Source organism: Bufo bufo, chromosome 1 (genome assembly GCF_905171765.1).
Source record: "Bufo bufo chromosome 1, aBufBuf1.1, whole genome shotgun sequence".
Lineage (NCBI taxonomy): Eukaryota > Metazoa > Chordata > Amphibia > Anura > Bufonidae > Bufo > Bufo bufo.
In genome coordinates this window covers 770939339-771081158 of record NC_053389.1, presented here as the reverse complement: position 1 = coordinate 771081158, position 141820 = coordinate 770939339, and the positions used below count along the sequence as shown (strand labels likewise).

The 141820-nt window shown below is 44.8% G+C and overlaps 47 non-coding genes across 47 annotated transcripts; all 47 read right to left on the bottom strand.

Annotated features, from left to right (window-relative positions):
* Positions 1-26710: 26710 nt before the first annotated feature.
* On the bottom strand, positions 26711-26784 carry TRNAT-AGU. Its single transcript has one exon. It is a non-coding gene; the product is annotated as a tRNA-Thr (tRNA).
* Positions 26785-34051: 7267 nt separating this feature from the next.
* Positions 34052-34144, bottom strand: TRNAI-UAU. The gene is given in 2 exon segments: positions 34052-34087; positions 34107-34144. It is a non-coding gene; the product is annotated as a tRNA-Ile (tRNA).
* A 977-nt stretch (positions 34145-35121) lies between these two features.
* TRNAR-CCU lies at positions 35122-35194 on the bottom strand. Its single transcript has one exon. It is a non-coding gene; the product is annotated as a tRNA-Arg (tRNA).
* Positions 35195-35505: 311 nt separating this feature from the next.
* Positions 35506-35598, bottom strand: TRNAI-UAU. Its single transcript is given in 2 exon segments — positions 35506-35541; positions 35561-35598. It is a non-coding gene; the product is annotated as a tRNA-Ile (tRNA).
* Positions 35599-36574: 976 nt separating this feature from the next.
* Positions 36575-36647, bottom strand: TRNAR-CCU. The gene has a single exon. It is a non-coding gene; the product is annotated as a tRNA-Arg (tRNA).
* Positions 36648-36958: 311 nt separating this feature from the next.
* TRNAI-UAU lies at positions 36959-37051 on the bottom strand. Its single transcript is given in 2 exon segments — positions 36959-36994; positions 37014-37051. It is a non-coding gene; the product is annotated as a tRNA-Ile (tRNA).
* A 2937-nt stretch (positions 37052-39988) lies between these two features.
* TRNAR-CCU lies at positions 39989-40061 on the bottom strand. Its single transcript has one exon. It is a non-coding gene; the product is annotated as a tRNA-Arg (tRNA).
* Positions 40062-40372: 311 nt separating this feature from the next.
* Positions 40373-40465, bottom strand: TRNAI-UAU. Its single transcript is given in 2 exon segments — positions 40373-40408; positions 40428-40465. It is a non-coding gene; the product is annotated as a tRNA-Ile (tRNA).
* A 1052-nt stretch (positions 40466-41517) lies between these two features.
* Positions 41518-41610, bottom strand: TRNAI-UAU. The gene is given in 2 exon segments: positions 41518-41553; positions 41573-41610. It is a non-coding gene; the product is annotated as a tRNA-Ile (tRNA).
* Positions 41611-42694: 1084 nt separating this feature from the next.
* TRNAR-CCU lies at positions 42695-42767 on the bottom strand. The gene has a single exon. It is a non-coding gene; the product is annotated as a tRNA-Arg (tRNA).
* A 6407-nt stretch (positions 42768-49174) lies between these two features.
* Positions 49175-49267, bottom strand: TRNAI-UAU. The gene is given in 2 exon segments: positions 49175-49210; positions 49230-49267. It is a non-coding gene; the product is annotated as a tRNA-Ile (tRNA).
* A 9737-nt stretch (positions 49268-59004) lies between these two features.
* Positions 59005-59077, bottom strand: TRNAR-CCU. Its single transcript has one exon. It is a non-coding gene; the product is annotated as a tRNA-Arg (tRNA).
* A 311-nt stretch (positions 59078-59388) lies between these two features.
* Positions 59389-59481, bottom strand: TRNAI-UAU. Its single transcript is given in 2 exon segments — positions 59389-59424; positions 59444-59481. It is a non-coding gene; the product is annotated as a tRNA-Ile (tRNA).
* Positions 59482-62418: 2937 nt separating this feature from the next.
* TRNAR-CCU lies at positions 62419-62491 on the bottom strand. Its single transcript has one exon. It is a non-coding gene; the product is annotated as a tRNA-Arg (tRNA).
* Positions 62492-62506: 15 nt separating this feature from the next.
* On the bottom strand, positions 62507-62579 carry TRNAR-CCU. Its single transcript has one exon. It is a non-coding gene; the product is annotated as a tRNA-Arg (tRNA).
* A 311-nt stretch (positions 62580-62890) lies between these two features.
* TRNAI-UAU lies at positions 62891-62983 on the bottom strand. The gene is given in 2 exon segments: positions 62891-62926; positions 62946-62983. It is a non-coding gene; the product is annotated as a tRNA-Ile (tRNA).
* A 1029-nt stretch (positions 62984-64012) lies between these two features.
* TRNAR-CCU lies at positions 64013-64085 on the bottom strand. The gene has a single exon. It is a non-coding gene; the product is annotated as a tRNA-Arg (tRNA).
* A 311-nt stretch (positions 64086-64396) lies between these two features.
* TRNAI-UAU lies at positions 64397-64489 on the bottom strand. The gene is given in 2 exon segments: positions 64397-64432; positions 64452-64489. It is a non-coding gene; the product is annotated as a tRNA-Ile (tRNA).
* A 1085-nt stretch (positions 64490-65574) lies between these two features.
* Positions 65575-65647, bottom strand: TRNAR-CCU. Its single transcript has one exon. It is a non-coding gene; the product is annotated as a tRNA-Arg (tRNA).
* Positions 65648-65958: 311 nt separating this feature from the next.
* Positions 65959-66051, bottom strand: TRNAI-UAU. Its single transcript is given in 2 exon segments — positions 65959-65994; positions 66014-66051. It is a non-coding gene; the product is annotated as a tRNA-Ile (tRNA).
* A 1192-nt stretch (positions 66052-67243) lies between these two features.
* Positions 67244-67316, bottom strand: TRNAR-CCU. The gene has a single exon. It is a non-coding gene; the product is annotated as a tRNA-Arg (tRNA).
* Positions 67317-67627: 311 nt separating this feature from the next.
* Positions 67628-67720, bottom strand: TRNAI-UAU. Its single transcript is given in 2 exon segments — positions 67628-67663; positions 67683-67720. It is a non-coding gene; the product is annotated as a tRNA-Ile (tRNA).
* A 1084-nt stretch (positions 67721-68804) lies between these two features.
* Positions 68805-68877, bottom strand: TRNAR-CCU. Its single transcript has one exon. It is a non-coding gene; the product is annotated as a tRNA-Arg (tRNA).
* Positions 68878-69188: 311 nt separating this feature from the next.
* TRNAI-UAU lies at positions 69189-69281 on the bottom strand. Its single transcript is given in 2 exon segments — positions 69189-69224; positions 69244-69281. It is a non-coding gene; the product is annotated as a tRNA-Ile (tRNA).
* Positions 69282-70472: 1191 nt separating this feature from the next.
* On the bottom strand, positions 70473-70545 carry TRNAR-CCU. The gene has a single exon. It is a non-coding gene; the product is annotated as a tRNA-Arg (tRNA).
* Positions 70546-70856: 311 nt separating this feature from the next.
* TRNAI-UAU lies at positions 70857-70949 on the bottom strand. The gene is given in 2 exon segments: positions 70857-70892; positions 70912-70949. It is a non-coding gene; the product is annotated as a tRNA-Ile (tRNA).
* Positions 70950-72140: 1191 nt separating this feature from the next.
* TRNAR-CCU lies at positions 72141-72213 on the bottom strand. The gene has a single exon. It is a non-coding gene; the product is annotated as a tRNA-Arg (tRNA).
* Positions 72214-72524: 311 nt separating this feature from the next.
* TRNAI-UAU lies at positions 72525-72617 on the bottom strand. Its single transcript is given in 2 exon segments — positions 72525-72560; positions 72580-72617. It is a non-coding gene; the product is annotated as a tRNA-Ile (tRNA).
* A 1196-nt stretch (positions 72618-73813) lies between these two features.
* TRNAR-CCU lies at positions 73814-73886 on the bottom strand. Its single transcript has one exon. It is a non-coding gene; the product is annotated as a tRNA-Arg (tRNA).
* A 311-nt stretch (positions 73887-74197) lies between these two features.
* Positions 74198-74290, bottom strand: TRNAI-UAU. Its single transcript is given in 2 exon segments — positions 74198-74233; positions 74253-74290. It is a non-coding gene; the product is annotated as a tRNA-Ile (tRNA).
* A 1083-nt stretch (positions 74291-75373) lies between these two features.
* On the bottom strand, positions 75374-75446 carry TRNAR-CCU. The gene has a single exon. It is a non-coding gene; the product is annotated as a tRNA-Arg (tRNA).
* Positions 75447-75757: 311 nt separating this feature from the next.
* TRNAI-UAU lies at positions 75758-75850 on the bottom strand. The gene is given in 2 exon segments: positions 75758-75793; positions 75813-75850. It is a non-coding gene; the product is annotated as a tRNA-Ile (tRNA).
* Positions 75851-77043: 1193 nt separating this feature from the next.
* TRNAR-CCU lies at positions 77044-77116 on the bottom strand. The gene has a single exon. It is a non-coding gene; the product is annotated as a tRNA-Arg (tRNA).
* A 311-nt stretch (positions 77117-77427) lies between these two features.
* Positions 77428-77520, bottom strand: TRNAI-UAU. Its single transcript is given in 2 exon segments — positions 77428-77463; positions 77483-77520. It is a non-coding gene; the product is annotated as a tRNA-Ile (tRNA).
* Positions 77521-78495: 975 nt separating this feature from the next.
* Positions 78496-78568, bottom strand: TRNAR-CCU. Its single transcript has one exon. It is a non-coding gene; the product is annotated as a tRNA-Arg (tRNA).
* A 311-nt stretch (positions 78569-78879) lies between these two features.
* Positions 78880-78972, bottom strand: TRNAI-UAU. Its single transcript is given in 2 exon segments — positions 78880-78915; positions 78935-78972. It is a non-coding gene; the product is annotated as a tRNA-Ile (tRNA).
* A 1085-nt stretch (positions 78973-80057) lies between these two features.
* TRNAR-CCU lies at positions 80058-80130 on the bottom strand. The gene has a single exon. It is a non-coding gene; the product is annotated as a tRNA-Arg (tRNA).
* Positions 80131-81895: 1765 nt separating this feature from the next.
* TRNAI-UAU lies at positions 81896-81988 on the bottom strand. Its single transcript is given in 2 exon segments — positions 81896-81931; positions 81951-81988. It is a non-coding gene; the product is annotated as a tRNA-Ile (tRNA).
* Positions 81989-83181: 1193 nt separating this feature from the next.
* TRNAR-CCU lies at positions 83182-83254 on the bottom strand. The gene has a single exon. It is a non-coding gene; the product is annotated as a tRNA-Arg (tRNA).
* A 311-nt stretch (positions 83255-83565) lies between these two features.
* TRNAI-UAU lies at positions 83566-83658 on the bottom strand. Its single transcript is given in 2 exon segments — positions 83566-83601; positions 83621-83658. It is a non-coding gene; the product is annotated as a tRNA-Ile (tRNA).
* A 1360-nt stretch (positions 83659-85018) lies between these two features.
* TRNAI-UAU lies at positions 85019-85111 on the bottom strand. The gene is given in 2 exon segments: positions 85019-85054; positions 85074-85111. It is a non-coding gene; the product is annotated as a tRNA-Ile (tRNA).
* Positions 85112-86088: 977 nt separating this feature from the next.
* On the bottom strand, positions 86089-86161 carry TRNAR-CCU. The gene has a single exon. It is a non-coding gene; the product is annotated as a tRNA-Arg (tRNA).
* A 1489-nt stretch (positions 86162-87650) lies between these two features.
* On the bottom strand, positions 87651-87723 carry TRNAR-CCU. Its single transcript has one exon. It is a non-coding gene; the product is annotated as a tRNA-Arg (tRNA).
* A 311-nt stretch (positions 87724-88034) lies between these two features.
* Positions 88035-88127, bottom strand: TRNAI-UAU. The gene is given in 2 exon segments: positions 88035-88070; positions 88090-88127. It is a non-coding gene; the product is annotated as a tRNA-Ile (tRNA).
* A 1160-nt stretch (positions 88128-89287) lies between these two features.
* TRNAR-CCU lies at positions 89288-89360 on the bottom strand. Its single transcript has one exon. It is a non-coding gene; the product is annotated as a tRNA-Arg (tRNA).
* A 311-nt stretch (positions 89361-89671) lies between these two features.
* On the bottom strand, positions 89672-89764 carry TRNAI-UAU. The gene is given in 2 exon segments: positions 89672-89707; positions 89727-89764. It is a non-coding gene; the product is annotated as a tRNA-Ile (tRNA).
* Positions 89765-91233: 1469 nt separating this feature from the next.
* On the bottom strand, positions 91234-91326 carry TRNAI-UAU. The gene is given in 2 exon segments: positions 91234-91269; positions 91289-91326. It is a non-coding gene; the product is annotated as a tRNA-Ile (tRNA).
* Positions 91327-141820: the final 50494 nt, after the last annotated feature.

Below are 141820 nucleotides of genomic sequence, written 5' to 3'. Positions count from 1 at the left end.
GTGGTTCAGCGGTTTCTAAAAACCTACCCCAATTTGCCTGAGCTACTGGTGAAGGTGCGCCGCGTGTGTGCACATTTCCGCAAGTAACCGAAAGCTTCAGCCAGTCTGTTAACACTGCAGCAGGCCTTGAAATTGCCAGCTCACCGGCTGTTGTGCGACGTGAGCGCACGCTGGAACTCCACGTTTCACATGTTGGCCAGGCTTTGTGAGCAGCGGAGGGCAGTTGTGGTATACCAGCTGCAACATGGTCGTCGCCTTTCCAGTCAGCTTCCGCTATTCACAAGCGAGGAGTGGGCATGGATGTCTGACCTCTGTGAGGTTTTACGCAACTTTGAGGAATCAACACAGATGGTGAGCGGCGATAACGCTATTATCAGCGTCACCATCCCACTTCTGTGTCTTCTCAAACGCTAGCTGCTCACAATTAAGGACGATGCTTTGCATGTGGAAGAGGTAGAAATGGGTGAAGACATTACACAGGTTGATGATAGCCAGACCACCCTCAGTTCGTCTTCTCAGCGTGAATTGGAGGCTGAAGAGGAGGAGGAGCAGGAGACGGTTGCCTCAGCTACGGAGGGTAGTACCCATGAAAGTTTAAGAGGATGAGGACATTGGGAGTGATCCTCCTGAAGACGACAGCGAAGTCTCACCTGTTGGTACTCTGGCACACATGGCTGACTTCATGTTAGGCTGCCTTTCCCATGACCCGCGCGTAATACGCATTTTAAACAACTCGGATTACTGGTTGTTCACCCTTCTCGACCCCCGCTACAAGAACTTCTTATCTATGATTCCTCTGGTGGAGAGGACGAGAAAAATGGGGCAATACCAGAAGATCCTTGTTGAAAAATTTCTCCAAAATTTTCCATCTGACAACGCTGGCGCAGAGTCCGTACTTCCTTGGCCAACCGAGGAGGGGAGACAAGGGGAACACACAGCAGTTCCAACAGAGGCAGGGCAACACTCTCCAAAGCCTGGGACAGTTTCATGACACCCCGCCAGCACCTTCACCCTGATGTGCGGCCTACTGCCACAAGGAAAGAAAATTTTTGGAAGATGGTGTAGGAGTACATAGCAGACCGTGTCAGCGTCCTCAATGATCCCTCAGTGCCTTACAACTACTGGGTGTCCAAGCTAGACACGTGGCACGAACTGGCGCTCTACGCTTTGGAGGTGCTGGCCTGCCCTGCCGCCAGCGTTTTGTCTGAGCGTGTATTTAGTGCTGCTGGTGGCATTATAACAGATAAGCATATCCGCCTGTCAACTGAAAATGCTGACAGGTTGACTCTTCTAAAAATGAACAAGGCCTGGATTGACCATGACTTCTCGACTCCACCAGAGGAGTGTTGATGAACATAAAGGCACTTTACATGTGTTGTTTTTAATGTAGTTAATAGACTGTATTCCCATGCACCCCTTCCACCACAAACAAGGGTATATGGTTGAATCTTCCTTTTCTCATCCTCCTCCTCCTCCTCTTCCATCATATCAACATGCATTGCTTATTCGTCACATATAATGCCCTCGAATATACAGTTGCAAGAAAAAGTATGTGAACCCTTTGGAATGATATGGATTTCTGCACAAATTGGTCATAAAATGTGATCTGATCTTCATCTAAGTCACAACAATAGACAATCACAGTCTGCTTAAACTAATAACACACAAACAATTAAATGTGACCATGTTTTTATTGAAGACACCATGTAAACATTCACAGTTCAGGTGGAAAAAGTATGTGAACCCCTAGACTAATGACATCTCCAAGAGCTAATTGGAGTGAGGTGTCAGCCAACTGGAGTCCAATCAATAAGATGAGATTGGAGGTGTTGGTTACAGCTGCCCTGCCCTATAAAAAACACACACCAGTTCTGGGTTTGCTTTTCACAAGAAGTATTGCCTGATGTGAATGATGCCTCGCACAAAAGAGCTCTCAGAAGACCTACGATTAAGAATTGTTGACTTGCATAAAGCTGGAAAGGGTTATAAAAGTATCTCCAAAAGCCTTGCTGTTCATCAGTCCACGGTAAGACAAATTGTCTTTAAATGGAGAAAGTTCAGCACTGCTGCTACTCTCCCTAGGAGTGGACGTCCTGTAAAGATGACTGTAAGAGCATAGCGCAGACTGCTCAATGAGGTGAAGAAGAATCCTAGAGTGTCAGCTAAAGACTTACAAAAGTCTCTGGCATATGCTAACATCCCTGTTAGCGAATCTACGATACGTAAAACACTAAACAAGAATGGATTTCATGGGAGGATACCACAGAGGAAGCCACTGCTGTCCAAAAAAAACATTGCTGCATGTTTACAGTTTGCACAAGAGCACCTGGATGTTCCACAGCAGTACTGGCAAAATATTCTGTGGACAGATGAAACCAAAGTTGAGTTGTTTGGAAGAAACACACAACACTATGTGTGGAGAAAAAGAGGCACAGCATCAAAACCTCATCCCAACTGTGAAGTATGGTGGTATCATGGTTTGGGGCTGCTTTGCTGCGTCAGGTCCTGGACGGATTGCTATCATCGAAGGAAAAATTAATTCCCAAGTTTATCAAGACATTTTGCAGGAGAACTTTTAAGGCCCTCTGTCCACCAGCTGAAGCTCAACAGAAGATGGGTGTTGCAACAGGACAACGACCCAAAAGCATAGAAGTAAATCAACAACAGAATGGCTTAAACAGAAGAAAATACGCCTTCTGGAGTGGCTCATTCAGAGTCCTGACCTTAACCCCATTGAGATGCTGTGGCATGACCTCAAGAAAGTGATTCACACCAGACATTCCAAGAATATTGCTGAACTGAAGCAGTTCTGTAAAGAGGAATGGTCAAGAATTACTCCTGACCGTTGTGCACGTCTGATCTGCAACTACAGGAAATGTTTGGTTGAAGTTATTGCTGCCAAAGGAGGTTCAACCAGTTATTAAATTCAAGGGTTCACATACTTTTTCCACTTGCACTGTGAATGTTTACATGGTGTGTTCAATAAAAACATGGTAACATTTAATTCTTTGTGTATTATTCTTATGTATTATTATTTAAACAGACTGTGGTTGTCTATTGTTGTGACTTAGATGAAGATCAGATCCCATTTTATGACCAATTTGTGCAAAAATCCATATGTAACGGATCACCTGGTACACCGACCGGGTACCTCCGTTGAATGAATGCTCCTAGTGCTTTCCGAGGACTCCAAGCACTCCACTTGACGCTGTACGCACTGCAGACCCCACGAACCGCCGAAGCTTGGTTGAGGTCTCACCGTCTCCTACCCACCCTGGACCTACGACAAGGCTCCAGGCTCCAGTGGGTGGACCTCTCCTAAAACCAGAGATCAGGAACAGCCCTTAAAAGAGCTAGTAGTTATAGCCAGGGGAGTATACACGTATAGCAATCCCCACACACATGAGACGAGGCTCTATGTTGAAGGTGAAACAGGAACTGACTGTACTTCACGTACAGCCTCTTTTATTCACAAACCAAAAACATAGTACTGCCCACAGGGGTTTGAAATACAACCAATCAGTAATTAACAACACATACAATGCAACTACAGCAACCAATCGTTCACGCCCCCAGAGGACCAGAATGAAGACTGGGACATAGGACAACATATCCCCACAATGCATCATGGTCTCCTCCCCTCTGTCTGGAGACAACCTGAGGAGCAATCCAATTATCTCTCAGAACAAAGGGAGATCGCCAATACACATGTAGATACAACAGGACAGACATCACCATTTAAACACACAATGGGACAATGGCACAATAGAAACACACCCAGCATTTTCCTCCCAAGCTGACAAGTTACAATTATTATAGATTGTTACAACTTTGTGAGTTTACATTGGCCATACATATAACTTACATTAATTCAAACAGTATAACGTGGGGACAAACCTATCCAAAATTCACTTGAATCGGTTCAGGGGTTTAAAAGTTAGTATATGGCCCATAATCCTGGGGCAAGAGGCCAGCAGCCAGTCCTCTCCAAAACCCAGTGGCGAGGTTGGTTTCGCCACACATCTCCCCCTCCCAGGGAAGACTAACCAGATACCTGACCTCACGGTCAGTACCGGAGTTAGTCTGGCAGTCCAACCACAACCCAATACTGGACCTGTTGAATCTTGGGGCCTGGCTCTGTTCTGTATGTCCCCAGCTGTTGAGTGGGCATCTGCTACTCCTCGCTTCCTTGTGGTTCTCCAGCTTGGAGCTGTAGGTACTTGGTGGGCAGAGGCCGACTGCGCTCTGCCCAGATGCCAGCTCTTCTGCTGGGGTAGCCTGTGGGAAGTCCGGCTCTGGAGAAGAGGATAGGGGAGGGCAGAGGCCGACTGCGCTCTGCCCAGATGCCAGCTCTTCCGCTGGGATGTGGTCAGGGAATCCTATCCCCAGGACCTTGTTGCAGATCGGCTGTGGAGAGGAGGAATCGCTTACCTCCTCCTCCTGGCATTCCTGCAGGGTTGGTGGGGGATCTGAACCGGCCGTCCAGTATCTCGGTAGGTCTGGTGCAGAGACCGTGGTCCCATCTGCACCATCGGAGTTAGGGGTGCTGTCCCCCTGTGGTTGGGGAGAGAGATCAGTGGATATCGCAGGCTCATCCCCTGCCCCCAGAACTCGGTTGGGAAGTACCTGGGAAGGGGAGGGCTCGCTTACCTCCTCCTCCTGGTATCCCTGCGGAGATGGCTGGAGATCTGGACCAACCGTCCAGCATACCTGTAGGACTGGTAGAGAGACCTCGGTCCCATCTCCACCTGCCATCTGTGGGTCCTCCCAGGACCAGTCTGTGAGGTCCCTCAACAGTTGCGAGTAAGAACCACCTGCGTCCACACCTGGCAACTCCGGCTGCTGTTGAGCGTCTGGGCCAGCTGCCCAGCATCCCGGTGGAGAGACCTCGGTCCCGTCTCCACCTGCCTGTTGTGGTTCCTCACAGGACCAGTCTATGAGGACCCCTACTTCGGGTTCCTCTGGCCGCCTCAGGGGGAGACTGCTAACCTCCTCGGATGCAGCCTCTGCTCGGCTGCTGTAACACTCCTTCCGCTGGGCAATTTCGCTCTCTTTCGCCAGTCGGAATTCTCGTTCCATCCTTGCATGTCGCTTGGCTGTGACCTGGCTCCAGATGGCCTGGTATATATCCATGGACACATTACCTCCATACTGGGCCACTCGCTGCCTCACCTCGGCCAGCCAGTCATCTTCAGAGCCTTCCATACTTGTCTGCTCCAAGTCGCTGGATACCTCTGCTCCCAGGGGCGCTGTACGGATACTAGCGTTGCCCTCAATTTGTAACTCCACGAACGGTGTCTCCGAGCTGCTTCTCCTCACACTAGGACGCCATCCCACCGCTGCCACCAATGTAACGGATCACCTGGTACACCGACCGGGTACCTCCGTTGAATGAATGCTCCTAGTGCTTTCCGAGGACTCCAAGCACTCCACTTGACGCTGTACGCACTGCAGACCCCACGAACCGCCGAAGCTTGGTTGAGGTCTCACCGTCTCCTACCCACCCTGGACCTACGACAAGGCTCCAGGCTCCAGTGGGTGGACCTCTCCTAAAACCAGAGATCAGGAACAGCCCTTAAAAGAGCTAGTAGTTATAGCCAGGGGAGTATACACGTATAGCAATCCCCACACACATGAGACGAGGCTCTATGTTGAAGGTGAAACAGGAACTGACTGTACTTCACGTACAGCCTCTTTTATTCACAAACCAAAAACATAGTACTGCCCACAGGGGTTTGAAATACAACCAATCAGTAATTAACAACACATACAATGCAACTACAGCAACCAATCGTTCACGCCCCCAGAGGACCAGAATGAAGACTGGGACATAGGACAACATATCCCCACAATGCATCATGGTCTCCTCCCCTCTGTCTGGAGACAACCTGAGGAGCAATCCAATTATCTCTCAGAACAAAGGGAGATCGCCAATACACATGTAGATACAACAGGACAGACATCACCATTTAAACACACAATGGGACAATGGCACAATAGAAACACACCCAGCATTTTCCTCCCAAGCTGACAAGTTACAATTATTATAGATTGTTACAACTTTGTGAGTTTACATTGGCCATACATATAACTTACATTAATTCAAACAGTATAACGTGGGGACAAACCTATCCAAAATTCACTTGAATCGGTTCAGGGGTTTAAAAGTTAGTATATGGCCCATAATCCTGGGGCAAGAGGCCAGCAGCCAGTCCTCTCCAAAACCCAGTGGCGAGGTTGGTTTCGCCACACCATATTATTCCAAAGGGTTCACATACTTTTTCTTGCAACTGTATGGCCTTCGAATATAATTTTTTAGAGGGTCTGCTCACCAGCAGGCCCTCACATCTAATTTTTTACAGAGTCCGCTCACCAGCAGGCTCTCACATATAATTTTTTTGAGGGTCCGCTCACCAGCAGGCCCTCACATATAATTTTTTAGAGGGTCCGCTCACCTGCAGGCCTGCAACTCAAATCGTTTACAGGGTCAGCTCACCTGCAGGCCCAAACCTAAAATCTTTTACAGGGTCAGCTCACCTACAGGCCCGCAACTCAAATATTTTACAGGGTCAGCTCACCTGCAGGCCCGCAACTCAATGTGAATGAGGCCCTCCTTTATGTGATATACAAGTTGTATCGGAGTGCCTCTTCCTTGTAATTTTTGGCAGCATTTGCACTTTATATACAAGTAAATATATAGGAAAGAATGTTTTCAATCAATTTTTCCTATAAAATTGATTTTTTACTTTGGTTTTGTGCGTAAAACCTTAATTAGATTGTGGGCCTGGTGATCAGTTTAAGGCCTTTTAAGCAGCATCAGCAGCAGCATGGTGATAAAAATGAGTGGCAAGGTGACATTCTGTGGAGATGGCAGCATGAGGAGGCCACATAGTGGCACAATGACTGAGTCTGGATAACAGACTAAGGTCGCAGATTGTTTAGAAAGATGCAGATGGAAATGCAGTACGCAGCCCTGCAGGGTGAGCGAATGAGAGGTCACAGGGGTAGTTAATAAACCGAGGGTTGCTCTTGGTACTCACAGTTTTTATATACCCTGGGCAGGCGTACAGCAGTGATGGAGAGGCTGGCACAAGGATCCTCTGGGGCTCTCTCTGTGTATAGGGACCAGGCCAGGTGGTAGGTGAGGTGCCCTGGGTGTTGCAGGTTTAATGTGCCGGTGGCAAGATCCCTTTACGTTCGTGACGCCAGTGCCGATAACGGTGGCACACCGATTTTCTTGTAGTAATAATTGAGGAACACAAGTTGCAGTGAACCAAAACTTCCTTTTACTGAACAGTTCAACTATTTACAGTCTTTATGCAGTTCCATATGTAAAAAGGTTGTGACAGGCAGGCTTTATATCAAATGGCAGGCAATGTTCTTGTAAGATACTCAGAGGGTTAAACACTTACAGATCAGGCTGCACTTTTCCTCAGGATCCTGTCTGTCTTACTCCAAGGCCCGTATGCCCTATTGCTAGCTTTATCCTTGGTTAGGGAAAACTTCCTCTGGTATATGTCTCCTTGCTGTAAATATATCCTTCTGCCCTTCAGCTCTCTGTTTGGCTGGAATAAGCTTGGCTCTGCACTGTACTTTTATAGGAACTAGTTTCTGAGGAGGTAGACTTTTCCCCTGAAGGCAAACTAGAAGCCTGGGCTATCTAGCTGCATGTCAGAAGCTGATTCCCAGCTACGCTCTGGCTAGGGTGCACACTTGGCTTCTGAAACACACTACTACTCTCTGGTCTGGACCTGACTATATATACTAGGGGGTTCCCTAGCTCCCTCTACTGCCTAGGAGGAGGAACTACACCCCTAACAGGCCTAGTACACAGGAGATAACATAAATAACATGACAACATACATTAAAATGCCATATAAAATACAATAACCATGTTCCACAGGAGGTGGAGAACAACGTGACCCAATTGACCTTTGTGTAGTGCCCACATTTACATAGTGGGACACTACAGAAACAAATCTGTGGAGCTGTATGACGGTCACCTGCAGATTAATGCAGATCAGGGGCGTAGCTATAAGGGAAGCAGGGGAAGCTGCAGCTTTGGAGCCCTGACCCAGAAGGGGCCCATCCAGGAGGAGGAGGACTAAAAGATTTGGTCAGGGCCCCCTCAACAGTAAATGAAATTATATACAGTGACAGTATAGACAGTGTATAAAACGAATGGAACAGCTGCCGGCCCTGGTCTTAGAGAGCGATCTTTACTAGCCACAGGAATGGGGGCGGCATGAAAGGAAGGGGTCGCTAAAAAATTACTTTGGGATGGAGTCCCAATAAAAAATTTGCTGTGGGGCCCAGTCATTTCTAGCTACGCCACTGGAAGTTGGGTTTATCAATTCCAAAACCTTAATTGAATTGTGGGCCTGGTGATCCGTTTAAGGCCTTTTAAGCAGCATCAGCATGGTGATAAAAATGAGTGGCATGGTGACATGGTGTAGAGATGGCAGCATGAGGAGGCCACATAGTGGCACAATGACAGAGTCTGGATAAAAGACTGAGGCCACAGATTGTTGAGAAAGATGCAGATGGAAACAAATCTGTAGAGCTGTATGACGGTCGCCTGCAGATTAATGCAGCCATCAAAATCAAGTTGGGTTCATCGGTTCCACCTCAGCTCACCAGCAGGCCCGCAACTCAAATCTTTTAAAGGGTCAGCTCACCTGCAGGCCATCACCTAATTATACCTAATAGGTAATTTGCACGCATGCTGCCTTGCTTGGATGTGGTAGCCATAGCCGTTTCTCAGGCTCCCTCTCCGGAAACAAACACTGATTCCCCATTACCCGTAGTTACAATGGTTTTGAGCTGACTGTTACATCGAAAGTTGATAGGGAAGATATCCAAATGGATCGTGGACATCATGGGGACGTGCGATCAGGCAGAAGTTATCTATGGTCAACAAACTGGCAGCAGGCCATTTCCTGTATAACGTGTGCGCATCCTAAATATCAGTGACATTCATTCAGTTAAATTTTTTATTAGGCGGTGGTGGCAGCAACATTAAAAGCGCTAAATCTCCTGTATAACATGTGCGCATCCTAAATATCATTGACATTCATTCAGTGTAATTTTTACTTAGGCGGTGGTGGCAGCGACATTACTTGCGCTATAGTTCCTGTATAACGTGTGTGCATCCTAAATATCAGTGACATTCATTCAGTTTAATTTTTTATTATGTGGTGGTGGCAGCAACATTACAACCACTTTTGGCCAGGGACACTACATTTCCCTGACGGCACACTGGGTGAACGTTGTGGAGGCCGGAAGCGAGTCGTACCCTGGGATGGCACAGGTGCTACCAACGCCAAGGATTGCGTGCCCTACTTCCATCAGGATTTCCGCCGCCACCTACGTTAGTGGCTGCAACCCCCCCTTCTCCTCCTCCGCCTCCGCTTCCACTTCCACCTCTGAATTATCATCTTGCAGCACCCGTCAGCCATCAGTCAGTAGCTGGAAGCAGTGTAGCACTGCAGTGGGGAAGCGGCAACAGGCGGTGCTGAAACTTATTTGCTTAGGTGACAAATAGCACACCGCCGCAGAGCTGTGGCAGGGGATAAGGGACCAGACTGAGCTGTGGCTCTCGCCCACAAATTTTTTTAAATAGTCAGTTCGACAGCAAGCCCTCATCCACAAATTTTTTAAAATGGTCAGCTCACCAGCAGGCCCTTGCATATCATTTTATACAAGTAAATATTCAGGAAAGAATGTTTTCTATAAATTTTTCCTCTAACATCGAATTTTTTTCCTTGGTTCTGTGCATATTATTGTCATTATGTAAAAGTGGCATACTATTCGGATAACATAGTTCCCAGCAGCGACAAGCGAGTCCAAGATGCATCCAGACATCCTCCCCATGCTGTTACAGAACCATTTCGCTGGTGTTACCAACAATTTCTGACATTTTCTTATGAACCAGGCACCCTCCCCTCTTCAGAGCAGGGGGTACCTTTTTGATCAATATGCAAATGACCTGATATGAGTCCTGTGTCCGGAGATGAGTCAAGCGGAAAGGAGCCCAGCACCACACCGCGTCCTCCGAATCTCCTCCTTGCTGGCTGACGTCACAGAGCTGGAACGCCGAAATCTCGCGATGCGCGAGCTAGCGCATGCGCAGTGTCGGCATCATGTTCATTCCCTGTGCTGGCATCAGCACAGGGAACGAACTACGCATGCGCTAGCTCGCGCATCGCAAGATTTCGGCGCTCCAGCTCTGTGACGTCAGCCATCAAGGAGGAGATTCGCAGGACGCGGGGCGAAGCTGGGCTCCTTTCCGCTTAAATCATCTCCGGACACAGGACTCATATCAGGTCATTTGCATATTGATCAAAAAGGTTTTTTAACACAATAAAAGCGCGGAGAGCTATGGGGACTGGGTATTGCAGATGTGCTAGCAGCCATCTAAGAGCCCAGCTCTATGCACAAAATCCTGGTGACAGGTTCCCTTTAAGGTCTGAGAACTCAGTCAGAGTTATCTGAGCGCTCAAATCTCCTTGGGCTTCCATACTTATACAAGGTACTTCTTTCCTTTTTTTCACTTTAAAATTGTACAAAACCAAAATAATACATTGATATTGCTTAAAATGTGTGTTTTATCTTTAACTTTATGGCTTTTGGGGATCATTTCATCTTCAACTTGCTTAACTGCTCATAGTAACATTTTGACTTGGGGTGCCAAAACTTTTTCATGCCACTGTATGTACATCAGTATCAGAATCAGATCGGTGGGGGTCCAATACTCAGCACCCAAACCAATCAACTGTTTTTAGGTCCCACCAACACTGGGGACTAAACAGGGGACGGAACGGGAAGGTGAAAGCTCTGTCCACTTTGTAATGCAAATCAACTCCCATAGACTTCTATAGGTATCATGTAAGTTGATCATTCAGTGAGCTGTTGTCTCTCCGGACAGACTTAGCAGAGAATGTAAGTTTATAATGGGGTGGGATGGCGGAAGAAGTTTTTCTTTGATAAGATATGTTACAAAGTTTCTTATATTGACCTGTAGTACTCATTTTTGCAAAGTTGTGCACTGTTCTGTTGAAATAAAGTGACGTTTTAAGCGTGAGCATGAATTTTGTAAGTTTTCAGGGCTTAAACGTCCCAATCCCAAATTTACCACCAAGAATTTTGGCAAGTATGCCATGGGCTTTCGCTAGCCACATATAAGAAGTCCAAGGACCGATGATTCTTTAAGGTATGAGGGGGGCGCACTTGAGCAAATAGATCTTATTCATTTTAGCTTATTTCTAGAGGCTGAAAATCCTCCATGAACATATCTTACTGACACAGGTGCACACTTCATTACAAGAGAGCTCATAAAATTAACGAGCCATTTACCCATGTAAATAAAAATGTTGCATTCACTGACAGCAAGCCAAGATCTGGAGATTGGCGAGGAATCAAAAATGGTGATTGAAAGAAAGCGGCCATGTTTTTGTTATTATGGATAACCAAATTTTAGGCTGCTCTCAAAAAATTCAAGCAACACTATCATTGGTTGCTGTGGGTCAATTTTCATCCTAGACAGTTTAGATAAATTAGACCCATCGTATATTATGGCAATATGTCTTCATGATCAGACTACATAAGGTTTGTTTGTAGTCTGTTACCATGGAGACACATAGGTGTGCATAGAAGCTGTAGATGCAAAATGGTATGTATAGAGGGAAGTGCATATATTGGGTATATATACAGTATATATATATATATATATAAATATTTATATATCAGCCCGGTTATTATGCTCTCCCCCACCTTCTCTTTAGGGATTAAAACACTTTTGCACCTCTTTTGGCAGTGCCCGTTTGCGCAGGCCTTGGAAAATGAACTCATAGACATTATTCCCAGGAGCAGCCTGAAGCACACCGCCATGCTTTACGGACTATTCCATGGGACCCATTCGGTTGAGGCTATCCAAGAGGCCTGGCACCTTATTAACTTTTTTAAGGATGATGTGTGGCTTGCCAGGAAATACCTAGTGAGGAACTGGGAGAGGATGTCCATCCAGGACTGCCGCAGGCTGGTTCTCAGCCTGCTCAGAGACTACTCCATCATGGACGGTCTGGACGTTGAAGAAGAAGAGGATTAAAACCCCTCCAGAAACAGAGACTATGAACATTGTCTGAGTATCATTAACCCCTGTAGTGCTCACATAATCATTAACCCTTTCCTTATATCCCATTAACCCCTGCAATACCCAGTCCCTGTATTTACCCCTGCAGTTCCCTTACATTCAACCCCTACATTGTCTCCATAGCCATATATCCCTGTATCCCACAGTTACCCCTGTATTGCCATTGTATTTAACACTTTCTACCCTGTAGGGACAGCTTATAGTTAGGTTTGGGAGGGTGCTGTGGTTACGTGTATGTGGGAGTGTATGTTTAGCTAGATTTTGGGGTGGAATTGTAGTTGGGATTGTATAGCGTTAGTGTATGTAGATTTATTATAGTGCTGTTAGTGTATTACTGTGTGCTTCTATATGTATATATATTTATATAACCATTGATATAAATAAATATATATATATATATATACAGTACAGACCAAAAGTTTGGACACACCTTCTCATTCAAAGAGTTTTCTTTATTTTCATGACTATGGAAATTGTAGATTCACACTGAAGGCATCAAAACTATGAATTAACACATGTGGAATTATATACATAACAAACAAGTGTGAAACAACTGAAAATATGTCATATTCTAGGTTCTTCAAAGTAGCCACCTTTTGCTTTGATTACTGCTTTGCACACTCTTGGCATTCTCTTGATGAGCTTCAGGAGGTAGTCCCCTGAAATGGTTTTCAATTCACAGGTGTGCCCTGTCAGGTTTAATAAGTGGGATTTCTTGCCTTATAAATGGGGCTGGGACCATCAGTTGCGTTGAGGAGAAGTCAGGTGGATACACAGCTGATAGTCCTACTGAATAGACTGTTAGAATTGGTATTATGGCAAGAAAAAAGCAGCTAAGTAAAGAAAAACGAGTGCCCATCATTACTTTAAGAAATGAAGGTCAGTCAGTGAGCCGAAAAATTGGGAAAACGTTGAAAGTAAGGGCTATTTGACCATGAAGGAGAGTGATGGGGTGCTGCGCCAGATGACCTGGCCTCCACAGTCACCGACCTGAACCCAATCGAGATGGTTTGGGGTGAGCTGGACCGCAGAGTGAAGGCAAAAGGGCCAACAAGTGCTAAGCATCTCTGGGAACTCCTTCAAGACTGTTGGAAGACCATTTCAGGGGACTACCTCTTGAAGCTCATCAAGAGAATGCCAAGAGTGTGCAAAGCAGTAATCAAAGCAAAAGGTGGCTACTTTGAAGAACCTAGAATATGACATATTTTCAGTAGTTTCACACTTGTTTGTTATGTATATAATTCCACATATGTTAATTCATAGTTTTGATGCCTTCATAGTCATGAAAATAAAGAATGAGAAGGTGTGTCCAAACTTTTGATCTGTACTGTATATATATATATAGATATAGCATAAATAATATTAATATTAACTCCAAATATTAATAATTAATATTCCCTTTTACAGTACGAGGTTTTTAATCATTTCTTTTTTCATTGTAGATTCAGGAGCAGCAACGAAAATGGTTGTGAAGGTGAAAATGCTCTTTAAATATAGCAGTATGGATAAAACGAAAAAATATACTGCTCGCCAAATGCAGACATTAAGTACCACGTTTAGGTGCTATTTATACATTCCCATTTATTAGCGTGCTGTCTGAAAACTGCCGATTAGAGAGGAAACACCAGTGTTAGTTCAAGGAAGTACAAGCGTATGTTTCTCACCTATCATGTATTACAGCGAATATAATCTAGATTGCTTTGCCATATGTTCCCTCCCTGGTCTGTTTGGGGAAGACCAGAGGCAAGCTGTGTGCTCCCACAAACCAGCAGTAAAATGATCATTGGGAGGACTCCTGAGCTCACACACATAATGGAGAGGACTCAAAGAGGAGTCCTATCAGTGCATTGTCCCGCTGGTTTGTCAGAGAACAGCGTCAGAATGAAAGTGAATTACATAACCAGACCCTGCGTCACTTACACTATACACCGAGTACTCTAGTTTCGCGGCGTGTTTCGGAACTGATATATTCGCTTTAAAGGGGCATTTCAGCGTAAAAATTAAGTGCTGTAAAAGATAAAAAAAAGAAAAACACTATTTCTCGCCTCGTCGATCCATTTCTGCCAATTCCTGGAGGAGAAAGTAGAGCAGTCAGAATAACAGTGGTGGGGTACAGTCTGGCATAATTCATGGCAAATTTCACACTTTTTAGAAAGAGTGGTTGGTGGACCAAAAACTGAAATTTGCGACAGCTAGGAATATTCCTTTAAGAGGTGTGCTCTTTAAAGGGCTATTTCCATCACAGACAATGGGGGCATATCACCATTGTCTGGTAGGTGCACCTACACCGTGAACAGAGCGGGAAAGGGGGCAGAGGGCTCAGTGCGCAGGTACAGCCGCCCTCCATCATTCATTTCTTTGGGTCTGCCGAAAATAGCCAACCACTGACTAGGCCGTTTCCGTCGGCCCCATAGAAATAAATGGGAACGGTAACCTCGCAAGCGCGGTGCACTTGTATGGGGAGAGCAGTTGGCGGTGGCTGGACTCCGGGAAACCCAGGATCCTCCAGCCACCACACTCCCCGCTCCGTTCTCGGCATAGGTGCGGGTCCCAGAGGTGGGACCCGCACCTACCAGACAATTGGGGCATATCCTAGCGATATGCCCCCATTGTCTGTAATGGGAATAACCCTTTAAATTTGGTTTAACTTACACTAGATTATTTCTTTGTTAAGACTGTGTGGCAATGTGAACATTGAGGTGTTGTTTCCCCAGGTTCCAGTCCGGGACTTAGGGCATGCTCATGTCCAGGGATCCTATTTAATCCTGCTACTGGATCCTGGGTGTTTCACTCTGGAGAGTGTGCAGACAGAGTGTCAGTCAGTGTGGTCTCAGCTAGGCAAGGCTGAGGGGCCACGAGGCTATGCAATAGCCTGGACTTTGGGGGACTCAGCGACACCCTGGAACAAGCATTGAAAGGTCAGAGTCAGGAGGACTGCTAGACCACAACCCCCTCCAAAGGTACTGCATTTGTTACAGCCTGAGGGCTGGTGGACTGTATGTCTGGGTTAAGCCGCACCTGGTTCCATGTGGGAACGTTATCGTATAGCCGAGTTAGGGATACGATGTTTATTATGTTTAGGCAGAGGCCAGACGGGCAGGCTTTTGTTTTATGTCATGTTGTGTATGAAGAGTGTAAAATAAATTGCACTGTTTGGACCTGAAACCCAGTGGTTATGAAGATCATTGTGAGAATGACCCCCGAATAAGAGGCGATCCCTTACAACCGCCATAAGAAACGTCAATCTTTCTGCAAACCTCATTCAGATGACTGGGACACGTGCAGAGAATTCTGCAAACAATCTGCCGCTTGTGAATTCTTCCTTATAAGGGAAAATTACAAAAGGACTGTCCAGATTACTTTTTTATCTTGCTGCGTGCCGTCTTAGTCATCCTGCTTGCTCAATAAGGGTGTGGACTGGAGCGGTATGATGCATCCGTGCTTAGGTCTCACCTCTGTACACAGATCACATGAATAGTAGAAGTTGGAAGCACGTCCAGCAGGTTTTTTCTTTCAAAGAGCAAGCAGTGGAGATAGTGGGGGTTTTTGTGCGATTTCTTTCCAAAGGCATATTTTCTGTTCTGCAATGAGTAAAGGACAATGCCAATCATTGTGAAAACACAGTGTGCAAATAACAACCAAACAACAGTGCCCCCATTGCCATGACAGTGCCATAAACCGAGACTGCACCGCCTTTACAAATACATGATGGGGGAGCATTATTATGACTGACATGATTTGTCCTGTGCTGGAGTGAGACAATCACAATTATAGAGGCGTATGTCCCCTAGTTATTATGGTGCATGTCGGGCTGCCTGTGCTCCAGAGCTCAAATCTACTGCAGCTGGAGTAGAGCTCTGGTGTAATGTGTACCAATTTTTTGGCGCACATTGACAAATGAATAGGGAGGCGGAGGTTTTGTCTGTGGCCCACCTCCTCCAGCCCACTTTTTTGGAAATGTAACAAGGGTGTGAAAATTACCTAATATACCCTACAGTGCCCAGATAAAGTCTTCTTAGTGTCATATAGTGCCTGGATGAATTGCATATACCTGGTGGTTCACTGCTAAAAGGGTCAACACCATACGGTCACTGCTAAAATGTGGTTATGTGACTTTACTGTGTATTTTGTGTACCACAGGCTCTGTGTATGGGAGAAAAAGTAAGAGAAAAGGAATGAATCAAGTGTCTGGTGGTCACTCACCGTCTCAGGCTGCAGCGCTGTCTGCAGGGGCGGAATGGCCATAGAGAATTAAGTAATGTCATAGCCAGACCCTTATTTCTGATATTTGCGGACTCTATACTGACAGGGAATGTCCCACAGGATTGGCGCATAGCAAATGTGGTGCCAATATTCAAAAAGGGTCCAAAAACAGACCCCGGAAACTATAGGCCGGTAAGTTTAATATCTGTTGTGGGTAAACTGTTTGAAGGTTTTCTGAGAGATGCTATATTAGAGCATCTCAACGGAAATAAGCAAATAACGCCATATCAGCATGGCTTCATGAGTGATCGGTCATGCCAAACTAATTTAATCAGTTTCTATGAGGAGGTAAGTTCTAGACTTGACAGCGGCGAATCAATGGACGTCGTATATCTGGACTTCTCCAAAGCATTTGACACTGTACCACATAAAAGGTTAGTATATAAAATGAGAATGCTCGGACTGGGAGAAAACGTCTGTAAGTGGGTAAGTAACTGGCTCAATGATAGAAAGGGTGGTTATTAACGGTACACATTCAGATTGGGTCACTGTCACTAGTGGGGTACCTCAGGGGTCAGTATTGGGCCCTATTCTCTTCAATATATTTATTAATGATCTTGTAGAAGGCTTGCATAGTAAAATATCAATTTTCGCAGATGACACTAAACTGTGTAAAGTAATTAACACTGAAGAGGACAGTATACTGCTACAGAGGGATCTGGATAGATTGGAGGCTTGGGCAGAGAAGTGGCAGATGAGGTTTAACACTGACAAATGTAAAGTTATGCACATGGGAAGGAATAATGCAAGTCACCCGTACATACTAAATGGTAAAACACTCGGTAACACTGACATGGAAAAGGATCTAGGAATTTTAATAAACAGCAAACTAAGCTGCAAAAACCAGTGTCAGGCAGCTGCTGCCAAGGCCAATAAGATAATGGGTTGCATCAGAAGGGGCATAGATGCCCGTGATAAGAACATAGTCCTACCACTTTACAAATCACTAGTCAGACCACACATGGAGTACTGTGTACAGTTCTGGGCTCCTGTGAACAAGGCAGACATAGCAGAGCTGGAGAGGGTCCAGAGGAGGGAAACTAAAGTAATAACTGGAATGGGTGGACTACAGTACCCTGAAAGATTATCAAAATTAGGGTTATTCACTTTAGAAAAAAGACGACTGAGGGGAGATCTATTTACTATGTATAAATATATCAGGAGTCAGTGCAGAGATCGATCCCATCATCTATTTATCCCCAGGACTGTGACGAGGGAACATCCTCTGCGTCTGGAGGAAAGAAGGTTTGTACACAAACATAGAAGAGGATTCTTTATGGTAAGAGCAGTGAAACTATGGAACTCTCTGCCTGAGGAGGAGCCCCCGTCACCACAAAGGCTTCCGTTTTGCTCCATCCTAATAGTCTGTCAACAGGACTGAATGCCTCTTAAAGGCTTCCGTTATATTCTGTTGGAACCTATAAGGAACCTATAACGGAATGATAGGGGCATGGCCTGAATGGGCTTTGCCCCTCATGGTGCCATTGAATCATGGATTTCGGTTCTGTGGTGTTTTCTCCCCCCCCCCCCCCTTTTTCTCTTGTTATTTCTCCTCAGATGTCAAGTGAGCTGGTGTTATGCTGGACAGCTTCAGGATTGGACAATTGGATGGCTGGTCAGCATTGCTATTGGATAAATCGGTTGCTGTCCAGTTGCTGGGCCTGTTTCTATTTTTATCTAGTTTCCTGATTGGTTTTCGGTGGTTTGTGGCGGGAATGTCACCTATTTATTGAGGCACCTTACCTGTGAATTTCAGTCGCCATGTCAAGATCAAGAAGAAGCTCCCGGCTTGAAGAGAGAAATTGCGGAGGTTCCAGCAGCAGCGGAGTCCAGCGACGGCGGTGAAGAAGAAGCTGTGATTGGTAGCCGGCAGCGAAGAGCAGAAACGGCGAATGGAGTGTGAAGCGGCGCCTGGAGCTGTACAGCGGCAGCGGGGCTGAAGAGCGGCGAGCGGCGGTGATAGCAAGTAGCGGCTCCTGGAAGAAAAGAAGAGCGGCGGGGTTTGGGCAAATCCAGCGTCTGAAGATGGACTCCGGCAGTGTAGAGGCTCTCCTCGCGCCAGATCCGCAAAAGAGCTTTTACCTGTGGCAGTGACGTGTGGCTGCGCAGGTTGCTGGCCGGGGAGGTGCCGATACTGCAGAGTTCCGGCGTGCTGCTGGAAGACAAGAACGGGACTGCGCATGTGCCGGAAGAGGCGGAGCTTCATGGACGTCACAGCACGGCGACCGGAAGTGCGTCATTCTCCAGTCCGGTCCAGGAAGTGGATGTTCTAGCCGGATTGCAACCTTTAGGAGCCCCAACCAGGACATCTAATAGAAGAAAGAGGCCCAGAAGGATCTATTCGCCACAGAGGAGCGCCAGTGAAGGCAGGCACCAGAAGTCTTCTCCCAGGCCGGCGGTTTCGCAGCCTGGTTTTGAGGAGATAGTTGTGTCGCCGCCTGAAGACCCGGTTCAGCAGCCCAGGGGTGAGGGCTCAGGCAGGCATTCTTTGCTGTCTGATAATTCTAACAATTCTTTTTTACAGGATTTAGCTAATAATTTTTCTGAGTTAGCACAGGGTAATAGAGCTAGGGCAGATCCGGCAGTAGTGTCGCCATCACTGTGCTCTGCCTGTAGGCAGGGGTAGACACCTTAGGGTATCAATAGGGATACTTTTCCTCCTGACCTCACCGGAATTCACCAATGAAACATCTAACTGTAAGTGCTATACCTCCTACCCTCTTATCATATGACCTACTGCACTAAAGTTCATGGTGGGTCCTGATTCTACCTTTATTTCTGGCAATTGATCATATATCAAGTGATTATATATCAAGAAATTTTGGAAAAATTATATTTCTCTTAATACTATCTATTAAAAGTTAAATTTTAAATGAATAGCTTACAATTTCTGTGACATATTGATGATAGCTTTTCAGAATATTATATGACCCTCTGTGATTGTGTTAATATGGAGGTAGTAAAAGATAAAATGAATAAAGAGGTTTTAGCGGGTAGAGTGGCAGGTCCGTTCACTTCCCCGCCTTTTGAAGATTTTCGCGTTTCTCTGCTTAGTACCGAAAAAAAGCTAGTAATGAATTTAGGATTATCCACAATTTATCTTTTCCAGAAAAATGTTCATTGAATGATGAAATTAATAGTCAGTTATGATCGGTTTCTTACAGTTCGTTTGATGAAGGCTGTGAAATTATTGAATTCGTTTGGCAAGAATTGTTTATTGGCGAAAGCGGATATTAAAACGGCTTTTCGCTTATTACCAGTATGCCCAGAGGGTTTTAATTCATTCGGATTTCAGTTTGAGGAGAGATTTTACTATGATATGTGCATTGCCTATGGGTTTTTCATTATCATGTTCATATTTTGAGTCATTTCCTTTGTTTATTCATTGGGTTTGTATGTACGACGTTGGGGTAGGTGGTTTATTACATTACCTTGATGATTTTTTGTTTATTGGTCCGGCCGGTTCTGAAGTTTGTTCCAGTTTGTTAGGTCGTTTTTATGAGGTTTGTAATTGTTTTGGGGTTCCGTTAGCTGAAGAAAAAACGATTTTACCTTGTTGCTCTATTGAATTTTTAGGTATAACTATTGATACAGTAGCTATGGAATTTAGGCTTTCAGTGGAAAAAAAAATGATAGGTTGCTGTCATTAATAAGAAAAATGTTGGTAGTAAAGAAGACTACTTTACATGAATTGCAAAGTTTGTTGGGGCTTTTTGCTTTTGCGTCTAGAGTAATACCTGTTGGTAGGATTTTTTTCTAGGAGATTATATATGGCTATGAGTGGTCTTAAATCTCCGGGAGCGCACGTGCGATTGAGTAAGGAATTGAAGGATGATCTTAGGGTTTGGGAGGAGTTTTTGATTCACTTTAATGGAGCTAGCATTAGATTTCGTTGAGGCGGAGGCATTAGGTTTGTTTACAGATGCATCAGGGTCATGGGTTTATGGGGCTTTTCTGCCTGGGCAGTGGTCAGCGGAGCCTTGGCCTGAGTCTTGGCGAGCTGTGGGGCTAACAAAAAACGTAGTTTTATTAGAATTATTCCCAGTAGTAGTAGTAGTATCATTGGTTATTTAAGGTAATGTGTTAGCTAATAATAGGGTTTTGTTGCACACAGATAACAATGGTGTGATGTTTGCGGTGAATTGCTTATCTTCTAATAATAAGTTAGTAGTGAAGTTATTACATGTTGCGGTCAGATGTTGTCTTTCTAGAAATATATGGCTGAAGGCTAAGTATATAGCAAGTAAAGAAAATACTATAGCTGACTCTTTCTCGTGCGCAGTGGGAGGAATTTCAAGTTCTGGTTCCAGACGCGCAGAAGAAAGGCATCCCTTGTCCAGCCTACTTATGGGAGATAATCTGGCACTGATGAGTGAACCTATTCGGAATTCATTGGCACCTAATACATGGAATGAGTATGCTTTAGCTTGGAATAAATGGGTTGTATTTTGTAATAAGCATGGTTTAATGGTGTTTGATGGAAATGTAGGGTCAGTTTTAGATTTTAGTTGTGGGTTGGTTAGGATAGGTTTAGGATTTTCAGCTATTCAAAAGACGTTAGCAGGCGTTTCTTTCTTTTTTAAGTTAGCAGGTCTCCCTCCTATTAATAACTCTTTTGTTGTAAAGCAGTTTTTGAAAGGTTTTAAGAGAGTTAGTTTTGTTGTTGATTCTCGTAGGCCAGTTACGATTGAACCACCAGCACACACCAAGCCTGGAGGAACACTCAGCTACAGGCTTCAAGCAGAGACTAAATAGCCCAAGCAGCCACACCCACAAACCATAAACCCAGTGTTCACAAAACACTAGGAAGGGAGTTAACCCTTCCAACACCAGACAGAGGAAAGAAGCCACTTAAAGGGGAAGTGCACACACAAGCAAACTAAGCCACACGTTACCACCGGCAACAGCATGCGTGGCAACCATGTCACGGCAATCACCCAGAAGGCCGAGACACTGCCACCGCATGCTCTCACAGCAACACATTGCCGTGGGCAACCGCAAGTGTGGCAACATTGTCACAGCGTACACCATAGGCCGTGACAATCCCACCCTTACTAGAGCCAGGGAAAATGTGAAGTCTATTGATGGTAAACTGGTGGAACCCGACAGCAGACTTTGCTTCCAGCATATGGCTGTGAAGCACGACTTATTGTACCAGGTGGTAAAAAGGGGAGAAGATCTGGTGGAACAACTATTGGTTCCTAAAGTGTACCGACGAACGGTAGTAGATATTGGTTATGGTTATTTTATGGGGGGGGGGCATTTGGGAGCTGAAAAGACTACAGACAGAGTCCTTCAAAGGTTCTTTTGCCCTGGGGAACATAAAGATGTTAAAGATTATTGTGACACCTGTCCAGAGTGCCAAATTTCGGCTCCTAGGCCACACTATCGTAGTCCCCTAGTACCTCTACCAATCATTGAGATACCATTTGAGAGAATAGCCATGGACCAGGTGGGGCCTATTGTAAGATCTGCTCAAGGCTACCAACATATTCTCGTAATCATGGACTACGCTACTCATTACCCGGAAGCTATACCCTTACGTAATACGTCATCTAAGGCCATAGCTAAAGAGTTGGTGCAGGTGTTCAGTCGCGTGGGACTACCAAAAGAGATCCAAACAGATCAGGATACCCCCTTTATGTCACGCATCATGAAGGAGGTATGTAAACTGTTCCAAGTTAAACAGCTGCGTACCTCTGTCAAAAAATCAGACTGATGGACTGGTAGAGAGATTTAATAAAACTCTAAAAGCCATGCTTAAGAAAGTGGTACACAAAGATGGGAAAAACTGGGATTTCCTTCTCCCCTATCTCATGTTTGCCATTAGTGAAGTCCCTCAGTCATCTACGGGCTACTCCCCGTTTGAGTTGCTATATGGTCGCCACGCTAGGGGTCTGCTAGACATAGCAAAAGAAACCTGGGAAGAAGAAGCTACCCCCTATAGAAGTGTCATTGAACATATGGCACAAATTTAAGATCGTATATCTGCGGTGATGCCTATTGTACGAGAACATATGGCCCAGGCCCAGGCGACACAACAAAGGGTGTATAACCTCAGTGCCCGAGTACATACCTTTGTGCCAGGTGACAGGGTGCTGGTGCTGATCCCTACAGTAGAGAGTAAATTCCTGGCAAGGCCCCTTTGAGGTGATAGAGAGAGTAAATGAGGTAAACTATAAAATCCATCAACCAGGTAAGAGGAAGCCTGAGCAAGTATACCATCTCAATCTTATAAGACCGTGGAAAGATCGACTATCACTTGCTGCCGACAACCCCTTCCCACCAGAGCAGCGGTGCTCTGGGAAGTCCCTGTTTCCATGGAGCCCCTGCAACCTTCCAGAGGGTGATGGCTAAGATATTAAGGCCCCACAGATGGTACGCAGCAGCATATCTGGATGACATCATCATCCAAAGTCCAGACTGGGAATCCCATCTACCTAGGGTGCAGGAGGTTATCAATTCACTGTGTGAGGCAGGCTTCACAGCCAATCCTAAAAAAATGTGCCATTGGTCTTGAAGATGCTAAGTATCTGGGTTACATCATAGGCCAAGGCCTAGTAAAGCCCCAGTTAAACAAAATTGAAGCCATACAAAGATGGCCTCATCCGGTAAACAAGAAACAAGTCCGTGCCTTCTTGGGGATTACAGGCTATTACCGGCGATTTATATCTAATTTTGCGTCCCTTGCAGCCCCATTTACAGACCTGACAAAAGGAAAAGTCTCTGTCATGGTCAAGTGGTCACAAGAGGCTGAAAAATAATTTCAAACTCTAAAAACCCTCCTGTGCGCTCAGCCGGTGCTGATAACCCCAGACTTTAAGAAAGGGTTTGTCCTACAGACAATGCGTCTGAGGTGGGACTGGGGGCAGTACTGTCACTGCAGTGTCCTGAAACACACTGCCTAATGTTGTGATTGTATTTTTATGTAAACTGTCCTTGTGAACAGGTTCTCATTAAGTTGCATAGGGAGTGAGAGGTTCTAAGAAGCCTCCAAGGGCTAACTCTGCCCTACACTAAGTGTGTGTTCTGAGGGCAGGAAGAAGAAGGTGTGTGTGATGCCCGAGGACAACCTGCACCTCAGCAGCCATTCTTGTGAGTTATTCGAACTCCATACTTAGTTCTATGTACCAGCCCTAGAAGGGAAAAGATCACAGTATCCCCAGACAACCCAGAGAGGTAATGAAGATATTGACAAAGGAAGGTAACTGGCGTGTATCTGCCTCCAGCCTCCTTTGCATTAGGTGGAGAGATCTCAAGCTATCAGCTACCCACCATACTTAAAGGTAAAAGGATCATTTGTCTGAATATAGTATTCCTATAAAAGGAAACTGAAGTATAGTGTAACGGACCGTTTCAGCAGACAAGGGGTTAAAATCCGTTTAGGCGATATGCCCCTTTCTGAGAGACAGGCACAGCTACTGCAGAACACCAAACTCCCGACTGGATACAAAATAGCACTCCAAACTGGAACCTCACGAATAGCTGCTAGCAGACGAACAGGAATCAGCTTACACTCCTGGCAATCAGTCTCTAACAGCATACAGCGGATCCCCCCAATAACGAGACAAGGCTCCGTGTTGAGGGTCAAGCAGTGGTCTGACTGTACTTCAAGTACAGCCTCTTTTATTCATAAACCACAAACATAGTACTGCCCACAGGGTTTTGAAATACAACCAATCAGTAATTTACAATACATACAATGTAAGTACAGCAACCAATCGTTCACGCCCCCAGAGGACCAGAAGGGAGACTGCGACACAGGACAGATACAACATATCCCCACAATGCATCATGGTTTCCTCCTCTCTGTCCCGGAGACAACCGAGGAGCAATCCAATTATCTCTCAGGACAAAGGGAAATCGCCAATACACATGTGCAGACAACCGGACAGACATCACCATTTAAACACACAATGGGACAATGGCACAATGGGACAATAGAAACACACCCAGCATATTCCTCCCAAGCTGACAAGTTACACTTATTATAAATTGTTACAACTTTGTGAGTTTACATTGTCCATACATATAACTTACATCAATTTAAACAGTATAACTTGGGGACAAACCTATCCAAAATTCACTTGAATAGGTTCAGGGGTTTAAAAGTTAGTATGGGCCATAATCCTGAGGCAAGAGGCTTTTAAACAGGCCTCTCCAAAACCCAGTGGCGAGGTTGGTTTCGCCACACATCTCCCCCTCCCAGGGAAGACTAACCAGATACCTGACCTCACGGTCAGTACCTGAGTTAGGCTGGGTTCACACGAGCGTGTCCGGATTGGGTCCGGATGCGTCCCGGTGTGTTGCGGCAAACCCGCGCGAGTAGGAATGCAATTGCAGTCAGTTTTGACTGCGATTGCGTTCCGATGTTCAGTTTTTATCGCGCGGGTGCAATGTGTTCTGCACGCGCGTGATAAAAAACCGACTGTGGTACCCAGACCCGAACTTCTTCACAGAAGTTCAGGTTTGGGTTAGTTGTAGTGTAGATTGTATTATTTTCCCTTATAACATGGTTATAAGGGAAAATAATAGCATTCTGAATACAGAATGCTTAGTAAAATAGCGCTGGAGGGGTTAAAAAAAATAAACAAATTAACTCACCTTCTCCTCTTGTTCGCGAAGTTCCCGGTATGATGAGTTGTGGGCTAAAGGACCTTTGGTGATGTCAGATCACATGCTCCAATCACATGGTACATCACCACGGTGAGACTGGGCTCCCAATTCCCGGCACATCACTCGGCCGCTGGGGAATGGAGACTGGGCTCCCAATTCCCAAAAAATCATGCTGCTGCCGGGGGGCAGGAACAACTACCTCTGCCCCCTGTAACTCAGCCTGCCGCTGGGGAGGGAGGATGCTGCTCTCCTCTCCCTGCATTTCACACTGCCTTCCCGGCATATCACCCTGCTGCTGGGGGGCAGGAACAACTACCTCTGCCCCCTGTAACTCAGCCTGCCGCTGGGGAGGGAGGACGCTGCTCTCCTCTCCCTGCACTTCACACTGCCTTCCCGGCATATCACTCTGCTGCTGGGGGGCAGGAACAACTACCTCTGCCCCCTGTAACTCAGCCTGCCGCTGGGGAATGGAGACTGGGCTCCCAATTCCCTGCAATTCACACTGCCGCTGGGGAATGGAGACTGGGCTCCCAATTCCCTGCTGGACACTCTGCCGCTGGGGAGAGGAGACTGAGCTCTCTCTGTCCCGCAACTGTAACTTCCGATGGAGGTCCACCCAACGTGGCAGCTGACCGTCACCTTCTGCCCGGTATAGTAGGGTCTTGAACACTAGACTCCTCACGAACTTCACGGATTTCTCAGCTGGATTGGGTCCGAAGAAGTTCAGCCGCAACCACATCATACGGTCAAATTCCTCAACAGAGTATCTGTACTCCACTGCTGGTTCCATCCTGGTGCTTTTAGGGTCGCTGTACTGAGACATGCGTTGCCCTTAAGTTGTAAAATCCAAAGAAATGGTGTCTCCTGTAGCTGTCCTTCTGGCTGTATGAACGATCCCGCTGCTTGCCACCAATGTAACGGACCTTTTCAGCAGACAAGGGGTTAAAATCCGTTTAGGCGATATGCCCCTTTCTGAGAGACAGGCACAGCTACTGCAGAACACCAAACTCCCGACTGGATACAAAATAGCACTCCAAGCTGGGACCTCACGAATAGCTGCTAGCAGACGAACAGGAATCAGCTTACACTCCTGGCAATCAGTCTCTAACAGCATACAGCGGATCCCCCCAATAACGAGACAAGGCTCCGTGTTGAGGGTCAGGAATCTGGCACTGCTGGATCATCCTGACTACGGACTATAAAAACCAGTCACATTTTGAAAAGATGTTTTCTAGCTAAATAGTGCATCTTATAGTCCACAAACAACGTTAAGTAGGAAATGTAGGATGAGATCATGAGAGACATGAAACCCAGACCCCAACTCAAAATAAATTAAAAATCCAAAATTCATTTAGATTCTAGAAAAGACCCATAACTTAATTCAGGCCCTAGACTTATATTTTAATTCAGACCCCTATATTAATTCAACCAGGATGGAACCAGAATTTCTTTGTTTTAGGTAATGATTATTTTTGTTGTTACCTATGGTTCCTAAACTATCAGAGTTGAATCAAAAACTCCAACATTAACAGACATGTCAAGTGTGATGACAGGTCCTCTTTAAATCTGTGTGTGAACTGTCTGTTGAGAGCAACTGTTCAGAAAAGAAAATCTGAGGTTGAAATCTAGTGGCTTGATCATATTTTTTCATGTGACATAAAGACCAGAATGCACTGCCTTTTGCACTGCTGAGATTTGAACTCAGGATCTCCTGTTTACTAGACAGGCGCTTTAACCAGCTAAGCCACAGCACCACACCACTGACAGCCTGGAAGCCTGGAAGCCTGGAAGCCTGGAAGCCTTGAAGCCTTGAAGCCTTGAAGCCTTGAAGCCTGGAAGCCATCAAAATTTGAAACTATTCAACTGCACTTTTGGCCTGATGTTTAACACATTTGCCAGTGAAATAAGTAACACTCGACTGATTTCAGTGCGTTCTGCATGGAAAAGCAGAGGGTAAGCCTCATTGAAAGACGGAGGGGCTAAACATTTGCGCGCATCAGCAGGAATTAAAACTACACCATGCCCTTGTCAAAAATCCAAGGGTCAATTTGGATTTATGTCACATAAACAACTGTATTGCTCTCCTCTGGGTGGCGATAAAGTTGAATACTTTGGTGAATAATGGGATCCAATGACTCCCGTGCCCTGCCATTCACTTTCATAGGCCATAGGCCACTGCAGTTTAGTATTTGAGGGTATTGTGAAGCATAGCAGACACATTATTGGGGTAGAATAAGGATAATACTGTTGGGGCACCAAGATGGGGAGGATGATGGAAAAATGATGTACTGAAGATGTCTGTGTTGCAAACTTTGCAGAGACGAGGCGTGGCTAAAAGAAGTCATCATGGCGGTCTGGGCCAAATGGAGAATATGGGGAACCAGAATGTGTATAATCACAGCAGACATCACTGGATATAATAGGTATTTCATCTCAAATTTTGGCATTGGATCCTTTCAAGGCAAAGTGGGACCGTGGAGAAAAATCAACGCAGCCTCCCTACCCACCCCCTCCAGGTACCCATACCCAGGGGTGCGACCCGTGCCCTTACCAGTGGAAACCTGTTGCTGGTCAGATATAAGGACAAGAGGGATGTCCTTGTACTGTCCACAATTCATTGTAACGGCATCACCACTGTCCCTGTGCGAGGTACCGCGGCAACGGTCCTCAAGCACAATTGTATCGTCGACTACAATCGGTATATGGGAGGAGTTGATTTCTCTGATCAAGTCCTCAAGCCATATAATGCCATGCGCAAAACCCGGGCATGGTACAAAAAAGTTGCGGTCTACTTGGTACAGGTTGCCTTGTACAACTCTTTTGTGCTGTCCCAGAGCGCTGGCAACACAGGGAAAATTCCTTCAGTTCTATGAGGCAGTCCTCAAGGACCTGATCTTTTCTGACCGGGAAAGAGCAGGCCGGAGTACCTCTGGAACTGGAGGCGCCCGGATCGTCCCTGGCCAACACTTTCCAGGTGTGGTCCCCCATACTGGGAAGAAGGGACGGACCGAAAAAAGGTGCAGAGTGTGTCACAGGAGGGGGATACGGAAGGACACCACTACTCAGTGTGACACGTGCCCCGATCATCCGGGCCTCTGCATTATTGGTTGCTTCAGGGAGTACCACACTTCCATGGAGTACTAAATTTATATCACAATTTAGCCATTGACAATCGGATAAAAAACTATGGTTCTCAGACTTGAGACACTGAAACAAAAAAAAATAATTTTCTAAAATATTATTTAGTAAAACTAAACTAAATAAAAAAAGTAGACATATTAGGTATCGCCGCGTCCGTAAGACTCTGCTCTATAAAAATTCCCCTCCCTAACCCCTCAGATGAACACGGTCAAAAAATTTAATAAAAACTGTGCAAAAAAAGGTATATCTACCTAAGATAATCGGCTAAAAACTTTTTTTTAAAATGACTCAGACTATGGAGATACTAAAATGTATTTTATTTTGTTTATAAAAAGATAATATAGTGTAAAACATAAATAAATAAATAAAAAGTAGACATATTAGGTATCACCGCGTCCGTAAGAATCTGCTCTATAAAAATACCCCATGACCTAACCCCTCAGATGAACACGGTCAAAAAAATTAAATAAAAACGGTGCCAAAGCAGCAATTTTTGGGCAAATTTTCAATTTTAATCCGTTTTTTTTCCAGTAACAAAGCAAGGGTTAATAGCCAAACAAAACTTAATATTTATCACCCTGAATCTGCAGTTTACAGAAACACCCATATGTGGTCGTATGACCAAACGGCAGGGCGCAGAAGGAAAGGAACGCCGTATGGTTTCTGGAAGGCAGATTTTGATGGCCTTTTTTTTGGCACCATGTCCCATTTAAAGCACCCCTGATGCACCCCTAGAGTAGAAACTCCATAAAAGCAACCCCATAAAAGAAACTACACCCCTCAAGGTATTCAAAACTGATTTTACAAACTTTATTAACCCTTTAGGTGTTCCTCAAAAGTTTATGGCAAATGGAGATGAAATTTCTGAATTTCTATTTTTGGTAATCTTGCCTCACAAAAATGTAATATAGAGCAACCAAAAATCCTATGTACCCTAAAAATAGTCCCAAAAAACTTCCACCTTATCCCGTAGTTTCCAAAATGGGGTCACTTTTATGGAGTTTCTACTCTAGGGGTGCATCAGGGGGGCTTCAAATAGGACATAGTGTAAATAAACCAGTCCAGCAAAATCTGCCTTCCAAAAACCACACGGCGCACCTTTCCCTCTACGCCCTACCGTGTGCCCGTACAGTAGTGTACGGCCACATATGGGGTGTTTCTGCAAACTAAAGAATCGGGGCAATAAATATAGCATTTTGTTTGGCTGTTAACCCTTGCTTTGTTACTGAAAAAAATTGATTAAAATGGCAAATTTGCCCAAAAATTTAAATTCTCAAATTTATCTCCATTTGCCAATAACTCTTGTGCGACATCTAAAGGGTTAACAAAGTTTGTAAAATCAGTTTTAAATACCTTGAGGGGTGTATTTTCTTAGATGGGGTCACTTTTATGGAGTTTCTACTCTAGGGGTGCATCAGTGGGGCTTCAAATGGGACATGGTGTAATTAAACCAGTCCAGCAAAATCTGCCATCCAAAAACCACACGGCGCACCTTTCCCTCTACGTGCTACCGTGTGCCTGTACAGTAATTATGGCCACATATGGGGTGTTTCTGCAAACTAAAGAATTGGGGAAATAAATATAGCCTTTTGTTTGGCTGTTATCCCTTGCTTTGTTACTGGAAAAAATGGATTAAAATGGAAAATTTGCCAATTTTTTTTATCTCCATTTGCTATTAACTCTTGTGGAACACCTAAAGGGTTAACGATGTTCGTAAAATCAGTTTTGAATACCTTGAAGGGTGTAGTTTCTAGAATGGGTGGTTTCTATTATGTAAGCCTCACAAAGTGATTTCAGACCTGAACTGGTCCCTAAAAATTGGGTTTTTGAAAATTTCAGAAAAATTTTAAGATTTGCTTCTAAACTTCTAAGCACTGTAATGTCCCCAAAAACTAAAATGTAATTCCCAAAATGATCCAAACATGAAGTAGACATATGGGGAATGTAAAATAATAACTATTTTTGGAGGTATTACCATGTATTAAAGAAGTAGAGAAATTGAAACTTGGAAATTTGCAAATTTTTTCCAAATTTTGGTAAATTTGGTATTTTTTTTATAAATAAAAAGCGTTTTAAAGTTATCACCACTTAAAGTGACACTGGTCAGATTTGCAAAAAATGGCCTGGTCCTTAAAGTGAAATATGGCTGTGTCCTTAAGGAGTTTAGGCCATATTTTCCTTATGGGACAGATTGTCACATTTATGAATATTATCACATGAAAAAACCTCTTCATTCAAGGCAACCAAGTCCCTCTCAACAAGTTCCTGGAAGCGATCCAATGCAAAGGAACGTAACTGCACCGGATAAAAATCACGATTAGAGGTGATGAAATGATATGCAAAATTGTTACTGTCTCTTTCATTCTGAAGAGGACGACACTGTTGTATGTGAGAGAGATTAGAAAGTTCCTCAAAGGTAAAAGCCAAAGTGCTAGAAGTGCTGAGTTACTTATTTTCAGGCAGTGTGGATGTGCCAGTTTCCTCAAGCTTAGCGGATTCTGCTTGGTCAAAATGTTTTTTCAAAGTAAGGTTACGGGCCAGTTTGTTGACATCTAGGATGGTATGGTATAAATTAAAATGATAGGTGGGAGAGAAAGAGAGACCTCTAGACAGAATATCAATCTGTGATTGACTCAGGGATCGAGAGGAAATATTCACAACTTGTGATTTACTAATGGTTTCTTTGTGCGTGATGGATAGCGGTTGCTTCCTGGCGTGCTTGCGCCCGGCCCTGCGTTTTTTAGCCTCTTTTTATTGAAAGCATCTTGTTCACAAAAAATCGCTTTGTGTGGTCTGTTGCATATCGCCTGCTAGTGCGTTCAGCGATTCGGGAGCAGAGTTTAAGTTTAAGGGAACAATCAGATAAGATGTTATGCCACTGGGTTACGAAAACATCTAAATATAAAGTGGTAGGTTTTTTGTGTAATCTGAGTCCGCGAGGAATCATACTCTTTTCAATGTAGCGTTGGAGTGAGGTTAAATCCCATCAGGTGCGCATTTATTTAACTAGCAGTTTTTCCAGGGAGACCAGTTGGATTTTGAGCTCCAAAGTGTCCTGAGAATCCTTATCTTTGTTGTAAAAATCGCACCTATTTTTTTGAGACGTTCATTACAATCATCAATGACACGAAGAGATGCGTGATTCATGTTCAGCTATGTAATCCAACCGTTGGAAAAAATATATTTGCAATAGTGTGGGAATATTCAGCTGAGAACAAAAATCAAGGAGCAGCAAGCCAAAATTTCCAAGTGATGAATACACAAAATAAAAAGTCCAGAGGCTGCGCTCACCTGATATGTCTTGTAATGGAAGACTGTGCTTGGAAAAGGCACCAGGTAGAGAGCTAGTAAAAAATAAAGAAGGAGGTCCAGCTTCCAAAAAAAGATGATGATGTTCTTTATTCCAATACACACAAAGTAGTTAAAAATCCAACATAGCAGACAGGTCTACGCGTGAAAGACTGCATCTTTCATCCAAAGAGAAGACACTTAAAGCTTGCATTGTGTAAAAAGTTTCCCTACCGATTCCTACCGTAAACTATAGGCTACAGTGTAAGGCTAATTTCACAAGAGCTATTTTCACAAGAGCTATTTTCTTTTTTAATTTCACAAGAGCTTTCCATCCGGATGTGATCCATTTTGTGAATGGACAACATTCGGACTGAATCCTGACCGATTCCTTTCAATGGATATATGCACATTTGCGTTCAGGAAAGACAGCAGCATGTCCTATATTGTCTATTTTTCACACAGCCCTGTTCCCAAATAAATGAATGGGACTGAGTGAGAAATGGAAGACATCCAGATGCAATGTGTTTTTCAGGGATGGTTGCTAGGAGATGTTGAATGTTAATTCTTCCGTTTTTCTTCTCGAATGTTGAAAATGGATGTAAAATCAATAGAAAAACTGAAACTCTGAACTGAACACAATCACAGACAAAAATGATTCAACACTCATGAAAAACCATCATTTTGTTACATAACAGACCCTGAAATATTCTGTATCGCTCATGTGAAAGAAGCCTAAATGTTCTGGTAGAACACACACTATAGTGTCAATATCTTGGTAGACCACACACTAGAGAAGCACCTTTTTCTAACTGTTTCCTGTGACATCACTGATTATTTACATCCTAATTGACTAATTGACCAAAATTTTTCAGGATCAGTTCAGTTATGAAGTTACTTTCTGGGGCTTACATATTAGAAACCACCCATAAATCACCACATTTTAGAAACTACACCCCTCAAGGTATTCAAAACTGATTTTACAAACTTTGTTAACCCTTTAAGTGTTCCACAAGAGTGAATGGCAAATGGAGATGAAATTTCCAAATTTCACTTTTTTGGCAGATTTTTCATTTTAATCCATTTGTTCCAGTAGCATAGCAAGGGTTAAAAGCCAAACAAAACTCAAAATCTATTACCCTGAATTTGGGGTTTACAGATACACCCCATGTGTGCTCAAAAACTGATGTATGTGCACACAGCAGGCTTCATAGTGGAAGGGGCATCATATGGCTTTTGGAGATTTAGCTGGAATGGCAATTGGGAGCTATATCGCATGTGAAGACACTCTGAGGTGGCCCTACAGTGGAAACCCCCAAAAAGTCACCCCAATCTGGAAACTACACCCCTCAGGGAATATTTCAAGGTGTGTAGTGAGCACTTTGACCCATCGGGAGTTTCACAGAATTAGGAAACGCTTGGCTATGAAAATGAAATATTAAAATTTTTTCCATAAAAAGTTGCTTTACACCCACATTTTTCACTTCCACAAGGGGTAATTGGACAAAATGCACCCAATATTTTATTCCCCATTTCCCCCCGAATACGCCAACACCCAATATGTGCTCATAAAATGATGTATGGGTGCATGGCAGGGTCCAAAAGGGAAGTAGCACCATAGGGCTTTTGGAGGACAGATTTTGCAGGATTGACTTTTGGGAGCTATGTCGCATATAAAAACACCCTGAGGTACCCCTACAGTGGAAATCCCCCAAAACTTACCCCATTCTGGAAACTAAACCCTTCAAGGAATATTTCAAGATGTGTAGTGAGAACTTTGTCCTCAAAGGTAAAACATGGAATTGGCTGTGAAAATGAAAAATTAAATTTTTTTCAAGAAAAATGGACTTTAGCCCCAAATGTTTCCCTTTAAAAAGGGGGAACTGGAGAAAATGTACCCCCTAATTTATTGCCCATTTTCTCCTGATTACAGCAATACCCCATATGTGCTTGTATACTGCTATATGGGCGTACCACAGGGGTCAGAAGGAAAGGAGCACCAAATGGCTTCTGGAAGGCAGATTTCACTGGAATAATTCACAGGTGCCATCTTGCAATTGAACACACCCTGAGGTAAATTATTCCTTCACGCTCATGATAGAATCCAATCTCATTTTGGTGTTAAATATACATCTTCTAAAGGAGGTCACGATGCACACTTCTGAATAAGCCCTTATATAGAATTGGACCTTTTGGAACTTCAGGAAATCAACTTCTCGCTCCAAGAAATGATGACACATCTTCCCCGTATGTACTTAATCTATTGCTTGGAGTAGAACAGGGTATTTGTTTTGGTTAAAGATTGGAGCTGCATTTGATAGTACTACATTTGATAGTACTATTGAATAAAGGACAGTTTTTTCCATAAATTGTTGCGATCATAAAAAGAAAGTGAGGCACAATTAAGCTGTTTTACAATGAATTCACATCATTATCAACATTCCTCTGTGTTTAAATGCAGCTTGAAATAAGGAGAAAGTATTTTAAAAAAAATCAAAATGTGGTTGTAAGTGTTATTTTTTGTTTTCTTTTGTTTCATTAATCAATAGTACATGTAAAAAGTTCTAAAACACAAATAAGTCAAGTAAACAATGCTCCAGGTGAGGCTTGAACTCACAACCTCGGCATTGCTCAACAGTTACTGCTTTATAAGTACCGCGCGCTGACCGATTGCGCCACTGGAGCACTTGGGGCTTTTCAAGGAGACCAATATATCAGGCAATTATCGGGCACAAACGAAACGTTCCCAATAATTGTCTGATCGTCAGCGGAGATGAGGGCCGCATTTACATGCAGCATTCACCTCTTCTGTATAGTGACGAGTGATCGATACAGCGACGGCTTGTCTCCATAAAAAATCATGGTTCCTGGGCAGCAGAAGGCTGCTGTGGAAAAACGTTGATTTTGGGTTCCGGGAGAAAAACACCCTCACCCGATGAACGAGTGTTTGCTCGTTCATTGGGTGATCGGCGCCAGCTAATTATGAGGAACAAACGCTTATACAAACGCTCATCTCCGACAATGGGTCTGACTATGGGTCCATGTAAAAGGACCTTAAGTAAGGCGTGTCTAAGTTGCATCAATTATCAAAATCTGTAACCAAGTCAGCGGTCAGTGAAGATTATCTGATTTATAGCATCCTACTAGCCACCTACTTTCCTCTTATTGATGTGCTATATGGACAAAAGCATTTGGACACACCTCAATCACTGAATTCAGGTGTTTCATTGAGTCCCATAGCCGCAGCTGCAGGTGTATAAAATCTAGCACCTAGCCATGCAGTCTACCTTTACAAACATTTGTGAAAGAATGGGTCCTTTTTAAAGAGCTAGAATGGAAATTGCAAGCAACGAGGCCCTCTCGCTCAATATCAGTGTCTGACCTCACAAATGCTATTCTGGATCTATGGGCACAACTTCACACAGGCACACACCAAACTCTTGCAGAAAGCCTTCCCAGAAGAGTGGAAACTCTGTATTTGGAAAAGGGATTGTTCCTTAGGATGAAGCCTTTTTGGGACACACAAACTGTATTTCTATGGTCAGATTTCACACAATCTATTTAAATAGCAATCGGAAGAAACATCCAGTAAAGAATGCGTTTGAGCACTATTCCAGAGCTAAAACATGCCTCGAGTCTGTTCAAGCAGCACGGTAAGCAAACACCCCAGATGGGACTTGAACCCACAATCCCTGGCTTAGGAGGCCAGTGCCTTATCCATTAGGCCACTGGGGCTAATAGATTAGCTTGCGACTATGTTACTCAGTTTTCTGGTTCCATTTGCATTCCAGATGGAAAACAATCTTAACCATGTGCTTGATTTCCTTACACAAGAGAAAGGAGTTTATAGGAGTCTTGGTTTTGATCCCTTAGTCCATGACATATTTTAATACTGATGATGGAAATCTCATTGGGTTGCCAGAACCCTTGAACAATAAAGAATTCTGCTGCATTTCCCCTTCAAACATGTTAATATATCATGACGGGACCGGAGAGACATTGCTTTCCTTCTGCCGTTCTAAAACACAAATAAGTCACATAAACAATGCTCCAGGTGAGGCTTGAACTCACAACCTCGGCATTGCTCAACAGTTACTGCTTTATAAGTACCGCGCGCTGACCGATTGCGCCACTGGAGCACTTGAGGCTTTTCAAGGAGACCAATATATCAGGCAATTATCGGGCACAAACGAAACGTTCCCAATAATTGTCTGATCGTCAGCGGAGATGAGGGCCGCATTTACATGCAGCATTCACCTCTTCTGTATAGTGACGAGTGATCGATACAGCGACGGCTTGTCTCCATAAAAAATCATGGTTCCTGGGCAGCAGAAGGCTGCTGTGGAAAAACGTTGATTTTGGGTTCCGGGAGAAAGACACCCTCACCCGATGAACGAGTGTTTGCTCGTTCATTGGGTGATCGGCGCCAGCTAATTATGAGGAACAAACGCTTATACAAATGCTCATCCCCGACAATGGGTCTGACTATGGGTCCATGTAAAAGGACCTTAAGTGAGGCATGTCTAAGTTGCATCAATTATCAAAATCTGTAACCAAGTCAGCGGTCAGTGAAGATTATCTGATTTATAGCATCCTACTAGCCACCTACTTTCCTCTTATTGATGCGCTATATGGACAAAAGCATTTGGACACACCTCAATCACTGAATTCAGGTGTTTCATTGAGTCCCATAGCCGCAGCTACAGGTGTATAAAATCTAGCACCTAGCCATGCAGTCTACCTTTACAAACATTTGTGAAAGAATGGGTACTTTTAAAGAGCTAGAATGGAAATTGCAAGCAACGAGGCCCTCTCGCTCAATATCAGTGTCTGACCTCACAAATGCTATTCTGGATGTATGGGCACAACTTCACACAGGCACACACCAAACTCTTGCAGAAAGCCTTCCCAGAAGAGTGGAAACTCTGTATTTGGAAAAGGGATTGTTCCTTAGGATGAAGCCTTTTTGGGACACACAAACTGTATTTCTATGGTCAGATTTCACACAATCTATTTAAATAGCAATCGGAAGAAACATGCAGTAAAGAATGCGTTTGAGCACTATTCCAGAGCTAAAACATGCCTCGAGTCTGTTCAAGCAGCACAGTAAGCAAACACCCCAGATGGGACTTGAACCCACAATTCCTGGCTTAGGAGGCCAGTGCCTTATCCATTAGGCCACTGGGGCTAATAGATTAGCTTGCCACTATGTTACTCAGTTTTCTGGTGCCATTTGCATTCCAGATGGAAAACAATCTTAACCATGTGCTTGCTTTCCTTACACAAGAGCAAGGAGTTTATAGGAGTCTTGGTTTTGATCCCTTAGTCCATGACATATTTTAATACTGATGATGGAAATCTCATTGGGTTGCCAGAACCCTTGAACAATAAAGAATTCTGCTGCATTTCCCCTTCAAACATGTTAATATATCATGACGGGACCGGAGAGACATTGCTTTCCTTCTGCCGTTCTAAAACACAAATAAGTCAAGTAAACAATGCTCCAGGTGAGGCTTGAACTCACAACCTCGGCATTGCTCAACAGTTACTGCTTTATAAGTACCACGCGCTGACCGATTGCGCCACTGGAGCACTTGGGGCTTTTCAAGGAGACCAATATATCAGGCAATTATCGGGCACAAACGAAACGTTCCCAATAATTGTCTGATCGTCAGCGTTGATGAGGGCCGCATTTACATGCAGCATTCACCTCTTCTGTATAGTGACGAGTGATTGATACAGCGACGGCTTGTCTCCATAAAAAAATCATGGTTCCTGGGCAGCAGAAGGCTGCTGTGGAAAAACGTTGATTTTGGGTTCCGGGAGAAAGACACCCTCACCCGATGAACGAGTGTTTGCTCATTCATTTGGTGATCGGCGCCAGCTAATTATAAAGGAACAAACGCTTATACAAACGCTCATCCCCGACATTGGGTCTGACTATGGGTCCATGTAAAAGGACCTTAAGTGAGGCGTGTCTAAGTTGCACCAATTATCAAAATCTGTAACCAAGTCAGCGGTCAGTGAAGATTATCTGATTTATAGCATCCTACTAGCCACCTACTTTCCTCTTATTGATGCGCTATATGGACAAAAGCATTTGGACACACCTCAATCACTGAATTCAGGTGTTTCATTGAGTCCCATAGCCGCAGCTGCAGGTGTATAAAATCTAGCACCTAGCCATGCAGTCTACCTTTACAAACATTTGTAAAAGAATGAGTCCTTTTAAAGATCTAGAATGGAAATTGCAAGCAACGAGGCCCTTTCGCTCAATATCAGTGTCTGACCTCACAAATGCTATTCTGACCTCACAAAAGCTAGCATTTTGTAATTATAAAAAAACCCAGAGCAATGAAGATAAGGAAATCTACAAGATTAGGCAGAGAGAGGCCAAGCAAGTTATAAGAACTTCTAAAGCGCAGGCAGAAGAAAAACTAGCTCAGTCTATGAAAAAAGGGGATAAGACATTCTTCAGATATATAAATGAAAAAAGGAAATTAAAACAAGGAATAACTAAATTAAAAACAAAGGACGGAAGGTATGTAGAAGAGAATAAAGGGCTAGCCGACTGCCTTAATGAATACTTCTGTTCAGTTTTTAAAAATGAAAAAGGAGAAGGACCTCCACTAGAAAGAATGACTAATAAATCGTTTGATGCATGTATCTTTACAGAGGAAGATGTTCTAAGTTTGCTGTCTAAGGTGAAGACAAATAAGTCACAGGGGCCTGATTAGATACACCCAAAATTATTAAAAGAGCTTAGTGGTGAGCTGGCAAAACCGTTAACAGATTTATTTAACCAATCAGTAGTAACAGGAGTCGTCCCGGAAGATTGGAAATTGGCTAATGTCGTGCCCATTCACAAGAAAGGTAGTAGGGAGGAATCGAGCAACTATAGACCAGCGAGTCTGACATCAATAGTAGGCAAATTAATGGAAACCCTATTAAAGGATAGGATTGTGGAACATCTAAAATCCCATGGATTGCAAGATGAAAAACAACATGGGTTTACTTCAGGGAGATCATGTCAAACAAATCTTATAGATTTTTTTGACTGGGTGAATAAAATAATAGACGGTGGAGGTGCAGTAGACATTGCATATCTAGATTTTAGTAAGGCTTTTGACACTGTCCCACATAGAAGACTTATCAATAAACTGCAGTCATTTAGCATGGACTCCCATATTGTTGAGTGGATTAGGCAGTGGCTGAGTGACAGACAACAGAGGGTGGTAGTCAATGGAGAACATTCAAAACAAGGTCATGTTACCAGTGGGGTTCCACAGGGATCTGTACTGGGACCGATTTTGTTTAATATCTTCATAAGTGATATTGCAAAAGGCCTCGCTGGTAAGGTTTGTCTTTTTGCTGATGACACAAAGATAGGTAACAGGGTTGATGTTCCTGGAGGGAAACGCCAAATGGAAAAGGATTTAGGAAAACTAGAAGAATGGTCAGAACTCTGGAAACTGAAATTTAATGTGGATAAGTGCAAGATAATGCACCTGGGGCGTAAAAACCCAAGGGCAGAATATAGAATATTTGACACAGTCCTGACCTCAGTATCTGAGGAAAGGGATTTAGGAGTAATTATTTCAGAAGACTTAAAGGTGGGAAGACAATGTAATAGAGCAGCACGAAATGCCAGCAGAATGCTTGGATGTATAGGGAGAGGTATAAGCAGTAGAAAGAGTGAAGTGCTTATGCCGCTGTACAGAACACTGGTGAGACCTCACTTGGAGTATTGTGCGCAGTACTGGAGGCCATATCTCCAGAAGAATATAGATACTCTAGAGAGAGTTCAGAGAAGAGCTACTAAACTAGTACATGGATTGCAGGATAAAACTTACCAGGAAAGGTTAAAGGACCTTAATATGTATAGCTTGGAAGAAAGAAGAGACAGAGGGGATATGATAGAAACTTTTAAATACATAAAGGGAATCAACTCGGTAAAGGAAGAGAGCATATTTAAAAGAAGAAAAACTACCACAAGAGGACACAGTTTTAAATTAGAGGGGCAAAGGTTTAAAAGTAATATAAGGAAGTATTACTTTACTGAGAGAGTAGTGGATGCATGGAATAGCCTTCCTGCAGAAGTGGTAGCTGCAAATACAGTGAAGGGGTTTAAGCATGCATGGGATAGGCATAAGGCCATCCTTCATATAAGATAGGGCCGGGGGCTATCCATAGTATTCAGTATATTGGGCAGACTAGATGGGCCAAATGGTTCTTATCTGCCGACACATTCTATGTTTCTATGTTTCTATGTATGGGCACAACTTCACACAGGCACACACCAAACTCTTGCAGAAAGCCTTCCCAGAAGAGTGGAAACTCTGTATTTGGAAAAGGGATTGTTCCTTAGGATGAAGCCTTTTTGGGACACACACACTGTATTTCTATAGTCAGATTTCACACAATCTATTTAAATAGCAATCGGAAGAAACATCCAGTAAAGAATGCGTTTGAGCACTATTCCAGAGCTAAAACATGCCTCGAGTCTGTTCAAGCAGCATGGTAAGCAAACACCCCAGATGGGACTTGAACCCACAATCCCTGGCTTAGGAGGCCAGTGCCTTATCCATTAGGCCACTGGGGCTAATAGATTAGCTTCTGACTATGTTACTCAGTTTTCTGGTGCCATTTGCATTCCGGATGGAAAACAATCTTAACCATGTGCTTGATTTCCTTACACAAGAGCAAGGAGTTTATAGGAGTCTTGGTTTTGATCCCTTAGTCCATGACATATTTTAATACTGATGATGGAAATCTCATTGGGTTGCCAGAACCCTTGAACAATAAAGAATTCTGCTGCATTTCCCCTTCAAACATGTTAATATATCATGACGGGACCGGAGAGACATTGCTTTCCTTCTGCCATTCTAAAACACAAATAAGTCACGTAAACAATGCTCCAGGTGAGGCTTGAACTCACAACCTCGGCATTGCTCAACAGTTACTGCTTTATAAGTACCGCGCGCTGACCGATTGCGCCACTGGAGCACTTGGGGCTTTTCAAGGAGACCAATATATCAGGCAATTATCGGGCACAAACGAAACGTTCCCAATAATTGTCTGATCGTCAGCGGAGATGAGGGCCGTCAGTGAAGATTATCTGATTTATAGCATCCTACTAGCCACCTACTTTCCTCTTATTGATGCGCTATATGGACAAAAGCATTTGGACACACCTCAATCACTGAATTCGGGTGTTTCATTGAGTCCCATAGCCGCAGCTGCAGGTGTATAAAATCTAGCACCTAGCCATGCAGTCTACCTTTACAAACATTTGTGAAAGAATGGGTCCTTTTAAAGAGCTAGAATGGAAATTGCAAGCAACGAGGCCCTCTCGCTCAATATCAGTGTCTGACCTCACAAATGCTATTCTGGATCTATGGGCACAACTTCACACAGGCACACACCAAACTCTTGCAGAAAGCCTTCCCAGAAGAGTGGAAACTCTGTATTTGGAAAAGGGATTGTTCCTTAGGATGAAGCCTTTTTGGGCACAACTTCACACAGGCACACACCAAACTCTTGCAGAAAGCCTTCCCAGAAGAGTGGAAACTCTGTATTTGGAAATAGGATTGTTCCTTAGGATGAAGCCTTTTTGGGACACACAAACTGTATTTCTATGGTCAGATTTCACACAATCTATTTAAATAGCAATCGGAAGTAACATCCAGTAAGCAAACACCCCAGATGGGACTTGAACCCACAATCCCTGGCTTAGGCCACTGGGGCTAATAGATTAGCTTGTGACTATGTTACTCAGTTTTCTGGTTCCATTTGCATTCCAGATGGAAAACAATCTTAACCATGTGCTTGATTTCCTTACACAAGAGAAAGGAGTTTATAGGAGTCTTGGTTTTGATCCCTTAGTCCATGACATATTTTAATACTGATGATGGAAATCTCATTGGGTTGCCAGAACCCTTGAACAATAAAGAATTCTGCTGCATTTCCCCTTCAAACATGTTAATATATCATGACGGGACCGGAGAGACATTGCTTTCCTTCTGCCGTTCTAAAACACAAATAAGTCACATAAACAATGCTCCAGGTGAGGCTTGAACTCACAACCTCGGCATTGCTCAACAGTTACTGCTTTATAAGTACCGCGCGCTGACCGATTGCGCCACTGGAGCACTTGACGCTTTTCAAGGAGACCAATATATCAGGCAATTATCGGGCACAAACGAAACGTTCCCAATAATTGTCTGATCGTCAGCGGAGATGAGGGCCGCATTTACATGCAGCATTCACCTCTTCTGTATAGTGACGAGTGATCGATACAGCGACGGCTTGTCTCCATAAAAAATCATGGTTCCTGGGCAGCAGAAGGCTGCTGTGGAAAAACGTTGATTTTGGGTTCCGGGAGAAAAACACCCTCACCCGATGAACGAGTGTTTGCTCGTTCATTGGGTGATCGGCGCCAGCTAATTATGAGGAACAAACGCTTATACAAATGCTCATCCCCGACAATGGGTCTGACTATGGGTCCATGTAAAAGGACCTTAAGTGAGGCGTGTCTAAGTTGCATCAATTATCAAAATCTGTAACCAAGTCAGCGGTCAGTGAAGATTATCTGATTTATAGCATCCTACTAGCCACCTACTTTCCTCTTATTGATGCGCTATATGGACAAAAGCATTTGGACACACCTCAATCACTGAATTCAGGTGTTTCATTGAGTCCCATAGCCGCAGCTGCAGGTTTATAAAATCTAGCACCTAGCCATGCAGTCTACCTTTACAAACATTTGTGAAAGAATGGGTCCTTTTAAAGAGCTAGAATGGAAATTGCAAGCAACGAGGCCCTCTCGCTCAATATCAGTGTCTGACCTCACAAATGCTATTCTGGATGTATGGGCACAACTTCACACAGGCACACACCAAACTCTTGCAGAAAGCCTTCCCAGAAGAGTGGAAACTCTGTATTTGGAAAAGGGATTGTTCCTTAGGATGAAGCCTTTTTGGGCACAACTTCACACAGGCACACACCAAACTCTTGCAGAAAGCCTTCCCAGAAGAGTGGAAACTCTGTATTTGGAAAAGGGATTGTTCCTTAGGATAAAGCCTTTTTGGGACACACAAACTGTATTTCTATGGTCAGATTTCACACAATCTATTTAAATAGCAATCGGAAGAAACATCCAGTAAAGAATGCGTTTGAGCACTATTCCAGAGCTAAAACATGCCTCGAGTCTGTTCAAGCAGCACGGTAAGCAAACACCCCAGATGGGACTTGAACCCACAATCCCTGGCTTAGGAGGCCAGTGCCTTATCCATTAGGCCACTGGGGCTAATAGATTAGCTTGCGACTATGTTACTCAGTTTTCTGGTTCCATTTGCATTCCAGATGGAAAACAATCTTAACCATGTGCTTGCTTTCCTTACACAAGAGCAAGGAGTTTATAGGAGTCTTGGTTTTGATCCCTTAGTCCATGACATATTTTAATACTGATGATGGAAATCTCATTGGGTTGCCGGAACCCTTGAACAATAAAGAATTCTGCTGCATTTCCCCTTCAAACATTGTAAAGGGGGAGTATTAATCACCAATATTTATGCAAATATCGATAATTAATACTCCCCCTTTACATTGGCGAGCCAGGCCCACTGCATGGATTTTGCGCTTATTTTTGGTCTTAAGGCTGAGGGTCGCTAGTACTGTGAATTAGCGGGCAGGAGAGACGCGGTCAGCGGAGTGTTTGAGCGTCTAGGACCCGATAATTCGTACAGGAGAAGCGATACTTCCCTTAGAGTACCAGAAATAAAACAAAATCTTTTGCAGAGAATCTAGAATCTATCTGTGAATTAATATTTTTGTATTTGCTTTACACGGTCACCGTCGCTGGGGTAAGAGAAGAAGACACGGAAAAGTACAGCACCAACAAGCATCGCTCAAGTGATTGCAAGGGAGAAGAGCACACGTCACTGGAGGAGATCCATCTTCGTGGGAGCGGCGTACAAGTCAGGCTGGTCGGGAAGAGGCGATCCGGGAAAATGGACTTCTTCCAAGCAGCTGCGAGATACGGCGCCAAGGAGAAGATGGACACTCATCAAACGGTGAGTATGGACTTCCCCACACTGCAACACTTGAGCAGACACAGCACATTTAACCCCATCCTCCCCACTACATACAAGTCAGCAGAAATGCTGTGGTCCGATTTGTTAGCACAGGCTTGTAGTTACGACAAGCTTTGTGTTAACAAACGGACGGTTTTGAACAAGGCCACCAAACGGCTTCGGATGCTAGCCAAACTCGTTCATACGTTTGAGGCTAGCATCTGTAAGCCAAAGGAAGTTGCGCTGGTGTCTCGGTCAACGGAGACAATTCCTCCGGCCATTCACTGCCAGTGCTGTGCCAGTAATTCGGACCAGGTTTCGACATTGCAGGCGCAGCTGGCAGAGAATGTGCAGTCTACTGTTGACCGAGATGCGCAGGTGGCTAGGATAGAGTCACAGTTGGTAGAGCTGCAGAGGCAGAAGGAGGAAATTGAGGCTAAGTTGACTCAGTCTTATACTGAAGTCAATGCCTTCAAGGAGCGGGCTGCCTCTACTGACGTGACGGTAGCCAAATTGAAAGCTCAGGTTGCTGTAAGGTCCCAGCTAATGTCTGGCATGCAACAGGTTATCACCAAGTTGGTGCCGGCCCTTTCTTTTTCCGTAAAGCCAGGGTCGGAATCTCCCAAAACGTTGCCCTGTGCAGGGCCACAAGGGGGGAGAGTAGTCTGTGACCGGTCTAATCATCAGGTCAAGCCGGTCCAGACTAACAGAGATTTTTCCCTGACTTTGGGAAAAAGAACTGTGGTGAAGAGTGCGTCCCTGAGGATGGAACAATTCAGGAGAAGGGAGCACGGATGCAGTGTAGATGGACCTGGGCCATGCAGAGCAAACATCAGATGTTTTGCATGTGGTGGCCTAGGTCACATAGCGAGACACTGCAAAACACACAGGACAGGAAACCAAGTCACGTGTTTCAGGTGTGGGAACAAAGGACACATTGCAAGGAATTGCCCTTGTGCAGGTAATTGCAATGTGTCCAACAGTATCAGCCAGGTAACAAATTGTGCAGTGGGGTCTAGTCAGCCTGGCCATAACGGGGTTACCTCTCGGCAGCATCACCAGCTGCTGAGGGGTCAGAGTGGCCAAGCTAGGCTAGGCAACATTTGACACCCCTGTACTATTTGTTACACAGTTTGTTCCCTGTGTATGTCCATGTTGTGTGTTTTTGTTATCTGTTTGTACGTTCTTCTTGGTGTTGATGGTGGTAATCCTTGTCTACGGATGTGTTCTACCATGCTGATTTATGTAGTGTTGTAAGTCCCGTCTGCTGTCTTTGTTTCATTCTGTGTCCCCTTGGAGTGGAACAGTGTTATACTGTGGATCGAGAACGTATAGGTTTGCGAGCAGATAATATCACACGGGAAATCCTGCTGGTCGGGAGAAGGCATAAGGACCTTCTCCATGCAGCACACAAAGGATGATGTGATATTATTCTGGGCAACCAGGGTCTCAGATCGATACAGATAGCGCTGTTGTGCTCCAGGTTTTCGGTAGGGCTGTGTTGCGCTGGGGACTGGGGCGGACAGACAACATTGGTGTAATGTTGTGCTGCGCACTTAATTCTAGTCCGGTCAGGCAGCACAGCTCTGATAGGGATTGGACGCAGAGTGTTGGGCAGCAGAGTGTGGACCGTGTTCTTGTGTTGTGGGGTCCTGGGGAACCAGGGCATGACTATGCCATTGGTTCTGCGGGCCTCCACAAGACGGGATCACAGGGGGAAATCAGCCTGGGTACACATGAGTGGACAGGGATGCGGTGCCATCAATAACAAGATGGTGCTTTGTCCACAGAACTCCAGTTATCCTAACCTAGTAGGGTGGCCATCCTTATCTGTTGGTGCAGAGGGATGTGCAGCAGAGGACTCAATCCTCTGAAGGTAGGGTGTTCAGACACCAGTGTTGGGATAACGAGGGGTCCTGTGAGATAAAGGGCAGCCCAATACCTTTCTCTACCCATGGGTCAAAGGTATTGGGGCTGGGAATTTTCACATTAATTGCACTGTTAGGGGAGAAATTCCCCTGGGAGCGCCTGGTGTTTTCTTCTGCCATAGGTGTGATTTAATATGGAGCGGAAGAAAAACCTAGGAGATGCCACAGAAGAGGCCAGCTATTCCCCCTGACACTGTTGTGAAGCTCCAGAGGATCCCACTGGATTTTGGCAACTAAGCGACCTCTGCCTAGAGGTGTTCTAGAGAAGACTGTGCCACAATCCAGCGGGAGCATTATTTAAGGCTCTGGAGGAAGACTTGGGAGATGTTCGGGTGGAAGAACTTATTCAATTGTTTCACCCAGTGAAACTTCTTCTGGTTCTGGTCATATCGGAGGGTCAAGGGACTTACTGACCAAATACACCAGAACCAGACAGAACTTTACAGAACTATCCGGAGGAGGAGGCTCAGGGCATAACTCAAACATTGTTCCTGTAGCCAAATATTGTATGGACACACTTTGTTTCCTATGAGGGTTCGGGACGTATAACTTGTACTACCCCGAAACCCCATAGCACATTGTATTTATTGATTGTGTTTGTTGTTCGATGGTGTACCCATAGACACTCTAGGTACAAATGTGTGACAGCCTATATTCGGCTGTACACATTCGCATCCTATAGTCGTTTCCCATTGACACAGGGGTCTGCGACCTACCTGTGTCTTTGGAGGTGTAGATATGCCAGGTTGCATGAGTCTCTATGGGTACACATACATTTAATGATTTTGGTGGTGTTGGGAGGGATGTGACATGTGTTTTGTGTGAATGGGGATAAGGTTAGGTCACGATAGGGACAGGCATCATTCATTTGCCACCTTGAACCCTGGAACGGTGAGGTTCTTAAGGGAAGGGCTGGAGGTGTAGTGTGACGGAGGTGTTCTCCGCTGTAGAATTTAGGTACTATGACATCACCGCTTAAGAGTCTGTCCTGCCTTGTAAAGACCTATTAATCTGTCCACGGGAGAACCGCACCCATCAAGATGGAAACAGACGTTGGATAGAAGAAAGTTGGGACAAAGACTGTAAGGGTGAACCCGCTCCAGAATTGGGGGGGGCGAAGATACCTGAAGATCGGCAGAATTACCGAGAGACTGTGGGGGTGTGGCCGCTCCAAAGTGGGGGTGGCCAACACCAAGAGACTGTTATAGAAAGGTAAAGACTGTAAGGGTGAACCCGCTCCAGAATTGGGGGGGGGGGGGGCGAAGATACCTGAAGATCGGCAGAATAACCGAGAGACTGTGGGTGTGTGGTCAAGAAGAAGACGGTGTATCCTGTGGACGGAGGAGGAGGTTACGGTGAAGGGCAGGTCAGAGGCTGGATGAGGGATGTCTAAGTACCTAAAGATCAGTGTGCACTACAGTTCTTCCTGAACTTCCACCAAAGATGGGGTTGAAGGGGGGCAAATATATCTCAACCCGTTCCCCCATTATATTGTCGTATTATATTCCGACAACAGGGGGATTGTTGAGGAACGGTTGAGACATATGCATATATATCCATGCATGCCTGCAAACACGTGCGGGCATGTATGGTATATATGTGCATATATTAGACATAGCAGCATGGGACGATGTGCGCAGATGTGCCCAGCATCTGCGCACGTCTGCCCATGGTGATCCCCAGGGGCTCATGCTGGCGCCTGTGGGAAATATGTGTCCCCTGATAATGTAGGGGCTTGTGCCCCCCTGATAATGTAGGGGCTTGTGCCCCCAATGTAGGGGCTTGTGCCCCTGATAATGTAGGGGCTTGTGATGTGCCCCTGATAATGTAGGAGCTTGTGATGTGCCCCTGATAATATGTGGCCCCTTATATAATCCCCCTTAGAAGTATGATTAATGTATACATGTGTATGGATGTGCCCCAAGCATCGATACACATGTATATTCATATTATGTCCCCTTGTCATATCCCCATACCATATAAATCCCCCCCCCCCTTACATGGACACAGATGCATCAATGTAAATGTGCCCCAAGCATTTACATTGATGTAATCTGGGTGAAGGCGCCAGGATGACCGGACAAGGTCCGGTCATTCTGGTGACCTCAAAAGGATTCAAATTCAATAGAATTTGAATCCTTTTGTTCTAATTATCTGCAGTCCTGCTGGAGATAATTAAGCATAATAGAGAGAGAGGAGATACCTCCGCTCACTCTATTATGTGCATTCTGGCATCGCAATTACCATTGCGATGTCCGGAATGCTGGGAGCTACAGTCGGGAGATCAAAGGATCTCCCGTCTGTCAGCAAGTGCACGCGGCCCTGCGGCGCGCGTGCAGGGATGCGCGGGCAGGCGCGGTGACGTCATCTCACCGCGCCGGCCCACGTGTCCTGCACTGTGTAGTGAGTGCGCGCGCGCGCCCCCTGGTGGCGCGGGAGAGCGGGCCGCCGGGGGATAAATATCCGGCGGCCCCGGCACTCTGGTAGACAGGAGAGGGCCCCCCCACCTTGAGAAGCGCATCGGCGCTTAGGACGCGGCCCCCTCCTCCGGCCCAAGGAAGTCAGGATCGGGGCCCCCACTGGAGAGCGCATCGGCGCTCAGGACATCGGGACCCCCCCCCCCCCCTCCGGCTTAAGGACCGACCGGACCCCCACCTGAAGAGAGCGCGCCCTGCGCTCTGGGAGAAGTACCGGACCCCTGCCGCCCCCACCCCCCAGAAGGAGGCCCCCTGACTGGCGAGGATCACCCTGGACAACGAGCAGAAACCCTAAGTACCTCAGCAGCATTGCTGCTGTTCTTAACCCTTTCCCTGCCAGACTATCCCCTACTGCTCTCTCCCCTGGTGCACCCCTGGTCCCTTGCCTGCCTACCCTTTCCCTACACCCCTGATCACCCCTGATTAACCCCATTGTGACCCCCCTGGTAACCCTAGACACCCCTGGTTACCCTAGGAACCCCTTCCCTGCCAGGCATTAACCCTTAAGTCCCCTGTGCAGCCTGTTCCTGTGGCCCTATTTGTACCCCTGATCCACCCCTATCCCACCAACGATCCCCTACTGACCCCTGGAACCCTAACCCTGATTAACCCCTGGTGGTTACCCTGGTCCTCTGCAGAGCATGCTTCTGTTCTGCAAACAAGTCCTCTGTAGAGCATGCCTCTGTTCTGCAAACAAATAATAAACCCTCTTGTAACCCCCGTAGGGACAGTGAGTGCAGACAGGTGGGATATTGTTATATACTTGAATGTGTGAATTGTATAGTTAGTTGATGGGTAGAATTGGGAATGGGTAGTGTAGTTTAGGATGGTATATTTAGTGCTGTATTGTAGTGCACTGCGTGCATAGTGTATTGTAGTGTACTGCGTGCGTAGTGTATTGTTAGTGTATTGCTTGGTGTAATAAATACTGTTATATTTGTACCCTTTTGTGTAGCGTGTACTTGTTAGCGGTAGCGAGTTAGTAAGGCGCATGCAGTTAGCATAAGTGATCAGTGTAGAGCAAAGCGAAGGTATTGTTATTATTATATAAAGGCATAAATGGGCGGAGTTATCACTAGATGGTTCCTCCTATTTATGAATATTAATTATCGATATTTGCATAAATATTGGTGATTAATATCCCCCCTTTACAAACATGTTAATATATCATGACGGGACCGGAGAGACATTGCTTTCCTTCTGCCGTTCTAAAACACAAATAAGTCAAGTAAACAATGCTCCAGGTGAGGCTTGAACTCACAACCTCGGCATTGCTCAACAGTTACTGCTTTATAAGTACCACGCGCTGACCGATTGCGCCACTGGAGCACTTGGGGCTTTTCAAGGAGACCAATATATCAGGCAATTATCGGGCACAAACGAAACGTTCCCAATAATTGTCTGATCGTCAGCGTTGATGAGGGCCGCATTTACATGCAGCATTCACCTCTTCTGTATAGTGACGAGTGATTGATACAGCGACGGCTTGTCTCCATAAAAAAATCATGGTTCCTGGGCAGCAGAAGGCTGCTGTGGAAAAACGTTGATTTTGGGTTCCGGGAGAAAGACACCCTCACCCGATGAACGAGTGTTTGCTCATTCATTGGGTGATCGGCGCCAGCTAATTATAAAGGAACAAACGCTTATACAAACGCTCATCCCCGACATTGGGTCTGACTATGGGTCCATGTAAAAGGACCTTAAGTGAGGCGTGTCTAAGTTGCATCAATTATCAAAATCTGTAACCAAGTCAGCGGTCAGTGAAGATTATCTGATTTATAGCATCCTACTAGCCACCTACTTTCCTCTTATTGATGCGCTATATGGACAAAAGCATTTGGACACACCTCAATCACTGAATTCAGGTGTTTTATTGAGTCCCATAGCCGCAGCTGCAGGTGTATAAAATCTAGCACCTAGCCATGCAGTCTACCTTTACAAACATTTGTGAAAGAATGGGTCCTTTTTAAAGAGCTAGAATGGAAATTGCAAGCAACGAGGCCCTCTCGCTCAATATCAGTGTCTGACCTCACAAATGCTATTCTGGATGTATGGGCACAACTTCACACAGGCACACACCAAACTCTTGCAGAAAGCCTTCCCAGAAGAGTGGAAACTCTGTATTTGGAAAAGGGATTGTTCCTTGGGATGAAGCCTTTTTGGGCACAACTTCACACAGGCACACACCAAACTCTTGCAGAAAGCCTTCCCAGAAGAGTGGAAACTCTGTATTTGGAAAAGGGATTGTTCCTTGGGATGAAGCCTTTTTGGGCACAACTTCACACAGGCACACACCAAACTCTTGCAGAAAGCCTTCCCAGAAGAGTGGAAACTCTGTATTTGGAAAAGGGATTGTTCCTTAGGATGAAGCCTTTTTGGACACAACTTCACACAGGCACACACCAAACTCTTGCAGAAAGCCTTCCCAGAAGAGTGGAAACTCTGTATTTGGAAAAGGGATTGTTCCTTAGGATGAAGCCTTTTTGGGACACACAAACTGTATTTCTATGGTCAGATTTCACCCAATCTATTTAAATAGCAATCGGAAGAAACATGCAGTAAAGAATGCGTTTGAGCACTGTAACTGTCCGCTTATCATTGTGGATCTTGTTCAGCACTTACTGCTGGGTGGAACCTTTCTGCCTCCCTTTGGTTCCCTGGGGAATGTTTTGATCAGCAGGATTACAAGACCACTCCTTCTCCTGTCTTAGAAAGAAAGCCTTTTCCTGTATCTCAGATGCCACATGTTAGCTGTCTGCATAGGATTTCATGGAAGATGTCTGCAGAAAATCCCTAAAGCTTAAAGTTTGTACCCCCCTTGGCAAGTGGATCGAGGTATGCAGAAAAGTGTGCATTGTTATAAAGGTGTATATGTTCTAGAGATAAACCCTGTTCATGCTGTTTGGTTTTTAAATACGCTATACTGTATAATCCAAGGCACTTTGCATGTAACCATGTTTCTTTGAATGTTCAATGTAATTAGATGTGTGTGCAGACAACTGTAATTAACCCTGTAACCCCCTTTTTGGTGACAACTGTAAATAAGTGTGTTGTATGTCATTTACAGTTTTTACGGTGCTATGGTGCTATGGTGCTTACGATATTCATGTTTACGGTGCTCAAGGAGATAAAGAAAATAATATTCAACCCTGCTGCGCACCTTTGTTCCAAAAGAATAAAACTACTGCACCCGTCAGAAGCTCTCCTCTTGTTATTTATTCGATGCCAAAGGGGCCGTAACAGTGAAAACTCGTCGCTGCGGTGGAGACTCGACATCACCAGCTGCGTCGCTGTCTTCATCGAACTGTGAGTAAAGGCTTCCCAACGCCTCGCAAGACACGTGCGGACGCCATCTTGGCAACAGAGACTTGGCTAAAAAAGTAAACGTGTCACGTGGACTTTTAAATATAGCGGGCTCTTTATATGTGATCCGGAAGCCGCCCTTAACTACTATGCGAGCCAAATAGTTAATATTTTGCTAAACCAGTGATCAAGTTATTATATTCGTGTTTAGAGGCCTAGTGTCAGATTTAAAGCAACGCTATCTTCCAAGTTCCTAATCCACTAAACTGCAGTTATTTTACAGAAAGGGTTAATTGTCTGGTTAGAAAGTGTCAGCAGTATATTCGTTTAAAACATTTTGTAGTACTGTATGCATTGTTTGCTAATCTTTAGTTACAAGTGTGAACACCTGTTATCTGTCGTAGCCCTTAGTAGCAAGTTTGAGCCAACACTCATTCAAGTTAGGTTTCAGGCACACTCACACTTGAAAGGCAAAGGCACACTAGAACAAAATGTTGTCACCTGCTGAAGAAACAGACAAACCCACAGAGTCACAACAGGTACGATCCAGCTCTAGAGAGCGAAGCCTAACAGAAAAGGGCAAAGAAATGCACGAAGAAACAGTTAAGAAAAATGAAAAGGCATTCAACAAGGTGTGCAACTCTTGGAAGGAGCTAGCAAAGGAATGTAGGACAAAGTTAAAAGGTTTCTGCTCAACTGAAGACCTTAATACAAGATTGAAAGAGATTAAAGCCAAAGAAGCGTTAGTGCACCAACAGTATGAGTCCATGTGCCGAAATAATTCCACTACCCCATACGTTGTTAAGAAAATGGATGCATGCACCGCGTTAACGGCTGAAATCTGCAACCTCATCAGCAAGCGGCTAGAGAATGTAGATGAAATCTTTAACGATCAACTTGAGAAGGAAAGGGTGAGGATGGCGCTAAATAAAGAAGAGCATGAGTCAGTCTTTGGAAACTCAGAAACAGAAACTGTCCTCTCAGAGTCATTACCAGAATCCAACGCAAGCTCAAGAGCTACTTCCAGATCTAGCAAACGCGCTGACGCAGAAGCAGATCTTGCAGCCAAAATAGAACAGGCAAAGGCGACGCAACAGATGCGCGAGGAGCAAGCTAAGCTGAACAAACTAGAGGCAGAAATTAAACTGAAGTTGGATGAGGAAAAGACAAGACTACAACAGCTACAAGCAGAAAATGAAGTCAAGGTAGCTGCAGCAAGAGTGAAAGCCTACAACGCTTATGATAGTCTTGAAATTTACGAACAGGAGACAGACCACAATGTGCAATACCTCTGCCAAAATAATGAACCACGAAACTCATTGAATCCAAAGGCTGTGCCATTTCAACCTTCAAATACACCACTTGGGGTGTCAAGACCAAATGAAGAAGTTAGTTTAACCCCAGGACTTGCAAGTCTGCTTATCTCCAACCGTCTCCCTATACCTGAACCAACTGTATTCACAGGTGATCCTTTGAAGTTCATAGATTGGAAGATATCCTTTATGGCGCTGATTGATCAGAAACCACTCCCTGTGTGCGAAAAAATGCTGTACTTGAAGAGGTATCTCGGTGGTGAAGCTCGTAAGGCAGTGGAAGGGTTCTTCTACCGAAATTCAGAAGATGCCTATCTAGGTGCTTGGGGAATCCTACAGGACAGGTATGGAGGTCCATTCATAGTGCAAAGAGCCTTCAGAGAAAGGTTGGCTAAATGGCCAAAGATATCAGCAAATGACCCTGTAGCATTAAGAGAGTTTGCAGATTTCCTTCAAGGTTGTGTGGAGGCCATTCCTCATGTTAAAGGCCTAGCTATTCTAAATGATTGTGAAGAAAACCACAAGCTTCTCAAGAAACTGCCTGAATGGATCGTGCGCAGATGGAGTCGCATCGCCGTGGACGAGCTGGACAAGTCCCAAGAATACCCAACCTTTGCTCGTTTCACAGAGTTCCTGCAAAGGGAAGCTAAGATTGCATGCAACCCCATTGCCTCTCCTTTTCTCCTCCGTACCAAGACTACAGATGAGAGAATTCCCAAGAGAGCCAAGGCGCTCAACACAAGCACTCAAATGAAGCCCTCTACCTTCCACGTTCCAAATATCTCAGCTTCAAGACCGAAACCACCTTGCCTAGCCTGCAAAGACGAAACACACGGTGTCGCTAAATGTCCGACTTTTGCGGTAAAAACCATCGATGAAAAGAAGGCTTTTATTCACGAAAACCATCTCTGTTTTGGTTGCTTAAGAAAGGGCCACACTACAAAAGACTGCAAAGGAAGACACACGTGTAGCATATGCAGTCGACGTCATCCAACCTGTTTGCACATACAGAGAGACACTGAGCCTGCCAAGGCATCAAACGATGATTCAGTAGGCATGAGAAATAAGGCAAACGACAACGTTCCCAAAGTTATGTCCCATACTTTGACAAGACATACGTCTGCCACATCCTGCATTGTTCCAGTTCTGTTGTCAGCTACTACGGAGCCTCAGAGGGAAATCCTCACTTATGCCTTACTTGACACACAGAGTGATTCAACCTTTATTCTGGCAGACCTGGTATCGAAGTTAAGTGTGAGCACCAAGCCATTACAGCTAAGGCTCAGCACAATGACAGCGGTTGACACAGTTATTTCAAGCCAAATTGCTCACGGTCTGCAAGTGCGTGGCTTCAACTCCGAAGTTCAAGTCCAACTCCGTCAAGCCTATACAAGAGATTTCATTCCAGTAGATAAGTCGCAGTGAAAGAAATGCCAATGCCGCCGGTCGCTGATGTGTTAAAGGCTTTAGAAATGGACTTCATTGAAAGAAATTATGAAGATAAGTACGTGTCTCAAGATGATGTTCGCTTCGTGCAGTTTCTCTCGGAAACTATAATGAAAAGGAAAGATGGACACTACGAGATGCCATTACCCTTCAAAGACAACAGTCAACTGGCACTACCAAACAATAAGAGGCTGGCCCTTATTCGACTTCATCATCTAAAGAAAAGATTAAAGGGAAATAGACAGTACCATGAACACTACACTGCATTCATGGAAGAAACAATCAGAAAAGGTGATGCAGAACCAGCCCCTTCATTATCAGAGGAAGAGACAGTGTGGTACATCCCACATCACGGGGTTTATCACCCCAAGAAGCCAGACAAGTTAAGAGTTGTCTTTGATTGTTCAGCAAAGTTCAAAGGCATCTCCCTAAACGATACCTTGCTGACAGGTCCCGACCTGATAAACTCTCTAGTGGGAGTCCTCTGTCGCTTCAGGAAGGAAGCAGTTGCTGTGATATGCGACATTGAAAAGATGTTCCATCAGTTCTATATCCCCTCAGAAATGCGCAATTACTTAAGGTTCCTTTGGTGGGAGAACGGTCAGTTGGAAACAGAACCGAAAGAATACAGAATGGCAGTTCACCTTTTCAGTGCCAGCTCCTCTCCAGGATGTGCCAATTTCGGCCTTAAGTATCTTGCACGACAACACAAGTCAGAACATCCCTCAGCATCAGCCTTCATCGAGAAGAATTTTTATGTCGACGACGGCCTAACTAGCGTTCCAACAGTCAGCGAAGCTTCGAATCTAATCCTCGAAACTCAAGGATTATGTAAAAATGCCGGCCTACGACTGCATAAGTTCAACTCTAATAAAAGGGACGTCCTGTCCTGTATTGCTCCGTCAGAAAGAGCAACAACTAGTGTACCTGTCAAACTTAGCCCAGACTCAACAACAGAAGGACAAGTACTTGGCATTCAGTGGTCAATTGAAAACGACACCTTCAGTTTCAGTGCTGACATAAAGCATCAACCCTCAACTCGTCGTGGTATCCTGTCAGTCGTAGCCTCCCTTTATGATCCTCTAGGCTTCATAGCCCCCTTCATACTGAGTGGCAAGTGCATTCTCCAAGAGCTTTGCCGCAGAGGCATCAGTTGGGATGAAGCACTTCCTGAAAGCTTATGTCCACGGTGGGAGGCTTGGAAGAGTAGTCTGCAAGCTTTAAGGGAAATCAAGATACCCAGATGTTACCATCCCCCAGACTTTGGTAACAGAATGAAGTGGAACTACACCACTTTTCCGATGCCAGCAACATAGGATATGGTGCCTGTTCGTACCTTAGGTACAAAAATGACAGAGATCAAGTCCATTGCAGCTTCGTAATGGCCAAGGCAAGAGTTGCACCAACGAAGATTGTGAGCATCCCAAGGCTTGAACTCTCAGCTGCCGTCACTGCAGCAAGGTTGAGTGCCATGTTGAAGGCAGAACTTGAAATAGAAGCTGACAAAGAGTTCTTCTGGACAGACTCCCAAGTAGTCTTAGCCTATATCAATAACGAAGCAAGAAGGTTTCACGTGTTTGTAGCCAATCGTGTTCAACTCATAAGAGAGATTACAGATCCAACCCAGTGGCATTATGTGGATACGACACAAAACCCAGCCGACCATGCATCCAGGGGTCTACATGTAGCGGATATCTCCACCTCAAGTTGGTTATCTGGGCCTAGTTTCCTTTGGAGATCTGAAGTGCACGCATCTTCAAGCTCTTCAGCAGAACTAATTGTAGGCGACCCTGAAGTCAAACCTGTTACAACCCTTGCATCACAAGCCAATGAACAAGCTGATACTCTAAATCGTCTGAGCAGGTTCTCCAGTTGGTCAATGCTCATTAAGGTGATTGCAAGAATCCGGAGAATAAAAACGAAGACGTATCACTGCAGCAATCTTGTGTCTGTGGAGGAACGTAAGGAGGCCAGGGAGGTAGTGATAGGTCTAGTTCAACAGCAAGTTTTCCCCCAAGAGCTAAAACTCCTTCAAAGAGGAGATAGTCTCCCAAGTTCAAGCCCTCTTAGCTGCCTTGACCCCATTCTGGTTCAAGGACTTCTTCGTGTTGGTGGAAGGCTGTCAAGATCAACTCTTAGTCAAGAAACAAAGCACCCAGTCATCCTCCCAAAAGAAGGGCACATTACCCAGTTAATCCTGTCCCACTATCATGCAGCCATTCATCACCAGGGCCGCAGCCAAACTCTAACAGAACTCAGAGCAAATGGATTTTGGGTGCTTGGTGGAAGCAAGTCAGTCGCCAAGTTAATACATAAATGTGTACAGTGTCGAAAGCTCCGGCGTCCCACAGAGGAGCAGCGTATGTCAGAGCTCCCCGAAGAACGCATAGAAGTTTCAGCTCCCTTTACATACTGTGGTATGGACTGTTTTGGTCCCTTTATCACCAAACAAGGTCGAAAGGAATACAAGAGGTATGGTCTAATCTTCACATGCTTCTCCTCACGTGCAGTCCACATCGAAATGCTTGAAGATTTATCTACAGATTCCTTCATCAATGCCTTAAGGTGTTTCATCAGTTTAAGGCCTCTTTCACACTTGCGTTGTTGGGATCCGGCATGCACTTCCGTTGCCGGAGGTGCCTGCCGGATCCGTAACAACGCAAGTGTACTGAAAGCATTTGAAGACGGAACCGTCTTCCAAATGCTTTCAGTGTTACTATGGCACCCAGGACGCTATTAAAGTCCTGGTTGCCATAGTAGGAGCGGGGAGCGGGGGAGCGGTATACTTACAGTCCGTGCGGCTCCCCGGGCGCTCCAGAATGACGTCAGAGCGCCCCATGCGCATGGATGACGTGATCCATGTGATCACGTGATCCATGCGCTTGGGGCGCCCTGACGTCACTCTGGAGCGCCCGGGGAGCCGCACGGACGGTAAGTATGCTGCTCCCCTGCTCCCCGCTACACTTACCATGGCTGTCAGGACTTTAGCGTCCCGGTAGCCATGGTAACTATTCAGAAAAAGCTAAACGTCGGGTCCGGCAATGCGCCGAAACGACGTTTAGCTTAAGGCCGGATCCGGATCAATGCCTTTCAATGGGCATTGATCCCGGATCCGGCCTTGCGGCAAGTCTTCAGGATTTTTGGCCGGAGCAAAAAGCGCAGCATGCTGCGGTATTTTCTCCGGCCAAAAAACGTTCCGTACCGGAACTGAAGACATCCTGATGCATCCTGAACGGATTACTCTCCATTCAGAATGCATTAGGATAATCCTGATCAGTATTCTTCCGGCATAGAGTCCCGACGACGGAACTCTATGCCGGAAGACAATAACGCAAGTGTGAAAGAGCCCTAAGAGGAGCCGTTTGCCAACTTCACTGTGACCTGGGCACAAACTTCACAGGAGCAAAGAACGAACTTAAAGAAGCCCTGAAGCAATGTGACACAAAGGCACTAGAAACTTTCCTAGCTGATAAACAGTGTGAGTTTATCTTCAATGCTCCTTCCGCAAGTCATGCAGGTGGAGTCTGGGAACGTCAAATTAGAACCATCCGTAATGTGCTAAATGCTACAACAGTCCAATGTTCAAGTAGACTAGACGATGCTTCTCTTAGAACGCTATTTTATGAAGCCATGGCCATCGTTAACAGTCGTCCTTTAACTGTCGATGGAATCAATGACCCCAAGGCGCCAGAACCTCTAACTCCAAACCACCTCATCCTGATGAAATCCAAGGTTGCATTACCTCCACCTGGGAAATTTGTAAAGGAAGACGTATATGCAGCTAAACGGTGGCGTAGAGTGCAATATTTAGCAGAACAATTCTGGAGTCGGTGGAAAAGAGAATACCTCATGAGTGTTTCCACAAGACAGAAATGGCACACACCTCGACGTAACCTCAAAGTAAATGACATTGTCATAATCAAAGATGATATGTCTCCCAGATGCCAGTGGCAACTAGGACGTGTAATTGAAACTACAATAGAAAAGGATGATCTAGTTCGTCGAGTCAAGGTGTTAGTAGGTGACAGAAGATTGCAAGATAAGAAGGACTATGTATCAAAACCTTCAATTATTGAACGTCCTATTCAAAAGTTAGTAGTCCTCATAGAAAGCAAATAAGTTCAGTTTTAGTGATACATTAGCATACCACCACACAAGACAGTAGCCAGTTACAGAGGTACCTATAAGCTAAATTGTGTATGATGTACCATGTTTATAGCGGCCAAGGTTATGTTCTGTAAATTATGTATGACTTTTAGGTTATGTTCATCATAACATAATTTGGTGGGAGTGTAACTGTCCGCTTATCATTGTGGATCTTGTTCAGCACTTACTGCTGGGTGGAACCTTTCTGCCTCCCTTTGGTTCCCTGGGGAATGTTTTGATCAGCAGGATTACAAGACCACTCCTTCTCCTGTCTTAGAAAGAAAGCCTTTTCCTGTATCTCAGATGCCACATGTTAGCTGTCTGCATAGGATTTCATGGAAGATGTCTGCAGAAAATCCCTAAAGCTTAAAGTTTGTACCCCCCTTGGCAAGTGGATCGAGGTATGCAGAAAAGTGTGCATTGTTATAAAGGTGTATATGTTCTAGAGATAAACCCTGTTCATGCTGTTTGGTTTTTAAATACGCTATACTGTATAATCCAAGGCACTTTGCATGTAACCATGTTTCTTTGAATGTTCAATGTAATTAGATGTGTGTGCAGACAACTGTAATTAACCCTGTAACCCCCTTTTTGGTGACAACTGTAAATAAGTGTGTTGTATGTCATTTACAGTTTTCACGGTGCTATGGTGCTTACGATATTCATGTTTACGGTGCTCAAGGAGATAAAGAAAATAATATTCAACCCTGCTGCGCACCTTTGTTCCAAAAGAATAAAACTACTGCACCCGTCAGAAGCTCTCCTCTTGTTATTTATTCGATGCCAAAGGGGCCGTAACAAGCACTATTCCAGAGCTAAAACATGCCTCGAGTCTGTTCAAGCAGCACAGTAAGCAAACACCCCAGATGGGACTTGAACCCACAATCCCTGGCTTAGGAGGCCAGTGCCTTATCCATTAGGCCACTGGGGCTAATAGATTAGCTTGCGACTATGTTACTCAGTTTTCTGGTGCCATTTGCATTCCAGATGGAAAACAATCTTAACCATGTGCTTGCTTTCCTTACACAAGAGCAAGGAGTTTATAGGAGTCTTGGTTTTGATCCCTTAGTCCATGACATATTTTAATACTGATGATGGAAATCTCATTGAGTTGCCGGAACCCTTGAACAATAAAGAATTCTGCTGCATTTCCCCTTCAAACATGTTAATATATCATGACGGGACCGGAGAGACATTGCTTTCCTTCTGCCGTTCTAAAACACAAATAAGTCAAGTAAACAATGCTCCAGGTGAGGCTTGAACTCACAACCTCGGCATTGCTCAACAGTTACTGCTTTATAAGTACCGCGCGCTGACCGATTGCGCCACTGGAGCACTTGGGGCTTTTCAAGGAGACCAATATATCAGGCAATTATCGGGCACAAACGAAACGTTCCCAATAATTGTCTGATTGTCAGCGGAGATGAGGGCCGCATTTACATGCAGCATTCACCTCTTCTGTATAGTGACGAGTGATCGATACAGCGACGGCTTGTCTACATAAAAAAATCATGGTTCCTGGGCAGCAGAAGGCTGCTGTGGAAAAACGTTGATTTTGGGTTCCGGGAGAAAGACACCCTCACCTTATGAATGAGTGTTTGCTCGTTCATTGGGTGATCGGCGCCAGCTAATTATAAAGGAACAAACGCTTATACAAACGCTCATCCCCGACAATGGGTCTGACTATGGGTCCATGTAAAAGGACCTTAAGTGAGGCGTGTCTAAGTTGCATCAATTATCAAAATCTGTAACCAAGTCAGCGGTCAGTGAAGATTATCTGATTTATAGCATCCTACTAGCCACCTACTTTCCTCTTATTGATGCGCTATATGGACAAAAGCATTTGGACACACCTCAATCACTGAATTCAGGTGTTTCATTGAGTCCCATAGCCGCAGCTGCAGGTGTATAAAATCTAGCACCTAGCCATGCAGTCTACCTTTACAAACATTTGTAAAAGAATGAGTCCTTTTAAAGATCTAGAATGGAAATTGCAAGCAACGAGGCCCTTTCGCTCAATATCAGTGTCTGACCTCACAAATGCTATTCTGACCTCACAAAAGCTAGCATTTTGTAATTATAAAAAAACCCAGAGCAATGAAGATAAGGAAATCTACAAAATTAGGCAGAGAGAGGCCAAGCAAGTTATAAGAACTTCTAAAGCGCAGGCAGAAGAAAAACTAGCTCAGTCTATGAAAAAAGGGGATAAGACATTCTTCAGATATATAAATGAAAAAAGGAAATTAAAACAAGGAATAACTAAATTAAAAACAAAGGACGGAAGGTATGTAGAAGAGAATAAAGGGCTAGCCGACTGCCTTAATGAATACTTCTGTTCAGTTTTTAAAAATGAAAAAGGAGAAGGACCTCCACTAGAAAGAATGACTAATAAATCGTTTGATGCATGTATCTTTACAGAGGAAGATGTTCTAAGTTTGCTGTCTAAGGTGAAGACAAATAAGTCACAGGGGCCTGATTAGATACACCCAAAATTATTAAAAGAGCTTAGTGGTGAGCTGGCAAAACCGTTAACAGATTTATTTAACCAATCAGTAGTAACAGGAGTCGTCCCGGAAGATTGGAAATTGGCTAATGTCGTGCCCATTCACAAGAAAGGTAGTAGGGAGGAATCGAGCAACTATAGACCAGCGAGTCTGACATCAATAGTAGGCAAATTAATGGAAACCCTATTAAAGGATAGGATTGTGGAACATCTAAAATCCCATGGATTGCAAGATGAAAAACAACATGGGTTTACTTCAGGGAGATCATGTCAAACAAATCTTATAGATTTTTTTGACTGGGTGAATAAAATAATAGACGGTGGAGGTGCAGTAGACATTGCATATCTAGATTTTAGTAAGGCTTTTGACACTGTCCCACATAGAAGACTTATCAATAAACTGCAGTCATTTAGCATGGACTCCCATATTGTTGAGTGGATTAGGCAGTGGCTGAGTGACAGACAACAGAGGGTGGTAGTCAATGGAGAACATTCAAAACAAGGTCATGTTACCAGTGGGGTTCCACAGGGATCTGTACTGGGACCGATTTTGTTTAATATCTTCATAAGTGATATTGCAAAAGGCCTCGCTGGTAAGGTTTGTCTTTTTGCTGATGACACAAAGATAGGTAACAGGGTTGATGTTCCTGGAGGGAAACGCCAAATGGAAAAGGATTTAGGAAAACTAGAAGAATGGTCAGAACTCTGGAAACTGAAATTTAATGTGGATAAGTGCAAGATAATGCACCTGGGGCGTAAAAACCCAAGGGCAGAATATAGAATATTTGACACAGTCCTGACCTCAGTATCTGAGGAAAGGGATTTAGGAGTAATTATTTCAGAAGACTTAAAGGTGGGAAGACAATGTAATAGAGCAGCACGAAATGCCAGCAGAATGCTAGGATGTATAGGGAGAGGTATAAGCAGTAGAAAGAGTGAAGTGCTTATGCCGCTGTACAGAACACTGGTGAGACCTCACTTGGAGTATTGTGCGCAGTACTGGAGGCCATATCTCCAGAAGGATATAGATACTCTAGAGAGAGTTCAGAGAAGAGCTACTAAACTAGTACATGGATTGCAGGATAAAACTTACCAGGAAAGGTTAAAGGACCTTAATATGTATAGCTTGGAAGAAAGAAGAGACAGAGGGGAGATGATAGAAACTTTTATATACATAAAGGGAATCAACTCGGTAAAGGAGGAGAGAATATTTAAAAGAAGAAAAACTACCACAAGAGGACACAGTTTTAAATTAGAGGGGCAAAGGTTTAAAAGTAATATAAGGAAGTATTACTTTACTGAGAGAGTAGTGGATGCATGGAATAGCCTTCCTGCAGAAGTGGTAGCTGCAAATACAGTGAAGGGGTTTAAGCATGCATGGGATAGGCATAAGGCCATCCTTCATATAAGATAGGGCCGGGGGCTATCCATAGTATTCAGTATATTGGGCAGACTAGATGGGCCAAATGGTTCTTATCTGCCGACACATTCTATGTTTCTATGTTTCTATGTATGGGCACAACTTCACACAGGCACACACCAAACTCCTGCAGAAAGCCTTCCCAGAAGAGTGGAAACTCTGTATTTGGAAAAGGGATTGTTCCTTAGGATGAAGCCTTTTTGGGACACACACACTGTATTTCTATGGTCAGATTTCACACAATCTATTTAAATAGCAATCGGAAGAAACATCCAGTAAAGAATGCGTTTGAGCACTATTCCAGAGCTAAAACATGCCTCGAGTCTGTTCAAGCAGCATGGTAAGCAAACACCCCAGATGGGACTTGAACCCACAATCCCTGGCTTAGGAGGCCAGTGCCTTATCCATTAGGCCACTGGGGCTAATAGATTATCTAACACCCCAGATGGGACTTGAACCCACAATCCCTGGCTTAGGAGGCCAGTGCCTTATCCATTAGGCCACTGGGGCTAATAGATTATCTTGCGACTATGTTACTCAGTTTTCTGGTTCCATTTGCATTCCAGATGGAAAACAATCTTAACCATGTGCTTGCTTTCCTTACACAAGAGCAAGGAGTTTATAGGAGTCTTGGTTTTGATCCCTTAGTCCATGACATATTTTAATACTGATGATGGAAATCTCATTGGGTTGCCAGAACCCTTGAACAATAAAGAATTCTGCTGCATTTCCCCTTCAAACATGTTAATATATCATGACGGGAACGGAGAGACATTGCTTTCCTTCTGCCGTTCTAAAACACAAATAAGTCACATAAACAATGCTCCAGGTGAGGCTTGAACTCACAACCTCGGCATTGCTCAACAGTTACTGCTTTATAAGTACCGCGCGCTGACCGATTGCGCCACTGGAGCACTTGGGGCTTTTCGAGGAGACCAATATATCAGGCAATTATCGGGCACAAACGAAACGTTCCCAATAATTGTCTGATCGTCAGCGGAGATGAGGGCCGCATTTACATGCAGCATTCACCTCTTCTGTATAGTGACGAGTGATCGATACAGCGACGGCTTGTCTCCATAAAAAATCATGGTTCCTGGGCAGCAGAAGGCTGCTGTGGAAAAACGTTGATTTTGGTTCCGGGAGAAAAACACCCTCACCCGATGAACGAGTGTTTGCTCGTTCATTGGGTGATCAGCGCCAGCTAATTATGAGGAACAAACGCTTATACAAACGCTCATCCCCGACAATGGGTCTGACTATAGGTCCATGTAAAAGGACCTTAAGTAAGGCGTGTCTAAGTTGCATCAATTATCAAAATCTGTAACCAAGTCAGCGGTCAGTGAAGATTATCTGATTTATAGCATCCTACTAGCCACCTACTTTCCTCTTATTGATGCGCTATATGGACAAAAGCATTTGGACACACCTCAATCACTGAATTCAGGTGTTTCATTGAGTCCCATAGCCGCAGCTGCAGGTGTATAAAATCTAGCACCTAGCCATGCAGTCTACCTTTAAAAACATTTGTGAAAGAATGGGTCTTTTTAAAGAGCTAGAATGGAAATTGCAAGCAACGAGGCCCTCTCGCTCAATATCAGTGTCTGACCTCACAAATGCTATTCTGGATGTATGGGCACAACTTCACACAGGCACACACCAAACTCTTGCAGAAAGCCTTCCCAGAAGAGTGGAAACTCTGTATTTGGAAAAGGGATTGTTCCTTAGGATGAAGCCTTTTTGGGCACAACTTCACACAGGCACACACCAAACTCTTGCAGAAAGCCTTCCCAGAAGAGACACACAAACTGTATTTCTATGGTCAGATTTCACACAATCTATTTAAATAGCAATCGGAAGAAACATCCAGTAAAGAATGCGTTTGAGCACTATTCCAGAGCTAAAACATGCCTCGAGTCTGTTCAAGCAGCACAGTAAGCAAACACCCCAGATGGGACTTGAACCCACAATCCCTGGCTTAGGAGGCCAGTGCCTTATCCATTAGGCCACTGGGGCTAATAGATTAGCTTGCGACTATGTTACTCAGTTTTCTGGTTCCATTTGCATTCCAGATGGAAAACAATCTTAACCATGTGCTTGATTTCCTTACACAAGAGCAAGGAGTTTATAGGAGTCTTGGTTTTGATCCCTTAGTCCATGACATATTTTAATACTGATGATGGAAATCTCATTGGGTTGCCAGAACCCTTGAACAATAAAGAATTCTGCTGCATTTCCCCTTCAAACATGTTAATATATCATGACGGGACCGGAGAGACATTGCTTTCCTTCTGCCGTTCTAAAACACAAATAAGTCACATGAACAATGCTCCAGGTGAGGCTTGAACTCACAACCTCGGCATTGCTCAACAGTTACTGCTTTATAAGTACCGCGCGCTGACCGATTGCGCCACTGGAGCACTTGGGGCTTTTCAAGGAGACCAATATATCAGGCAATTATCGGGCACAAACGAAACGTTCCCAATAATTGTCTGATCGTCAGTGGAGATGAGGGCCGCATTTACATGCAGCATTCACCTCTTCTGTATAGTGACGAGTGATCGATACAGCGACGGCTTGTCTCCATAAAAAATCATGGTTCCTGGGCAGCAGAAGGCTGCTGTGGAAAAACGTTGATTTTGGGTTACGGGAGAAAAACACCCTCACCCGATGAACGAGTGTTTGCTCGTTCATTGGGTGATCGGCGCCAGCTAATTATAAAGGAACAAACGCTTATACAAACGCTCATCCCCGACAATGGGTCTGACTATGGGTCCATGTAAAAGGACCTTAAGTAAGGCGTGTCTAAGTTGCATCAATTATCAAAATCTGTAACCAAGTCAGCGGTCAGTGAAGATTATCTGATTTATAGCATCCTACTAGCCACCTACTTTCCTCTTATTGATGCGCTATATGGACAAAAGCATTTGGACACACCTCAATCACTGAATTCAGGTGTTTCATTGAGTCCCATAGCCGCAGCTGCAGGTGTATAAAATCTAGCACCTAGCCATGCAGTCTACCTTTACAAACATTTGTGAAAGAATGGGTCCTTTTAAAGAGCTAGAATGGAAATTGCAAGCAACGAGGCCCTCTCGCTCAATATCAGTGTCTGACCTCACAAATGCTATTCTGGATGTATGGGCACAACTTCACACAGGCACACACCAAACTCTTGCAGAAAGCCTTCCCAGAAGAGTGGAAACTCTGTATTTGGAAAAGGGATTGTTCCTTAGGATGAAGCCTTTTTGGGCACAACTTCACATAGGCACACACCAAACTCTTGCAGAAAGCCTTCCCAGAAGAGTGGAAACTCTGTATTTGGAAAAGGGATTGTTCCTTAGGATGAAGCCTTTTTGGGACACACAAACTGTATTTCTATGGTCAGATTTCACACAATCTATTTAAATAGCAATCGGAAGAAACATCCAGTAAAGAATGCATTTGAGCACTATTCCAGAGCTAAAACATGCCTCGAGTCTGTTCAAGCAGCACAGTAAGCAAACACCCCAGATGGGACTTGAACCCACAATCCCTGGCTTAGGAGGCCAGTGCCTTATCCATTAGGCCACTGGGGCTAATAGATTAGCTTGCGACTATGTTACTCAGTTTTCTGGTGCCATTTGCATTCCAGATGGAAAACAATCTTAACCATGTGCTTGATTTCCTTACACAAGAGCAAGGAGTTTATAGGAGTCTTGGTTTTGATCACTTAGTCCATGACATATTTTAATACTGATTATGGAAATCTCATTGGGTTGCCAGAACCCTTGAACAATAAAGAATTCTGCTGCATTTCCCCTTCAAACATGTTAATATATCATGACGGGACCGGAGAGACATTGCTTTCCTTCTGCCGTTCTAAAACACAAATAAGTCACATGAACAATGCTCCAGGTGAGGCTTGAACTCACAACCTCGGCATTGCTCAACAGTTACTGCTTTATAAGTACCACGCGCTGACCAATTGCGCCACTGGAGCACTTGGGGCTTTTCAAGGAGACCAATATATCAGGCAATTATCGGGCACAAACGAAACGTTCCCAATAATTGTCTGATCGTCAGCGGAGATGAGGGCCGCATTTACATGCAGCATTCACCTCTTCTGTATAGTGACGAGTGATCGATACAGCGACGGCTTGTCTCCATAAAAAATCATGGTTCCTGGGCAGCAGAAGGCTGCTGTGGAAAAACGTTGATTTTGGGTTCCGGGAGAAAGACACCCTCACCCGATGAACAAGTGTTTGCTCGTTCATTGGGTGATCGGCGCCAGCTAATTATAAGGAACAAACGCTTATACAAACGCTCATCCCCGACAATGGGTCTGACTATGGGTCCATGTAAAAGGACCTTAAGTGAGGCGTGTCTAAGTTGCATCAATTATCAAAATCTGTAACCAAGTCAGCGGTCAGTGAAGATTATCTGATTTATAGCATCCTACTAGCCACCTACTTTCCTCTTATTGATGCGCTATATGGACAAAAGCATTTGGACACACCTCAATCACTGAATTCAGGTGTTTCATTGAGTCCCATAGCCGCAGCTGCAGGTGTATAAAATCTAGCACCTAGCCATGCAGTCTACCTTTACAAACATTTGTGAAAGAATGGGTCCTTTTAAAGAGCTAGAATGGAAATTGCAAGCAACGAGGCCCTCTCGCTCAATATCAGTGTCTGACCTCACAAATGCTATTCTGGATGTATGGGCACAACTTCACACAGGCACACACCAAACTCTTGCAGAAAGCCTTCCCAGAAGAGTGGAAACTCTGTATTTGGAAAAGGGATTGTTCCTTAGGATGAAGCCTTTTTGGGCACAACTTCACACAGGCACACACCAAACTCTTGCAGAAAGCCTTCCCAGAAGAGTGGAAACTCTGTATTTGGAAAAGGGATTGTTCCTTAGGATGAAGCCTTTTTGGGCACAACTTCACACAGGCACACACCAAACTCTTGCAGAAAGCCTTCCCAGAAGAGTGGAAACTCTGTATTTGGAAAAGGGATTGTTCCTTAGGATGAAGCCTTTTTGGGACACACAAACTGTATTTCTATGGTCAGATTTCACACAATCTATTTAAATAGCAATCGGAAGAAACATCCAGTAAAGAATGCATTTGAGCACTATTCCAGAGCTAAACCATGCCTCGAGTCTGTTCAAGCAGCACGGTAAGCAAACACCCCAGATGGGACTTAAACCCACAATCCCTGGCTTAGGAGGCCAGTGCCTTATCCATTAGGCCACTGGGGCTAATAGATTAGCTTGTGACTATGTTACTCAGTTTTCTGGTTCCATTTGCATTCCAGATGGAAAACAATCTTAACCATGTGCTTGATTTCCTTACACAAGAGCAAGGAGTTTATAGGAGTCTTGGTTTTGATCCCTTAGTCCATGACATATTTTAATACTGATGATGGAAATCTCATTGGGTTGCCAGAACCCTTGAACAATAAAGAATTCTGCTGCATTTCCCCTTCAAACATGTTAATATATCATGACGGGACCGGAGAGACATTGCTTTCCTTCTGCCGTTCTAAAACACAAATAAGTCACATAAACAATGCTCCAGGTGAGGCTTGAACTCACAACCTCGGCATTGCTCAACAGTTACTGCTTTATAAGTACCGCGCGCTGACCGATTGCGCCACTGGAGCACTTGGGGCTTTTCGAGGAGACCAATATATCAGGCAATTATCGGGCACAAACGAAACGTTCCCAATAATTGTCTGATCGTCAGCGGAGATGAGGGCCGCATTTACATGCAGCATTCACCTCTTCTGTATAGTGACGAGTGATCGATACAGCGACGACTTGTCTCCATAAAAAATCATGGTTCCTGGGCAGCAGAAGGCTGCTGTGGAAAAACGTTGATTTTGGGTTCCGGGAGAAAGACACCCTCACCAGATGAACGAGTGTTTGCTCGTTCATTGGGTGATCGGCGCCAGCTAATTATGAGGAACAAACGCTTATACAAACGCTCATCCCCGACAATGGGTCTGACTATGGGTCCATGTAAAAGGACCTTAAGTGAGGCGTGTCTAAGTTGCATCAATTATCAAAATCTGTAACCAAGTCAGCGGTCAGTAAAGATTATCTGATTTATAGCATCCTACTAGCCACCTACTTTCCTCTTATTGATGCGCTATATGGACAAAAGCATTTGGACACACCTCAATCACTGAATTCAGGTGTTTCATTGAGTCCCATAGCCGCAGCTGCAGGTGTATAAAATCTAGCACCTAGCCATGCAGTCTACCTTTACAAACATTTGTGAAAGAATGGGTCCTTTTAAAGAGCTAGAATGGAAATTGCAAGCAACGAGGCCCTCTCGCTCAATATCAGTGTCTGACCTCACAAATGCTATTCTGGATGTATGGGCACAACTTCACACAGGCACACACCAAACTCTTGCAGAAAGCCTTCCCAGAAGAGTGGAAACTCTGTATTTGGAAAAGGGATTGTTCCTTAGGATGAAGCCTTTTTGGGCACAACTTCACACAGGCACACACCAAACTCTTGCAGAAAGCCTTCCCAGAAGAGTGGAAACTCTGTATTTGGAAAAGGGATTGTTCCTTAGGATGAAGCCTTTTTGGGACACACAAACTGTATTTCTATGGTCAGATTTCACACAATCTATTTAAATAGCAATCGGAAGAAACATCCAGTAAAGAATGCGTTTGAGCACTATTCCAGAGCTAAAACATGCCTCGAGTCTGTTCAAGCAGCACGGCAAGCAAACTCCCCAGATGGGACTTGAACCCACAATCCCTGGCTTAGGAGGCCAGTGCCTTATCCATTAGGCCACTGGGGCTAATAGATAAGCTTGCGACTATGGTACTCAGTTTTCTGGTTCCATTTGCATTCCAGATGGAAAATAATCTTAACCATGTGCTTGATTTCCTTACACAAGAGAAAGGAGTTTATAGGAGTCTTGGTTTTGATCCCTTAGTCCATGACATATTTTAATACTGATGATGGAAATCTCATTGGGTTGCCAGAACCCTTGAACAATAAAGAATTCTGCTGCATTTCCCCTTCAAACATGTTAATATATCATGACGGGACCGGAGAGACATTGCTTTCCTTCTGCCGTTCTAAAACACAAATAAGTCACATAAACAATGCTCCAGGTGAGGCTTGAACTCACAACCTCGGCATTGCTCAACAGTTACTGTTTTATAAGTACCGCGCGCTGACCGATTGCGCCACTGGAGCACATGGGGCTTTTTAAGGAGACCAATATATCAGGCAATTATCGGGCACAAACGAAACGTTCCCAATAATTGTCTGATCGTCAGCGGAGATGAGGGCCGCATTTACATGCAGCATTCACCTCTTCTGTATAGTGACGAGTGATCGATACAGCGACGGCTTGTCTCCATAAAAAATCATGGTTCCTGGGCAGCAGAAGGCTGCTGTGGAAAAACGTTGATTTTGGTTCCGGGAGAAAAACACCCTCACCCGATGAACGAGTGTTTGCTCGTTCATTGGGTGATCGGCGCCAGCTAATTATGAGGAACAAACGCTTATACAAACGCTCATCCCCGACAATGGGTCTGACTATGGGTCCATGTAAAAGGACCTTAAGTGAGGCGTGTCTAAGTTGCATCAATTATCAAAATCTGTAACCAAGTCAGCGGTCAGTGAAGATTATCTGATTTATAGCATCCTACTAGCCACCTACTTTCCTCTTATTGATGCGCTATATGGACAAAAGCATTTGGACACACCTCAATCACTGAATTCAGGTGTTTCATTGAGTCCCATAGCCGCAGCTGCAGGTGTATAAAATCTAGCACCTAGCCATGCAGTCTACCTTTACAAACATTTGTGAAAGAATGGGTCCTTTTAAAGAGCTAGAATGGAAATTGCAAGCAACGAGGCCCTCTCGCTCAATATCAGTGTCTGACCTCACAAATGCTATTCTGGATGTATGGGCACAACTTCACACAGGCACACACCAAACTCTTGCAGAAAGCCTTCCCAGAAGAGTGGAAACTCTGTATTTGGAAAAGGGATTGTTCCTTAGGATGAAGCCTTTTTGGGCACAACTTCACACAGGCACACACCAAACTCTTGCAGAAAGCCTTCCCAGAAGAGTGGAAACTCTGTATTTGGAAAAGGGATTGTTCCTTAGGATGAAGCCTTTTTGGGCACAACTTCACACAGGCACACACCAAACTCTTGCAGAAAGCCTTCCCAGAAAAGTGGAAACTCTGTATTTGGAAAAGGGATTGTTCCTTAGGATGAAGCCTTTTTGGGACACACAAACTGTATTTCTATGGTCAGATTTCACACAATCTATTTAAATAGCAATCGGAAGAAACATCCAGTAAAGAATGCGTTTGAGCACTATTCCAGAGCTAAAACATGCCTCGAGTCTGTTCAAGCAGCACGGTAAGCAAACACCCCAGATGGGACTTGAACCCACAATCCCTGGCTTAGGAGGCCAGTGCCTTATCCATTAGGCCACTGGGGCTAATAGATTAGCTTGCGACTATGTTACTCAGTTTTCTGGTTCCATTTGCATTCCAGATGGAAAATAATCTTAACCATGTGCTTGATTTCCTTACACAAGAGAAAGGAGTTTATAGGAGTCTTGGTTTTGATCCCTTAGTCCATGACATATTTTAATACTGATGATGGAAATCTCATTGGGTTGCCAGAACCCTTGAACAATAAAGAATTCTGCTGCATTTCCCCTTCAAACATGTTAATATATCATGACGGGACCGGAGAGACATTGCTTTCCTTCTGCCGTTCTAAAACACAAATAAGTCACGTAAACAATGCTCCAGGTGAGGCTTGAACTCACAACCTCGGCATTGCTCAACAGTTACTGTTTTATAAGTACCGCACGCTGACCGATTGCGCCACTGGAGCACATGGGCCTTTTCAAGGAGACCAATATATCAGGCAATTATCGGGCACAAACGAAACGTTCCCAATAATTGTCTGATCGTCAGCGGAGATGAGGGCCGCATTTACATGCAGCATTCACCTCTTCTGTATAGTGACGAGTGATCGATACAGCGACGGCTTGTCTCCATAAAAAATCATGGTTCCTGGGCAGCAGAAGGCTGCTGTGGAAAAACGTTGATTTTGGTTCCGGGAGAAAGACACCCTCACCCGATGAACGAGTGTTTGCTCGTTCATTGGGTGATCGGCGCCAGCTTATTATGAGGAACAAACGCTTATACAAACGCTCATCCCCGACAATGGGTCTGACTATGGGTCCATGTAAAAGGACCTTAAGTGAGGCGTGTCTAAGTTGCATCAATTATCAAAATCTGTAACCAAGTCAGCGGTCAGTGAAGATTATCTGATTTATAGCATCCTACTAGCCACCTACTTTCCTCTTATTGATGCGCTATATGGACAAAAGCATTTGGACACACCTCAATCACTGAATTCAGGTGTTTCATTGAGTCCCATAGCCGCAGCTGCAGGTGTATAAAATCTAGCACCTAGCCATGCAGTCTACCTTTACAAACATTTGTGAAAGAATGGGTCCTTTTAAAGAGCTAGAATGGAAATTGCAAGCAACGAGGCCCTCTCGCTCAATATCAGTGTCTGACCTCACAAATGCTATTCTGGATGTATGGGCACAACTTCACACAGGCACACACCAAACTCTTGCAGAAAGCCTTCCCAGAAGAGTGGAAACTCTGTATTTGGAAAAGGGATTGTTCCTTAGGATGAAGCCTTTTTGGGCACAACTTCACACAGGCACACACCAAACTCTTGCAGAAAGCCTTCCCAGAAGAGTGGAAACTCTGTATTTGGAAAAGGGATTGTTCCTTAGGATGAAGCCTTTTTGGGCACAACTTCACACAGGCACACACCAAACTCTTGCAGAAAGCCTTCCCAGAAAAGTGGAAACTCTGTATTTGGAAAAGGGATTGTTCCTTAGGATGAAGCCTTTTTGGGACACACAAACTGTATTTCTATGGTCAGATTTCACACAATCTATTTAAATAGCAATCGGAAGAAACATCCAGTAAAGAATGCATTTGAGCACTATTCCAGAGCTAAAACATGCCTCGAGTCTGTTCAAGCAGCACGGTAAACAAACACCCCAGATGGGACTTGAACCCACAATCCCTGGCTTAGGAGGCCAGTGCCTTATCCATTAGGCCACTGGGGCTAATAGATTAGCTTGTGACTATGTTACTCAGTTTTCTGGTTCCATTTGCATTCCAGATGGAAAACAATCTTAACCATGTGCTTGATTTCCTTACACAAGAGAAAGGAGTTTATAGGAGTCTTGGTTTTGATCCCTTAGTCCATGACATATTTTAATACTGATGATGGAAATCTCATTGGGTTGCCAGAACCCTTGAACAATAAAGAATTCTGCTGCATTTCCCCTTCAAACATGTTAATATATCATGACGGGACCGGAGAGACATTGCTTTCCTTCTGCCGTTCTAAAACACAAATAAGTCACGTAAACAATGCTCCAGGTGAGGCTTGAACTCACAACCTCGGCATTGCTCAACAGTTACTGCTTTATAAGTACCGCGCGCTGACCGATTGCGCCACTGGAGCACTTGGGGCTTTTCAAGGAGACCAATATATCAGGCAATTATCGGGCACAAACGAAACGTTCCCAATAATTGTCTGATCGTCGGCGGAGATGAGGGCCGCATTTGCATGCAGCATTCACCTCTTCTGTATAGTGACGAGTGATCGATACAGCGACGGCTTGTCTCCATAAAAAATCATGGTTCCTGGGCAGCAGAAGGCTGCTGTGGAAAAACGTTGATTTTGGGTTCCGGGAGAAAAACACCCTCACCCAATGAACGAGTGTTTGCTCGTTCATTGGGTGATCGGCGCCAGCTAATTATAAAGGAACAAACGCTTATGCAAACGCTCATCCCCGACAATGGGTCTAACTATGGGTCCATGTAAAAGGACCTTAAGTGAGGCGTGTCTAAGTTGCATCAATTATCAAAATCTGTAACCAAGTCAGCGGTCAGTGAAGATTATCTGATTTATAGCATCCTACTAGCCACCTACTTTCCTCTTATTGATGCGCTATATGGACAAAAGCATTTGGACACACCTCAATCACTGAATTCAGGTGTTTCATTGAGTCCCATAGCCGCAGCTGCAGGTGTATAAAATCTAGCACCTAGCCATGCAGTCTACCTTTACAAACATTTGTGAAAGAATGGGTCCTTTTAAAGAGCTAGAATGGAAATTGCAAGCAACGAGGCCCTCCTCTCGCTCAATATCAGTGTCTGACCTCACAAATGCTATTCTGGATGTATGGGCACAACTTCACACAGGCACACACCAAACTCTTGCAGAAAGCCTTCCCAGAAGAGTGGAAACTCTGTATTTGGAAAAGGGATTGTTCCTTAGGATGAAGCCTTTTTGGGCACAACTTCACACAGGCACACACCAAACTCTTGCAGAAAGCCTTCCCAGAAGAGTGGAAACTCTGTATTTGGAAAAGGGATTGTTCCTTAGGATGAAGCCTTTTTGGGCACAACTTCACACAGGCACACACCAAACTCTTGCAGAAAGCCTTCCCAGAAAAGTGGAAACTCTGTATTTGGAAAAGGGATTGTTCCTTAGGATGAAGCCTTTTTGGGACACACAAACTGTATTTCTATGGTCAGATTTCACACAATCTATTTAAATAGCAATCGGAAGAAACATCCAGTAAAGAATGCATTTGAGCACTATTCCAGAGCTAAAACATGCCTTGAGTCTGTTCAAGAAGCACGGTAAGCAAACACCCCAGATGGGACTTGAACCCACAATCCCTGGCTTAGGAGGCCAGTGCCTTATCCATTAGGCCACTGGGGCTAATAGATTAGCTTGCGACTATGTTACTCAGTTTTCTGGTTCCATTTGCATTCCAGATGGAAAACAATCTTAACCATGTGCTTGCTTTCCTTACACAAGAGCAAGGAGTTTATAGGAGTCTTGGTTTTGATCCCTTAGTCCATGACATATTTTAATACTGATGATGGAAATCTCATTGGGTTGCCAGAACCCTTGAACAATAAAGAATTCTGCTGCATTTCCCCTTCAAACATGTTAATATATCATGACGGGACCGGAGAGACATTGCTTTCCTTCTGCCGTTCTAAAACACAAATAAGTCACGTAAACAATGCTCCAGGTGAGGCTTGAACTCACAACCTCGGCATTGCTCAACAGTTACTGCTTTATAAGTACCGCGCGCTGACCGATTGCGCCACTGGAGCACTTGGGGCTTTTCAAGGAGACCAATATATCAGGCAATTATCGGGCACAAACGAAACGTTCCCAATAATTGTCTGATCGTCAGCGGAGATGAGGGCCGCATTTACATGCAGCATTCACCTCTTCTGTATAGTGACGAGTGATCGATACAGCGACGGCTTGTCTCCATAAAAAATCATGGTTCCTGGGCAGCAGAAGGCTGCTGTGGAAAAACGTTGATTTTGGTTCCGGGAGAAAAACACCCTCACCCGATGAACGAGTGTTTGCTCGTTCATTGGGTGATCGGCGCCAGCTAATTATGAGGAACACACGCTTATACAAACGCTCATCCCCGACAATGGGTCTGACTATGGGTCCATGTAAAAGGACCTTAAGTGAGGCGTGTCTAAGTTGCATCAATTATCAAAATCTGTAACCAAGTCAGCGGTCAGTGAAGATTATCTGATTTATAGCATCCTACTAGCCACCTACTTTCCTCTTATTGATGCGCTATATGGACAAAAGCATTTGGACACACCTCAATCACTGAATTCAGGTGTTTCATTGAGTCCCATAGCCGCAGCTGAAGGTGTATAAAATCTAGCACCTAGCCATGCAGTCTACCTTTACAAACATTTGTGAAAGAATGGGTCCTTTTAAAGAGCTAGAATGGAAATTGCAAGCAACGAGGCCCTCTCGCTCAATATCAGTGTCTGACCTCACAAATGCTATTCTGGATGTATGGGCACAACTTCACACAGGCACACACCAAACTCTTGCAGAAAGCCTTCCCAGAAGAGTGGAAACTCTGTATTTGGAAAAGGGATTGTTCCTTAGGATGAAGCCTTTTTGGGCACAACTTCACACAGGCACACACCAAACTCTTGCAGAAAGCCTTCCCAGAAGAGTGGAAACTCTGTATTTGGAAAAGGGATTGTTCCTTAGGATGAAGCCTTTTTGGGACACACAAACTGTATTTCTATGGTCAGATTTCACACAATCTATTTAAATAGCAATCGGAAGAAACATCCAGTAAAGAATGCATTTGAGCACTATTCCAGAGCTAAAACATGCCTTGTGTCTGTTCAAGCAGCACGGTAAGCAAACACCCCAGATGGGACTTGAACCCACAATCCCTGGCTTAGGAGGCCAGTGCCTTATCCATTAGGCCACTGGGGCTAATAGATTAGCTTGCGACTATGTTACTCAGTTTTCTGGTTCCATTTGCATTCCAGATGGAAAACAATATTAACCATGTGCTTGATTTCCTTACACAAGAGAAAGGAGTTTATAGGAGTCTTGGTTTTGATCCCTTAGTCCATGACATATTTTAATACTGATGATGGAAATCTCATTGGGTTGCCAGAACCCTTGAACAATAAAGAATTCTGCTGCATTTCCCCTTCAAACATGTTAATATATCATGACGGGACCGGAGAGACATTGCTTTCCTTCTGCCGTTCTAAAACACAAATAAGTCACGTAAACAATGCTCCAGGTGAGGCTTGAACTCACAACCTCGGCATTGCTCAACAGTTACTGCTTTATAAGTACCGTGCGCTGACCGATTGCGCCACTGGAGCACTTGGGGTTTTTCAAGGAGACCAATATATCAGGCAATTATCGGGCACAAACGAAACGTTACCAATAATTGTCTGATCGTCAGCGGAGATGAGGGCCGCATTTACATGCAGCATTCACCTCTTCTGTATAGTGACGAGTGATCGATACAGCGACGGCTTGTCTCCATAAAAAATCATGGTTCCTGGGCAGCAGAAGGCTGCTGTGGAAAAACGTTGATTTTGGGTTCCGGGAGAAAGACACCCTCACACGATGAACGAGTGTTTTCTCGTTCATTGGGTGATCGGCACCAGCTAATTATAAATGAACAAACGCTTATACAAACGCTCATCCCCGACAATGGGTCTGACTATGGGTCCATGTAAAAGGACCTTAAGTGAGGCGTGTCTAAGTTGCATCAATTATCAAAATCTGTAACCAAGTCAGCGGTCAGTGAAGATTATCTGATTTATAGCATCCTACTAGCCACCTACTTTCCTCTTATTGATGCGCTATATGGACAAAAGCATTTGGACACACCTCAATCACTGAATTCAGGTGTTTCATTGAGTCCCATAGCCGCAGATGCAGGTGTATAAAATCTAGCACCTAGCCATGCAGTCTACCTTTACAAACATTTGTGAAAGAATGGGTCCTTTTAAAGAGCTAGAATGGAAATTGCAAGCAACGAGGCCCTCTCGCTCAATATCAGTGTCTGACCTCACAAATGCTATTCTGGATGTATGGGCACAACTTCACACAGGCACACACCAAACTCTTGCAGAAAGCCTTCCCAGAAGAGTGGAAACTCTGTATTTGGAAAAGGGATTGTTCCTTAGGATGAAGCCTTTTTGGGCACAACTTCACACAGGCACACACCAAACTCTTGCAGAAAGCCTTCCCAGAAGAGTGGAAACTCTGTATTTGGAAAAGGGATTGTTCCTTAGGATGAAGCCTTTTTGGGCACAACTTCACACAGGCACACACCAAACTCTTGCAGAAAGCCTTCCCAGAAAAGTGGAAACTCTGTATTTGGAAAAGGGATTGTTCCTTAGGATGAAGCCTTTTTGGGACACACAAACTGTATTTCTATGGTCAGATTTCACACAATCTATTTAAATAGCAATCGGAAGAAACATCCAGTAAAGAATGCATTTGAGCACTATTCCAGAGCTAAAACATGCCTCGAGTCTGTTCAAGCAGCACGGTAAACAAACACCCCAGATGGGACTTGAACCCACAATCCCTGGCTTAGGAGGCCAGTGCCTTATCCATTAGGCCACTGGGGCTAATAGATTAGCTTGTGACTATGTTACTCAGTTTTCTGGTTCCATTTGCATTCCAGATGGAAAACAATCTTAACCATGTGCTTGATTTCCTTACACAAGAGAAAGGAGTTTATAGGAGTCTTGGTTTTGATCCCTTAGTCCATGACATATTTTAATACTGATGATGGAAATCTCATTGGGTTGCCAGAACCCTTGAACAATAAAGAATTCTGCTGCATTTCCCCTTCAAACATGTTAATATATCATGACGGGACCGGAGAGACATTGCTTTCCTTCTGCCGTTCTAAAACACAAATAAGTCACGTAAACAATGCTCCAGGTGAGGCTTGAACTCACAACCTCGGCATTGCTCAACAGTTACTGCTTTATAAGTACCGCGCGCTGACCGATTGCGCCACTGGAGCACTTGGGGCTTTTCAAGGAGACCAATATATCAGGCAATTATCGGGCACAAACGAAACGTTCCCAATAATTGTCTGATCGTCAGCGGAGATGAGGGCCGCATTTACATGCAGCATTCACCTCTTCTGTATAGTGACGAGTGATCGATACAGCGACGGCTTGTCTCCATAAAAAATCATGGTTCCTGGGCAGCAGAAGGCTGCTGTGGAAAAACGTTGATTTTGGTTCCGGGAGAAAGACACCCTCACCCGATGAACGAGTGTTTGCTCGTTCATTGGGTGATCGGCGCCAGCTAATTATGAGGAACAAACGCTTATACAAACGCTCATCCCCGACAATGGGTCTGACTATTGGTCCATGTAAAAGGACCTTAAGTGAGGCGTGTCTAAGTTGCATCAATTATCAAAATCTGTAACCAAGTCAGCGGTCAGTGAAGATTATCTGATTTATAGCATCCTACTAGCCACCTACTTTCCTCTTATTGATGCGCTATATGGACAAAAGCATTTGGACACACCTCAATCACTGAATTCAGGTGTTTCATTGAGTCCCATAGCCGCAGCTGCAGGTGTATAAAATCTAGCACCTAGCCATGCAGTCTACCTTTACAAACATTTGTGAAAGAATGGGTCCTTTTAAAGAGCTAGAATGGAAATTGCAAGCAACGAGGCCCTCTCGCTCAATATCAGTGTCTGACCTCACTAATGCTATTCTGGATGTATGGGCACAACTTCACACAGGCACACACCAAACTCTTGCAGAAAGCCTTCCCAGAAGAGTGGAAACTCTGTATTTGGAAAAGGGATTGTTCCTTAGGATGAAGCCTTTTTGGGACACACAAACTGTATTTCTATGGTCAGATTTCACACAATCTATTTAAATAGCAATCGGAAGAAACATCCAGTAAAGAATGCGTTTGAGCACTATTCCAGAGCTAAAACATGCCTCGAGTCTGTTCAAGCAGCACAGTAAGCAAACACCCCAGATGGGACTTGAACCCACAATCCCTGGCTTAGGAGGCCAGTGCCTTATCCATTAGGCCACTGGGGCGAATAGATTAGCTTGTGACTATGTTACTCAGTTTTCTGGTTCCATTTGCATTCCAGATGGAAAACAATCTTAACAATGTGCTTGATTTCCTTACACAAGAGAAAGGAGTTTCTAGGAGTCTTGGTTTTGATCCCTTAGTCCATGACATATTTTAATACTGATGATGGAAATCTCATTGGGTTGCCAGAACCCTTGAACAATAAAGAATTCTGCTGTATTTCCCCTTCAAACATGTTAATATATCATGACGGGACCGGAGAGACATTGCTTTCCTTCTGCCGTTCTAAAACACAAATAAGTCACGTAAACAATGCTCCAGGTGAGGCTTGAACTCACAACCTCGGCATTGCTCAACAGTTACTGCTTTATAAGTACCGCGCGCTGACCGATTGCGCCACTGGAGCACTTGGGGCTTTTCAAGGAGACCAATATATCAGGCAATCATCGGGCACAAACGAAACGTTCCCAATAATTGTCTGATCGTCAGCGGAGATGAGGGCCGCATTTACATGCAGCATTCACCTCTTCTGTATAGTGACGAGTGATCGATACAGCGACGGCTTGTCTCCATAAAAAATCATGGTTCCTGGGCAGCAGAAGGCTACTGTGGAAAAACGTTGATTTTGGGTTCCGGGAGAAAGACACCCTCACCCGATGAACGAGTGTTTGCTCGTTCATTGGGTGATCGGCGCCAGCTAATTATAAAGGAACAAACGCTTATACAAACGCTCATCCCCGACAATGGGTCTGACTATGGGTCCATGTAAAAGGACCTTAAGTGAGGCGTGTCTAAGTTGCATCAATTATCAAAATCTGTAACCAAGTCAGCGGTCAGTGAAGATTATCTGATTTATAGCAACCTACTAGCCACCTACTTTCCTCTTATTGATGCGCTATATGGACAAAAGCATTTGGACACACCTCAATCACTGAATTCAGGTGTTTCATTGAGTGCCATAGCCGCAGCTGCAGGTGTATAAAATCTAGCACCTAGCCATGCAGTCTACCTTTACAAACATTTGTGAAAGAATGGGTCCTTTTAAAGAGCTAGAATGGAAATTGCAAGCAACGAGGCCCTCTCGCTCAATATCAGTGTCTGACCTCACAAATGCTATTCTGGATGTATGGGCACAACTTCACACAGGCACACACCAAACTCTTGCAGAAAGCCTTCCCAGAAGAGTGGAAACTCTGTATTTGGTAAAGGGATTGTTCCTTGGGATGAAGCCTTTTTGGGCACAACTTCACACAGGCACACACCAAACTCTTGCAGAAAGCCTTCCCAGAAGAGTGGAAACTCTATATTTGGAAAAGGGATTGTTCCTTAGGATGAAGCCTTTTTGGGACACACAAACTGTATTTCTATGGTTAGATTTCACACAATCTATTTAAATAGCAATCGGAAGAAACATCCAGTAAAGAATGCATTTGAGCACTATTCCAGAGCTAAAACATGCCTTGTGTCTGTTCAAGCAGCACGGTAAGCAAACACCCCAGATGGGACTTGAACCCACAATCCCTGGCTTAGGAGGCCAGTGCCTTATCCATTAGGCCACTGGGGCTAATAGATTAGCTTGTGACTATGTTACTCAGTTTTCTGGTTCCATTTGCATTCCAGATGGAAAACAATCTTAACCATGTGCTTGCTTTCCTTACACAAGAGCAAGGAGTTTATAGGAGTCTTGGTTTTGATCCCTTAGTCCATGACATATTTTAATACTGATGATGGAAATCTCATTGGGTTGCCAGAACCCTTGAACAATAAAGAATTCTGCTGCATTTCCCCTTCAAACATGTTAATATATCATGATGGGATGGAACAGACATTGCTTTCCTTCTGCCGTTCTAAAACACAAATAAGTCACGTAAACAATGCTCCAGGTGAGGCTTGAACTCACAACCTCGGCATTGCTCAACAGTTACTGCTTTATATGTACCGCTCGCTCACCGATTGCGCCACTGGAGCACTTGGGGCTTTTTAAGGAGACCAATATATCAGGCAATTATCGGGCACAAACGAAACGTTCCCAATAATTGTCTGATCGTCAGCGGAGATGAGGGCCGCATTTACATGCAGCATTCACCTCTTCTGTATAGTGACGAGTGATCGATACAGCGACGGCTTGTCTCCATAAAAAATCATGGTTCCTGGGCAGCAGAAGGCTGCTGTGGAAAAACGTTGATTTTGGGTTCCGGGAGAAAGACACCCTCACCCGATGAACGAGTGTTTGCTCGTTGATTGGGTGATCGGCGCCAGCTAATTATAAAGTAACAAACGCTTATACAAATGCTCATCCCCGACAATGGGTCTGACTATGGGTCCATGTAAAAGGACCTTAAGTGAGGCGTGTCTAAGTTGCATCAATTATCAAAATCTGTAACCAAGTCAGCGGTCAGTGAAGATTATCTGATTTATAGCATCCTACTAGCCACCTACTTTCCTCTTATTGATGCGCTATATGGACAAAAGCATTTGGACACACCTCAATCACTGAATTCAGGTGTTTCATTGAGTCCCATAGCCGCAGCTGCAGGTGTATAAAATCTAGCACCTAGCCATGCAGTCTACCTTTACAAACATTTGTGAAAGAATGGGTCCTTTTAAAGAGCTAGAATGGAAATTGCAAGCAACGAGGCCCTCTCGCTCAATATCAGTGTCTGACCTCACAAATGCTATTCTGGATGTATGGGCACAACTTCACACAGGCACACACCAAACTCTTGCAGAAAGCCTTCCCAGAAGAGTGGAAACTCTGTATTTGGAAAAGGGATTGTTCCTTAGGATGAAGCCTTTTTGGGACACACAAACTGTATTTCTATGGTCAGATTTCACACAATCTATTTAAATAGCAATCGGAAGAAACATCCAGTAAAGAATGCATTTGAGCACTATTCCAGAGCTAAAACATGCCTTGTGTCTGTTCAAGCAGCACGGTAAGCAAACACCCCAGATTGGACTTGAACCCACAATCCCTGGCTTAGGAGGCCAGTGCCTTATCCATTAGGCCACTGGGGCTAATAGATTAGCTTGCGACTATGTTACTCAGTTTTCTGGTTCCATTTGCATTCCAGATGGAAAACAATCTTAACCATGTGCTTGCTTTCCTTACACAAGAGCAAGGAGTTTATAGGAGTCTTGGTTTTGATCCCTTAGTCCATGACATATTTTAATACTGATGATGGAAATCTCATTGGGTTGCCAGAACCCTTGAACAATAAAGAATTCTGCTGCATTTCCCCTTCAAACATGTTAATATATCATGACGGGACCGGAGAGACATTGCTTTCCTTCTGCCGTTCTAAAACACAAATAAGTCACATAAACAATGCTCTAGGTGAGGCTTGAACTCACAACCTCGGCATTGCTCAACAGTTACTGCTTTATAAGTACCGCGCGCTGACCGATTGCGCCACTGGAGCACTTGGGGCTTTTCAAGGAGACCAATATATCAGGCAATTATCGGGCACAAACGAAACGTTCCCAATAATTGTCTGATCGTCAGCGGAGATGAGGGCCGCATTTACATGCAGCATTCACCTCTTCTGTATAGTGACGAGTGATCGATACAGCGACGGCTTGTCTCCATAAAAAATCATGGTTCCTGGGCAGCAGAAGGCTGCTGTGGAAAAACGTTGATTTTGGGTTCCTGGAGAAAGACACCCTCACCCGATGAACGAGTGTTTGCTCGTTGATTGGGTGATCGGCGCCAGCTAATTATAAAGTAACAAACGCTTATACAAACGCTCATCCCCGACAATGGGTCTGACTATGGGTCCATGTAAAAGGACCTTAAGTGAGGCGTGTCTAAGTTGCATCAATTATCAAAATCTGTAACCAAGTCAGCGGTCAGTGAAGATTATCTGATTTATAGCATCCTACTAGCCACCTACTTTCCTCTTATTGATGCGCTATATGGACAAAAGCATTTGGACACACCTCAATCACTGAATTCAGGTGTTTCATTGAGTCCCATAGCCGCAGCTGCAGGTGTATAAAATCTAGCACCTAGCCATGCAGTCTACCTTTACAAACATTTGTGAAAGAATGGGTCCTTTTAAAGAGCTAGAATGGAAATTGCACGCAACGAGGCCCTCTCGCTCAATATCAGTGTCTGACCTCACAAATGCTATTCTGGATGTATGGGCACAACTTCACACAGGCACACACCAAACTCTTGCAGAAAGCCTTCCCAGAAGAGTGGAAACTCTGTATTTGGAAAAGGGATTGTTCCTTAGGATGAAGCCTTTTTGGGCACAACTTCACACAGGCACACACCAAACTCTTGCAGAAAGCCTTCCCAGAAGAGTGGAAACTCTGTATTTGGAAAAGGGATTGTTCCTTAGGATGAAGCCTTTTTGGGCACAACTTCACACAGGCACACACCAAACTCTTGCAGAAAGCCTTCCCAGAAAAGTGGAAACTCTGTATTTGGAAAAGGGATTGTTCCTTAGGATGAAGCCTTTTTGGGACACACTAACTGTATTTCTTTGGTCAGATTTCACACAATCTATTTAAATAGCAATCGGAAGAAACATCCAGTAAAGAATGCATTTGAGCACTATTCCAGAGCTAAAACATGCCTCGAGTCTGTTCAAGCAGCACGGTAAACAAACACCCCAGATGGGACTTGAACCCACAATCCCTGGCTTAGGAGGCCAGTGCCTTATCCATTAGGCCACTGGGGCTAATAGATTAGCTTGTGACTATGTTACTCAGTTTTCTGGTTCCATTTGCATTCCAGATGGAAAACAATCTTAACCATGTGCTTGATTTCCTTACACAAGAGAAAGGAGTTTATAGGAGTCTTGGTTTTGATCCCTTAGTCCATGACATATTTTAATACTGATGATGGAAATCTCATTGGGTTGCCAGAACCCTTGAACAATAAAGAATTCTGCTGCATTTCCCCTTCAAACATGTTAATATATCATGACGGGACCGGAGAGACATTGCTTTCCTTCTGCCGTTCTAAAACACAAATAAGTCACGTAAACAATGCTCCAGGTGAGGCTTGAACTCACAACCTCGGCATTGCTCAACAGTTACTGCTTTATAAGTACCGCGCGCTGACCGATTGCGCCACTGGAGCACTTGGGGCTTTTCAAGGAGACCAATATATCAGGCAATTATCGGGCACAAACGAAACGTTCCCAATAATTGTCTGATCGTCAGCGGAGATGAGGGCCGCATTTACATGCAGCATTCACCTCTTCTGTATAGTGACGAGTGATCGATACAGCGACGGCTTGTCTCCATAAAAAATCATGGTTCCTGGGCAGCAGAAGGCTGCTGTGGAAAAACGTTGATTTTTGGTTCCGGGAGAAAGACACCCTCACCCGATGAACGAGTGTTTGCTCGTTCATTGGGTGATCGGCGCCAGCTAATTATGAGGAACAAACGCTTATACAAACGCTCATCCCCGACAATGGGTCTGACTATTGGTCCATGTAAAAGGACCTTAAGTGAGGCGTGTCTAAGTTGCATCAATTATCAAAATCTGTAACCAAGTCAGCGGTCAGTGAAGATTATCTGATTTATAGCATCCTACTAGCCACCTACTTTCCTCTTATTGATGCGCTATATGGACAAAAGCATTTGGACACACCTCAATCACTGAATTCAGGTGTTTCATTGAGTCCCATAGCCGCAGCTGCAGGTGTATAAAATCTAGCACCTAGCCATGCAGTCTACCTTTACAAACATTTGTGAAAGAATGGGTCCTTTTAAAGAGCTAGAATGGAAATTGCAAGCAACGAGGCCCTCTCGCTCAATATCAGTGTCTGACCTCACTAATGCTATTCTGGATGTATGGGCACAACTTCACACAGGCACACACCAAACTCTTGCAGAAAGCCTTCCCAGAAGAGTGGAAACTCTGTATTTGGAAAAGGGATTGTTCCTTAGGATGAAGCCTTTTTGGGACACACAAACTGTATTTCTATGGTCAGATTTCACACAATCTATTTAAATAGCAATCGGAAGAAACATCCAGTAAAGAATGCATTTGAGCACTATTCCAGAGCTAAAACACGCCTCGAGTCTGTTCAAGCAGCACGGTAAGCAAACACCCCAGATGGGACTTGAACCTACAATCCCTGGCTTAGGAGGCCAGTGCCTTATCCATTAGGCCACTGGGTCTAATAGATTAGCTTGCGACTATGTTACTCAGTTTTCTGGTTTCATTTGCATTCCAGATGGAAAACAATCTTAACCATGTGCTTGCTTTCCTTACACAAGAGCAAGGAGTTTATAGGAGTCTTGGTTTTGATCCCTTAGTCCATGACATATTTTAATACTGATGATGGAAATCTCATTGGGTTGCCAGAACCCTTGAACAATAAAGAATTCTGCTGCATTTCCCCTTCAAACATGTTAATATATCATGACGGGACCGGAGAGACATTGCTTTCCTTCTGCCGTTCTAAAACACAAATAAGTCACATGAACAATGCTCCAGGTGAGGCTTGAACTCACAACCTCGGCATTGCTCAACAGTTACTGCTTTATAAGTACCGCGCGCTGACCGATTGCGCCACTGGAGCACTTGGGGCTTTTCAAGGAGACCAATATATCAGGCAATTATCGGGCACAAACGAAACGTTCCCAATAATTGTCTGATCGTCAGCGGAGATGAGGGCCGCATTTACATGCAGCATTCACCTCTTCTGTATAGTGACGAGTGATCGATACAGCGACGGCTTGTCTCCATAAAAAATCATGGTTCCTGGGCAGCAGAAGGCTGCTGTGGAAAAACGTTGATTTTGGGTTCCGGGAGAAAGACACCCTCACCCGATGAACAAGTGTTTGCTCGTTCATTGGGTGATCGGCGCCAGCTAATTATAAAGGAACAAACGCTTATGCAAACGCTCATCCCCGACAATGGGTCTAACTATGGGTCCATGTAAAAGGACCTTAAGTGAGGCGTGTCTAAGTTGCATCAATTATCAAAATCTGTAACCAAGTCAGCGGTCAGTGAAGATTATCTGATTTATAGCATCCTACTAGCCACCTACTTTCCTCTTATTGAAGCGCTATATGGACAAAAGCATTTGGACACACCTCAATCACTACATTCAGGTGTTTCATTGAGTCCCATAGCCGCAGCTGCAGGTGTATAAAATCTAGCACCTAGCCATGCAGTCTACCTTTACAAACATTTGTGAAAGAATGGGTCCTTTTAAAGAGCTAGAATGGAAATTGCAAGCAACGAGGCCCTCTCGCTCAATATCAGTGTCTGACCTCACAAATGCTATTCTGGATGTATGGGCACAACTTCACACAGGCACACACCAAACTCTTGCAGAAAGCCTTCCCAGAAGAGTGGAAACTCTGTATTTGGAAAAGGGATTGTTCCTTAGGATGAAGCCTTTTTGGGACACACAAACTGTATTTCTATGGTCAGATTTCACACAATCTATTTAAATAGCAATCGGAAGAAACATCCAGTAAAGAATGCATTTGAGCACTATTTCAGAGCTAAAACATGCCTCGAGTCTGTTCAAGCAGCACGGTAAGCAAACACCCCAGATGGGACTTGAACCCACAATCCCTGGCTTAGGAGGCCAGTGCCTTATCCATTAGGCCACTGGGGCTAATAGATTAGCTTGCGACTATGTTACTCAATTTTCTGGTTCCATTTGCATTCCAGATGGAAAACAATCTTAACCATGTGCTTGCTTTCCTTACACAAGAGCAAGGAGTTTATAGGAGTCTTGGTTTTGATCCCTTAGTCCATGACATATTTTAATACTGATGATGGAAATCTCATTGGGTTGCCAGAACCCTTGAACAATAAAGAATTCTGCTGCATTTCCCCTTCAAACATGTTAATATATCATGGTGGGATGGAAGAGACATTGCTTTCCTTCTGCCGTTCTAAAACACAAATAAGTCACGTAAACAATGCTCCAGGTGAGGCTTGAACTCACAACCTCGGCATTGCTCAACAGTTACTGCTTTATATGTACCGCTCGCTCACCGATTGCGCCACTGGAGCACTTGGGGCTTTTTAAGGAGACCAATATATCAGGCAATTATCGGGCACAAACGAAACGTTCCCAATAATTGTCTGATCGTCAGCGGAGATGAGGGCCGCATTTACATGCAGCATTCACCTCTTCTGTATAGTGACGAGTGATCGATACAGCGACGGCTTGTCTCCATAAAAAATCATGGTTCCTGGGCAGCAGAAGGCTGCTGTGGAAAAACGTTGATTTTGGGTTCCGGGAGAAAGACACCCTCACCCGATGAACGAGTGTTTGCTCGTTCATTGGGTGATCGGCGCCAGCTAATTATAAAGGAACAAACGCTTATACAAACGCTCATCCCCGACAATGGGTCTGACTATGGGTCCATGTAAAAGGACCTTAAGTGAGGCGTGTCTAAGTTGCATCAATTATCAAAATCTGTAACCAAGTCAGCGGTCAGTGAAGATTATCTGATTTATAGCATCCTACTAGCCACCTACTTTCCTCTTATTGATGCGCTATATGGACAAAAGCATTTGGACACACCTCAATCACTGAATTCAGGTGTTTCATTGAGTCCCATAGCCGCAGCTGCAGGTGTATAAAATCTAGCACCTAGCCATGCAGTCTACCTTTACAAACATTTGTGAAAGAATGGGTCCTTTTAAAGAGCTAGAATGGAAATTGCAAGCAACGAGGCCCTCTCGCTCAATATCAGTGTCTGACCTCACAAATGCTATTCTGGATGTATGGGCACAACTTCACACAGGCACACACCAAACTCTTGCAGAAAGCCTTCCCAGAAGAGTGGAAACTCTGTATTTGGAAAAGGGATTGTTCCTTAGGATGAAGCCTTTTTGGGCACAACTTCACACAGGCACACACCAAACTCTTGCAGAAAGCCTTCCCAGAAGAGTGGAAACTCTGTATTTGGAAAAGGGATTGTTCCTTAGGATGAAGCCTTTTTGGGACACACAAACTGTATTTCTATGGTCAGATTTCACACAATCTATTTAAATAGCAATCGGAAGAAACATCCAGTAAAGAATGCGTTTGAGCACTATTCCAGAGCTAAAACATGCCTCGAGTCTGTTCAAGCAGCACGGTAAGCAAACACCCCAGATGGGACTTGAACCCACAATCCCTGGCTTAGGAGGCCAGTGCCTTATCCATTAGGCCACTGGGGCTAATAGATTAGCTTGCGACTATGTTACTCAGTTTTCTGGTTCCATTTGCATTCCAGATGGAAAACAATCTTAACCATGTGCTTGATTTCCTTACACAAGAGAAAGGAGTTTATAGGAGTCTTGGTTTTGATCCCTTAGTCCATGACATATTTTAATACTGATGATGGAAATCTCATTGGGTTGCCAGAACCCTTGAACAATAAAGAATTCTGCTGCATTTCCCCTTCAAACATGTTAATATATCATGACGGGACCGGAGAGACATTGCTTTCCTTCTGCCGTTCTAAAACACAAATAAGTCACGTAAACAATGCTCTAGGTGAGGCTTGAACTCACAACCTCAGCATTGCTCAACAGTTACTGCTTTATAAGTACCGCGCGCTGACCGATTGCGCCACTGGAGCACTTGGGGCTTTTCAAGGAGACCAATATATCAGGCAATTATCGGGCACAAACGAAACGTTCCCAATAATTGTCTGATCGTCAGCGGAGATGAGGGCCGCATTTACATGCAGCATACACCTCTTCTGTATAGTGACGAGTGATCGATACAGCGACGGCTTGTCTCCATAAAAAATCATGGTTCCTGGGCAGCAGAAGGCTGCTGTGGAAAAACGTTGATTTTGGTTCCGGGAGAAAAACACCCTCACCCGATGAACGAGTGTTTGCTCGTTCATTGGGTGATCGGCGCCAGCTTATTATGAGGAACAAACGCTTATACAAACGCTCATCCCCGACAATGGGTCTGACTATGGGTCCATGTAAAAGGACCTTAAGTGAGGCGTGTCTAAGTTGCATCAATTATCAAAATCTGTAACCAAGTCAGCGGTCAGTGAAGATTATCTGATTTATAGCATCCTACTAGCCACCTACTTTCCTCTTATTGATGCGCTATATGGACAAAAGCATTTGGACACACCTCAATCACTGAATTCAGGTGTTTCATTGAGTCCCATAGCCGCAGCTGCAGGTGTATAAAATCTAGCACCTAGCCATGCAGTCTACCTTTACAAACATTTGTGAAAGTATGGGTCCTTTTAAAGAGCTAGAATGCAGTTTGTAAAGGTAGCCATGCAGTCTACCTTTACAAACATTTGTGAAAGAATGGGTCCTTTTAAAGAGCTAGAATGGAAATTGCAAGCAACGAGGCCCTCTCGCTCAATATCAGTGTCTGACCTCACAAATGCTATTCTGGATGTATGGGCACAACTTCACACAGGCACACACCAAACTCTTGCAGAAAGCCTTCCCAGAAGAGTGGAAACTCTGTATTTGGAAAAGGGATTGTTCCTTAGGATGAAGCCTTTTTGGGCACAACTTCACACAGGCACACACCAAACTCTTGCAGAAAGCCTTCCCAGAAGAGTGGAAACTCTGTATTTGGAAAAGGGATTGTTCCTTAGGATGAAGCCTTTTTGGGACACACAAACTGTATTTCTATGGTCAGATTTCACACAATCTATTTAAATAGCAATCGGAAGAAACATCCAGTAAAGAATGCATTTGAGCACTATTCCAGAGCTAAAACATTCCTCGAGTCTGTTCAAGCAGCACAGTAAGCAAACACCCCAGATGGGACTTGATCCCACAATCCCTGGCTTAGGAGGCCAGTGCCTTATCCATTAGGCCACTGGGGCTAATAGATTAGCTTGCGACTATGTCACTCAGTTTTCTGGTTCCATTTGCATTCCAGATGGAAATCAATCTTAACCATGTGCTTGCTTTCCTTACACAAGAGCAAGGAGTTTATAGGAGTCTTGGTTTTGATCCCTTAGTCCATGACATATTTTAATACTGATGATGGAAATCTCATTGGGTTGCCAGAACCCTTGAACAATAAAGAATTCTGCTGCATTTCCCCTTCAAACATGTTAATATATCATGACGGGACCGGAGAGACATTGCTTTCCTTCTGCTGTTCTAAAACACAAATAAGTCACATAAACAATGCTCCAGGTGAGGCTTGAACTCACAACCTCGGCATTGCTCAACAGTTACTGCTTTATAAGTACCGCGCGCTGACCGATTGCGCCACTGGAGCACTTGGGGCTTTTCAAGGAGACCAATATATCAGGCAATTATCGGGCACAAACGAAACATTCCCAATAATTGTCTGATCGTCAGCGGAGATGAGGGCCGCATTTACATGCAGCATTCACCTCTTCTGTATAGTGACGAGTGATCGATACAGCGACGGCTTGTCTCCATAAAAAATCATGGTTCCTGGGCAGCAGAAGGCTGCTGTGGAAAAACGTTGATTTTGGGTTCCGGGAGAAAGACACCCTCACCCGATGAACGAGTGTTTTCTCGTTCATTGGGTGATCGGCACCAGCTAATTATAAAGGAACAAACGCTTATACAAACGCTCATCCCCGACAATGGGTCTGACTATGGGTCCATGTAAAAGGACCTTAAGTGAGGCGTGTCTAAGTTGCATCAATTATCAAAATCTGTAACCAAGTCAGCGGTCAGTGAAGATTATCTGATTTATAGCATCCTACTAGCCACCTACTTTCCTCTTATTGATGCGCTATATGGACAAAAGCATTTGGACACACCTCAATCACTGAATTCAGGTGTTTCATTGAGTCCCATAGCCGCAGCTGCAGGTGTATAAAATCTAGCACCTAGCCATGCAGTCTACCTTTGCAAACATTTGTGAAAGAATGGGTCCTTTTAAAGAGCTAGAATGGAAATTGCAAGCAATGAGGCCCTCTCGCTCAATATCAGTGTCTGACCTCACAAATGCTATTCTGGATGTATGGGCACAACTTCACACAGGCACACACCAAACTCTTGCAGAAAGCCTTCCCAGAAGAGTGGAAACTCTGTATTTGGAAAAGGGATTGTTCCTTAGGATGAAGCCTTTTTGGGCACAACTTCACACAGGCACACACCAAACTCTTGCAGAAAGCCTTCCCAGAAGAGTGGAAACTCTGTATTTGGAAAAGGGATTGTTCCTTAGGATGAAGCCTTTTTGGGACACACAAACTGTATTTCTATGGTCAGATTTCACACAATCTATTTAAATAGCAATCGGAAGAAACATCCAGTAAAGAATGCGTTTGAGCACTATTCCAGAGCTAAAACATGCCTCGAGTCTGTTCAAGCAGCACGGTAAGCAAACACCCCAGATGGGACTTGAACCCACAATCTCAGGTTTAGGAGGCCACTGCCTTATCCATTAGGCCACTGGGGCTAATAGATTAGCTTGCGACTATGTTACTCAGTTTTCTGGTTCCATTTGCATTCCAGATGGAAAACAATCTTAACCATGTGCTTGCTTTCCTTACACAAGAGAAAGGAGTTTATAGGAGTCTTGGTTTTGATCCCTTAGTCCATGACATATTTTAATACTGATGATGGAAATCTCATTGGGTTGCCAGAACCCTTGAACAATAAAGAATTCTGCTGCATTTCCCCTTCAAACATGTTAATATATCATGACGGGACCGGAGAGACATTGCTTTCCTTCTGCCGTTCTAAAACACAAATAAGTCACGTAAACAATGCTCCAGGTGAGGCTTGAACTCACAACCTCGGCATTGCTCAACAGTTACTGCTTTATAAGTACCGCACGCTGACCGATTGCGCCACTGGAGCACCTGGGGCTTTTCAAGGAGACCAATATATCAGGCAATTATCGGGCACAAACGAAACGTTCCCAATAATTGTCTGATCGTCAGCGGAGATGAGGGCCGCATTTACATGCAGCATTCACCTCTTCTGTATAGTGACGAGTGATCGATACAGCGACGGCTTGTCTCCATAAAAAATCATGGTTCCTGGGCAGCAGAAGGCTGCTGTGGAAAAACGTTGATTTTGGGTCTCGGGAGAAAGACACCCTCACCCGATGAACGAGTGTTTGCTCGTTTATTGGGTGATCGGCGCCAGCTAATTATAAAGGAACAAACGCTTATACAAACGCTCATCCCCGACAATGGGTCTGACTATGGGTCCATGTAAAAGGACCTTAAGTGAGGCGTGTCTAAGTTGCATCAATTATCAAAATCTGTAACCAAGTCAGCGGTCAGTGAAGATTATCTGATTTATAGCATCCTACTAGCCACCTACTTTCCTCTTATTGATGCGCTATATGGACAAAAGCATTTGGACACACCTCAATCACTGAATTCAGGTGTTTCATTGAGTCCCATAGCCGCAGCTGCAGGTGTATAAAATCTAGCACCTAGCCATGCAGTCTACCTTTACAAACATTTGTGAAAGATTGGTTCATTTTAAAGAGCTAGAATAGAAATTGCAAGCAACGAGGCCCTCTCGCTCAATATCAGTGTCTGACCTCACAAATGCTATTCTGGATGTATGGGCACAACTTCACAAAGGCACACACCAAACTCTTGCAGAAAGCCTTCCCAGAAGAGTGGAAACTCTGTATTTGGAAAAGGGATTGTTCCTTAGGATGAAGCCTTTTTGGGCACAACTTCACACAGGCACACACCAAACTCTTGCAGAAAGCCTTCCCAGAAGAGTGGAAACTCTGTATTTGGAAAAGGGATTGTTCCTTAGGATGAAGCCTTTTTGGGACACACAAACTGTATTTCTATGGTCAGATTTCACACAATCTATTTAAATAGCAATCGGAAGAAACATCCAGTAAAGAATGCATTTGAGCACTATTCCAGAGCTAAAACATTCCTCAAGTCTGTTCAAGCTTAGGAGGCCAGTGCCTTATCCATTAGGCCACTGGGGCCATATACTGCCAAGTGAAAGTCAGCTTACTAATTTTTTTTAAACGACAAAAACATTATCTTGCGACTATGTTACTCAGTTTTCTGGTGCCATTTGCATTCCAGATGGAAAACAATCTTAACCATGTGCTTGCTTTCCTTACACAAGAGCAAGGAGTTTCTAGGAGTCTTGGTTTTGATCACTTAGTCCATGACATATTTTAATACTGATGATGGAAAAGCATTTGGACACACCTCAATCACTGAATTCAGGTGTTTCATTGAGTCCCATAGCCGCAGCTTTTTTTAAAATCTAGCAGTGGTCTGACTGTACTTCAAGTACAGCCTCTTTTATTTATAAACCACAAACATAGTACTGCCCACAGGGTTTTGAAATACAACCAATCAGTAATTTACAACACATACAATGTAAGTACAGCAACCAATCGTTCACGCCCCCAGAGGACCAGAAGGGAGACTGCGACACAGGACAGATACAACATATCCCCACAATGCATCATGGTTTCCTCCTCTCTGTCCCGGAGACAACCAAGGAGCAATCCAATTATCTCTCAGGACAAAGGGAAATCGCTAATACACATGTGGATACAACAGGACAGACATCACCATTTAAACACACAATGGGACAATGGCACAATAGAAACACACCCAGCATATTCCTCCCAAGCTGACAAGTTACACTTATTATAAATTGTTACAACTTTGTGAGTTTACATTGTCAATACATATAACTTACATCAATTTAAACAGTATATCTTGGAGACAAACCTATCCAAAATTCACTTGAATAGGTTCAGGGGTTTAAAAGTTAGTATGGGCCATAATCCTGAGGCAAGAGGCTTTTAAATAGGCCTCTCCAAAACCCAGTGGCGAGGTTGGTTTCGCCACATATAGTATTATACAGTACAATAAGAACAGCATTAACCTCCAAGTTGGAGCCTAGAGAGAGAAAGACTGATTGTCATAAAGGACTATTCCCCATGCAGCTTCTGAGAACTAATGGGAATCATTATAAAAGCTGCTCTGATGTAAATGATTTTTAATACATTGATAACCTGTGGATCAGCTTCAGTAAAATACCAGGAGTTTACTTGAAACTCTGTAGTCTCTTTATTCCATATCATTCCTACAATTACTACTCTCAACATTTGTACCTAACAGTGATGACATCACAGACACAGGGGCCCAGCCACAAGCCCCCTAAACATCACCACCATCAAGGGCACCTCAATCAACATCTGGCTGGTGTTCCCTGCAACGGAGAGTGCCCCGGAAGATCTCGTGCTGTCTTCCCATCCACTGCACTGACGACCCAGGGAGGCATCTGCTAACCGTGAGTACAAACAACCACTACCCCCATCGGCCCACCGTGAGCCTCACGTGTTTTCCCCTGCGGTCTGGCACGCTGCATGAAATTTGCATCACGAACAGGATTATAAAATCCTCTGCGCCTTATGCGAACTATATAAAGGACAGGATTCAAAATCCTTTGTGCCATTGCCTTATGAGAATAAGCCCCACTTGTTTGCCTGAGAGACTGTCAATGTGCTTTAATACAGTGCAAACTTTCAAAGTTTTATTAGGCTGTAGAACTGTTTAAATTGCTTAAAGTTGCATGGACGTATAATACAAGTCACTTGCAATCACATTGCTGTGTTAAAAGTGGAAAAATCGCATGTTTTTGTGTCAACAATACTCTTTGCTGTCAGTGAATGGACTTTGGTATTGACCCTAAAATGGCTGCAGGAGGCCTTCTTGCTTAATTTACTGCGCCACCATTGTGAGTTATGCCCTGTTAGCGGCGGGAAAACTGAGCTACACCCCCTTCAGAGCGGGAAAAGAGAAGCCAATCCTCTTATGCCTAATAACTTCTTACCGGTGTGCCAATCCCAGCACTGCTGCCAGTACTTACGAATCCAGCGCCACCTCTCCTGCCCTGCAGAACGGACCTAGGGGAAGGGCCGCGCATGAGAAGAGAGCATGACGTACGTCCGCACGTTGAAGTGACTACGTGTGGGTGAACGGACAAAATTGTAAGATCAACAGCTCTTCTCCACCGAATAAATATAATAGTGAGTGCCGCTGGGAAGAAGTAACCTTAAGCGGGACTGTTTGGGAGTATATTCTGCCTTACAGAGCATCATACTGCTGTTTCTTATAGGGTCAGACACCCACGAAGTAGCGGTTGCCCATAGCAACGCAACGCAACACGTGTGTAAAACTATATCTAACTTGCATTATATTGAAGGCCTGTCACTGCCATGTCTGAACAAGAAGATAGTGTGCCACCTGACCTCAACAGGTCCCTGGCAGTAGCCGCAGCTGGTCCTAGTGCATCACCAACCGCTGCAGCACCAAGCATGATGCCTTTAACAATGCCTTATTTCTTTGGAGCACCCTGGTTCCCACGATAGCTCATACTTTAAGGGAATTTAAAGAAAGAATTTTGGCTGTGTTTAGATTGTACCCTGTGTCAGCAGAACAGCAAATGGAAATCCTCCTTGCACAATTGGAAGGTGCTGCCCTCAGAGAAAAGAAATCCTGGCCCAGCTCAGAGAGAAAAACCCTGGAGCAGATATTTGGATGACTCTACACCACTTTTGAACCCAGTACTGTGTCAGAGTTCACTTAGAGACTTTGCATTGTCCTTACAGGAAACCCTGCGGGCTGTTATACAGTTAGACCCTCATGAAGCAGAAGATCAAGATAAAACGCTGAGAGAACAATTCATTGAAGGTGTTAGGACAGAAACTTTAAAATGGCAGTTAAAAATGTTAGTGTAGTGTCCCACTAGGTTAAGGTGGGCACTGCACAAAAGGGGTTAATGTGTTGTTATTACCTGTAATGTTATATGTATGCATTTCCCTGTGTTAGCTGGGTGTCAGGCCTGTCAGGGTGTAGTTTAGCCTCCCAGACGTTAGAGGGAGATAGAGAGCCCTAGATATATATAGGAAGGCCCAGACAGGGGAGTGGTAGTTCATTCCAGGGGACTAGAGGAGTTACTTCGTCCACCTGAAGCTCCTGAGGCTAGGCTTAGCTCAGTAGAGACACCCCAGTTGCAGGACAGCACCTCCTGGGAGAAACCTGCAGCTTCCCAACCAAGCAAGGATAATACAAGTCAGATAAGTAACCTGATGGGCAGAGGATCTATAAAGTACAGCAAGCGCCAATACTGGAGAGAGGATTTATATACCAAGGATTAAAGCCAGCATTTAGGCATCCGGGCCTTGGGATCCAGCCAGCTAGAATAGCTGAAGGGGATAGAGCAGCATTGCACTGCAAAGCATTAACTGTTGCACCCTCCAAGTATCTTGCATGATTAATTCCTGCCACTATTTAAAGTCTACCTGCTTGTGAAGTATTGTTCAAGGGACTGCATTATCATCACAATCACCTGTAACTGTATGTACAAAGTTGGACTGTGTTCACCAAGTAAAGCAACGTTTGGTTTATCCACTGCGTACTCAGTTATTCCTCCTATAAATCGGTGTGCCACCGTTACAGGCACTGGCGTCACGAAACCAACAGGGACCTTGCCCCAGGCACTCAAAATACCTGTAACATCCAGGGCACCTCATCCACCATCAGGCCTGGTCCCTACAAACAGAGTGTGCCCCAGAGGAACTGTGTCTACCTCTCATTCACTGCCGCATGCCTGCCCAGGGTTCTCCAATACAGTGAGCAACCCTCGATTGCCCATAACCGTGACCTCACATCGCAATACCCTGCAGGTCTGGCGTGCTGCATAAATTGGCGTCACGAACAGGATTTACGGGACATTCCTGCGCCATTGCGGATATAAAACTGTGTGCTAAAAAGTGCCTTAAAGTGACCAAGCCCTATTGTTTTATTCAAAATTATTGGGCCAAAGAACTGTCATCATTAGCGGTGTGAAGATAGTGTGTTCTGGACTGTTTGCTGCTTATTTGAGCCACCGCTTGCTGTCAGTGAATAGACAGCCATTTTGCCACTTAAACCTGAGGTGGATTACAAGTGCGCCCAGTGAACTGTTTGGCGCGAAAAAGAGGACTTTGGCGTGAAAAGAACCAGGCGGAGTCATCACCCAGCCGGCGAGGAGGAAGAACGCCGCCCTGTCTGGAGAGAAAGGTGCCGCCTACCTGGGTCCTGGAGCTACGAGAGGCCGCGCCCACCTGCTGACGCTGTACGCAGGACGTCCGACGCCCGTAGCCGCGCATCTCGCGAGACTTGGAGCGAGCACCACCGGAGTGAGTACCAACTTAAAACTGTTGCCGGCTCTGCTATTTACCTTACCGGAACATTCCCGACCCCTGCCAGGGCACCGGAGGGAGCCCCGTTAGCGACAAAAGACTTTTCTGTGGAAAAAAAAAAAAAGTTATTATCATTGCCGCTCTGGTCCGCTCTGCTACATTTAAAGGGCCATACCCACCTAGCAACGCCATGTCCACACCTGAGGAAATCGGACAGGTGGCCCCATCATGCGCGGCACCGCCAAGCATGATGCCGCTAACTATGCCGTACTATTTTGGGGCCCCCTGGTTCCCACGTTATTCAGGGGAAGCCCATAAGTTAAAGGACTTTAGGGAACAGATACTGGCCTTGTTCCGGCTTTACCCCATAAATGCCGAACAGCAAATGGAGATCCTCCTAGCTCAGTTGGAAGGGGCCGCCCGCAGGGAAGTCATGTCTTGGCCCCGCTCTGAGAAAAGTAGCCTGGAACAGATCTTTGATCGATTGGGCACCACGTTTGAGGCCAGAACGGTGTCAGAAGTTAAAATGCGTTTCTTCAGCAGAAAGCAGCAACCTGGGGAGTCGCTCCGTGATTTTGCCCTGTCCTTACAAGAGACACTGAGAGCTGTAGTCCAAGTGGATCCTAAAGAAGCTGAGGACCAGGACCGGACTCTTAGAGAGCAATTCATTGCAGGCGTAAGTAATGAGCATTTAAAGGGCCAGCTACGCATGTTGTCAGCTCAACACCCCCACTGTGCATTTCTGGACTTTAAAGAATTGGCCATCAGTATATTGGGCCAGAACCCTGCTCCAGGGCCGGCAGCCTCCTATGAACCCCAGGCTTGCCAACCAAAGACTGTTAATGTGGGACCTGCAGGAGTCAGTCAGGCGACCCAAGCTCCAGTTACAGACGTAGTGGCAGCCCTCATGGAGCAAGTGAACCACCTTACTCTAAGTCTAGAGAAGGTGTGCAAAAAGATAGAGGAATGGGAGAGACCATTATTACTAGAAGATGAAAGTCCTCTTCCTCCAAGGCTCCCACCTGCATATGGAGACGTATACCCAAAAGAGCCTGATGGGCGACCGAGGTACCGGCCCAGAAGTAGAAAACAGCCTGTCTGCCACCACTGCAAGAAATATGGACATACTGAATCAATGTGCTGGCAGTTAAACGGGCAACCCCTGAGGCAGAGGACCGCCCCTCGGGAGGTAGAACAGTAGGTCCAAAGGATCCAAGCTGGATGCCTAAGTATGTAGGATCCCGTCCAAAAATTAATATATGCATCAACGGGATACCCTTTGAAGCCCTCTTGGACACTGGGTCACAGGTCACCACCATTCAACGGCCTGCCTTTGACAAGTTCTGGGATCCAAGTCTTCTCACCCAGCCACCAGAGTCCTGGCTAGATATCATTGCCAGCAACGGTAAGCCAGTGAAAGTGCATGGGTATTGGGAACCTACCCTTCAAGTGGGAGAAGCCACCCTGCCACAGCAAGGCGTGATTGTGGTACAAGCAGGAGATAAAGGAGGACACCCTGTGATCTTAGGGACTAACGTTCTGAAAAATTGTTACTCTGAAGTGCTTGACGCCTTAAATCAAACTATATCTTCAGCCTCACCTGCTTCCAGAAGAGTTATCCAAAAGACTATTAGTGTGCTGAGTGCTCAACAAAAGTTTGCCAACAAGAAAGGAGAAATTTGCACTGTCCGGATCCGGGATAACCGGCCGGTAATTCTGCCTCCAAATTCCCAGATCATCCTGTGGTGCCGTGCGGTGTTAGGGATCCAGGGCCAGGACTATCAAGCCCTAGTGGAACCTATTCCCTTTGAAGATCATCCCTTCGTACGGACAGCCAAGAGCATGGTGACTGTGTCTCAAGGTAAAGTGCCTGTCCGTTTAATTAACTTTGGTGATCATCCCGTTACTCTCCTTAAACACTGCCCCGTTGCTCAGCTTTTTCAAGTGTCTTTCCAGGATGTGATCCGTCTGCCTGCCACGGAGGCGTTCCAGACCACACAGAGCAGCAGCACCCCTACAACATCCTGGTGGGAAGAATTACATGTGGGGAACGAATCCACCCCAAAAGAGCAAATAGAGGGAGTCCTGAAGCTGGTGAAGGAGCACCACCAGGCTTTCAGCAAGCACTCCACGGACTACGGAGAGGTCAGTGTAATCAAACACACCATACCCACTGGCTCTCATCCTCCTATTAAGGAGAGGCACAGACCCATAGCACCTACTACCTATCAGTCTGTGAAAGAAATGATAAAAGAGATGAAAGACTCTAATATAATTCGGGACAGCCATAGTCCCTGGGCTGCGCCCCTAGTTCTTGTCCGAAAAAAAGATGGCAGCATAAGGTTCTGCGTGGATTACAGGAAAATTAATCAAATCACCCACAAAGATGCATATCCATTGCCACGCATTGAGGAGTCCTTGACTGCTCTGGGGTCATCAGCCTATTTCTCTACCTTGGACTTAACCAGTGGGTACTGGCAAGTACCCATGGCCCCAGAAGATCGAGAAAAGACTGCTTTCACTACCCCTATGGGCCTGTTTGAATTCAATTATATGCCGTTTGGACTGTGTAACGCTCCAGGAACGTTCCAGAGGCTGATGGAACGTTGTTTAGGCCATAGGAATTTTGAGACTGTACTCTTATATCTGGATGACGTCATTGTATATTCCAAGACGTATGAGGACCATTTAAAGCACCTGGGTGAGGTTTTTCAAGTTCTTGCTAAATATGGCCTCAAGATCAAACCATCCAAGTGCCACCTGCTGAAACCAGCGGTCAAATACCTTGGGCACGTTGTCAGTGCCGATGGAATACAGCCTGATCCTGATAAACTGGCTGCTGTCCGAAACTGGCCTACTCCAACGACCGTGAAAGAGGTGAGAAGCTTTCTCAGTTTTGCAGGGTACTACAGGCGTTTCATCCCGCACTTCGCACAAATTGCGGATCCCATCCAGGAACTGTTGAGGGGGCATCCAAAGAAGAGCCCGAAAACCCCTATTCCTGTGGAATGGAACCAAGAACGGGAAATTGCCTTTCAAATCCTAAGGAAGAAGTTGACTGAACCCCCTGTTCTGGGTTACCCAGATTATCAGAAGCCGTTCCTCCTCTACACGGATGCCAGTAAAAGAGGCCTGGGGGTCGTGTTGGCTCAAGTGCAAGACAACAAAGAAAGGGTAATTGCCTACGCCAGCAGATCCCTGAAGGGAGCTGAAAAGAATGATCAGAATTACAGTTCTTTCAAGCTGGAGTTTCTTGCCTTAGTGTGGGCTGTGACTGAAAAGTTCAAAGACTATCTCGCTGCCACACCGTTTGTTGCCTTCACGGACAATAATCCCCTGGCGCATCTGAACACGGCCAAGTTAGGGGCACTGGAGCAAAGATGGGCCTTCCGCCTTGCCAACTATGACTTTACTGTGAAGTACCGGGCAGGCCGCTCCAATGATAATGCTGATGCCCTGTCGCGGCTTCCCACTACAGAGGCCCCAGATGATCTAAAAGATGCCTGGGAAGAAGTGGAGATGCCTGCGTTCTACAATAAATTCGCCCAGCAGGATAATATCCGTACTGAAAATCTCCCTGCTGCTGATCCTCCCTCATCAGATGATCCTGAGTCTAGAGGCGATCAAGAAAGATGGATTAAGCTCCAGTCCGAAAGTAGAGTCCTCGGTGAACTGCTCGACTTCCTTACCAGTGGGAAAATCCCTGAGAGAATCCGGAGGAAGAGTGCAGACCCAGAACTAGTAAGACTCTGGAGACATCGCCACCAACTATTCCTTCAAAGAGGCCTGTTGCTCAGAAGGAGTCTGGATCCAGTGTCCTGTGATAGAGTCTATCAGATTCTCCTGCCACGTCGGGATGCCAGCCTGGTACTGGACATGTACCACAACCAGTCCGGACACTTCGGGGTGCAAAAAACTGAGGCCACTATACGGAGGAGATTCTATTGGATTGGGATGAGAGAAGATATCGAGAAATGGTGCCGAGAATGCACTGCCTGTGCTGTGGGGCGGACGGAACGCCATGACCAGAGGGCGCCTCTCCATCCTATTGTAAGTACAGCTCCTCTAGAATTGGTCGCGATTGATCATGTGAAGTTGGAGCCGAGTCGCTTTGGATATACATATGCCATGACTATAATTGACCACTTCACCAAGTTTGTCGTAGCAGTGCCTGTGAAAGACCTGACAGCCAAGACTACAGCGGAGGCGTTCTGGAAACATTTCCTTCTGCCCTACGGCTGTCCAGAAAGGATCCTCACCGATCAAGGGTCTGCGTTTGAGTCACAGCTGTTCCATGAGATGTGCCTGCTGCACAACTGCCAGAAAGTCCGGACCACCGCCTATCATCCGCAAGGTAACGGACTCTGTGAAAAGATGAATAAAACTCTCATTGAAATGCTGAGAGCGGTACCCCCTGATACGAGGGGTGATTGGCCTACTCTGTTGCCACAACTGATGTACACTTATAACAACACCATCCATTGTTCCACCGGTTACACCCCGTTCTACCTGATGTTTGGGCGACAAGGGAGATTACCTGCGGATCACTCCCTGGGGGTACAAGTGCCGGATGTGATCAACCCACTGCCCAGGACTGATTGGGTAGTGGAGCACCAGAGGCGTCTTCTTAATGCCAAGGAGATTGTGCAAGAACGCATGGAGAATGTCCGGGAACGCCAGCAAAAAGACTACGACCAGACTGCCCATGCGGGACCCCTGGCTCTTGGAGACAAGGTTTGGTTGAAAAACAACCACCGGACCAGCAAGTTGGACAGCAAATGGGAAAGGATTCACTACCTGGTTACTGCCATACCTAATGCTGCAGCCCACATATACCAGGTCTCCAGAGAAGGAAAAGGTCCCCAAGTTGTTCACCGGAACCGCCTCAAGCCCTGTATTGAAGGAGAACCAGCGGCGGAGGAGATGGAGTCTGAGACTGCTGAGGAGGAATTGCCGGCTCCACCTATGGACCCTATGCAGGCTGTGGAGAACTTGATCCATGATAAAGAGCCGCTCCACTGGGCCCTCACGCCTTGGCTGAATTTGTTGGTTCCTGCTCCTGTTCCTGTTGGTCTCCCGTCTCAGGAGACTTCACCTCCAAGAGCTCCTGAAGAAGTTTCAGAGGCAGTGAGCTCCCTTGACCTTCCTGAGTCCAGGCAGGAAGAATCTCCGCCACTAAGGAGGTCTACCCGTTCTACCAGGGGACACCCACCTGTGAGGTTTGAGGACTACATCATGAGCCCAGGTAGCCCCTCACGGGAAACCCCTGTTTAACTCTGTTGTAAGCCTGGGTACGGACTCATATTTGTTCCTTGAGCCTCCAAGAACTTTACATCGTTTTATATTGTTCTACTGTTATATTATGGACAATTTGCATTTATGGACTATCCTGGTTTATTGATACGCTGCACCAGGTCAGCGCCCCTGTTCCCTTCCATTATCCTGAGAGAAGAGAACGACGCCCCTTTTCACCATTCCTTCAGTTTAATGTTTGTATTGTTGCTGTGATATTTGCCATGTATGCCGGTTCTCATTTTGTCTTTCAGGCTGCAGTATCCAGCCGGGCTGGGCCCCTCCATGTTGCGCCGAGGACGGGCAACGTTATAGCGTGGTGGTATGTAGTGTCCCACTAGGTTAAGGTGGGCACTGCACAAAAGGGGTTAATGTGTTGTTATTACCTGTAATGTTATATGTATGCATTTCCCTGTGTTAGCTGGGTGTCAGGCCTGTCAGGGTGTAGTTTAGCCTCCCAGACGTTAGAGGGAGATAGAGAGCCCTAGATATATACAGGAAACATAGAAACATAGAATGTGTCGGCAGATAAGAACCATTTGGCCCATCTAGTCTGCCCAATATACTGAATACTATGGATAGCCCCCGGCCCTATCTTATATGAAGGATGGCCTTATGCCTATCCCATGCATGCTTAAACCCCTTCACTGTATTTGCAGCTACGACTTCTGCAGGAAGGCTATTCCATGCATCCACTACTCTCTCAGTAAAGTAATACTTCCTTATATTACTTTTAAACCTTTGCCCCTCTAATTTAAAACTGTGTCCTCTTGTGGTAGTTTTTCTTCTTTTAAATATGCTCTCTTCCTTTACCGAGTTGATTCCCTTTATGTATTTAAAAGTTTCTATCATATCCCCTCTGTCTCTTCTTTATTCCAGGCCCAGACAGGGGAGTGGTAGTTCATTCCAGGGGACTAGAGGAGTTACTTCGTCCACCTGAAGCTCCTGAGGCTAGGATTAGCTCAGTAGAGACACCCCAGTTGCAGGACAGCACCTCCTGGGAGAAACCTGCAGCTTCCCAACCAAGCAAGGATAATACAAGTCAGATAAGTAACCTGATGGGCAGAGGATCTATAAAGTACAGCAAGCGCCAATACTGGAGAGAGGATTTATATACCAAGGATTAAAGCCAGCATTTAGGCATCCGGGCCTTGGGATCCAGCCAGCTAGAATAGCTGAAGGGGATAGAGCAGCATTGCACTGCAAAGCATTAACTGTTGCACCCTCCAAGTATCTTGCATGATTAATTCCTGCCACTATTTAAAGTCTACCTGCTTGTGAAGTATTGTTCAAGGGACTGCATTATCATCACAATCACCTGTAACTGTATGTACAAAGTTGGACTGTGTTCACCAAGTAAAGCAACGTTTGGTTTATCCACTGCGTACTCAGTTATTCCTCCTATAAATCGGTGTGCCACCGTTACAGGCACTGGCGTCACGAAACCAACAGGGACCTTGCCCCAGGCACTCAAAATACCTGTAACATCCAGGGCACCTCATCCACCATCAGGCCTGGTCCCTACAAACAGAGTGTGCCCCAGAGGAACTGTGTCTACCTCTCATTCACTGCCGCATGCCTGCCCAGGGTTCTCCAATACAGTGAGCAACCCTCGATTGCCCATAACCGTGACCTCACATCGCAATACCCTGCAGGTCTGGCGTGCTGCATTAGCTGCACCCAAGTTCTACCTTCATAGACTTCAAAGAGCTAGCTATCAGTATTCTGGGGAAAGACCCACAACCAGAACCTGCTAGGCCTGCTGAAATGCATAAGCCAACTATATCTCCAAAATGTCACCCTATAGTCAGTCAGGAAGCCCAAGCTCCGGTACCTGATGCAGTCGCTGCCTTGACAGAACAAGTTAACTTCCTAACTAAAAGTCTGGAGAAAGTATGCCAAAAAATAGAACTGTGGGAGAAACCTTTATTGCTGAACGATGAGACACCGTCACCAAGGAAACATTTCCCTCCTGATTATAAAGAGAATTATACCATAAACTCTGGTAGACGTCCCACTGGCCGCTTTAACGAGCCGAAGCAACCCATTTGTAGATACTGTCACAAGCCAGGTCATACAGAAATGATGTGCTGGCAGTTAAAAGATCGCCCCTCGGGAGGTAGAGCAGTAGGTCCAGAAGATCCTAGCTGGATGCCCACATATGTGAGCTCCCGTCCAGAAGTGGTTCTCAGAATCAATGGGGTTACCTTTGTTGCCTTATTGGACACCGGATCCCAAGTCACCACTATCCGACAAACTGCCTTTGACGAATACTGGGACCAAAACCAGCTGACACAGCCAGCAGAATCCTGGCTGAGCATTGTAGCCAGCAACGGCAAACCCGTGCCAGTGCATGGGTACTGGGAGCCAACTCTTCAAGTGGGAGGAACCACACTACCCCAACAAGGTATCATTGTTGTAAGAGTCAGGGAAGATAACAACCCTCCAGTAGTCCTAGGAATGAACATCCTTAGGAACTGTTATACTGAAATGCTTGGAGCTTTGCAAAAGTCTATGCCTACCGCTTCACCTGTCTCCAAAAAGGTGATACAACAGACCATCCGTGTATTAAGTGCACAACAGAAATTTGCTAATGATAAAGTAGAGATTTGCCGAGCATGTATCAAAGATAACCAACCAGTAATCCTGAAACCCAATGCTGAAACACTCCTATGGTGCCAAGCTGCCCTTGGAATCCAAGGTCAGGATTATCAAGCTCTGGTAGAACCCATCAACCTGGAGGGCCATCCGCTAGTCCAAGCTGCAAGAAGCCTAGTGACTGTTTCTCAAGGTAAAGTGCTGATTCGTCTCCTGAACTTAGGTAGTAACAGTATAACTTTGACCAAGCATTGCCCTGTTGCTCAATTGTTACAAGTCACTTTTCAAGATATTATCAGTGTAACTGCAGCTACGACCAAACAATCTACTGAAAAGCTGAATACTCCAAAAACATCTTAGTGGACAGAACTCCATGTGGGAGATGCTTCTACACCTGAGGAACAAATTAAAGGACTCCTAAAAGTCGTCAAGGAATATCATCAAGCCTTCAGTAAACATTCTTTAGATTATGTAGAGGTCAGTCTAATTAAGCACACCATACCTACTGGTTCACACCCTCCAATTAAAGAAAGGTACTATGCCACTGACTATGCCACTGACTATGTACCAATCTGTATAAAAAGATGATCCAGGAGATGAAGGATTCAAAAATCCTCAAAGACAGCCATAGTCCATGGGCTGCACCTCTAGTCCTTGTCCGAAAGAAAGATGGTAATATTCGGTTTTGTGTGGACTACAGGAAGATTAAACAAATTACCCACAAGGATGCCTATCCTTTACTAAGAATCGAGGAGTCCTTGACAGCATTAGGATCCTCAGTTTACTTTTTCTACTCTGAATTTAACCAGTGGATACTGGCAGGTACCCATGGCTCATGAGGATCGTGAAAAAACTGCATTTACTACCCCTATGGGCCTATTTGAATTTAACTATATGCTATTTGGACTTTGCAATGCACCCGGAACTTTCCAAAGATTAATGGAACGCTGTTTAGGCCACAAGAACTTTGAAACTGTCATTATCTACTCTAAATCATATGAAGACAACTTAAAACATCTTGCAGAAGTTTTCCAAGTCCTCATCAAGCACGGACTCGAGATCAAAGCCTCTAAATGCTACCTACTGAAACCAGAAGTCAAGTACCTGGGACATATTGTCACTTCTACTGGTGTTAAGCCAGATCCAGAGAAGATACCCGCAGTCCGGAATTGGCCTACTTCTACCACATTAAAAGAGGTGAGAAGTTTTCTTAGTTTTGCAGGATACTACAGACGTTTTATCCCTCACTTCGCCCAGATTGCTGTGCCGATACAAGAACCCCAAAGAAAGCCCAGATACTGATCGAGTAGAATGAAGACAGAGATATAGCTTTCCAACTCCTGAAGAAAAAGTTGACCGAACCACCTGTCTTAGGCTATCCATATTACCAACAGCCATTCCATCTCTACACTGATGCCAGTAGGAAAGGCCTGGGAGCTGTCCTGTCTCAACTGCAAGAAGGTAAGGAGAGAGTAATTGCTTATGCTAGCAGATCTCTTAGAGGTGCCGAGAAAAATTACCAGAACTACAGTTCCTTCAAGCTGGAATTCCTCGCACTTGTGTGGGCTGTGTGACAACCACCCGCCAATCCTGTCGTACTATGCCACAGTTGCCATACAGGTCTCCACTAGAGACTTCTGGAGGCGAATCCACTGTGAGCACAGAAGACGTTTAAGATTGGTTGGTGTGCCCATACATGATACTATCATGATTGTATGTACAATCGGTAAAAATAAAATTACTGATTTCACGCTGGAAATCAAATTAATTTGCTGCCACCACTCTTCGTATTGAATCGGGCGAAGAGACCCCGGCTAGCTAATCCTAAAGGGACGAAACGGTTATTTGCAACCTAGCTAGTAAATTAACAATTTATAAAAATAAAACAATTTGGTAGTATGTCTTCTGAGGACAGAGTTCTTAGCATAGATCAGGTCATCAAGTAACAAGGGCAAAACTGGAACGATGAAATCGTTAGTTTTTATTCTAAAACTATACACAAAAATATATATACATTAAAGCTGACGGATAAATATACCTGCCAGTTGGACAGATTGGTTTGGATAGAAATAGGTAAGAGGTGGAAGGGAATAGAATGTCTAAGTTCATAATTACCGTGGTAAAGTCCAGTAAAAGGCAAAGTCTTTGTAGAATAATCCAAGATGGTGGGGTGTGCCCATGTCCAGCGGGCGGTCGTGATGTTAGTCGACGTCAGATGGTAGAAGAAGGACGCAGGACCTGAGTGTGTCACTGTTTTTACCCACTCTGAAGCGGGGAGTGGTTATGACACGTTCAGGTCCAGCCTTGTGTAATTGGAACAGGGGCAGTCCTTTGCCCCATAGGGAGAAAATCTGGCAGAATCTTTGCTTTGCCCATTTCTCCATATCCCGTAAGTCCAATCAAGAAATATAGTTGATATTGATAATCAGTACAATTTTACGCATCATCTGATAACAAATACGACTAAAAGATAATACAGGGTGCCTGAGAACCTTTATATCTCAGAGCGGGAATCTCTGATTTGCCCGCGGGTTTCCTAGAAGGTGGGTTAGAAGAACCAAAACCATCTCTGAAAAGATGGTTCCTTTCACATTTCCATAACCCATGAAATATTAGGAAAATATGGGGAAAATATGAAGCTTATGGATTGAAGGGGACTTTCAGGTCATCTTCCTTCCTGTACCAACCAGCTGTGTGATAAGGATCTGTCCTTTTCTTCTGAAGCTCGCTGCCCAGGCTAAAGGTGTGAGACCCCTGCTGGTATTGGAGACACTATGGCTGCAGAAAGACCAGGTTTATGAGGTTCTGTCATAAGAGAACTAGATTGATGGCTACTCAACTTGGCCTGGGCAGGAAAGGTTTGTCACAAGGTGGTGATAATGGCACCTCTGCTCTGTGAATAACTCCTTTAGTCAAAAGAGAAGATTCTTAGTGCAGGCTCTTTTGTCTTTGTGATTGCGAAATAAGATAGGGCCAGGGGCTATCCATAGTATTCAGTATATTGTGCAGACTAGATGGGCCAAATGGTTCTTATCTGCCGACACATTCTATGTTTCTATATTTCTATGTTGATATGGCGCATTTGCGATTTTCTAGTATCGCAAAGCGTCACACCTCCCCCCTTTGGAAGATTGGGGAAGGAGTGGTCAGCAAGACTGGGACTGAAGCAATCCCAACTCCCTATTTGAGCTCGTTACAGCGGGAAAGTCCGTCCGCATTCTGATGGCGACTTCCCGGTTTGTGCTGAATCGTGAAATCGTACTGTTGGAGCGCTAAGCTCCAGCGGAGAAGTTTTCGTTGGTACCAGAGGTACGTTTCAGCCAGCTGAGAGGGTTGTGATCTGTGATGACCATGAAGGATCGTCCATATAGGTACGATTGTAGTTTCTGTAGGGCCCATACGATCGCTAGGCACTCTTTCTCAGTGGTGCAGTATGCGGTTTCCCGCGGAAGTAGTTTTCGGCTCAGGTAGAGGACAGGGTGCTCATTCCCGGTTGCGTCCACCTGACTAAGGACGGCTCCCAGACCGTGGTCTGAGGTGTCAGTTTGTACTAGGAACTGACGGGAGAAGTCGGGAGCTTGAAGGACAGGAGCGCTAGCTAGCGCTTCCTTCAGGGCCCGAAATGCCTGTTCTAGTTCCGAGTTCCATGTGACCGTGTTGGGTTGTTTTTTGCCCGTGGCATCGGTCAGCGGTTTAGCCAGAGTACTATAGGATGGAACAAACTTCCTATAGTACCCTGCCGTTCCCAAAAATGCCTGTATTTGTTTTTTGGTGTTAGGCCGTGGCCATGCTACAATGGCATCGACCTTCCCTATCTGAGGTTTCAGGGTCTGGCTGCCTACTCTGTGTCCAAGGTACTGAACCTTTGTCATGGCAATCTGACATTTGTTGGGCTTAACGGTCAGATTGGCAGCGGACAGTCTTCCCAATACCTGTGACAGATGGTCAAGGTGATCTTCCCAGGTTGGACTATATATGGCTATATCGTCCAGATATGCTAGGGCATAACCTTGCATTCCTTCCAACAGTTCATTCATGGCCCGCTGAAATGTGGCGGGCGCATTCTTCATCCCAAAGGGCATACGAGTAAACTCATAGAGGCCAAAAGGGGTGATGAATGCGGATTTCGCTCTCGCCTCTGGCGCAAGCGGAATCTGCCAGTATCCACGGCTCAAGTCCATGATTGTTAGATAGCTGGCGGATGCCAGCTGATCCAGCAATTCATCAATTCGAGGCATGGGATATGCATCGGTTATGGTGATGTCATTCAGTCTCCGATAGTCGACACAGAACCGGGTTGTCTTGTCCTTTTTGGGGACTAAAACAACCGGGGCGGCCCATGGACTAGAGGATTTCTGGATGACCATTAACTGTAGCATCTCATCAATCTCTCGTTTGATCTCAGCCTGCACTTCGGGTGAGGTGCGATAGGGGCCCTGCCGTAAGGGCTTGTGGGTCCCTGTGTCAACTCGGTGAGCTGCTAGGTTGGTTTGGCCAGGGATGCCCGAGAATGTGGCGCTGTGCACACTCAGGAGAGTGGTGAGCTGAAGCTTCTGTGGGTACGAGAGGTGGGTGTTGTTGTTCCAATCATCTGCCACGTCTCGTAGCTCTGCTAGCAAGTCTATCAGTGGATCTGGCTCTTCGGGTTCTAGCTGGCTACACACTGCTAATACATACTGCTCTCTTTCCTCGTGTGCTTTTAACATGTTCACGTGGAACAGTTTCTGTCGCTTACCCCCGAGACTCACTAGGTAAGTGACTGGGTTCACCTGTTTCAGAATGGTGTATGGCCCCTCCCAGGCAGCCTGCAATTTGTTCTGCCTGACAGGGAGTAGGGCGTATACCTTCTGACCTTCTTGGTATGACCGCTCTCTGGCATGCTGATCATACCAAGCCTTCTGTTTGGCCTGTGCCTTTGCAAGGTTTTCCGTCACTATGGTCATGAGGGACTCCATCTTGTCCCGAAATTTTAGGACATATTCAACCACAGAGACTTCTGAGGGGTCACCTTTTCCCTCCCAGGTCTCCCGAATCAGTTTTAAGGGCCCTCGGACGTCTCGTCCATATAGGAGTTCAAAGGGTGAGAACCCAGTGGACTCCTGTGGCACTTCTCTGTAAGCGAACAGCAAATGAGGCAGGAGCCGCTCCCAGTCCTTCCCCTGTTATTCCACGAACGTGGCCAGCATTTGCTTTAACGTTCTGTTGAAACGTTCGCAAAGGCCGTTGGTTTGTGGGTGATACGCACTGGAAGTGGTGTGCTTGATTTGCATCCTCTCACAGAGGGCTTCCATTAGCTCCGACATGAAGCAAGAGCCCTGATCAGAGATCATCTCGGCCCGGAAACCTACACGTGAGAAAATCCTGATCAGGGCGTCCGCCACCGTGGCCGACCTAAGGGAAGACAGTGCTACCGCCTCTGGATAACGGGTGGCATGGTCCACGACCGTTAAGATGTAGCGCTTGCCAGAACTGCTAGGAATGGGAAGGGGACCAATTATATCCACTGCCACTCTCTGGAAGGGCTCTGTGATCACGGGCAGTGGCTGCAAAGGAGCTTGGCGGGGTCCTCCAGCCTTCCTAACCCTCTGGCAAGTGGTACACGATCAGCAGTACTTACTTATGTCCGTTCCCATCGTGGGCCAGTAAAAATGGTTCTGAACACGTTTGTGGGTCTTTCTGGTACCCAAATGTCCTGCAAGTGGAATGTCGTGGGCTGCGTTGAGCACCTGTGCCCGAAATTCCCTAGGGACTACCAGCTGTCTCGTGTTCTCACCTGCGCCACCTTTTGTAGGCTGCACAGCTTCACAGTACAGTCGGTTGTTCTCCCAATAGATTTTATATGGAGTGCCCTCATCTGGAGGCTGGCCAGCTCGGGCCCTAAGGGCCTCCAGACTAGGGTCACCCTTCAAAGACTGCACGAATGCAGCGCCACCGGTCTCCTCCAGCTGACCAGTGACGTATGAAGTCAGCTGTGGAGAGTTACCTTCAATGCTGGGGTCAGAGGTGGGTGGAGGGACGGCTGATTCTGTCCCCGCAGCCCCATCTGAGCCCAGGTTATTGGCGATACTGGAAGCGTCTACCAGCGCAGTGACACAATCATCATCATCACATGAAAAGGTCGTTCTCGCATTGTCATCCGCCTGAGGATCAGAATCGCCCGAGGGGGTCCCTTCAGTCGGCTGGCCATGGAACGTGTAATGGCCAGAACAGGTACAGCATCATTTATATCACCATTGCTAACACTAACACACGCATTCGGATCAACAATGACAGGTGCAGAAGTAGGCAAATGACATTCGGTTGCTTGTACATTTAAATCTGATACCTCTCTAGGTGCGTTAGGGACAGTAGAAATAGCAGGCAAAGTGTCCCCGTCTCCCTGTTTCCTCAAAGGGTTGTATAGTACCTGGTTTTGGTCAGGGAGTCCTGCTTGGGCCTCCTGCGCGCTTGCAGGGTATTCGTAATGGGAAACAAGGGTGCCAAAATCAGTGCCAAGCACTGTGGCAACGGGAATATCATCCAAGACCCCAACAACCCGCTTTTGCTGTCCCATTCCCCAATCAATGGTGACTTGGGCTTGGGCCACATGAGTGCGAGTGCCCCCAACTCCGGTCAGAGCGAGGTACTTTCCTGGAAGGATGAACGGACCAAGGTGACATCTGCACCGGTATCACGGAATCCAATGACAGTCTGGCCGTTCACAGTGACAGGCTGGTGATTCTGGGATCCGCTGTGCACCTCGGGTCCTCCGACCAGCAATACAGCAGACGAGGTAGGTGTGGAAGCGTTGGCCCCCTTAGGGCTTGGCGTCGTCGCGGTGCTAGGAGGTTGGGCCGGCTTCCCTGCGTAACAGGTTTGCTTGGTGTGACCGGGCCTGCGACACAGCTCACACCAGGGCCTGGTTGTCTCACGGTTCACAGGGCCAGCTGGCCTGCCTTCTCTCCAGTTCTGGGACATGGCTCTGTCCTGGTTGGGTACTGGAGTTTTGCGGCTGTCTGATACCACCGGCCTGCGGATGTCCGTCATCACAGGTTTGCGAATGTCCGGTACCCGGGTTGCGACAAACAAGTCTGCCAGCTCAGCAGCTTCTTTCACAGACTGGGGCTTGAGCTCCAGCACAAACTGTCTCACATCTGTAGGGCATATCGCAAGGAGTTGGTCATGGATCATCAAATCCTCAAGGTTAGCATAAGTCTTTTCTTTAAGAATTCTAGTCCATTGGCGGAATGTGGTGCATAAGCGGCTAGCCACATCCGCGTAAGAGTCTGTGGATCCTTTCTGGATGGCACGGAACTTTCTCCGGTAAACCTCAGGGGTTAACTGGAACTTAGCAATTATGGCATCCTTGATAGTCTGATAATCGCAATCTTGGTCTGTGGGTAGTTCCGCAAAAGCATCCAGCGCTTTACCAGTCAGCTGAGGCGTCAGGTGTAGAGCCCACTGATCCTCAGGGATGCAGAACTGGCGGCACGCTCTCTCAAACGAGCGTAAATATAAATCAATGTCCCCGTTTTTCTCCATAACTGGAAACCTTGCTTTGGGGACCACGGGTAGAGGAATGCCTCCTGCAGCAGGAGTGTTAGGAGAGGAAGACTGCTCGGCCTGTCTCATTTGGGCCAGTTCTAGTGCACGCTGGTGTTGCAGCGCTTCTCTCTGAAGCTGGAACTGATGCTGTTGCTGCTCTCTTTGCTGCTGCCACTCCTCTCTTTCGAGCTGCATCTCCAGGTATAAACGCAAATCCGCGCCAGTCAGGCCCGGTAACAACTGCTGGCTCATAGGGCCCAAGGCAGTGAAGTTTAGTCCAGAGCTGCTTGTTCCTTGCTGAGGGTTAGCAGGAGCTGTGGACATGCTGTTATCCAGGGTACCTGCATCACCCGGAGCTGAAGTAGCAACCTCAGCACTCCCATAGCTGGCGATGCTGGGTGATGTTGAACGAAGGGGCAGCGAAGCCTCCCGCATGGGATTAGAATCCGCCATCGCTTGCCCGTCTCTCTCCGTCAAAGCTTTGATCAGCTGTGATCGATTTTTGTGTAGAATGGCAATGCCTTGCGACTCACACACGGCTTGTAAGTCGGCGACAGACCAACTTAGGTAATTTGGAACTGAATCAGACATTCAGAAAAGAACAGAAAAAGAATAGGATATAGCAAAGAAAAGGTGGGGAAATGTAAACCAATCTATTCCTATCAATGTGTACCGTTTTGCGCCCGGAACTCAAGTTCCGCAGGACAGGATACTAAGTAACCGCTGTCCTATTGTTATGATTGCTCAAAAAGCTGCACTTGTCAGTTCTTTGTGCTCTGATCTCCCAAAAGCTGACTTCCGCCTGGTTTTGGGTTCTGCTATCCCACTAGCTGCCAACAATGTGACAACCACCCGCCAATCCCGTCGTACTATGCCACAGTTGCCATACAGGTCTCCACTAGAGACCTCTGGAGGCGAATCTACTGTGAGCACAGAAGACGTTTAAGATTGGTTGGTGTGCCCATACATGATACAATCACGATTGTATGTACAATCGGTAAAAATTAAATTACTGATTTCACGCTGGAAATCAAATTAATTTGCTGCCACCACTCTTCGTGATGAATCGGGCGAAGAGACCCCGGCTAGCTAATCCTAAAGGGACGAAACGGTTATTTGCAACCTAGCTAGTAAATTAAAAATTTATAAAAATAAAACAATTTGGTAGTATGTCTTCTGAGGACAGAGTTCTTAGCATAGATCAGGTCATCAAGTAACAAGGGCAAAACTGGAACGATGAAATCGTTAGTTTTTATTCTAAAACTATACACAAAAATATATATACAATAAAGCTGACAGATAAATATACCTGCCAGTTGGACAGATTGGTTTGGATAGAAATAGGTAAGAGGTGGAAGGGAATAGAATGTCTAAGTTCATAATTACCGTGGTAAAGTCCAGTAAAAGGCAAAGTCTTTGTAGAATAATCCAAGATGGTGGGGTGTGCCCATGTCCAGCGGGCGGTCGTGATGTTAGTCGACGTCAGATGGTAGAAGAAGGACGCAGGACCTGAGTGTGTCACTGTTTTTACCCACTCTGAAGCGGGGAGTGGTTATGACACGTTCAGGTCCAGCCTTGTGTAATTGGAACAGGGGCAGTACTTTGGCCCATAGGGAGAAAATCTGGCAGAATCTTTGCTTTGCCCATTTCTCTATATCCCGTAAGGCCAATCCAGAAATATAGTTGATATTGATAATCAGTACAATTTTACGCATCATCTGATAACAAATACGACTAAAACATAATACAGGGTGCCTGAGAACCTTTATATCTCAGAGCGGGAATCTCTGATTTGCCCGCGGGTTTCCTAGAAGGTGGGTTAGAAGAACCAAAACCATCTCTGAAAAGATGGTTCCTTTCACATTTCCATAACCCATGAAATATTAGGAAAATATGGGGAAAATATGAAGCTTATGGATTGAAGGGGACTTTCAGGTCATCTTCCTTCCTGTACCAACCAGCTGTGTGATAAGGATCTGTCCTTTTCTTCTGAAGCTCGCTGCCCAGGCTAAAGGTGTGAGACCCCTGCTGGTATTGGAGACACTATGGCTGCAGAAAGACCAGGTTTATGAGGTTCTGTCATAAGAGAACTAGATTGATGGCTACTCAACTTGGCCTGGGCAGGAAAGGTTTGTCACAAGGTGGTGATAATGGCACCTCTGCTCTGTGAATTACTCCTTTAGTCAAAAGAGAAGATTCTTAGTGAAGGCTCTTTTGTCTTTGTGATTGCGAAATAAGATAGGGCCAGGGGCTATCCATAGTATTCAGTATATTGTGCAGACTAGATGGGCCAAATGGTTCTTATCTGCCGACACATTCTATGTTTCTATATTTCTATGTTGATATGGCGCATTTGCGATTTCCTAGTATCGCAAAGCGTCACAGGCTGTCCCTGAAAAATATGAAGACTACTTCGCAGCAACCCCATTTGTGGCCTATACTGATAACAACCCACCTCAACACAGCCAAGTTAGGAACCTTAGAACAAAGATGGGCCTCGCGTCTTGCCAACTACAACTTCGTGGTCAAGTACAGAACAGGCAAGTCAAATGAAAATGCAGACTCCTTATCTCGTCTGCCTACTACAGAAGACCCTACTGAACAGGAAGACAATTGGGAAGAAGTATAGATGCCGGCTTTCTATAAACATTTTGCTCAACAAGATGCTATCACCATCAAAGGCCAAGGTAAAGAAGTCCTCAACTTCCAACAGCAGAGGAATCCAGAACCCCAAGTGGAGAAACAGAGATGGATCAAATTACTAGCAGAGAGCAGAGTATAGGTGAGCTACAAGACTTCTTTACTAGTGGAAGAACACCAGAAAGAATCCGCAGAAAGAATGCAGACCCCGGGCTGCTCAAGCTATGGAGACACAGAAAGCAACTTTTCATGCAAAAGGAACTAATAATGAGAAGAACCCTGGATCCAATCACCAATGATCGGCTGTAAAAAATTTTAGTACCTCGCCGAGATGCCAGAATTATCCTTGAAATGTACCACGACAGGTTAGGACACTTTGGTGTGCAAAAAACAGAAGCTACCATCCGCCAAAGATATTTTATTGGGTTGGAATGAGAGAAGATATTGAAAATTGGTGTAGAGAATGTTCTACTTCTGCCATTGGAAGAAGTGAAAGACATGACCACAGAGCACCATTACATCCCATCGTAAGCAAAACACCTCTAGATATAGTGGCCATTGATCACGTTAGAACCAAGTCGCTCAGGATATACCTACGCCATGACAATAATTGATCATTACACCAAATTTGTAGTAGCTGTACCTGTTAAAGACTTGACAGCCAAAACCAACGCAAACGTTTTCTGGAAGAATTTCTTGTTGCCCTATGGATGCCCTGAAAAGATTCTCACAGATCAAGAATCTGCTTTTGAATACCAACTCTTCTATGAACTATGTTCACTTCTTCACAATTGTCAGAAGATGAGAACAACAGCGTACCATCCTCAAGGTAACTGACTTTGCGAGAAATTGAACCAAACCTTGATTGAGCTGTTGAGACCTATACCACCTGCTAAAAGTACTGATTGGCCAACTCTATTTTTTGAATCAGATAATTTTTATTGACAAATTTTCCATGTATACATCGATAAACAAACCATATCAACAGAGGATACATTAAGGGGTACAAACAATCCATTTAGACCTATAGAAAATTATCTAGACATTTTCATATATCCTGTACATTTTCTAAAAGTAAAGGAGCATGTTCCAGGACGCAACCCCTTTCAGCTTTTTTTTTTATTATTAAAATTAACAAACCCTCCCTCGAACTGTCCCTCCCATCCCCCGCCCCAGAGGCGAAACGGGCACAGCATCACCAGCAGTGATATAAAGTATTAGAAATCCTCCAGGTGAACTCCCGAAACTCTAAATATGTGTTACATATCCATCCACTCCAGGACCGTGTTACTTGAGCACCTCCGCGCCAAGTCTTCCAGCTTGTTTTCCCATCCTAGTATGGGATTCGCAAAAGTATGTTCTACATCCACTCATATCTCTACGACCCTTCCTCCCAAAATAGCCAGAGCCATAGGCCATGCTATACCACAGTAATCCTGTATTCTACCCATTTGTCCCAAATTTTTGTAAATTTTGCCAAGCATTGCCTTTTAAGATATACACCTTTTTCCAGGCGTAGAATCTCAGTCATTCTGTTCAACAATTCTGTCCCAGTAGGGGGCTGGGGTCTAAGCCAGTATTTAGCTATTAATTTCCTGGCCTGGAAAAGCAGACACTGCACTCCCAGGCGTGAATGTCCGTTTTTAATGTCCAACATTCCCAGCACACATGTCCTTGGACCGGGCGAGACCACAATTTGAAATTCTCAAGCTCCTTGCACTCCCAGAACATGTGCATCAAGGATGCAGGACTCACCCCACATCTAGGGCAGGAAGCATCATTCCTAACTCCAATATTGAACAGAAATGCCAAAGTCCTATATGCCCGGTGGATAAGAAGTAATTGGGACATGCGCTGGCCCTCACATAATGATAACTGAGGTGTCAAGGCCAGTACATTGATCTTCTGATATTAGGCCAATCTCTCCTTCCCATTTTTGCTTGACCACTAATGTATCTTGCTTCACAAATTTCACAAACCAGTTCCTATATATGGATGATATTAGACCACTGGAGGAGTCACTTGTGAGAATCTGTTGAAACAGTGGGACTGTTGCGCATGTAAGCGATATAGATTTAGCCTGAGCCTGGAATGCGTGCTGTATCTGTAAGAATTGATAAAAGACTGTATGAGGAAGGGCAAATTCATTCCTAAGTTGTTCAAATGATTTGAATGCCCCATCTCTCTGCAACCGATACAGAAATTTCACATCTTTCTGTTCCCAAGGCGAGAAACCTTCCAAGCGAAATATCTCGGGTAGCTGAGGATTTTTCCACAGAGGAGTGAATCCCTTTGAAGACAGCAAGTCACGACACTTATGCCATATCTTATGTATCATATTAAGTGTAGAGTGTCCCCCTACCTTGTCAGATAGGCCGCTTTGTTCCAATAAGGCTACCGGTGAGTCATTTTCTATAATGTGTGCTATCAACCGGGCAGATGCAGTGTCCCCAGGAGTCTTCCCCCAACCCCTCAATTGCTGCAGCTGTGAGGATATATAATATAGCCATGGATTTGGAATAGATAGACCCCCTGCTTCTTTTCCTCTCTGTAATATAACCAACCGGATCCTGGCTCGTTTTTTTACCCCAGATCAAGCTTCTAAATAGTCTTATCTATCCTGAAAAAAATCCATTGTGGAATCCATACTAGGGAATTGTGCAAGACATACATAGGCTTTGGCATAAGAATCATTTTAAGTTGATTGCTCCTACCTATTTCAGACATTGGCATTGATTTTTTTTCAGACATTTTGTTCAGGAGCGGCTCTACATTATTTTTCACTTTAGTTGCCGAAGTTTGTTGAGACCCCAATTCCAAAGTACTTACATTCGTGGGTGACCTGCAACTGGGTAGATTAAATGGAGAAACCAATAGGGGTCGGATCTAATGGAAACAGAATGGACTTGTCCCAATTTATGCGAAGACCAGACCTGTCTCCAAAATCCTGTATAAGAGTCATGATAGGACCCAACGATTCCTTTACATTTCCCACATAAGTGAGCATGTCGTCTGCGTAGAGAGACACTCTCTCCTCTTTGGCTCCCATAGGGAATCCCACAATGTTTTCCAAAGAACAGAGTAAACTTGCAACTGGTTCAACCGCGATAGTCAATACAAGAGGGTATAACGGGCATCCCTGACGTGTACCTCTGCCCAACTCAAATACCTCTGATATACCACTATTAGCTCTAATCCTAGCTTTTGGGACCTTGTTATAGTTGAACTCAGGATATATAGGTGTTCCCAAAGCCCATGACACGCAGCACTTCGCAGAGATAATTCCATTCCACACTATCAAAGTCTTTAGCCGCGTCCAGAGATAGTATGGCCCGATCTCCAACCGATTCTGCTCACCTATGAATATTAAAGAGGACCTTTCACTAGAATAAAACATCTAAACTAACTATACAGACATGGAGAGCGGTGCCCAGGGATCTCCCTGCACTTACTATTATCCCTGGGCGCCGCTCCGTTCGCCTGTTATAGCCTCCGGTATCTTCATAGTTCGGCTCCACCCAGGGGAACTTGCCGGTGTCTCATTCTCCCATGCTGTAGCGCTGGCCAATCACAGCGCTCAGCTCATAGCCTGAGAGGCTTTTTTTTTCTCTCAGGCTATGAGCTGAGCGCTGCGATTGGCCAGCGCTACAGCCTGGGAGAATGAGACGCCGGCAGGTTCCCCTGGGTGGAGCCGAACATATGAAGATACTGGAGCCTATCCCCGGGCGCCGCTCCGTTCTCCCGGTATAACAGTAAGTGCAGGGAGATCCCTGGGCGCCGCTCTACATGTCTGTATACTTATTTTAGATGTTTTATTCTAGTGAAAGGTCCTCTTTAAGAAATAGCCTTCTGAGTTTTATTGAGGTGGACTTATCAGGCATAAACCAGCTTGATCATTATGTATAATAGTCAAGATAACACCTTGTAGCCTATTTGCTAAGACCTTTGCTAATATCTTAACATCAAAGGTTAATAGGGAAATCGGTCTGTACGAATCCGGGAGAGAGTCGGGTCTTTCCCAGGCTTCAATAGTACAACTACCACTGCCTCCTTCATAGAAGTGGGTAGTTCTCCATTTTGATAGGCATCATTAAATACAGATAGCAATTGTGGAAATAATAGATTGCTATATTTTTTTAAAAACTCCGCCGGTAAACCATCCAACCCGGGAGCTTTTTCATTTGGGAAAGATTTAGGCATCACTTCTAGTTCAGTTAATGTCAGAGGTTGGTCTAGGTAGGCCGCACCCTCCACTGAAAGCCACGGGATATGGATCCCAGCAAGATAGTTTGTAATATTTTGGGAGTCTACTGTCGACTTAGTTTGATATAAAGTTTGATAGTACGTATGGAATACTGTGAGGATATCCGAGTCCGTCGTGGCCAAAGATCCATCAGTTCTTTGGATGGACAGATTTTTGGACAGATAATAAGATCAGGTTACTATAACCCCCAGAAAATAGAAGATCTCTCCATCCATGTCCAGAGTGGAACACCTCTTGTTTTTACATAGGACCCGGCTGCCTTGTCGCTTTTAGACTTTGATGTCTGGAGTCGTCCTGACCCATTGCCATAAATTTTTCGTTTTCATTTTTTGAATTTTCCTATACCCATTGTATTTATTTGGGATGATAGATGGGGTGCTCCAGTGTAGGGGAACCCTCACCTGATGTCCGTATACACGGATTAACCTTCCCCCCTCTCCCTTCCATTCTGCGCCCCTCTCTTGTTCCTTCCCCTCCGTTTCCCCTTCCTTCCATCTTTGGGCTCTAGACTGAAACACAGCCAATAGTATGAGGGGGCCCCTTTATTAGGTAGGCTCCAATTCCAAACTTCAATTGGATTTTGGGTTGGCTCTCTAGTTCATACATGGTTTTTACATGCTAGCCCTTTCACTCCCCCTCCCCCCCTTTCTTATCCCTTCCCACTCACATCAGTGTTTTTTCATTTGCCATACTACACTTTTTTCATCCTAGTTACAACACTTTGTGCACCATCCAATTTTTTTCACGTAATAATTTTTTTAACTTATTTTTCCCGCACCCTGTGTTTTTTCATAGATATATGTTTTTTCACATTATATATATATATATATATATATACAGTAGTGGCCAAAAGTTTTGAGAATTACATAAATATTGGAAATTGGAAAAGTTGCTGCTTAAGTTTTTAGAATAGCAATTTGCATATACTCCAGAATGTTATGAAGAGTGATCAGATGAATTGCATAGTCCTTCTTTGCCATAAAAATTAACTTAATCCCAAAAAAAACTTTCCACTGCATTTCATTGCTGTCATTAAAGGACCTGCTGAGATAATTTCAGTAATTGTCTTGTTAACTCAGGTGAGAATGTTGACGAGCACAAGGCTGGAGATCATTATTTCAGGCTGATTGGGTTAAAATGGCAGACTTGACATGTTAAAAGGAGGGTGATGCTTGAAATCATTGTTCTTCCATTGTTAACCATGGTGACCTGCAAAGAAACGCGTGCAGCCATCATTGCGTTGCATAAAAATGGCTTCACAGGCAAGGATATTGTGGCTACTAAGATTGCACCTCAATCAACAATTTATAGGATCATCAAGAACTTCAAGGAAAGAGGTTCAATTCTTGTTAAGAAGGCTTCAGGGAGTCCAAGAAAGTCCAGCAAGCACCAGGATCGTCTCCTAAAGAGGATTCAGCTGCGGGATCGGAGTGCCACCAGTGCAGAGCTTGCTCAGGAATGGCAGCAGGCAGGTGTGAGCGCATCTGCACGCACAGTGAGGCAAAGACTTTTGGAAGATGGCCTGGTGTCAAGAAGGACAGCAAAGAAGCCACTTCTCTCCAAAAAAAACATCAGGGACAGATTGATCCTCTGCAGAAAGTATGGTGAATGGACTGCTGAGGACTGGGGCAAAGTCATATTCTCCGATGAAGCCTCTTTCCGATTGTTTGGGGCATCTAGAAAAAGGCTTGTCCGGAGAAGAAAAGGTGAGCGCTACCATCAGTCCTGTGTCATGCCAACAGTAAAGCATCCTGAGACCATTCATGTGTGGGGTTGCTTCTCATCCAAGGGAGTGGGCTCACTCACAATTTTGTCCAAAAACACAGCCATGAATAAAGAATGGTACCAAAACACCCTCCAACAGCAACTTCTTCCAACAACCCAACAACAGTTTGGTGAAGAACAATGCATTTTCCAGCACAATGGAGCACCGTGCCATAAGGCAAAAGTGATAACTAAGTGGCTCGGGGACCAAAACATTGACATTTTGGGTCCATGGCCTGGAAACTCCCCAGATCTTAATCCCATTGAGAACTTGTGGTCAATCCTCAAGAGGCGGGTGGACAAACAAAAACCCACTAATTCTGACAAACTCCAAGAAGTGATTATGAAAGAATGGGTTGCTATCAGTCAGGAATTGGCCCAGAAGTTGATTGAGAGCATGCCCAGTCGAATTGCAGAGGTCCTGAAAAAGAAGGGCCAACACTGCAAATACTGACTCTTTGCATAAATGTCAGGTAATTGTCGATAAAAGCCTTTGAAACGTAGGAAGTGCGTGTAATTATATTTCACTACATCACAGAAACAACTGAAACAAAGATCTAAAAGCAGTTTAGCAGCAAACTTTGTGATAACTAATATTTGTGTCATTCTCAAAACTTTTGGCCACGACTGTATATATAATCAATCAATCTCAAACAAAAAACAGTAGCAGCACACCACTATATGCGCTAAGACTAAGTGAACAGGTGAATGTGTGAACAGGGTCAAATACATGACGCCATATAGTTACTGCAAAGCAGTGAAGAAGCTCTTAGCGCATATTATTGATCAAAAATATGTCGAGCCCACCTACCAGACGACAAGGTAGCTTCTTATCAGGTGGGACCTACTCTAACACGGAATGTCCAGCTCCATTGTTGAGACGTGACTTGAAATCAGTAGTCGTCTCACCAACCTTTGCCTTTGCCTTTTAATAATGTATTTGCAGTTAACACATGTCAGGCAAGGGAAACATCCAACACTAATTGTGGTTAAAAAGGACCAATTGGTTAAGGCTGATGTGGGGACACTGAAAACAACTAGACAGACAACATTAACCACAATTAGTGTTGGATGTTTCCCTTGCCTGACATGTCACGTCTCAACAATCATCGATACACCATAAGGAAAAAACTACTCGATTTACCAGTTTCAAAGCACTTTGTTGAGCTGAAGCACACAGAGAGAGATATGAAGTGCTGTATCATTGATGCCGTACCAATGCCTAGGAGAGGTGGCAATAGAACCAGTCTATTAAAAAAAAGGGAATTACAGTGGATTCACACACTGAATTCTCTAAAGCTGCATGGTCTAAACGTTGACTACAAAATTGGAGCGACATAGGTTCGTGGCTTGCCCTCGTTTGACATTTTGATTTGATGTACTGTCCCTGTGTATTTTTGTGATTTTTTTGTATTGGACAAAGTATATGTTCTTTTATGAATTTTCACATTTTTTTAATACTTTTTTATTAATTTTTTATCACAGATGGTATGCCACGGAGTATGGAGAGAGGAAGTTCGAGGCTGCATCAAGGAATGGCGTGCAGTCATTATTTACAATCTGTAGAGGATGTTTGTCTTTTAGCGTTTATTATTTTTCTTGGTCATATTCTGTTGTCCACATGGAAGGTGGTTTTGAGGAGAACCCTCTGGAAGGGTGGTGTTAGGGCTCTTTCACACTTGCGTTCTTTTCTTCCGGCATAGAGTTCCGTCGTCGGGGCTCTATGCCGGAAGAATCCTGATCAGGATTATCCTAATGCATTCTGAATGGAGAGAAATCCGTTCAGGATGCATCAGGATGCATCAGGATGTCTTCAGTTCCGGAACGGAACGTTTTTTGGCCGGAGAAAATACCGCAGCATGCTGCGCTTTTTGCTCCGGCCAAAAATCCGGAACACTTGCCGCAAGGCCGGATCCGGAATTAATGCCCATTGAAAGGCATTGATCCGGATCCGGCCTTAAGCTAAACGTTGTTTCGGCGCATTGCCGGAGCCGACATTTAGCTTTTTCAGAGTGGTTACCATGGCTGCCGGGACGCTAAAGTCCTGGCAGCCATAGTAAAGTGTAGTGGGGAGCAGGGGAGCAGTATACTTACCGTCTGTGCGGCTCCCGGGGCGCTTCAGAGTGACGTCAGGGCGCCCCAAGCGCATGGATCATGTGATCACATGGATCACGTCATCCATGCGCATGGGGCGCTCTGACGTCACTCTGGAGCGCCCCGGGAGCCGCACGGACTGTAAGTATACTGCTCCCCCGCTCCCCGCTCCTACTATGGCAACCAGGACTTTAATAGCGTCCTGGGTGCCATAGTAACACTGAACGCATTTGGAAGACGGTTCCGTCTTCAAATGCTTTCAGTACACTTGCGTTTTTCCGGATCCGGCGTGTAATTCCGGCAAGTGGAGTACACGCCGGATCCGGACAACGCAAGTGTGAAAGAGGCCTTAAGTGGACCAGGATCATGGATACAGTGCGACCCTGCACTAACATGTGGGCTCGCAACTGATCGGTGGTCACGGATGGAGGCTCCATCTCTAGTATGTTGTGGCAGCCTTCATCTGATCCCACATAGCCACTTGTTTCAATTTATTGCACGAATATGTGTAATACCACCTTGATCCTGTGTGTATTAGATGGGACCGATATTAACGCGCATGCGCTCGATACTCTATGTGTTATTCCCGCACCCAAAATGGTTGACTCGACGTCAGGGTCATAGTGCGCAACTGCATGGTAATGAGGGCGGTGGAACTCGGAAATTAGAAACATATGTCATTCTGACACGTGCAGCTGCGCTCTAGGCACGCCGGACTGCACGCGATACTATGGATGGCAGCCATTCGCCTCTTTACTCCTCCTTCACCCTCTGTTTGCAATACCCTCCAGTAAGCACTTAGCACTTTATATTATCGATTACACAAGGCACTGATGATGACATCAATATCAATTATGTGTATATATATATGATTTTTTACTTATGGGTTGTATTTTTTGCTTGCACCTTAATTACTGTTATGTACAATATGATCATGAGATACTGATAGTCTTGGTCACACTTTATTATCATGTGGTTGCACTGTATTACTTTATGATTTTTTGTTAAATTGCTATGAATTGGTCACACATGTTATGTAAATTGTTATGAATCAGCACACTGCTATATATACTTGGCACTTTGTCTGTATACACTGCTTGAGAAAGGCTCCAGCATAGAGCCGAAACGTTGCATGTCCTGCTTGGGTAAATAAAGATTTTTTGTACTTTTTTACTTCATGGAGTGCTCCCCATTTTTTGGATTTCTATAGTAGATAGATAGATAGATAGATAGATAGATAGATAGATAGATGGGTTAGGTGGGATAGGATTATATATATTTCTGGAGTGTTTTCTCCATACGCGTTTCCATCTTATCATCACCTTTGTCCACTTCACGCAAAGGTCCCTACATTCTTTACATATGCCCTTTGTCATCACTCTTTACAACCCCGTTTTTTATCCTCACTACTTATGTCTTCATTTGACATTTTGTATTTTTTCACTTATATTCATTGGTATACACCCTTCATCACATCAGGTTTCTTATGCACGATTCTTGTCTAATTTATTGTGTATTCGGCATTTTTAATATGTACATATAATATAAATTATACTGGTATTCATTTATCTATTTATATATTATTCTGTATACATTCACATTTATTATTTTGCCCTTTTTCCCCTCTTTTTCACAACACAGCGGGGGGAGGTTCCTGTGCGACGGCCCGCTCACCGCGCAGTTAACAGACATCCAGGTGACTTAGGGAATGAATCACTGGACATGCACTTGATTGGTGGAAAGGGGTTTAAAACCTGTGCTCCACAGTGATGGTGTTACCCCCTGACGAAGGCATGCCGAAACGCGCGTCGGGGTACTGCCATCCTGTTTGTGGACATACGGCATTTCACCTGGTAGGTCTCCTCTCATTTTCCATGTACATTGGGTTTATGGGTTGGAATCACGGTGCATTTTCTGTGGCCTCGCAGTATCATTGGTAACCACTTTGCAGGCCTGCTGTCTCCCATAGATATGCACCACACAACCATATGAGATCTACCGTTGTGTCATTCATTTATCCATTCAGCGTATACTGTCTATGCATAGTTGCATGCCAATATTTATATGTAGCCTATGTCCCATCAGGGTGGTGTTTCTACCTGTTTTAAATGACTATGTCGCTTATATATATCATGTTATGAATTCAATAAAGTATTTATATATTTTGATAATAGTACATGGCGAGCTCCGTCTTTTGTAAGTTTTGTATAAAGTTTGATAGTACGTATGGAATACTGTCAGGATATCCGAGTCCGTTGTGGCCAAAGATCCATCAGTTCTTTGGATGGACAGAATTTTGGATGGACCATCCTGTGCCCTGACGATCCTGGCCAATAGTCTGCCAGAGCTTTCCCCAACCTCAAAGTATTTTTGTTTAAGAAAGAAACGTCTATGATCCGCAATGCGAAGTAGATGTTCCTTTAAATCTGTCTGCGCCTCCACAAACGACGCCTCATGTTCATGTGAGGGATATTCGACCAATCTCATTTCCGTTTCCATGGCTAGGTCTTGAAGCTGATTTTGGGTTTCCCTGGATTTTGTTTTATGGCGACTAATCCGCTGAATGTATAGACCATGGATAAATGCTTTACATGCATCCCATACTACTCCCATAGGTGCCGACCCTATATTATTTGTAAAAAATTCCCTGATCTCCTCCGTAATACCCCCCTCCCCATCCACCAGCTGCAGCCAAAAAGACCAACTCCAAAAGATGGTTTATGTAGTAAATGAGTATTAGTGGGAATCAGATGTGTCTCCGACAAACAAATTACCGTAGGCTGTAAAAGTTGCAACGATAAAAATATCGCAGCTCGCTTCGTTACATCTCCTAATCCCCTTACATTCCACCCTACTATTTTAAGTTTGTCAGCCATATTCTTTACAGTAGGACATAATGTCAGAAGAACTATCTCGGGAGCTCTGGTATTCATTCCACCGTCTCCCCCAAAACCAATTCATCGCCAGTCCCACCCGATCCCAAACCCCATATTAACATCATTAACATATATTCAGTTATCAAGAACGTGCTCCATAAACGTGCTCCATAAAATTAGTAGCCTAGCAATTACATTTAGGGCACAAAAATTTCCTATAGCCGGGCTCCTACATATTAGAAAAACTTTTGAAAACATAATGAGAGAGAAAAAAAAAAAAAAACAGTAGGCACAGTTACTCCTCTAACCTGCCTCCTAAACAGTGAATCTGCAGCGTGCTATAATCAAACAGATCTTACATTTCTTAGGGTTCTTTCACACTTGCGTTCTTTTCTTCCGGCATAGAGTTCCGTCGTCGGGGCTCTATGCCGGAAGAATCCTGATCAGGATTATCCTAATGCATTCTGAATGGAGAGAAATCCGTTCAGGATGCATCAGGATGTCTTCAGTTCCGGAACGGAACGTTTTTTGGCCGGAGAAAAAACCGCAGCATGCTGCGCTTTTTGCTCCGGTCAAATATCCTGAACACTTGCCGCAAGGCCGGATCCGGAATTAATGCCCATTGAAAGGCATTAATCCGGATCCGGCCTTAAGCTAAACGTCGTTTCAGCGCATTGCCGGATCCGACATTTAGCTTTTTCTGAATGGTTACCATGGCTGCCAAGACGCTAAAGTCCTGTTTGCCATGGTAAAGTGTAGTGGGGAGGAGCGGGGGAGCAGTATACTTACCGTCCGTGCGGCTCCCAGGGCGCTTCAGAGTGACGTCAGGGCGCCCCACGCGCATGGGTGACGTGATCACATGGATCACGTCATCCATGCGCATGGGGCGCTCTGACGTCATTCTGGAGCGCCCCGGGAGCCGCACGGACAGTAAGTATACTGCTCCTCCGCTCCCCACTACTACTATGGCAGCCAGGACTTTAATAGCGTCCTGGCTGCCATAGTAACACTGAACGCATTTTGAAGACGGATCCGTCTTCAAATGCGTTCAGTTCACTTGCGTTGTTACGGATCCGGCGGGCACCTCCGGCAAATGGAGTGCACGACGGATCCGGACAATGCAAGTGTGAAAGAGCCCTTAGCTATGCCCTAAATGTTCTAAGGCATACAAAGATATAGTCGAACAGAGGAAGCCTATCACTAACCATCATTAGTGTGTTGCTATAATATACAGTACATACTACAATAAAAATAGATCCTTATGATAGGACAAGAGCACAAGAAAATACACAGAAACTGTATACTATACTCATCGGACACGACCCTTGACCCAAGTAGAATACATCATAGTTCCTAAGATTGTGAAAAAATATATTCATCCAGTGATCGTTGAGGCTTTAAGAGATCGTTCGTTGGCCTCCACCCACTGCGCCGCATCCATCGGTGTTTCCAATATGCAGACTTCTCCATGCGCCACCACTCGCAGCTTGGCCGGGTACAACATAGAATAAGAAATCTGTAAGTCCCGAAGACGACGTTTCACATCCTGGAACTTTACTCTTTTGTGTTGAAACTCAGCAGAAAAATCCGGAAAGATAGAAACTTTATTTCCATTGATTAAAAGCTCAGGGTGGTCTCTGGCTTTCTTAAGAATGGTGTCTCTATCCGTAAAGTGTAGTAATTTTATCAAAACTGGACGAGGGGGGCCCCCGGTGGCGGAGCACGGAATGGCACTCTATGTGCTCTTTCAATGGCAAACATACGTGATAGAGAGTCCTTGCCACATTTAAGGGTTAGCCAATCTTCAAAAAGTGCCACTGGGTCAGACCCTTCTGCCTTTTCAGGGACCCCGATCAATCTGAGATTATTTCTCCGTGACCTATTTTCCAGGTCATCCGTTTTAGACATCAGTAAAGACACGTTATGTATAATTCTGCCGAGATCTCTTTTCACAGGTGGCAATTGATCTTCAATAGTGCTCACTCTATCTTCAACCTCTTTAATCCTCTCATTGGCCTGCCTGAGATCTTACCTGATGAGGGTGACGTTCTCTTGCAAACTGCCCATATGTGGTGTGGTAAGGATAGCCAGTGAACTGTTGCAGTGCTGCACAGCTGCAAAGATATCTTTAAATTGTGGGTTCTACTCCATCAGTAACAGAATGCCCTAGCTCCTTAGGGGTAGCCTCTGCAGCACAGGGAAGAGCCTGTTGGTCTGTGGACTTTCCAATATCTGACTGCTGGGCCGCCATTTTGAGGGCCTTATGCGCACATTCAGCGCCTTCAGGGGACTTCAGGGTTGCATCCCCTGTGCACTTAGAAGGTGTGGCTATCGTTGTTGGAGGGGGCACTGATAAAGAACGGGCATATTTACCCAGACGGACCGCGACCTCCGCGGCCCTCACTTCCAACGCGGCGCCATCTTGTTTTGGCGGTGCAGGAGGCCCAGCGTCCTTTTGCTCTTTCTCCTTCTTTGCTGTGTGTGTCATGTCGGCACAGGCGAGGTCCACGCACCCAGTGGAGTCTTCGAGAGGCTTGTGGAGCTGTCAGCTAGCGCTGCAGATGGAGGATAATTGTAAAAGGCCCGACCAGGCCACGCCTCCGATTGGCCAACTTTACTACCTCAATTGATGTATATTTACAACAACACCATCCACTGTTCTACTGGATACACTCCATATTACCTTATGTTTGGCCGTCAAGGAAGATTACCTTCAGATCTCACCTTGGATGTACAAGTTCCAGATTCCATCAATCCTCTACCTCGAACTGATTGGGTCAGTGAACATCAAAAACGCCTAGCTGATGCCCAAGAGATTGTTCAGATTCGCATGGCGAATGTACGCCAAAATCAACAGACTATGATCAGTCCGCAAAAGCAGAACCTTTAAAAATTGGTAACCATGTGGGGCTGAAAAATAATCATCGCACCAATAAACTGGATAGTAAATGGGAAAGAGAACCCTACATTGTCACAGGTATTCCTAATCCTGAGACTGATATCTACGAAATCACCAAGGAGAACAAAGCACCACAAATAGTGCATCGCAACCGTCTCAAGCTGTGTTTGAAGGAAGAAGCTCCAATCCAAGAAGAGACTCCATCCACAGACCAAGTGCCTGAAAAGTCACCTGATCCAGAGGAACCAACACAGTCTATTGGTAAACTATTATTGGACTCAGATCCTCTAAACTGGTTCTTTACACCATGGCTTAACTTTTTTGTACCTGCAAAGACTAATGCGACCCCAATTCAACCAGAAGAACTATTTCGCAAAGGATCTTCAGAAACTTAAAATGTACCGTCGGACCCTGAACCAAGGCCTGTAGAGTCACAGCCACTTTGAGTATCTGAACGACCTACCAAGGGAAAACTACCTGCCCCATACAGGGTAAACAAAAATGACCCAGGGTATCCCCGGGACGGGTAAGGAACAGTGCTCACCCAGTATAACCACAGGGGATACACCTAAAGTAATAACTCGGTAGAAGCTCCCGAGTGGAACAGCAGAAACAAATAGAAAGAGAGTTCATAGTACCAAAATATATATAAATTTTATTGAAACATGTTAAAAATGACAGAAAATTAGTAAAATTAGTACATAAGATGCCGTAAAGCAAGATGATGAGAGCGGAGAACAAAAAAGAGCGCCACCCTGGGAAGAGAAACGCACGGATATAAGAATGGAAAACTATGGTATATAATGATATATGACATGGGAACAGAAAGTACTGGGTACAGTGCCCAACCCATGAAATGAGTGAAAAAATGATCAAACCATAAAGTGCCAGGTAAAGCAAGGTCATCTCATGCACCCCCAATGGCAAAAAATTGCAAACACATGAGAGGTGGAAGTATGTTGCATAAGGAGAGCCAAGTGCAAGTGGACCAAGAGATCACACAGCCAGAGGGGGGCAGCAGGAGACCGGAGCTCACCTGAACAGACCGTGTGCAAAGAGACCCAGGGTGGCGCTACCCCAACGCGCGTTTCGGCGTGCCTTCGTCAGGGGGTAGCGCCATCACTGTGAACCAGATGTAAATAGGCTCTCTTAGCCAATGAGAATGAGTACTTACTCATCCCCAGGTGTGCATGTTGGAGAGGCGCGCAGAAATCCAGGTGATCCGCATCCAGCCGCCCCACGGCCGGCGTCCCGCCGGCACGCCCCCACCATGTGATGAAGTCACATGATCGGGTGGCTCCGGCGTAAGGACGCACGAGCGTGAGGCGCCAGAGGCGGCACCCGGATGACGCGCGCACACATCACAGAAGGGGAGGAGAGTCAGGAGACCAGCGAATAGCCCAATCATTCAAAAAAGAAAGAGAGAAGAAACACAGGCTACCTCTCAAATCAAAAACAGTAACTATGCCATATTAATACATAATAATACAACCATGCCATATCAATGCATCAGTGCGGCATGTGTAGCTCTATGACAATATATATATACATAAACAATTCAAAGAATAATATACGGATACAGTACAATGCATTCATGAAATTGTATACATATCGTACATAGAAAATGGATTAAGAAAATTAATAAAAAATAATGAAAAAAGAAAAAATGAAATATATATGCATATAACAACATAGTTAAGAATACCAGACATGATTATAATAGAGTGCAGTTAAAGAGCACAGAACAGTAATCATGATCTAAATAGATGGATGAATAAGTAAATAAAGAAGGACACGCTAAAAAAGTGAGGGGAAAGAAGGATTATACATATAGTATAAATATGCGTGAGGAGTGGTGCATACAAGGAACAAAGAAAGTTCGTAGATAGTGGATGAAAAAAATACATGATATATAGTGAAGAATAATAATAAAGTACTGATGAAGGGAGAATTTTGGGGTGCATGATGGAGAGGTAAGGGGAATGTAGATAGAAGCGGGATGCGGAATCATAAATAGGTGGAAATGAACGATGAATAAAATAATTGTAAAAAAGAGAGAAGAATTCATGAAATATATATCTGTGTACCTGGCTAAAAAAATTATTAAAAATATATAGAGCCAGGAAAAGAAGAAAAAAACGTGTTATGATGTGAATTAAGCCCTAGGAAAAGCCAATATAGTTATATATTGGCTTAGAAACACCAGTTATAGGTTAACATAAAAGAACAAGTATATATATGGCCGATGCCAAAAAAAAATTATTACATAATAAAGTGCTGCGTGAATGAGTGTATGATAGCTATGTCCGTAAATTGGTCCCGCAAATGAACCACACTGCCCGATACCGGGATTAACTGTTTGTTACATTCCTGCAACAATTTGGAGCTACAGAGCCAGAGTAAGAAACTCATTACTGTGATTATTTGCCTTGCCCTAAGGACTCTCTAAAGACTCCTTTCCTAATGTTTTTACAACGTTGAAGTCATGTGCCCGGAGATGGACTTTAATGCACTAGAGCCCTCCGTGATGTTCTACAACCTTTGTGCTTCATGCCCAGGGAATGGACTCATGCCCTGTGAGCCTCCTGAGGAGTTTACTTTATTGTTTCATTTTATGGACTATCCTGGTCTTACTGTTCACTGTACCAGGTCAGCGCCCCAGTACCCCAGTTACAGGAGAAACTACGGCCCTTGTCACTCGTTTTATATTGTGATGCTCCTGATATAAATATGCCTAACCTAATTCTCTTACAGCCAAAGAAGAGAAACCACAAGAATTGGTTAATGGTGTTATGTACATGCATGCATGCTCTTTTTGTGTTTTTCAGGTGATGCATCATCGTGGCAAGAGTGCGTCGAGGACGACTTAAGTTATAGAAGGGGAAGGGGAAGCAGTGTCCTGAAACACACTGCCTAATGTTGTGATTGTGTTTCATGTAAACTGTCCTTGTGAACAGGTTCTCATTAAGTTGCATAGGTAGTGAGAGGTTCTAAGAAGCCTCCCACGGCTAACTCTGCCCTACACTAAGTGTGTGTTCTGAGGGCAGGAAGAAGAAGGTGTGTGTGATGCCCGAGGACAACCTGCACCTTAGTTCTATGTACCAGCCATAGAAGGGAAAAGATCACAGTATCCCCAGACAACCCAGAGAGGTAATGAAGATATTAACAAAGGAAGGTAACTGTCGTGTATCTGCCTCCAGCCTCCTTTGCATTAGGTGGAGAGATCTCAAGCTATCAGCTACCCACCATACTTAAAGGGACACTGACAGGCCCAATAAGCATAATTATCTATATATATGCATGCACAGGTCTTCTAATGTGCATTAAAAACCTATAAGTATAACCCCTGTCCACCTCATAAATACTGAAAACTCATGTTTTATAACCTGAAGAAATCGCTTTTCTTTCTGCCCAAGGGGCGGCGTTTCAGATTCACTTATTCACTTCTGCCCAGCCAGCCGCCCCCCAATCGCCGTTTTGAAGCGCCGCCCAGCTCATCAATATTTACTTCGCTGGGCGGCTTCTGCTGTCCCCGACCTTCTAGATCCGGCGCATACCCAATAGAAAGCTATGGGCATCGGACTCACTTTCAGCTTCTGCGCATGCACCCAGCACCCATAGCTTTCTATTGGGCATGCGCCGGATCTAGAAGGTCGGGGACAGCAGAAGCCGCCCAGCAAAGTGAATATTGATGAGCTGGGCGGCCCTTCAAAACGGCGGTTGGGGGGCGGCTGGCTGGGCAGAAGTGAATCTGAAACGCCGCCCCTTGGGCAGAAAGAAAAGCGATTTCTTCAGGTTATAAAACATGAGTTTTCAGTATTCATAAGGTGGACAGGGGTTATACTTATATGTTTTTAATGCACATTAGAAGGCCTGTGCATTCATATATATAGATAATTATGCTTATTGGGCCTGTCAGTGTCCCTTTAAAGGCAAAAGGATTTGTCTGAATATAGTATTGCTATAAAAGGAACTGAAGTATAGTATTATACAGTACAATAAGAACAGCATTAACCTCCAAGTTGGAGCCTAGAGAGAGAAAGACTGATTGTCATAAAGGACTATTCCCCATGCAACTTCTGAGAACTAATGGGAATCATTATAAAAGCTGCTCTGATGTAAATGACTTTTCATACATTGATAACCTGTGGATCAGCTTCAGGAGTTTACTTGAAACTCTCTAGTCTCTTTATTCCATATCATTCCTACAATTACTTCTCTGAACATTTGCACCTAATGGTGCTGGCGTCACGGACACAGGGGCCCAGCCACAAGCCCCCTAAACATCACCACCATCAAGGGCACCTCAATCAACATCTGGCTGGTGTTCCCTGCAACAGAGAGTGCCCCGGAAGATCTCGTGCTGTCTTCCCATCCACTGCAGTGACTACCCATGGAGGCATCTGCTAACCGTGAGTACAAACAACCACTCCCCCCATCGGCCCACCGTGAGCCTCACGTGCTTTCCCCTGCGGTCCGGCACGCTGCATCACAGGTACGGGATGGAGAAGAACACCATGTACTGTATCTGAGCATGTGACAGAGTGTCTGGAGAAGTAGTGGACGGGGTCTATGTGTGCCCAAGGTTCCTCACTTCTGTCATTTAAAAAAAACAACAACAGGGAAATGTTCAGCAGAGGTCTTTGCAGACATCTCTGAAATTCGGGTTTGTATAGAAAAAAAACGTTTTTTTAGGGCCTGTGTTGCTGGACTGGGGAGAGTAGGCTGGGCCCCCACTCCATCCGGACAGTCCGGGTTTTGGGCTGTCAGGTAATCACTCCTCAGGTGTGCTAGCCTGATATAAGGCTGAGAATGCAGACACGTCGCTCTGACTCTGCCTGGGAACAGGACTGCTGGGAGTCTCTGAGAGCATAGCAGGTGGTACAAACGATATGGTTATGTTTGGTGCCCAGTGTTAGGCTGGCACCAGGTTAGTCAGGAGTTCCTGATTGTATAGTTAGAGCCGGACAGGCTCAATAGAGTGTGCTCGTCGATCCCAGAGACGAACACCCCGCTACTTAACTCTTACAATATCGATAAGGAAGAGGTTAAGAGTTTTTTGGCCTTTGCCATCACAACGTGTGACTACCTGACAGAAAATGACAATGAATCCACATCTTTGCACAGATTTGGCCTTTTAAAGGCATGTGGTCCTAAAATTTGGATCAGCTGCAAAACAGCCTGTTTCAGTTTAATCGTTATTTTAAATTAATTGAATGCTCAAAAAATGTTTTGTCTCACTCTCATTTCTTCTTGTTGCATGTTGAAGCTCTACTTGGAACCTTGTTAAGATCCAACAATGTAAAATATGAGTTTTTTGCCATTTTTCAAGTGGTCTTAAATTTTTGAACAGGACTGTACTTTTGTCCATATCTTGACGGGGTGAGTCAAATAGGCAAGAGCACCATATCCGTGACAGCAAGCAAGTGAGCCCCTATATTTGCTTTCTTTAAAATCTGAAATGTAAATACCCTGTAGACATTTCATTTGCCACCTGTGTAAAAATGTCTTGCCAAAATACCAATGAAAATGAACAGCGCCAGCTGCTGGTGTTTTACTTTCCATTTTACACTTTTCTGTTCCATTTTACATTTTTCAATCTGATTTTCAAGTTGTCCAATATTCAAATAGATATTAAAGGGGTTATCTGACCCCTGAAATGCCCGCCCATATGGCCAGGCCTCTCACACACAATGTACTTACCTTGTTCCCTGGCACCGCGTCACTTCTGAAGTGATAACACTAACAGCATTATGACAGTGTCATCTAATACATTCCAGAACTGTAAGGGTTACATAGAGTCATAAATCAATATAATGCTATGTGACCCCGGCAGTGCTGGAAGTTCAGGACGGGTGCTGCACTGCGAGTCCGGAGCGTGACACTCGCTCGTCGGAAAGGGGCCTTAACTACAAGCCCCAATACCTCACAAGTGACCATATGTGACTGTCCACACATATCTTTACCCACTGCATCTTTTATACCTCGCACCTGACAAATAGTATACACATAGAGTACTGATACGTCAGGTACAAGGTATAGAAGATGAGGTGGGTACAGATATATAGTATATACAGCAGTGTACTGATATGTGAGGTACGAGGTATAATAGATGCAGTGTGTACAGTTATATAGTATACAAAGCAGTATACTCATGTGAGATACGAGGTGTAATTTATACCTCATACGTCACATAGTATATATGTAATAGCTGTATATATTATTTATCTGTACACACTGCATCTATTATACCTCGTACCTCACATATCAGTACACTGCTGTATATATTATATATCTGTACCCACTATATCTATACCTCTTACCTCACATATCAGTACACTGCTGTATATACTATATATCTGTACACACCACATATATCTATACCTCATACCTCACATATCAGTACACTGCTGTATATACTATATATCTGTACACACTGCATCTATTATACCTCGTACCTTACATATCAGTACACTGCTGTATATACTATATATCTGTATATACTGCATGTATTATAAAAGTATAATAGATGCAATGGGTACAAATATATAGTATACACAGCAGTGTACTGATATGTGAGGTACGAAGTATAATAGATTCAGTGTGTACAGATACTGTATATAGTATATACAGCAGTGTATTGATATTTGAAATACAAGGTGAAGTTTACACCTCGTACCACACATATCAGTACACTGCTGTATATACTATATATACCCGTTGCATCTATTATACCTCTTACCACATGACCATCAGCATGGTTACCCACTTCAAGGGATAAAAGGTCATACCCACTTACAATAACATTAAAATATAAATACAAGCACTGAAACCAATCACTTTTGTCTGGAATAAAGTGTTTTCATAAATTGGCTACGGCCTTTATTCATTTAATAAGTAACATTCATAACTCAATATAAACATATTTAATTAAACTTTTATAAAAACAATAAACGAGCTCAACCATAAGCTCAAGCTCAAAATGAAGATTTATAAAAACCTCATACACCACAAACTGTAAAAAACATCATAAAAAAGAGGAGGGCGGGCGGGGCAGCGATGATCTTCTTTTCTTTAAGATGAGGTAACAACCCAGCTTCTGTCAAAACCCACACATTTATACCCTCCAGCCCAAATGCCCTAACCAATGACAGCCCTGTCACCAGGAGGAAAGAAACAAGTAACAAAACAACACTGTCATTGGTCAAACCATGACCAATAAAATAAAGGTTGCCACACCAGGGCAGAATTGCCCAAGCGGTGGCAACCCCAATCAAATTCCTTTTGCCATCCCAGGCAATCTGCCCAGTGATGGCAACAGTTTTGGCGGGAATAATTCCCGCCAAAAAACTAGCAAGGGGACAACATAGGGATGACCTTAATCCCATGGGGGTCCCCCCTCCTTAGCGTCCGGGACCCCACCATTCTAGTTTCCACCGAGTATTATAATCTAGTGTGTGTGCACTGTATTCAGGCCCACATATAAGAGACACTATACATAAAAGGGGCACATCGAAGAGGCACTATATATAAAGGGGGCACATATAAGAGGCACTATACATGAAGGGGGCACATATAAGAGGCACTATATATGAAGGGGGCACATATAAGAGGCATTATATATGAAGGGGGCACATATAAGAGGCACTATACATGAAGGGGGCGTATAGAAGAGGTGATATACATAAAGGAGCACATATAAGAGGCACTATATATGAAGGGGGCACATATAAGAGGCACTATACATGAAGGGGGCACATATAAGAGGCACTATACATGAAGGGGGCGTATATAAGAGGCACTATACATAAAAGGGCATATAGAAGAGGCACTATACATAAAGGAGATATATAATAGGTACTCTATGTAACACCCTCAACTGGTGTTGTCCTTTTGCACCTTGCTACTGTCTTTATTGGTCTAACCTCATGTCATCTTATGCATTTATTCCAGGTCCTGCACAATGTGCATTCCTATTTTGTTATGCAACTGTTATGTTCACATGTAATGTGCCTGGTTCACCAGAAAGTGGCAGCAAACACGGCAGAGCTATATTTGGATAGAATGGAACCTTCCATTCAATTTTCACCCCCCCCCCCCCCTCTGGAGAGAGGTGGGCGAGTCTTACTTCCTGTAGGAAGGGTGGGGCAGAAGTTCTAGTTAGTCTAGCTTACCCCCAGCTAGGGAAAACGGGTGGAATGCGACATGCCCCACAGTTTACATTTAGTAAGGGGCGACCAGGTGTTTTGTGGGCAAAGCTAAATTTTTATCCAGATTTATCATTGCCTAATCTCATTTATTACAAAGCCTCCGTCAATGTTTATGCTGCCAGAAGACCGGAAAACATTTAGGATGGTTTTTTTTTACCAATTTTTACAAAAAGTAAGCAATGAATAAAAAAATTTGGCTAAAAATGTAGCTCTGCCCCAAGACATTGGGCCATCGCTTAGTAAATGCAACTGCTGGACATGGCGCAAACCACCCAAAAAAATTATGCAAATCTATCATAAATTTGGCACAAATGCCTAGGCCAAAATAGGCAAAATCACTTCACTACCCCCTAAGTTAGTATACACATGTTACACAAATTTAAATAAAGTAAAGACCCAAACATAATATTGGGCAACATCACAAACCCTCAACAAGCCCACTCAACATGGAACAGATACACCAACACAGAAAAAGAGCTAAGTCTAAAAGGGCTCCAAATATATAACAAATTTTATTCAAATACATATACAAGACATGATTAAAAGTAGAGACAAGAAACATCAGGAATAAAGTGCGGTGTTCACCTGAGGTGATCTAATAGCAGTATAAATACCGTCTGAGGGAATAGGATATAAAGTACTCGCATCCCTTATTTACAAATTTACATATAGTCAACTGTGTTAGGTAGATGTAAATCCAGCATAATACACTGCCTGTCCAAAAAGAAAGTCGCCACCTGGATTTAACTAAGCAAATAGTTATGAGCCTCCTATTGGATAATTACTGCATGGGATTATCTTTCAGCTGGCAGCAAGTTATTTAACCCCAACTGGTGCAATGAGTTGCTTCTCATTTCTTAAACAACCATGTCGAAAGACACATCTCTTGGTCGTGGAAAATATGTTAGCCTGTTTGAGAAGGGTCAAATCATTGGCATGCATCAAGCAGAGAAAACATCTAAGGAGATTGCAGAAACTACTAAAATTGGGTTAAGAACAGTCCAACGCATTATTAAAAACTGGAAGGATAGTGGGGACCCATCGTATTAGAGGAAAAAAATGTGGCGGGAAAAAAATCCTGAATGATTGTGATCGGCGATCGCTTAAACGTTTGGTAAAATCAAATGGAAGAAAAACAACTGGGACTTGGGACTGAACAGCTGTGTAGCCGTAAGAAAACCACTAATCAGTGAGGCAAACTAGAAAAAAAGGCTTCAATTTGCTAGAGAGCATAAAGATTGGACTCTGGAGCAATGGAAGGTGGTCATGTGGTCTGATGAGTCCAGTGGTGGAGCAAGCAGGTATGCAAGCTCCCTGTAGTACTCGTTTTCTCCTTCCAGCTATGGTGGCGCTAGACTCAATAATTTTTTTTGTTGAAGTATTCATTGACTGTGGTGCTGGGGTAAACCTTATTGATTTTCTTTTTCTTCAAAATCTGGGTCTAAGTACTTGTACTTTAGAAAGAGAGATTCCAGTTTTCGCAATTGATTCTTCCCCTCTTTCTCAAAGGAGTCTCACTCATATTGCTCATGGTATTTTGTTAAGGGTGGGTGATTTACATGTTGAGATTATGTCTTGTTTTGTCATGAAGGACTTACCCGCTCCTATAGTCTTAGGCTGCGTTCACACGAGCGTGTCCGGATTAGTTCCGGATGTGTCCCGGTGTGTTGCGGCAAACCCGCGCGAGTAGGAATGCAATTGCAGTCAGTTTTGACTGCGATTGCGTTCCGATGTTCAGTTTTTATCGCGCGTGTGCAATGTGTTTTGCACGCGCGTGATAAAAAACCGACTGTGGTACCCAGACCCGAACTTCTTCACTGAAGTTCAGGTTTGGGTTCGGTGTTGTGTAGATGTTATTATTTTCCCTTATAACATGGTTATAAGGGAAAATAATAGCATTCTGAATACAGAATGCATAGTAGATGATCAATTGAGGGTTAAAAAATAAAAAAAATTAACTCACCTTGTCCTCTTGTTCGCGTAGTTCTCCCGGTCTTTAGTTCTTTAAAAAGATGAACTATGGGCTAAAGGACCTTTGGTGACGTCAGATCACATGCTCCAATCACATGGTACATCACCGCGGTGATGTACCATGTGATTGGAGCATGTGATCTGACGTCACCAAAGGTCCTTTAGCCCATAGTTCATCTTTTTAAAGAACTAAAGACCGGGAGAACTACGCGAACAAGAGGACAAGGTGAGTTAATTTTTTTTATTTTTTAACCCTCAATTGATCACCTACTATGCATTCTGTATTCAGAATGCTATTATTTTCCCTTATAACCATGTTATAAGGGAAAATAATACAGTGAATAGACTGTCACCTAGCAACCGTGCGTGAAAATCGCACCGCATCCGCACTTGCTTGCGGATGCTTGCGATTTTCACGCAACCCCATTCACTTCTATGGGGCCTGCGTTGCGTGAAAAACGCAGAATATAGAGCATGCTGCAATTTTCACGCAACGCATAAGTGATGCGTGAAAATCATCGCTCATCTGAACAGCCCCATTGAAATGAATGGGTCCAGATTCAGTGCGGGTGCAATGCGTTCACCTACCGCATTGCACCCGCGCGGAAATCTCGCCCGTGTGAACGCAGCCTTAGGGTTACCATAGTTGACAAAACATAACCCAATTATTGATTGGCAAGCAAGACAGATCATTGGTTGAAGTGAGTTTTGTTCAGATAATTGTCTTCGCACATCTATCTCTGGTGTGTCTACTGCGGCTCTACCTCTGTATCTCTCAGATTTTGCGGATGTCTTTTCGGAGGGTGGGGCTCAAGGATTGCCCCCTCATCGTGACTATGATTGTCCAGTTAATCTCATCCCAGGGGCTAAGTTGCCAAAGTCTCGGCTTTACAATCTTTCTCAACCTGAAAGAGAGGTCATGCGGAAGTATATTGCCGAGAGTTTGGCAAAAGGTCATATTAGGCCATCTAAGTCTCCAGTGGCAGTGGGTTTATTCTTTGTAAAGAAAAAGGATGGATCGCTGAGACCTTGTTTGGATTTCCGGGAATTGAACCGTATTACGGTCCGTGATCCGTATCCCCTTCCTTTGATCTCCGATCTTTTTGATCAGATTGTTGGAGCCAAGGTGTTCTCCAAGTTGGATTTAAGAGGGGCCTACAATCTGATCAGAATCAAGGAAGGGGATGAGTGGAAAACGGCCTTCAACACACATGAGGGTCATTTCGAGAATCTGGTTATGCCTTTTGGGTTAACGAACGCGCCAGTGGTACTTCAGCGATTCGTCAATGACATTTTCCATCATTTTGTGGGGAGGTTCGTAGTAGTTTACTTGGATGACATTTTAATTTACTCTCCTGATCTGAAGACCCATCAGGATCACGTGAGACAGGTTTTGACGATCCTTTGGGAGAATAAATTATATGCCAAATTGGAGAAATGTGTGTTTTCTGTGCAGGAGCTTCAGTTTCTGGGTTATCTGCTTTCTGACTCTGGTTTTCGTATGGACCCCGAAAAGGTCTGGGCGGTTCTGGAATGGGACTGACCGGAGAATCAGAAAGCTTTGATGCGGTTTCTGGGGTTTACTAATTATTATAGAAAATTTATTTTGAACTATTCTACCATTTTAAAACCTCTAACCGATATGACTAAAAAGGGCGCCGACATCTCTGTCTGGTCGGATGAGGCATTGCAGGCCTTTTCGACTATTAAAGAATGTTTTGCGTCTGCTCCCATTCTGGTGCAGCCCGATGTGTCTCAGCCATTCGTGGTGGAGGTTGATGCATCAGAGGTGGGGGTTGGAGCAGTGCTGTCTCAGGGTTCATCTCCTGGCAAATGGGTTCCGTGTGCTTTTTTCTCCAAAAAACTCTCGGTCGCCGAGAGGAATTATGATGTAGGAGATAGAGAATTGCTGGCCATCAAATTGGCCTTTGAGGAATGGCGTCACTGGTTGGAGGGGGCGTCTCACCCCGTTACTGTATATACGGATCATAAGAATTTGGCTTACCTGCAATCTGCCAAGCGTCTGAACCCTAGACAGGCCAGATGGTCACTGTTTTTTACCAGGTTCAATTTTGTAGTTACTTTTCGCCCGGGGGTTAAAAACATTAAGGCAGATGCATTGTCTCGCAGTTTTCCTGGGGGATGTGATTCAGAGGATCCTGCTCTGATTTTGGCTGATGGGGTGGTGGTCTCCGCTCTGTATCCCGAATTGGAGATGGAGGTGTTGGGAGCCCAGGAGGGGGCTACTGGTTCTTGTCCCCCAGGGAGGTTGTTTGTTCCTGACGGATTGAGATATAAGGTGTTCAAGGAACATCACGATACCGTCCTTGCTGGACATCCTTGTGGTAAGTCCACATTTGATCTTGTGTCCCGGAGGTTCTGGTGGCCCGGGTTTACGTAAGAGCGTTGAGGATTACGTGGCAGCCTGTGAAACCTGTGCACGGTCAAGGTTGCTCATACTCGACCTGCTGGTTCACTTCTTCCTTTGTCTATTCCGTCTCGTCCTTGGACGCACTTGTCTATGGACTTTATTACGGATCTGTCGAGTTCCTCCGGGAGGACAGTAATTTTGATGTTTGTTGACCGTTTTAGTAAAATGGCTCACTTTATATCGTTAGCTAGTCTGCCCAATGCCAAGACTCTTGCGCAGATTTTTGTGGATAATATCGTGAAATTGCATGGCATTCCTTCGGATGTGGTTTCTGATAGGGGCACACAGTTTGTCTCCAGGTTTTGGAGGGCGTTCTGCTCTCGGCTTGGCATTCAACTTTCGTTCTCTTCGGCTTTTCATCATTGCAGTCGAATGGGCAGACAGAGCGTACTAATCAAAACCTGGAGACCTACTTGAGGTGCTTTGTGGCTGAGAATCAGGAGGACTGGTCCTCATTCTTTTTTGAATAACCGTAGGCAGGAGTCCTCGGGTAAGTCGCCATTTTTTGCCGCATACGGTTTTCATCCTCAGTTTGGTACCTTTTCTGGGACTAGTTCCTCTGGGATGCCAGAGGAGGAGAGATTTTCTTCTGCCTT